Raw genomic sequence first — 144,179 nt, forward strand, 5'->3', positions numbered from 1 at the left:
AACAGTAGTTCAATGTCTTGTGTTGGGCATACTTTTATTTCTAGCACTAAACAGGGCAAAGTAAAAGCACATTATACTTTATTGGTAGGAGCACGATCAGGATCAGACCTCTGTAATAACAAACCCCTTCCCCCAGCTGCAGTCTGCACAGTGTGAGATAAGGAACAATTGATTACATAAAGCCTTCTCAGTGGATTGGTGTTTTGATTTGTGTAAGAAATAACACAGGACATATATTTCTTTTTACTTATTGTTGAAATTATGCTCCTCGCTTGTGTTGAAAAGGAGGTATAATACAGGTGTATGTTGTTTTTAGAAATCTGCATTACACTTTTTCTTATGTGGGCATTATAGAGTTTGTGTTGGTCTGGAGATTTTGTATTTGGGTATATAATGTGTACAGTTTCAGAAACCAGTTTTCAGCTATGAAACCATGTGAGCTGTTTGCTACTTTGGTAAATTTTAAGTACATTTTACTTCTAATGGCAGCGCCCACGAGATTACATTTTATTAGTTATAACTGTGAAATGCACAAATATATCTTTCTATAAAGCTAATAAAAAAGGTGAAAACATCAATTGTAATGCTTTCCAGTTGATAACTTTGCAGTTATACAGTTACTATATGCTAAACATCTTATATTACTTGAAATTAGAATGTGACAATAACCTTTGCACTTAACTTCCATAACAACCATCATTGTTTGTACAGTACTCAGATAGTCGAGATTTCCAGGACAACCAACTCATTTCTTCCTGCTTCTTTACAAACCCGTTTATAATGTTATTCCAAAACTAGTATTATGGGTTTATTTCAGGAAAGCAAATGAAATAAAGAAATAAAAACATTAGTCTTACATTAACTTAGCAGTCATGTTTTACAGTGCAAGCCGTACTGATTGGCTTGCTGCAAGGCGGGGCTGCAAGTAGCCATAGGTTGCTTCTCCTTGAATCTGTGTTTACTGAACTCAGTGGAATGAGTGTCTTAATAAACCAGGACTTTGCATGGTGTTGATCTACTACACAGCTGCTGAACAAAGGACAAGGTAACTCTAAACCTGGCTAAAAAATGCAGGATTTCTTTCTTCTTTTTTTGAATACAGAAATGTAAATGTCCTGGTATATTTGAACTTTTCATTTAATATAACATATTTGAGGTCTTTTTAATTAGTTTTTATTTTATTTAAATCAACACAATGCATTTTATGGCAGAAAAGAGTACTTGGTCTTGAAAACAGCTTTGAAACTATGCCATGATTGCTTTGTTTAGTTAGTTCTTTGATTTTAACAATTCTGCAGGAATTCACACTTTCTGTAAAGAAATATTTCCTCCTGTTGAAAATGCTTCTACACCGTCCACTATGTAACCACCAACATTATTAGTTTACTCACACCTGCAGTGGGGAGAATCAAGTAAAAAGCATTATATTTGCAACAATTGTTATAGAGAACTGTGAAGGGTGATTTGGGGTGTTATTTTGTGCATGACTGTATGGATTGCAGCAGGAAAACCTCAATATCAACCTGTGTGCCATTGCCCTCATATTGGAATATTCCTTATATTCTTTATTATTTAGACCATAAATATAATTAATAATAAAAGTGATTTATGTAAAATAATTAGTTGCCTTCTTCTAGATCAATGCAGCATGATGGAGAAGTCTAAGATATGACCTTTTTAAATGGCAGAATAACCTTTCTCTTTCTACAACTAAGAAAGTCTTTTTACACAGCCTAGAAAATGAAGTGCCCAAGACATATAGTTAGTGGGATAGTGGTCTGCCAGTTGATCTTCAGCTAGTGACCAGTGGATCACAGAGGCACACCATTGTCTTCCAACAGTTTTAATAGATCTACATCATGGGTACTTCCAATCACAGGTATGTGATCCGTTATGCGGTAATCCGTTATCCGGAAAACTCAGAATTATGGGAAGGTCGTCTCCCATAGACCCCATTATATCCATATAATCCAGAGTTTTAAAAATGATTTCCTTTTTTTCTGTAATAATAAAACAGTACCTTGTACTTGATCCAAACTAATATATAATTAATCCTTATTGGAAGCAAAACCAGATTATTGGGTTTATTTAATGTTTACATGCTTTTCTAGTAGACTTAAATCGATAACGACACGTTCCTATAAAATCATCAGAATGTGTCAGTATCAAGTAGTTGCTGCACTTGGAATAGTTCCCCTCAAAGCCCACCTCAAAGCCATGGAGCGATCCTTCCATAGGCTGAAGTCCTGTTTTCATTCGTAATTAGCCTATGGAAGGATCGTGCTGCCCCCAGCCCAGTGTCACTGAAATAACACAAAAGGTCTTTTAGCAGTGACAGAGGGTCGGGTCAACTCAGGTTCGCGGGGCTGGGGGGGGCTTTCAGGGAAAGATTCCGGGTGCAGCAACTACTTGATACAGACGTGTTGCTATGATTTTTATAGGAACGTGTCAGTATTGCTTTAAGGTATGAAAATACAAATTACTGAAAGATCCATTATCCAGAAAACCCCAGGTCCCAAACATTCTGAATAATAGGTCACATACCTGTAAATAAAATGAATGGGCAATAGTTATTATTCACTTGTTTGTTTTTATATATTTTTCAATGAAATGCAGTGCAGATATGTTTACTGTGAAAATGTAACACTTTAGCTGGTAGACATTAATGTGGAGTTTCATTTTATTGTCATTCACATTAGTAAAGTCTATGTATACATAGCCTAAGAATGTAATCAGTGTTACCAGTTTAGGGTCTGGCCACACGGGCAGATTCGGGAGATTAATCGCCAGGCGAAAAAATCTCTTCTTCACGGCGACTAATATCCCTGATCTGCCTTCCCCTGCCTTTCGCCAGCTAAAATGTAAATCGCCTGGGGGCAGGCACACGGAGCACTTTGTTTTCCGAAGCCGTATGTATTTGCCTCACAAGGAAACTTCGGGCGACTTCGGAAAACAAATCACTCTGTGTGCCTGCCCCAAGACGATTTTCATTTTAGCCGGCAGAAGGCAGGGGAAGGCAGATCAGGGAGATTAGTCGCCGCAAAGAAGAGGTGAATTGTCGTCTGGCAACTAATCTCCCTGAATCTGCCCATGTGGCCAGACCCTAATTCTCAGACAATTTTTACAGTATTTACCTTAGTGCCCTTTTACGTACAGGTCCTAAGCAGTTTCTGTGGGTGCACATTATTCAGGGAGAGTCCTACAGAGAGCACTAAGGTGAATACTCAAAAATTAACAATATTTACAAAGTTCCTTGTTTTACTGAGCTCTAGTTTGTTAAGACAATCATTTTATGTGATAGTTACTCTTTAACTAGGGTAACTTTAACTATTGTTTTCTCTTACATTATCTTGCTTACTTATCTTGCTGTCCAAACCATCTCCTATTTATCTTCCAGGCAGCTGTTCAAACAACTGTCTCTTGGATCTGTAACCAAAGCCTCCAGATGGCAGGAGCTGTTTATGATTTTAAATGCAGATGCAATTGTGCTGAAAATGTTCTAAGCGTCTTTGGTGTCACTTCCATCACCAACATACCATAGTAATTATAGATATTATAAAATGATAGATAATTTAAAAAAGATAAAGACAAGTTCCTGATTTTTACACAAACAGAATTATATCTGTATTCCTTTTATAAACCCTACTATAAACCAAACTAGCACTGATCTTACTTTTTTAACTAAGCCTTGCATTTCTTGATCCATCTGTTACTTACTTGCTTTGGGAATTGGCATGTCTTCTTTCCTAAAGCCGAATGTTAGACTTGTACATAAAATAACAAGGATGGGGGGGGGGGGGGGAAGGGGTAACAAGACAGTTCAAAAAGTCAAATCAGTGAGGGCAAAGCACTGTACAGCAAAACAATAAATTAGTGGTAACAAACAAGGGGTCACTCCAATAATAAGTATCAATAAATGCATTGTTAGAAATACAATTCACATAAATATAAAATATTTCCTTCTCCTTATTTTAATTTTTCTCTGTATTAACAAAATAGTACTTTATTAGTATTTTGATCCCAGTTGAGATATAATTAATCCTTATTGGAGCCAAAACTTTATTTTTTTCAAAGGAATTTTTTGTAGACATAAAGGGGTGGTTCACCTTTAGGTTAACTTTTAGTATGTTATAAAATGGCTGTCTAAGTAACTTTTCAATAGGACTTCATTTTTTCTTTATTGTTTTTGAATTATTTGCCTTCTTCTTCTTCTGTCTCTTTCCAGCCTTAAAATGGGGGTCACTGACCCCATTGAATAAACAAATGCTCTGTAAAATTAAAAATGTATTGTTATTGCTACTTTTTATTATTTCTCTTTCTATTCAGGCCTCTCCTATTCATATTCTAGTCTCTTATTCAAATCAATGCATCGCTGCTAGGGTAATTTGGACCCTAGCAACCAGAGTGCTGAAATTTCAAACTGGAAAGCTGCTGAATAAAAAGCTAAATAACTCAAAAACCACAAATAATAAAAAATTAAACCAATTGCAAATTGTCTCAGAATATCACTCTCTACATCATGATAAAAGTTCCTTTAAAGGTGAACAACCCATTTAAGGTATGGACATCCATATTATGGAAAGACCCTTATCTTCAAAAGCCCAGATTTCGAGCATTCAGGATAATAGGTCCCATCCCTGTATTATTACAGTTTAATAACTGTAATTATGTATCTGGTGTACTCATTGAAATTAATGTTTATTTTGTCTTTTCAGGTTTATTCATAACAGTTCTGTCATCAATAAACAATACCAATGGCCTTCCTGTACAAATAAAACATGCTAATAACAATCCGAAAAAGGAGAAATTAGCACAGAATCAACTTATTTCCCATGTTGTGGACTTAGTGCTGGCAGCTCTTCTTCTTAAAACCTCTCAAGTTTTACGTAATGGTTTTGGAGCGGGATGTTCGGTTCACTAGTTTGTGATGTCATCCTTGACCCAACCCTTCGGGGGCGACAACTCAACACCCAGGTTTTTTTTTGGTGCCCAAGATGATGAGACAGATTACCTGGAATCAAACATGAATCAAGAAGAAGTTGACTTCTATGAGGAAGAGGAAGATGAGGAGGCAACGGTGAGCCGTCTAATACTTACAAGTATTTCAATAGTATATCTATATATATTTATATATTATTTCAATATGTGGCATATTACCAGGTTAAAGCACCCTACCTCCCTGTACAGAGTTGGGAGTAAGGGGTCTGTTAGGGATCCAGCATCACATTTACTACATTCCTATTACATTGCCAACAGGGTTGGGAAGGGGGAACAAATGATGTTCCACTTTGGTCAGGCCAGCAGGCACCTTAGGCAACCCAGCTGGTCAAGGCGCTGGCCGAGTGCCAAATTTGCGCAAATTGGCGCTCACATGCACAAATTGGCGCTCACATGGGCAAACTGGCGCTCGCGCGCAAGCATAGAACTGAAAAAGACAAAGAGTCAGGGAGAGAGGGAACCGGACTGGGGGTAGGCAACAGAAAAACCCCCAGCTTCACACAGCTTCACTACCCCTAGTTCCGGCCCTGACTTTGGTTACTGCAACTCACACACTGGCTGGGGGTGAAATAAATACGGTTACCTTTAATCCTTTATTGAACAGAGCTGTAGGGAAACCTATTTTTTTCTATTGCATCCTAGTGTCTCTTGTTGCTTAAAACTTTGAGTTTTTTGGACTTTGTGGATTTGAGTCCCGTTTTAGTTAGTTTTAGTTATAGCAATTTTGAATATATGTGTAATATTATTGCAACAGTCAGGTTGAAGTTTCTAGTACATTTTGCAATTTTTTTATGTCCCATATTTAAGAAGCAATGCTTTAAACTGGTGGGTAGAAATTCATCTTTTTAATAGAGAACCAGCAGATAATTGACAATTTGTGCAAAATAATTCACCTCTGCTACATTGTTTCAAGAGTCATACCCAAAGAACAGAAAGAAATGAATAATTACTGCTTTCAATTGCAATTACAATTAAAATAACTTTAAAACCACTGATATTTTAATGAACGTATATTGGAATTTCGCTTAGAAGTACTTTTGCAATTTGCAACATTGTGCAAAATTGGTTGAAATCCCCTTTAACTTTGCTGCTCACTAACAAGAGCATGCTGTGGTTTATGTTTTTACAACACGTTCCTGGGAAACCAGCCTGGTTGCCTCCCATAAATTCTTTTTTAGCTCAAAAAAGGATTGCACACTCAGTCTTAAAGGTACAAAAATAATTTTATTAAACACTTACATAATATCAGGTCGACACTTACATAATATCAGGTCGCCTTCCTTATGTCTTTTAAACTTAACATTTATAGAATTTGCATTGAAAGAGAATGGTGAAATGGTGAAAAAAATATCAGCACTACCAAAAGTCCAGGAACAAAAATAAATAAAAATAATGAAATATTGAGTACTCACAGTTCACTCAAGTCTGTGGGTTCATGAATATGAAGCAAAAATAAAAGTTGTGAGATTCTCCAAAAAATCAACCGAAAATAATTAAAAATACAAAAACATTTATTGGGACATGACTGATGAAAAGTCTAACACATTTCGTGCCTGTTGGGGCACTTACAAAAACATTGTGAGTAAGTGCCCCAATAGGCATGAAAGGCTTTTCATCTGTCATGTCCCATTCCATGTTTTGGTATTTTTAACTATTTTCAGTAGATTTTTTTGAGAATCTCATAACTTTTTGCTAAATAGAATTTGCCTCATTCCTGCAAATCCAGTAAATAGTTCTCAGGGAGATAAAGCAGACGTTTATAAATATATGCTATGTGTGTTACAAATGAAAGCAGAAGTCCTTTGCTTATCAACCTTTTATTGGGGGGTAAAAAGATGGTGGTAGCCATATGGGGGATTGTCAAAGACAGCACTGCAAAGAGTACAGAGATTATAGAATAACGCTTTTTGGTTTTCCGTAAAATAAATAACACCCATGTAATGCAAATCATTTTATGGCTTTTACTAAGATTAAGATAAATGCATAACATAGTAGATTTTATGTTAACTGACACATGAAGATCCCATCCATGTCATCCTTAGGAACTGACTTATTATTGTTCAGAACAATGTATTTCTGGTGATTTTGCTGCCTGTATGTTTATCCCCTGCTAACTTAAATGGGAGCTAAAGCTTAAAGGAGAAGGAAAGGCTTTGTGCACTTGGGGGTGCCAAATGTTAGGCACCCCCAAGTGATTGTTTTAACTTACCTGAAACCCCGGGCCGGTGCTCCTATCAGCAGAAAACTGCACAGGCCTGGGGTTATTCCAGCGAGCACCACTGAGCGATTCTCTTCCCTCTTACTCCTTCCTCGCGCGGCTGCGCATGCGCATTAGAATGAAAAGCCGAACTTTAACTAAAAAAGTTGTCCATTTCGTTCAACTGCGCATGCGTCTGCCCCGGGAAATTTGAAGAAAGAATAAGCCGGAACAGGATTGCTCTGTGGTGCTCTCTGGAATAAATCCCGGCCGATACAGTTTTCTGCTTATAGGAGCACCAGCCCTGGGTTTCAGGTAAGTCAATACAATCAATTGTGGGTGCCTAACATTTGGCATTTTGGCTGCTGTGTAGCAATGGGGGCAGCCATTCAAAGGAGAAAAGGCTCAGGTTACACAGCAGATAGCAGATAAGCTCTGTAGAACATAATGCTATCTGTTATCCACTATTTAACCTGTGCCATATAGCCTTTTTTTCAATTTCAGCCATTGCTACACAGCAGCTTGTTTATATGAACTATAGTAGTGTAACAGTACATGATATTTTCATTACTTTAAAACACTTTCATTTTTTGGTGTTACTGTTCCTTTAACCAAAGAAGTAGGTCAGAAATGTTGTACATTATGTTTTGGGCCTCTATACAGCCCAAGCCCCTCACAGCCTTTTAGCAGTAAAGATCTGTGCCTCCAAAGATGCCCCAGTAGCTCCCCATCTTTTTTTCTGCTGATTCACTGCACATGCTCTGTGCTGCTGTCATTTACTGAGTTTAGGGACCCACTCACAATATACAGTACACATAGAATATTTATATTACAATGTAAGTCTGTGGCTGGTTATTAAATAATTATTGGTGCATGGCAGCTCAGAAACCATTAGCAACAGAATTTAATAATCAGCCCTGTAGCATCAGTTATATAGTTGCATGTACCATCCAAGGCAAGACTGCCTGCCAGTAAAGCTAGGTTAAAATGCATTTAAAATACGTTTTCTTTGCAGCTATTTTTCTCCAATACTTTTGAAAGGCAGTTGCATTTAAAATACAACTTGCAACATGTTTAGGCCTGGAACCTATAGAACAGGATGGTGTCAGAGCTAAATGACATATTGAAATGACACAGATGTCAAAACTGTTGAGCCAATGGGGCAATGAAGCTCTACCCCTGTTCTGATTTATACTGCCCGCAAGACCCAGGAAACATTTTCACTTACCCCCCCCCCCCCGGCCTTACCTGTCCTAAATACAATAAACTCCAGCCCTGTAATAATGTTGTGCAAGAAATCTGCATTTCTCAACTTTTCTGCAAATATAAATATACTGCTTCTAATTATTGCCAGTGGAAGGACTCGCTTATGGCTCATATGAGCAACTATCATAAGAGAAGTCAGATCAGACTTCCTTTGGAAAAACTGGACGACTGTTACAGTCTCGTGAGCACTGAGTCACTGAAAATTATAGTATTTAAATCTGGGATTTGAAGAAAACTCTCCAAATTTAACTTTTAACATTGATACAATCTTTCCACAGCAGCTTTGTTCCACCTAGATCTTGTTAGACTGCATCTCCCAAGTCAGGGCCCGTAGCTCAAATGATGCAAGAGGATTCTCTAATAAGAATCGTACCTGTTTATTTCCACTTGACTCCCTGTTCTTTCTGTGTTTGGTGCCGGAGGCATTATACATTCTGAACATCTACTATAATATCCGTCCTTCTGATGTTTGATTAAAGTGTAAAAACAGCAAATGGTAATTTCCCAGGAACTTCAGTATATTAAAGGAGAAACAAACCCCTTATTAAAAAAAAACCCTTCCCCCCGCCCCACATAGACCCCCCTCCCTTCTCCCCCCCAGCTTAGCTGCTCCTCCGGGCAAATGCCCCTAACTTTTTACTTACCCCTCGGTGCAGATTCAGGGATTGGAGTTCACGGCAGCCATCTTCCGGGGTCTAAGGTAATCTGAGAATGAGACTAGCAGAGAGGCGCATGCGCAGTTGGAGCAATTTCCCGGTTTGCGACAACTGCGCATGCGCCAAAATGGACGGAAATTGCTAAAGCACCGGTAGAAGACACGAAGACCCAGCTGCCATGAACTCCAATCCCTGAATCTCCACCGAGGAGCAAGTAAAAATTTAGGGGAATTTGCCAGAGCTAGTAGCTAGGCTGGGGGGGGAGGAGGGAGGGGGTCTAGGTGGGGTAGGGGGGTAGGATTTTAAATAAGGGGTTTGTTTCTCCTTTTAATAACAACCAGATAACTAGCGTAGTGCTGTTGCAGATCATTCTAAATGGAAAATCCTCTTGCATCTGTAGTTTATCTTTGGTGTGCTGATTCTTTAAATGAGCAGAATTTTTACTCCCACTATCTATTTAAAGTGGATGTAAACCAAAAAAAATCCAGAATAGACTGGTAAACAATTTGTAGTTGTTTTAAATTTATTTGTGAAAGTAATATATTTTGAAAGCAATATATTTTTGTATTTCCCCCTGGTGTTCTCGTTTTGAAACAGTGTAGCAGAAGCTGGAGGAAAGCTGACTTCTGCTGCATTGATTCCAGAGTAACAACCCGGAGCACGGAAAAGGATAGACAAATACTGATTTCAGTTGCAGTTACATTACAAATAACTTGAAAATTTAAAAAAATAAACTGCAATGGAAATTTGTTTAGAATTATGTTTTCTTTCATTAGGCAAAGTGTATTTTTGGGTTCACATCTCCCTTAATAAAAGTGTCCTTTCTGTATTCTTTTTTTCGCACTGGTATGCTCCTGATAATCCTAGTCGAATGGTGCCTCAGGCACTCCTTGGTAATATCATTAAAGGAGAAGGAATACCATTTTCTACTTGGGGTGCCAAAACGTAGGCACCCCCAAGAGAGTACTTTTACTTACCTGGCACCCCGGGCCGGTGCTTCTATCAGCAGAAAACTGCATCAGCCCAGGGTTCTTCAAGCGAGCATCACAGAGCCATCCTCTTACTGACTGCATGGCTGCACACCTGCGTGCATGGCTGCACATAATTCCGTTCAGTCTGCACCATGCATCTAAATTAATTGCTAATTAGCCATGCAGGCTGTGTTTTCCATATGTGTTTGGTTTTAAAGGGGTGATGTGGCAACCCTACAGCCTAAAGTAATGTAGGCATGGTTGGACTGAGATCCGGCCCAGATCCGCACCCTGCACTTATTCCTACCGCAATTGGCCGGATGCAGCAAAGACAGTGCCCGTGTATTTTTACATGCGAGGTGCGTCAGCAAAGGTGGCTGTGGGGGCCCCTGAGACAGCAGCTCTGGTGGGCCCTGGGCCCCCCAGTCCGACCCTGAGTGTAGGGGGCTCCAAACTGCAGTGTTGTGTATGTGGACATTTTACAGGTGTGAGAATCCCATTAAACACGTGGTGTAGTTGTTAAATTTCAAAATAGTTCAACTATGACATGATAAACTTTCTTGGTTAATGAATACTTTTCCTCCTGGGGTCCAGAACTTGTAAGAGCGCTATTTTGTTTTTGCTCCTAACGTGTTTCTTTTAAACTTTCTAGCCTCCTGAGCGACAGATCGTGGTTGGAATCTGTGCCATGAACAAAAAGTCCAAGTCTAAGCCCATGACTCAAATCTTAGAGAGACTGTGCAAATTTGAGTATATTACTGTAGTTATTATGTCTGAAGATGTAATCCTTAATGAGCCTGTGGAGAACTGGCCCATTTGTGACTGCCTGATTTCTTTCCACTCCAAAGGTAATTATTTCTATGGCCTCTTTTTATAGTCCCAATTGCTGACGGTTTGCATTGAGTTATTTAGAGCTGGCTCAAAGACAAAATCCCTTCTAAATAACTGAATGCTTCTTGTTTGCTGATCAGATAATTGCAATGACTGTAATCCTAATAAGGTATATTTGGTAGCAAGTTATTCTCTAGGAAAATTTTCTGTCTTTAACAGCTATCGATTTTTATCATACTGTGGGCCCACAGAGACCCGCAGAATAAGAACCATGAGGACCATACCTGTGAAGTACTCGCCCAATGGGATTTTCAAAACTGACCTATACTCTGATGGGATCTACCAGTAGACCTTTAGCTGGTGATCAGTAGATCTCAAGACATTGTCAACAAACAGCTTGTCTAAATCACCCTCCTATTTCATTCTTTTCATTCAGATATTTATTACGTTACCTAATAAATAGTTGTTTGGTAAATATAGCAATATACATTTTCTCATACATCTATATAATATTTAAGTAATATTTTCCATGGAACAGAATGCTAACAATGATTTTATGGATGTAGATCATAATCAGTCAACATTACTAAAAGTAAATCTCACATTAGTAAAGTATGGGCACTCCTGCTCTACATATATGGCTAATTTTTAGTCATAGGCAAACAAATGGATGGGTTTCAGTCAAAAAAATGCTGACTTGAGTGTTAGATTTTACTGAACTTTTATGTAAATAATAAAAAAAATAAAAATGACAGAAAACAATTAGGACAGGACACATTTTGTTTTTTATATAAGTTAAAATTAACATATTACAGTTAGATACTGTACAGGTATGGGATCCTTTATCTGGAAACCTGTTAACCCTAGACTTCATTTTATCCAAATTATCACATTTTTTCAAAATGATTTCCCTTTTCTCTGTAATAATAAAACAGTACCTTGTACTTGATACAATTTAAGATATAATTAATCCTTATTGGAAGCAAAACCAGCCTTTTGGATTTATTAATGTTTACATGATTTTCTAGTAGACTTAGGGGCACATTTACTAAGCTCGAGTGAAGGATTCGAATGAAAAAAACCTCGAATTTCGAAGTATTTTTTTGGGTACTCCGACCATCGAATAGGCTACTACGACCTTCGACTTCGATTCAAACGATTCAAACTAAAAATCGTTCGACTATTCGACCATTCGATAGTCGAAGTACTGTCTCTTTAAAAAAACTTTGATTACATACTTTGGCAGTTTAATCCTACCGATGTACAATGTTAGCCTATGGGGACCTTCCTCTGCACTTTTCTAACCTTTTTTTGATCTAAGAAAAATCCTTCGATCGATCGCTTAAAATCATTCGAATTGTTCGATTTGAACGATTTTTACTTCGATTGATCGAAGGATTTGCGCTAAATCCTTCAAATTTGAGGGTTTATTAACCCTCGATATATGCCCCCAAAAGTGATACTGACCAAAAAAAACAACTTTTTAAAATATGAATGTACATTTAAAGTTACCTATAGGTCATGCTGGGAGTCAGGTAATGTAAAAGCATTGGGCAAATACTTTATGGCAAATTATAAGTAGCATGCAAAGTCAATTCTATGGTATGTAAAAACTGGTTACATTTCTGGTGTCAGTATCTCTTTACGGTATGAAGATCCAAATTACGGAAAGATCCATTATCCAGAAAGCCCCAGGTTCCATGAATTCGGAATAACAGGTCCCATACCTGTACTTTTGCAAATATTCTTACTGTCAAAATGTTGTTTTACATCTTCAACAATCTAAAATAATGGCAATGTCAATTTATTGTGTTTTTTTAATTTAGGATTTCCCCTGGATAAAGCCGTTGCTTACTCCAAACTCCGGAATCCTTTTCTGATTAATGACTTGAACATGCAGTATTTCATACAGGATAGGTATATAGTTTAACTGTTTGTCCTTTTTTATCCTCCTGGCACACTCATTTATTTAGTTTTTTTATGCTAAGATAGTTTCAATATTTTCTTTCTTTCTGCCGTAGCCCTTTTATAGATTTATGTTCTCTGCTTTCTTCTGCTTGTCATTTGTGGAGGGTATTTTTTTTTTAAAGCAACAAGGTAAATGTCTATCAATATAAATCATTTTAAGTGATCAACCTCTTCCTTCTATAGATGAAAACGCACAGATCTACAGGTAGCAATTGGTCTCAGAAAAAAATTAATAAATAGTTTGTAAATTACATGGCATGCCAGTCACCTGACAGGCCTTCGTTTAAAGGTTCAGTGCTGAATCTCTCTCTCTACACTGCCTTTCACCCCGATACACACTTTTGCAAAAATTTTTTGGGGGTAGCTGCTTTAAATTATAAAGGAGACCATAGAAGTTTGGTTTGGATAGTGCAGGATAGGACATAAAAACATCAATAAACACTGCAGCCCCATGTAGTTCTTAAGGTGCATACTTATTATGCTGGTGTGTAAAACAAAACTTACCAAATAAACAGTATAAAAACCTGTGTAAAATAAATGGCGAGTTTATCAAGGGGTGTGTTATTTTTACACCATGCAAATGCTAGATTTAACACCATCATTTTACATTGCTTCTGGTGGAAGAAAAAACACATAAAAATGTTGCAACATTTTTTACGCTGCAGAGCCTGGCGATGTGTTGTGTATTATCCCATTGTTTTTTACACAGCATTATAAATATGCCCCATAATCTTTATAAAGCTTAAAATGATTCATAATCATATCTAATATACCCTCATCTTTAAAGGAGAACTAAAGCTTAACTAAAGAAGTTGTTGTACATTATGTTTTGGGCTTCTGTACCAGCCCAAGGCAACCACAGTCCTTTAGCAGTAAAGATCTGTGTCTCCAAAAATGCCCCAGTAGCTCCCCATCTTCTTTTCTGCTGATTCACTGCACATGCTCTGTGCTGCTGTCACTTACTGAGCTTAGGGACCCACTCACAATATACAGTACACATAGAATAGAAATGTCACAATATAAGGCTGATTAGTAATTAATACAGATAAGTACTACATGGCAGCACAGAAACCAGTGCAATTAGCATCAGAATTTAATAATCAGTCTTGTAGCATCAGCTTATATTACAGGCCAACCTAATTTTCTGCTTGATAATTTGCGGTGACCCCTAAGCTTAGCTTTTCAGAGCCCGCTGAACATGTGAGTGTCGCAAACATGTTCCAAGATGGTGATCCTGTGCGACAAGTGGATCATTGCTGTTATTAAGAAGCTGAAACTTTAGGCTGGTGCAATAAGTTCAATATATAAAATATGGCATTTTAAGCCATATTCTTATATTTTTATGATTCAATTCCCCTTTAAGCACAAGTCACCGTATTACTTAACTTTATTGTGTGTGCCAATGGATTCTGAAATATTTAGTTCCATTCTTTATTGCTCCAAATGTTATGACTTTCTCTTTCCTATTGTTAATTATTGTTATTGTTTCAGGAGAGAAGTTTATCGTATTCTGCAGCAGGAAGGTATTGATCTTCCCCGTTATGCTGTGCTAAATAGAGATCCTGTTCGGCCTGAAGGTGAGTTTTACTTCTGTAAAATAATGGTGCATTTTGCATTTGTCTTCTTGACCAAACACTCATTTGCAGTATTATTATTTATACAGCAATCTTTCCTCCTCCCTATATCCACCTTTGTACTATCCTCCTGAATCCCTCATCCATCTTTTTATAATTTTTTTTCTTCTATAAATATTTATCTTTGGAATCCAAATATGTTTTATCCACCCATAGAGTGTAACCTGGTAGAAGGAGAAGACCATGTTGAAGTGAACGGAGAAGTCTTTCCAAAGCCGTTTGTAGAAAAGCCAGTTAGTGCTGAAGACCACAATGTTTATATTTATTACCCAACATCTGCTGGGGGTGGTAGCCAGAGGCTGTTTCGAAAGGTAAAAAACAACCAGTCTTTAATTATACATTGTGGCAAATTTTTTGTGTATTGTGATATATGTTTTGTACATAATGTTAAAGGACAAGAAAGTTGTGAATGACTACTGCTTAAAACATGTAGACATTACACATATAGATAGCTCTCTACTATCTCCAGGTACAGTAATCCATTTATCTGTGGAAAACAGATTTGCAATTTTAAAAATTGTTTATTTAGGGACAGCCCACCAAAATTTGCACATGCTTACTTCATTGTAGAGTTTTTCTGTGCAAACAAAGGCATCCAGTTCATGTGGGTGAGGGTGGGAACTAAGGTAGCAATGTTTAAAGATGGCGGGCACTAACAAAATACATTATTGGTAACTTTGGGAGGCAACTAAGAGGAAAGAAACAAGCTTACAGGAAAAATTATGTGGCAGTTCAGGAGAGGTACCTTAGCCCTAATATTGAGCAATGTGTTTTGGAAATTATTTCCTTCTCTTTTAGTTTTAATGCTTGCCTGATATACCTAATAAAAGATAACCCATATTTTGCTATAATCTTATAATTGCTCCCATTTTTGTTACTGTACATCTTGGCCTAAATTTGCCTTCGTTCAGTGACATAATATACCATGAATCTCCCTCTTTTAATCTTCTGTTCTGATGTATTTTCTGTTTGTCAGATTGGGAGCCGTAGCAGTGTATACTCATCAGAGAGCAGTGTACGAAAGACTGGATCATATATTTATGAAGAATTCATGCCAACTGATGGCACTGACGTTAAGGTATATGTCCAGCATGCGCTGAGTCTGAAATAATATCCACATACCAAAAAATGATGATGAGTTGGGTAACATTTTCCTTAGGTGTACACTGTTGGTCCAGACTATGCACATGCAGAGGCCCGGAAATCACCTGCTTTAGATGGTAAGGTCGAACGTGACAGTGAGGGAAAAGAGATCCGATATCCTGTCATGCTGACTGCTATGGAGAAACTTGTTGCCCGTAAAGTCTGCTTGGCCTTTAAGGTAAAATGGTTGAGCACAAAAAAAACCTAAAAAAATGTATAATTGCATTTTGTAAAGCAGTTCATATATAGTAGATATAGCTAGACAGTTGACGAAATGTTTATCTAAAATTACAAAATATTTTAAACCACCTACTAAACTAAGAGGATTACATTATTTCCTTCAAGTAAAGAAAGACGTGAAAGTAGCAGATATAACATATATTTTCGAATGTAGCCTCATACACACTTTTTGTTTTCTTTATTTCAGCAAACTGTGTGTGGCTTTGATTTATTACGAGCCAATGGACACTCATTTGTCTGTGATGTTAATGGTTTCAGCTTTGTGAAAAATTCCATGAAATACTATGATGACTGTGCCAAAATATTGGGGTATGTTGCTAGACTAATGTAAAGCATGAATATAGACTTTTAAAACAAAGTAAATATTATAGTATCGATTTATGTAACATATATTATGTCTTATCGTTCTTATTGGTTTGCTTACCTCATTTAAACACCACCTGCTTATTCTACCTTGTTTTTTGTAACCAAAATCAGGTTATGGAATAATGGAAATTCTGTGTTAAGATAAATTTCTTTATTTTCTAGGAATATAATTATGAGGGAAATGGCACCACAGTTTCATATTCCTTGGTCTATTCCAACAGAAGCAGAAGATATTCCTATAGTGCCAACCACATCTGGAACAATGTTTGTAAATTTATAAGTTAATATGTATTATAATGCATGTAAAGGTGGCCATTAAGATTTGGCAGTTCTCTAACATTGTAAGCATACAAAAGAGAGGGGATTGATCAATTCCCTGGTCCTCTGTTTAATTAGTAATTTAGTATCTATGCAAGTGCATGCAACAGGGGTTTTTAGTTACAGAGTTATGACTGTAAATTAACAAGCCACCATGTCACGTCAAGGCAAACCCCATATGGTGGTCCTAACTATATACCACTGGTCATATTTTTCAAAGACTTGCACCTCCCAGGTCTCCTAACCTGGGGATCAGTCTCAGGCTTGATCCTCCTCCCCACTCCCCAATGAGCATAAGCCTTGGGGCTGCTTTCTCCATTTGCATATGACAGAATTTCTTTTCATTCACTATAAGATAGTACTTGCCGATTGTGCTGTGGAGTGGGCAGCCAGATGGTTTCCCAGCCTTATCATAATGTTCACACTGTGCTGCCTTTGTATATATATATACTGTATGTATATATATATATATATATAGAATTAGTTAATGCTTGTATTTCAAGGAGCAATTAGGTCCACTACAGCAAGCTTAAATTGTTCATGTTTAGTGCATATAATTTGCTTTTTAATACTGTATAATTTTTTTTCTTTTCTCAGGATGGAGCTGCGATGTGTTATAGCGGTAATTCGACATGGAGACCGCACACCAAAACAAAAGATGAAGATGGAAGTTTGGCATTCTAGGTTAGATTTTAATATGCATGAGTTTTGCTGCAGATAATTTGACCACTATCCAATACAGTGTGCAAACAGATGAGAACCTCGTTGCACTGGAACAGCAGTGATTACATTATGTGGTATAGTTAAAACAGTTTATATGTGCATATGGAATCAACCTGTACATAGCCTGTAATCTGACCATAATTCCTTAACACACCTTTTTTACTGTTGATCTTGTATACTATATATACTATACAATGTATAGCTTTAAGAGCATGGCAAGTTAAACGTATTAAGGTAAAAGACTGTGTATTTATTGACCATTTTATTTCTGTTCTCCATGCTTTTATATTTTTGTGCATGAGCAAGCTATGTATTCTAAACTTAGAGCTTCATGCACAACCCCCTCCTTGCTGAATTGTAATTAAACATTCTTACTTAGGATACAAATTGTAATTAAACATTCTTATTCTTAGGATACAAATTGGATAATGTTTAGGTATAGCAATGGCATCTTGAAGACATATTAAACTTATAAACTTATTTATGCATCCTCCTTTTTCATTTAATTTTTAAGTAATGCGAACAAAAGTTTTATCAATACTCTTCTGGTGCTTATATGTTATTAGTCACTCACATAGTCTGAATGGTTTTAACCTAATACTTCCTACAAGAAATTAACCATTCATAATGATAGTGGAGAAATTTGTCCATGGCTTCACCTTCCATGTCTAGTTCTAGTTAAGCAAAAAGAAAAAAAAAAAAAAAATATATATATATATATATATATATATAATATATATATATATATATATATATATATATATATATATATATATATATATATATATATATATATATATACATAGATAGATAGATAGATAGATAGATAGATAGATAGATAGATAGATAGATAGATATGCAAAAATAGTTAACTGAAACTTACCCTAATGGTAAAACAGTCATGGGAAAAGTATAAAACTTGGTTTTTACCCAGCATATACTTTAGAACTAAGCATCTTTCAGGCACTGTACGTCTCTTGTGATGCCTAAAATATTTTATTTTATCCAGTTGTTGCTTGATATATCTGGTTGAGGGAGCCCCTAAAATTGAATAGGATAAACTTTAATTCAACAATGGCCAACAATGGGAAATCTCAGTTTGCAAAAATCTTACAATGTATTTATACTTCATTATGAAATAAGGTATCATATTTGTATTCAGTTGTTGCTATTGAATGAAGACATCCACTTAAACATGCTTACTTTTCATCTACTTTCTATTACTTACTATTAAAAAAATGGTACAGAAATGGGACCTGTTATCCAGAATGCTTGGGACCTGGGGTTTTCCAGATTTGGATCTTTTATGCTATAAAATCATGTGAACATTAAATAACCCCAATAGGCGGTTTTGCTTCCAGTAAGCATTAATTATATCTTAGTTTGTTTCAAATAGAAGGTTATTTCACATTATTACAGAGAAAAAGGAAAACCACTTTTATAAAATCTGGATTATTTGGAAAAAATGGAGTCTATGGGAGTCTTTCTGTGAATTTGGAGCTTTCTGGATAACAAGTTTCTGAATAACAGATCCCATACCTGTACCACACTAGTTCCATGTATGGGTGTTATAATAACTGTAGAGAATGTTGTGTCTCTTTTTCCTTTCGATATTTAAGGGGGTCATGGTATAAACCTACCTTAACTCCATGGTGAAGTGGCACACATAATTAGAATCATTGTACATTAACTAATTTTAATTGTATTAAAACTGAATCTGGTTTGTAAATGTACACTGTCACAATTAAAATGGAATTATAAAAAAGGAAGACTGAAACTGAACAGATATTAAAGCTTGAATGTGTTTGTTTGTTTAAAAAGTTAGTGCACACATTCCTATGTACAGCATTTCATAAATCTTAGTATTTATTAATATCATCACCCAGTGTATTCTTGTTGTCTGTGTTTCATAAGCATCACAGTAATTTAAAAACAACATGTTTTTTATGCACATAGATTTTTTGAATTATTTGAACGTTATGATGGTTACAAGACAGGGAAACTGAAACTGAAGAAACCAGAACAGTTGCAGGTATGTTTCATGCTGCAATTAATAGTGCTGTATGTAATGGCCTATTAGATGCTGTGTAAGACAGATGTCTCTTGTTTCCTTTATTAAACAAGTGAAAAACATCAGAAAAAGAAGGCTTTTGATTGATACACTTTTCACAGTAGTTCTGTCAATGCTTTGCTGCTCATAATTGCTGAGGATGAGACACTGATATAATGACTGTAAGGGGCTGATTCACTAAGGGTCGAATATCGAGGGTTAATTAACCCTCGATATTCGACTAGGAATTAAAATCCTTCGACTTCGAATATCGAAGTCGAAGGATTTAGCGCAAATACTGCGATCGTACGATCGAAGGATTATTCCTTCGATCAAACGATAAAATCCTTCGAATCGTACGATTCGAAGGATTTTAATCCAACGATCAAGGAATATCCTTCGATCAAAAAAACTTAGGAAAGCCTATGGGGACCTTCCCCATAGGCTAACATTGACTTCGGTAGCTTTTAGCTGCCGAAGTAGGGGGTCGAAGTTTTTTTTAAAGAGACAGTACTTCGACTATCGAATGGTCGAATAGTCGAACGATTTTTAGTTTGAATCCTTCGATTCAAAGTCGTAGTTGATGGTCGAAGTAGCCCAAAAAATACTTCGAAATTCGAAGTTTTTTTACTTCGAATCCTTTAGTGAATTGGCCCCTAAGTGTACACGCAAGACAGACTTGAGGTTAGAGAGAGAGATAGAGAGTGCAAACTATGATTGAATGTGTTAGTAGCAAGTACTCTACTATATTACTGAACTGTTGTGGATCAGATAGTTAGGTTAATTTGCTACCACACATGCATGTTTCTAGAAATATATTTGTAGCCATGGTATCAGGAACAGTGCATTCCTCATTCAGACTCATTTCGAATGCTGGTATTGCTATTTTGTAACTTAAGGGCACATTTACCAAAATTTCCAGCAGTTGAAATTTTCCACAGTGACAAACCACTTGCCATGAAAGTTTTTTTTTTAAAGCACTGACACATTTATCACAGCATTATATTGATGATAGAAGGAACACATTGGGGGGAATTCACAAAAGCGGTGGTATTGAGACTAAATAAAAATGGAAATAAAAATGTCGGATTTCCCACCAAATTCACAAACCTCTATATCCACTTTTGTGAACAAACAGTTTTTTTTAGGTTGTGCCTTTCACACAACATTTTATCGACATTTTTCTTGAATTTGTCTTTAGCTCTTACTAAACCTTTCAGCCAGCCATCAAATTGGAATTATCTTAAGTCAAATGTCTATGTGCTGCTAAAACTAAAAAATTGCCTGGGAGGCTTTACATTTCCTTTAGATAATACATTCACTCCAGTGGCGGAACTACCGGGGGAGCAGGGGGTGCGAGCGGGCCAGGGCCCACCCCCCCCTCAGGGCCCCCTGGCAGCCCGTGCGCCACTGACAAATGCGGCCGTACGGAGGGGGCGGGGCCCGGCTGCGCGTCACGCACCATGGCCCGCCCCCCTCTAATGACACTACTGATTCACTCAAATTGCTAATATTGCCTCATTCATTAAGCTAAAACTAGTAAAACTACACAAGTTTTGTTAAAAACTTTTTACATATAAAATTTGTATAAAATATACTTTTTTTGTTTAATCGGTGTTTACTTTTTTGTTTTACACATATAGGGTTAGACAGAAACGTGTACCCTGACTATAACATGCTAATCCCTATTAATATGCTAATAACTCCTCAATGGGGCACCTACAAGAGGTGTGAAGATTGGCAGAACCAAAGCAGAGCATGTTATCTTAGAATTGATCTGACATATGGGCAAGAGTTACACTGAACTTTACTCCATTTTTAAAATGTCGGGAGAAAATAACGTTTAAAATATCGTTTTGGCGCCATTTTTATGTAGTTTAAAAGACAAATTCATAAAGTGTCTGTAAACTGTCTTTCTTTCACTATAAAATGAAAAGTGGGGTTTGAGTCAGAATGTTCTATGGATGTCTGTCGGTTCATTGATCCAGCATGTTTAGAAATCGTAGGATTTCATTGCTTAAAATCATATCCGCCCGTGTATAGTGCAATTGCAGATAAGCAAGCAAAAAGGAGACAAAGTTGAACCTAAAGCTGCCCATAGACACACAGATAAAGTCATATGAAACAAAGGTTTGTACTTTATTCAGACCATGTGTGGATCGTCTCGACATTTTTCATACCATGGCAATCAGATGTTTAGTTGATCGAACAGGTTAGAAAGTTTCTTTATGATAATGATAATATCTCTGCATGTATTGCAATATCAACGGGTGACTGTTACTGCTATTTGTTGGACATAACTTTCTCTCGATTGCTGTCTGTCAATTCATAGCCAGAACATTGTGTGATTTGTTCTTTTTACTACTTTATTTAATCTGAATGGCTAGTGGAAGGTCGGAAGATTACAATGGACGATCGTTTGTTTTATATAAGGATAAATCTGCACGTCTATGGCCAACATACAGTAGACATAGAATACATAAGATTTAAAAAGGGCACAGACTAGATAAAGAGAACAAAATACAGATCTCTGAATATCAATATTTACTTCATATTAAAAAGTAATTTAAAACATTTAATTCTCCTTTAATGTTGTTCACTTAAACAGGAGGTGCTGGACATTGCTCGATTGCTGCTAGCAGAGTTAGGAATGCACAATGACTGTGAAATAGAAGAACAAAAATCCAAACTTGAACAACTCAAAACTGTTCTGGAAATGTAAGTTGGAATTCAGTAAAAAAGTTCATGTAGTAACCAGCCTGGTGGACTCAAAGCCCCAAATAAACTGAGAGGTTTTTTTTTTAACTCAAAAGGTCAATAAATATTTACATTTATTTTCTACCCTGAAATCCATCCCAGGCTGATCTCATGCATGTAAGTGCATACACAACATGGGGAGGCTGGGAGTGCCAGCTTTTAAACTTTTAAAAGTGGTGATGGCCTTAGGGTCCCAGTCTACATTATGCGCCATATTTTTGTGTACCTTGCACGCTAATAGGTAAGACATGTTAACAAAAGTATTTATTTTATTTATCAGGTATGGACATTTCTCTGGCATTAACAGAAAGGTGCAATTGACATATCTGCCCCATGGGCAGCCAAAAACATCCAGTGAGGATGATGGTAAGGGTTAGAAAGCTTTTATATGTATTCCCCATGATATAAATGAAAAATGTACATTTCTGCTATAATGTTATAATGTTAATGATGTTTCCGAAAAGTCTTCTAGAGCCTGCAGTGTTTCTCTTAGCAACATAATAAATACGACCCTATGTTGGATGCATTACAAACTGAATAAAACGTAGCTTAATATTTGTAGCTCATAAATGTGCAGTTGGTCTTAAGTCATGTGCACCACAGTTCATTCAAATATTGCTATATTGGAGGGAAAGGAACAATTTGAATTAGCTGTTGCTTGCCTTTTAAACAGGGAGGGAAAATGTCTCCAGGCTGCCATATTTGTATGTTTATTGATGACACTGAAGTTGTTAATATAAGTTGTTAATATAAGTTTCCACCCCACAGGTGCTCGAAAGGATTCACCTTTGCTTTTATTAGTACTGAAATGGGGTGGTGAACTGACCCAAGCTGGAAGAGTACAGGCCGAAGAGCTTGGTCGAGCATTTCGTTGTATGTACCCTGGTGGACAAGGTTGGCAGCTTTTTAAAGTGTAACTTTTTAAACTTTGACTGATATTTATAGGGGCCGTTCACCTTAAAAATACCTTTTGGTATGATGTAGACAGCAGTATTCAATTTGAAATGAGTCTTCATTTTTAATTTTTTTTAAATTAATATTTCATTATTTAAGTTGTTTTTGTTCCACAGCTCTCTGACTTTGAATTTTAACTGCTGTTGAGTTGCAAGGGCTTATGCTTCCAACCAGGTAGCAGTTTGGCAGTCAGAATGAAAGATCAGTGAGATATGGGCAATAAAGAAATATAAGCAATTGCAGAAAACAGAAAAATGCTTAATGCTAACTTTTGTTTTGGGGTCAATGACCATGACAACCACATAGCACGTTAAGGTTCAGGCTGTTACCAAGTAGAATAGGAATGCTCATTGATCCAAACATAACAAATAAATTATGAAAACCAGCTGAAAAGCTGCTTAGAATAGGTCCATGTAAAACATACTAAAAGTTAATGTACTGTAAATGTGAGCATTCCCTTTAATATCATTTCATTTTTTTTTTCTTCAGGTATGGGATCTGTTATCCAGAAACCTGTTATCTAGAAAGCTCTGAATTACGTCCATCTCCCATAGATTCCATTTTAATGAACTATTTCTAATTTTTGTTATAATTAAACAGTACCTTGTACTTGATCCTTACTAAAATATAATAATCCTTTTTGGATGTAAAATAATCATATTGGGTTTATTTAACGTTTAAATGCTTTTTTTTTTAGTAGACTTAAAAGATGGTCATTCAAATTACAGAAAGACCCCTTGAAAACCTCAAGTTCCACTCATTCTGGATAACAGGTCCTATACCTGTATATGAATTGCAGCACACCGATGAATTTTTTACCTGTTTGTAACTGCTTTAGGCTTGTACAGTTTTTCTTTTTTTTTCAGCGAGCATGCTTGGATGAATTCATGCTTACATTTGTATTTGGCAACCATTACTCACTGTCAGATTTTCTTTTTAGGTCACCATTTTTCTCAGGGTATCTCTGAATGTGACACTTTTTTTTTGCTGAAACTAGTGATATCATCTGGCAATAAGCGTCAGAGGTTTCACTGATGTTTATAACTCATTAATAAGTATTCCTCTGTCCTTTCTCTGTTGTATCAACTATTTTAGTGGATGGTAACATCCCGGCTTTGGGCTGTAGCTCCCCTATAGACTGCGGTAAGAGCCAAGAATGCCAGTGTGATCTGCACAATCCCCATACATGCATCTGGGGAACTCTTTCCTATTATTGCACTAAACAACATTTCAGGAAACTAATGTCTTCTTGGATTGAAGTTTTTCTGTTCTTAACCTTCCTCTCTAACCCAGAGCTATCCAACACATGACTTGTGATATTTCAGGAACCCAGCACCTATTTGCACAAATAGGTTTTACATGCAGATGACTGAAAAAGTTGGATAGCACTGCTCTAACTGGTTATGGGGTAGATTCTATGTTAAATATATACCAACAGGTTAGACAAAGCATGTTCTCTGAAATGTAGGCTATTACTGGTGGAATTTACTGTGCGTATAGAAAATTAGCTCATTGTTTTAAAATGTATCCTTTCCTTATGAAGTCTGAAACTTAAAATCTATGAAATGATTTATTCATTCCTTATTTCATAGCCCATAATGCCCATCTTCCAATTAAATTTATTCAGGTATGGGATCAGTTATCCGGAAACCAGCTCTCCAGAAAGTTCCACATTATGGAAAGGCCTCTCCCATAGACTCCATTTTATTTAAAAAAAATCCACATTTTTAAAATGATTTCCATTTTCTCTGGATATGTATTTCCTTTTTCTCTCTAATAATTGGAGCATGATCCCAACTAAGATCTAATTGATCCTTATTGGAAGCAAAAACAGCCTATTCAGTTTATTAAATGTTTACATGATTTTCTAGCAGTCTTAATGTCTGAAGATGCAAATTACAGAAAGATCTATTATCCAGAAAATCGATGTCTCAGGCATTCTGGATTCCAGGTTCCATACCTGTAGTTGAATGATATTGCTTTTATATGTCATGCAAATGTTGCCTGTATGGATGTGTGGCACATTCCTTAGGTCACACTGCCTTTCACTCATCAAGAAATCTGATCAACCAAGGAACCACACAGTTTTTAAAAAGTGCTTCTAAAAAAATTTTTTGCCCACACAGTCAAGAAGAAATTTGAGGGAACATTGCTTGTAGGTGATGGTCTCTCAGCAGTTCACAGATCCAGTATTCCATATGGTTAGCCACCTCCCAAAGGGATTTGGTATTTTATAAGGTTTTGATGTAGTTGTATCCCTTAATGGTATTTTGAACATGTGCTCACTTTATTATTATCAAGTATTTAGAGATCGCCAACATATTGTGCAGCACTTTTATTTACAGTGTATCCAACCAATACCTTCTTGTAATCTTAACCAAACCGAGACACCTCAATCCTCAATTCGTACGATCAGATCTTTGCGTCTATGGCCAGTTTAAGAGACAGAGCTGTAAACCAGGAACTAGTGTTCTGTTATGTTAGACATCCAGTCACTCCAGCCTCTATAGATTACATTTTTGCCTAACTATTAGAAACATTTATTATTATAAATATTTATCCAGTTTTTATTTTTACACTGAACTGTTCCTTTAAGAATTGTCTTTCCCATGACAATGCCTGAACAAACCTTCTTTGTGTGGCACCAGGTGTCTCTACTATTATTAAATAGTGATATTACATTTCTGCCACTTCATGGAAACTCAAGATTGTTATTTTGTATCCAAAAACTGGTGTCCAGTGTTTTTTCTTTCTTTCTTTTTCCCTTCAAATGATATCTTTACATTCATTATTGTTTGGCTCTTATTAGTAAACCAGGTTGAATTCTTTGCTATGACAAAACTTATTTAATAAATAACTGGGCTTGTACTGTATCTAAAATTGGTCACTTAACTTGTACATTGTAGGAGATTACGCTGGGTTCCCTGGCTGTGGATTGCTTCGCTTGCATAGCACATATCGCCATGATCTGAAAATTTATGCATCCGACGAAGGACGAGTGCAAATGACAGCTGCAGCTTTTGCAAAGGTATTTCTTTTAAATTAAAAAATGTGTCCTTTCAGTATATCATTTTATATTTGTGTTATGAGTGTGTCTGTACCTCTCTCCAGGCCCGGATTTGTGGAGAGGCCACCAAGGCCCGGGCCTAGGGTGGCAGGATTTTAGGGGGGTGGCTTGCTGCCCAACCACACCCACATTGGTTCAGAAACACTAGGACATATGATCATTTTTTAAATTTCCTGTGTACCAATCCCCATTGCTCAAGTCCCGATGATGAAAATTTTAGCGAATAAAAGGGAGGGGACGGGGCGACAAACGACAGCGGGCCTAGGGGCACCTGCTATTTAAATCCGGCCCTGCCTCTCTCTCGTTAGACCCATGACTGCATGTTTTTTTCCCTAGGAATTCCATGTTTTCTCCACACTGCAAAAACATACAAGCTGGGTATCTTACTCCAGAGGACTGAGTTTCTAGTTTGTGATATGTGAATGTGATAGGAACCAGACGTGAATGAAGAACCATCACTGTAAAGATTACACTATTCAGTGCTCTTTCTAAGCATAAAGGATAATACATAAATATGTGCTGGTTAAGTGCCATCAATATTACACATATTTATAGGACAGTTGTACTTTTGAAGATTTATTTTATGTAAGCAGCAAAGAACAGTTTTTAACTGTAGCGGAAAGTGTCTAGTAATGTGAAGCTAGATGTCAAGATGTGCTTTAAATAGCATTGTCTATGCCTTCCTCAGATCTAGTTACTGATAGGGTGTATTAAAGCAAGGGCATCATCAAAATCTGGAAAAGACTTGAATTATAAATTAGTTTGCAATATCTTTTGCTCCATCTTTATATTGCTACACCACTGGGAGTTCATTTCAGGAAGTCCAGCACAACTGGAAATTTTGCAGACCTAAAAAAAATTTTTTTATTATCACATTAAGGTCTATTACATTAACAGCCAATTAACATGTCTAGGGGATTTTGGAATGCTGGAGGAAACCCACGCAGACATGGGGAGAGAAAAAAACCCCAAAAACCCCAAAAAACAGATTTCTTTCATATAGTGCCCTTATAGGACGTGTTTTGAATGTATTCTTCTACCTTTGCCAAAGTGTTCAAATATTTTTAAATATAGTGAGTAGCTCAAGAGAAGTAGCTTCAAATCTGAATATCTGAAAGATATGTCAAGAAAAGGAAAATCTTTTTACAGGAAAACACTTTCAAAGCTATATACTTTTCATGTACATATTATTTGTATAAATAAAACTGGAATTGTACTGGCAATGCCAATAATACTTTAATAACATATTTGTCTAAAAGCATACTTTAGCAATAGCAATACAGGTATGGGATCCATTATCCATAAACCCATTATCAAGAAAGCTCTGAATTACGGTCATCTCTCATAGACTCATCGTTATCATAATAATCATTATATTCAAATAATCCAAATGTTTAAAAATTATTATTTTTTCTCTGAAATAATAAAACAGTACCTTGTACTTGATCCAAACTAAGATATTAATCCTTACTGGACGCAAAACCAGCTTATTGGGTTTATTTAATGTTTACATGGTTTCTATTAGACTTAAGGTATGAAGATCCAAATTACAGAAAGACCCGTTATCCGGAAAGCCCCAGGTCCCAAGCATTCTGAATAACATTTAGCATTATCCAGCATTCTGGATAACAGGTCCCATACCTGTACCAGTCTGAGACTCTGGAAACCTTAAAGGAAAACTATACCCCCAAAATGAATACTAAAGCAACAGAGAGTTTATATCAAATTGAATGACATATTAAAGAATCTTACCAAACTGGAATATATATTTACATAAATATTGCCCTTTTACATCTCTTGCCTTGAACCACCATTTCGTGACTCTATCTGTGCTGCCTCAGAGATCACCTGACCAGAAATACTACAACACTAACTGTAACAGGAAGAAGTGAGGAAGTAAAAGGCAGAACTCTGTCTGTTAATTGGCTCATGTGACCTTACATGTGGTTTGTATGTGTGCACAGTGAATCTTATGATCTCAGGTGGCGGCCCTGATTTTTTAAAATGGCAATTTTCTATTTATGATTACCCAATGGCACATACTACTAAAAAAGTTTATTATTATGATAATGGTTCATTTACATGAAGCAGGGTTTTACACATGAGCTGTTTTACTCAGTATTTTTTAATGGAGACCTACATTGTTTGGGGGGTATAGTTTTCCTTTAACTAGACAATTTAAGGGGAATATTTTATTATTTACATAGTGCATGTTTGTTGATATATGAGCCCATGTTTTAGCTCCACTAGGATACCTCTGTTGTTATTGTGAAAAAATATATTCTGATATATATTATACTGCAGTGCCTCCTACATTTGTCAGCGGAATTAAATAATTGTAGCCAAAGAGAGTCTTTACCAGTAGCCAAGATAATCTATATTGCTAAATGCACGCTGTGGTATAGCTGATGCTTTACCTATAGGAGAAAAAACATAATAGTTAAGAGAAAGCAACTGAACAACTAATAAGGTTATTTAAAATAACATGCAGTTTGATGTGATTTGGTAGTCATATACAAATTCTAAATGCTGAAAAATAAAGTTTCAGTGGTTTCTCACATATCCAGGGACTTCTGGCGCTAGAAGGAGAGCTTACACCAATTCTCGTACAGATGGTTAAAAGTGCAAATATGAATGGACTCCTAGACAGTGATAGTGACTCCCTTAGCAGTTGTCAGCAAAAAGTAAAGGCCCGTTTGCATGAAATCATGCAGAAGGATAAGGAGTTATCTGAGGAAGACCAGGAAAAGGTAATTCTACTTTGAGTTTACACTCTAAAAATGTCTCATTGGTATTTGCTATAACACGTTTGAGGATAAAATAAAAAGCTGGTCAACCTTATTCCATGCCTTAGAGTTAGACCATGTAATTTCTGTACCCAAGTTGGTTTGTGGACTGGGTCCTGTTATGACACATTACTGAATTTGGCCTTTAGGCCTCAAGCTGAAAAGCCTTTTCTTGTCTTTAGAGTTAGTTTTTGAAGCACCAACTTTTACTTACTGAAATTATTCAGTATAAAAATAAAACTAGGTAATTAGATAGGCTGCGCAAAATAAAAACATTTTTCATTATAGTTAGTTAGCCAAAAATATAATGTATAAAGGCTGGAGTGACTGGATTATATCATATATTATATTTGACTAACTAACTATATTAATAGTTTTACACTGAACTGTTCCTTGAAGCTTAATGACCAATGGGTCGCTTTGTCGCCCTCAGGAAATGCAGAAGACGGCATTTTCCTCTGGTTACACCAGATGTAAAGTCATAGCCTATGAGACTATCTATTAGAACAATATGAAACACCTTAGGCTGCCACTATTTTTGGAACTACATAAATCTACATCCTCTGCCTGTGATGGGCTGTTCATTGAGTGCCTGCTCAAACACACACACATGTTTTATGTGGTTTTGCAAATTTTTCCTGTCCACATTTTGCATCAAGATCAGCTGCTTTATTTCAGCTTGTAAGGCGTCCTGGCCGTCCTCCGCGCGTCCAAGATGGCGGCGCTCAGAAGTGGCCATGCGGCCGTCAGACGCCAGTCTGACGCCGGCGTTTTCGCGCAGCTTAATTATGCTGGCGCATTAACGCTGGTGCAAAAACCCACCTATTTAAGGACGCCAGAAGGTTCTCTCAGCGCCTGAGTATAGATTCTTCTATCTAGAGTTCCTGGGTGTCTTCTAAATATTGATTCTTGATTCTCGACCTTGCCTGAAACCTCAACCTTGATTCTTCGCTGCCTGGACCGACCTTTGCCTGAAACCTCGACCATGATATCTTGCTGCCTGGACAACCTTTGCCTGAACTGACGATTCTTCTGCCTAATCCATTGTACCGCGAACTGTGTTTGCCTAATTGCTTCCTCCTTGGTCCGCACTCCAAATTGTGCCTACGGGCCCTGACACAGCTTGGGCTTCTGCTACACTCAATATTCTATAAAGAAATTTTATTATTTTGTCTTAAATAAGATGTAGAAATGCCAAAAGCAGCAAAGGAAGGATTTTCAAGAAAATGAGTTGTACCCTAAATTGTTTTTCTTTTGGGTAATCATTGGAAGAAAGGCCCATATTGGCCCTTAGGTGACATCAGGGTGCTTAATAAAAGTAAGCATATCCACCAGGCCCAGATTTGTGGCAAGGCCACAAAGGCCCGGGCCTAGGGAGGCAGAAATTCAGGGGTGGCTGGCCGCCTAGTTATCGTCACTGGACATGCGCGGGAGATTTGCAAGTCTTCCGCACACCAGTCTCCAGGACAGCATGAAGTAGAGGGAGACTGCGAAGGGGAGGGGGGTGGGACAGGAAGCGGAAGGAAGCAGACGAAACGGGGCGTGGTGACAAGCAAAGCCTGCCTAGGGGCGCCCAGTAAGTAAATCCGGGCTTGGTATCCGCTATCTTCATCTTTGTAGATTTAATGTTTATAAGATTACACCCATTAAGGTTTTTTATTTAGTATTAGCCAATTTGAAGACAGAAATTAGCAAAAAAAAAGTCATTCTTGGATAAAGTTATGATCACCTGCAACTATTTATAATAACTTTTCTACTTTCTTATTTTCAGCTGGCTCCTACAAACAGCACATCTATAGTAAACTCCATGGAGTGTATTAAAAATCCTGTAAAAACATGTGACAGCGTGTATTCCCTCATTGAAAATCTTACTTCTCAGATTCGGAAACGCCTGGAAGACCCCAAATCTGCTGGTGAATATTGATAAACCATTGCCCTTGTTTCTTTATTAGATGACGAGTAGGTATGCTATAAGGAAAACTTACATATTATTTCTTAATAGCACCACTAGTAATAATTAGATTACCAGAGCACAGATAATCTTATAATGCTTATCATTTGCTCTGTCCTATTTAAGTGACTGTCTAGGAGGTTTTACATAGATAATGTTGTCAAGAGAATTTCTCTCATGTTAGTAATGTCACTTTAAAATACAGGTAAGCATTACTTATACTGTCATTCCCCTTTTTTAGGAGATAACTAGGTCAATGCAGAAAAAAACACATGGTTTCTATTAACTTTTATATATTATTACTAATATTTTTCTAAAGTGAAATTAAAAAAGATGCATAAGCTTTGCTCATTTTATCTGGGTTTACAAGTGAAATCCTTGAAATTGTATTGTTGTTTTTTTTTAAAGATCTGCAACTGTACCACAGTGAGACCTTAGAAATGATGCTACAACGGTGGAGCAAGTTGGAGAGAGATTTTCGCATGAAGAATGGGCGTTATGATATCAGCAAAATCTCAGATATCTATGATTGTGTTAAATATGATGTTCAGCACAACAGCTCTCTGAAACTGGAAGGGACAGATGAACTTTTCAAGATTTCAAAATCACTTGCAGATATTATAATTCCACAGGTAGATTTGTATTGCTCAACTGAAAAATTTGCGAATATCCCACGAAATTCCTGAACCGGCGTCTATTTTTTTTGACGCCAGCTAATTTTAGCTGGCGAATTTTCACGGCAGAATTTATTTGTGAATCGCGGGAATTCACAGTGAATTCCCGCCTTGTGAATAAATTTGCCCATCACTAGTAGTCTTATAGTGCAAGGACAGATTCAATTTGCTGGGTGTTCTTTCCATACAGATAAGCTAGATATTTAGTGAATTTATCTCTACACTACCCTTTTTTCCATACATTAAGGGGAAATTAAAATGTTGTGGGTTTGATGCACTTTCATGACTTTTATGGGCACATTTACTTATCTCGATTAAAGGATTAGAAGGAAAAATACTTCGAATTTCGAAGTATTTTTTTGGCTACTTCGACCATCGAATTGGCTACTTCCACCCTCGACTTCTACTTCGAATCGAACATTTCAAACTAAAAATCGTTCGACTATTTGACCATTCGATAGTCGAAGTACTGTCTCTTTAAAAAAAAATTTGACCACCTACTTCGCCACCTAAAACCTACCGAGCACCAATGTTAGCCTATGGGGAAGGTCCCCATAGGCTTTCCTAGCAATTTGTGATTGAAGGAAAATCGTTCGATCGATGAATTAAAATCCTTTGATTCGATATTCGAAGTCGAAGGATTAAACTTCGATGGTCGAATATCGAGGGTTAATTAAGGGCTGGTTGTTGTGTACTGGAACAATTGAATTTACCTGCATTTGAGCCCTATTCAAACCAATTAACTATTTGCATTGTATAACTATTAGTAGACTGATCAAACTAATTGTTTATCATCTAAAAATTATGAAAATCTAGTTGACTTTTGTCCAAATTTGGCCTATGTAGCTGGTACTAGTGACACCCAACGTAGATTCTACGTTTTTGCAAGGAAAGACTATTTTGCTGCATGCATGCAACAAATTCCTGCTAGGCAAAAGGTTAAGCGGATATGTATTTGTTGTAGCGTTATTTTTTAACCCCTGCAACCTGTTTTTTCATTTGTGGTTTAGTCCTGATATTCTTGTGTCCTTTTTTTAAACACTGCAACCAGTTATTTTATTGATGTGTTGTCCTGACAGATATATTTATGGTTATAGGAATATGGGATAAATAAGGAGGAAAAACTGGAGATTGCCGTGGGATATTGTCTTCCTCTGATTGAGAAGATTCAACTGGACCTACAGAGAACACACGAGGATGAATCTGTTAACAAACTGCACCCCCTGTAAGATTCAACTAATTTTTTTGTTTAAATGATCACATAGTGATTCTGAATGTATCGTTATCTACACTAAAGTAATTCTTATACAGGTACATGTATATGAAAAAAGGAATGAACATTGTTGCACACAGTTTGTCTCAGCAATTTGCATGCACAGTAAAATGCAGTTGAAGCACAGAAAACCCTCTTTCTGACTCCATGCTACAGAACAATACATACCTCCCAACTATCCAGTTTTTCGCGGTACAGTCCTGATTTTGACAGCTTAACCCGCATTACTGAAATGTCCCGACTTTCTCTTTGATCTCCTGCACTTAACAGCCAGAAAATGATACAAAGTTTATAACTTAATTTGCATTAGACAGAGAGCCCAGAATAATTGGCAAATGCACTTGGATACTTTTGTAACAATTTAAGATAAGCAAATAAGCAATTGTAACAATTTAAGATAAACAGGTCCCTTGGGGAAACTGTGACTTGCAGCTTAAAGGGCAATTCACCTTCATTAGCAAAACTGTAATAACACAGAAAAACCACAGAAATGTGTTCAAACTTTCATAACCTGCCAAATTTTGTAAAATGAACATGATAATTAGGGGGTGTGGCTACAAAATGGGCATGGTCAGAAAATTGCTGCACGCGTCCCTCATTTTATTTAAAAAATGTTGGGAGGTATGCAACTAAGAGGGAGGTCATTAGGCATTTAGATCCATTATTGATAACTTTTTATGACTTTCTGGCAAAACCTGAAAGTATTACAGGTATAGCAAATCACTGTAGTAAATGCCATTTAGTCATTTGTTTTACATAGTAACATAGGTTGAAAAAAAGACACCTCCATCAAGTTCAATCTTTTGACTTTTTTTTTTAACCTGCCTAACTGCCAGTTTCATGTGTTATCTCCTTTGTGCTGTGTTTTCTTTTAATACAGAGACCAACAATTCTAATGAATATTATTTTTTCTTGCATTAGCTATTCTAGAGGGGTATTATCTCCTGGACGCCATGTGAGAACACGGTTATATTTTACCAGTGAAAGTCATGTACACTCTTTATTAAGTACATTTCGCTATGGAGGACTCTTGGATGTAAGTCATATTGTGTCATCTTTTTTTGCATGTCAACACAAGGGTAGTCAGTTTTTGTCTTATTTGCCTGCTTTTGTTGCTCAGAAACCTGTTGTATTGATAAATAATATATTTATTCACATTTATACACTGATTTTTAAATTAGAATAAAAACACAGCACCTGAAAAAAAAATTCCATCTTCAGTCAAGTACATTAAAGCAACATAACATTAAGGCTTCAGTTTCCATTTGGCCAGCATCTCTGTATTTGAATTCTGCAAAAAGTGCTGGGATTTTACAGAATCTTAAAACTAACCCTGGGTATGTACAGTACATGATGCTATTTAGCCATAGCAACTCTCTCTTATTGCATGCGAAGGCAAAGTGCTTCTGTCTTACAAGTGCCAGTGAAAGAGCAGCTAAGTACCTGTAGCATGGTTTCTATAACTACTTGTTGTAGATAAAGAACTGCTACTGGTCGTCTTTTTGGAGAGACTTTTTTTTCTGGTGCTCATTCTATGGTATTGTTTTATATTGATATTGATCTGTGCTGCTTTGTGTTGTCTGGCAAGACAATAATTCAGGAACATTTTTCAAGAAGAGCATGTCTGTAATATATTTTAGGAATCCAAGGATCAACAGTGGAATAGAGCAATGGATTACTTAAGTGCTGTTTCTGAACTGAACTATATGACTCAGATTGTGATTATGCTTTATGAGGACAATAACAAGGTAAGAGCCTACTGGAAGTATCTGGCTTTGTATAGTTTGTATCACCGCAGTTCATAATATAACCCAGATGTTTCCTTTTTTGTCTGATCGCTCAGATGTAAATGACTGGCCTTTTATATCTGTGTGTAAACACCAAGCAGTGGGTATGTGAGCTTTTAAGGTGAAAAAACAAGGAAGACAGACTAAGCTGCAGCTTTCTCAAGTTCATACATGTCTTCATGGCCTGGAAATGAATATCAGTTTATAGATTTCCTTCATGGTTATGTTTCAGGATGCATCCTCAGAAGAACGGTTTCATGTGGAGCTGCATTTCAGTCCTGGAGTTAAGGGCTGTGAGAAAGACCAAAATGCCCCCCTGGGGTTTGGATTTCGTCCTGCATCAGCAGAAGTAAGAGTGGAGCCTGTCTTCAAAATGAGCATGTTAGATTTACTGTGATATGTGTCAATAACATTTTGGCATGTTACTCAAAGTAATATTGATTGCTGCGTTGTTCCTACATAAACACATGTATATATAAAATAAATTTTAATAGATCTGCATGGTATTTATTTATGGAGTGTGTTCACAGCCTGCAGAGCCAATTGTTTCCTGATATTTTTTTCCTATTGTTTCTCTGAAACTCTTGCTGTACCTCCTGAGGCTCTGAATAGTGGCTTCTAGTACTACTGCGTTCCTTGTGGCATTTTATTGTATAGACATCGTACTTAAAGCAACAGTAACACCAAAAAATTTTGTTTTAAATTAATGAAAATATCATGTACTGTTGAAAACACTACTATAGTTTATAATAAGCTGCTGTGTAGCAATGGCGGAAGTTGAAAAAATGCTATCGGTTAAATAGTGGATAACAGATATCACCATTATGTTCTACAGAGCTTACCTACTTTCTGCTGTGTAACCTGAACCTTTTCTCCTTTGAATGGCTGCCCCCATTGCTACACAGCAGCTTATTTATATAAACAATATTAGTGTTTCTGACGCAAACACAGCAGTTTTATCAGTGCAGGGCAACACTGCATTATATTACTTTAAAACACTTTCATTTTTTGATTCTACTGCTGTTTAAGTTAATAGTACGTTAAGTTAATAGTACCATCAAGTAGCCACCAGAGGGGAATATGGTATATAAAGTATAAATATGATTTGTCTTTCTATAAACAGTAAACAATCTGCTTGAATGGTATTGAAATGGCAGAAAGACAAACAGGAGAAAAGAGCATGCACTTTAGGAAGGAGAAGAACATGCACTGTAGGAAAAAGGTTAATAAAGGAGAGAATGGAAAGGGAAATAAAATTAAGATGATGATAGGCAGAAGAGGGAAAAGAGAGAAGCAAAAGAAACATTGAAAATTAGGGAGGACTTGAGAAAAGGGTAAGGCTAAAAGGACAATGGGATGTCCAAAGAGAAAGGAGAGAAGGCAGAACAAATTTCAAGAGGAAGGGGCAAGAGAAAAAGAAAAAAGGAAAATGCAGACCATGAAAAGAGGAGAGAAATAGAGGGAAGGAAAGAGGAGAAAGACAAAGTACAGTGGAAAAAAAGTGTAAGAAGAGAATAAATAAATGGAAAAATTATGGCATGAAGAGTGAAGTTGAGTGCAGCCAAGATGCACCTTTTGTTTATCTCATTATTGAAAAGGGTGGGGAGAATATATAATTTGGGAAACCATAACAGATGATAAAAAAATAAGGATGACACGCATTCCAAATCCTTAGATTTGCATAAATATTTGTATTGGGGGGCTCAAGGCTGATTGACTTCATGACTATAAAATAATTGATGAGAAAAAGTTTACTACTGAATTATCACAGCAGAATATATGGAATCTACTCTGTTCCACTGCAGTTTACATAGCAGATAAATGTTCCTTATTCATGTTAGATGAGCATAAAGCATGGTGAGATGGCAATCATTGGAAGGGACACTTTGTGTATTATTATATTTTACACATCCCATGCACATCATCTATGAAAAATCACTTTCTTTTACTGATAGATGTTTACATTTGTATTTTTGTTTGAACTGTAGAATGAAGATAAGAAGACTGATCAGGGGAGTTTAGAAGACTTATCCAAAGTGAAAGGAAATGATGAAGTGGACAGATCTATTCTAATGTCCTCTTTAACACCAGAGCCGCTGCGCAAATCACCACTAACTCGATCCAAGAAAACTGGGTCAATGGAGGTAAACGCTGTATATTAACCTACAAAACATTATGTGATTACTGCTGCTTACCATTCTGCGGAAGTAATTATTGACCTAAAGAATAAATATGCTCTCATAATAAGACCATTGCCACTTATGTTTGTGGAGGTGTTAGTTCCATTGTTCCCATGGCATCTTGTGTCCTTTTCTTAATAAATGACATGCCAATACAGGTAGTGATTAGTGATGGGCGAATAAATTCGGCTGGCCCGAATTCACTGCGAATTTAGACGTTTTGGCGGCGGCGAATAGATTTACGAAACACGTGAAAATTAGCTGGCGATAATTTTTTTTTGAAAAGTCGTTTGTGTCAAAATCTCTGTGTGTCAACACTTTTCGGCCGCCAATTGACTTTAACGCCGGCATCAAAATTGATGCAATCCACTTTTCAGACGCGCGTCCAAAGATGTGAGTTACACAAGTTTTTTGAGAATTTTTCGTCGTTTTGTGGATTTTTCTGCAAATTCGCTAATTTTTCGGCGAAAGGGGACAAATTTGCCCATCACTAGTAGTGATGCTTGTTGCACCATTGTCCCAGAAGTGATGCCATTGGCACTTAGAAAACCTTAAAACCGCAAACTGTGTAAGGTATACCAATATGGACTCTAATTTATGCTGGCATTGGTAAATCACATGCAAGTTGCAGCACACTAGTTTCCTTGAGCCTACAGACTGGAATTCTGTCACACAGTGCTAGTGTGTGATTAAAAACATGCTGATTTGTGGTGACATTTAGGTTGTTCTGTAATAATTACCTTTGCCCAGGCTCAATAACCAATAGCAACCAATCAGAAGGTATGACTTACTGATCACCTGTGTAGGAGCAAACATCTTATTGGCTGATATGGGTTACTCCTACTTGGCAAACTTACTCCATTTTTCTACATATGGGGGGTTAGAACTTTGCAAATAGCACAAATATATTAAATACATTTTTGTAGGAAATACACTTCTGAATCTGTTGATATGCATAATTCTCCCAATGTACCTTTTGTGGTTGTGGCCAAATTAAAACGTTATATACTATATTTTTCCCTGAACTTTAGTTGATGGCTTTTGTAATGAGATTGTACAACTGTTTTCCTTCTAAGACGTCTCCCATGCTGATCTCTATTCTTTAATAAACTCTGCTGATGGCTTCATCAACAGCAGAACTTATGCAATTACATTTTAGTTCTCAGTAGCAGATTTTACATGCTTTTGGGGTGGCTTCATCAAAGACTTTTCTTTGTTATCCGGATAATGCCATTTTTTTCACCAAACAATTTTCTTGCTAGCAGCATTTTGAAGAGATTTGACTTTGACCCTCCCCTTGCTTTTTATGAGTAAACTATCTTGGCCCAATTTCAAATCACTGCTCAGTGGATAAGTACTTAGGCCATAAACTAATATGAATAACTGATTTCCTAGGTGACCCCACGTTAAACTTAATTCTGTTTGAATGTTTTACAAATATAAATAAATCCAATATTAAGAACATTCCATATTATCCAATTACTTTGAAACAGCTTGTGGGGTTTATAAAATCAGAACACATAAAAACACTTGTCTGTAATTGGTATCACTGCACCTGGTCTTACCATTGCCAGTCCATCATTTGGCTCACCAGGTGCAGCTGCAGTGTTTCACCTCTGATGCACTGCATTGCTTGCACAAATGCACTTGTTGGAGTACATTAGTAATGTGTGGACGAGGTAAAATATCCCATGAGCCCTTCATCAGATGTTTTACAGTGCTGATAAGTACATTAGCATGAACATAGCCTGAAACATATTATATTGAACCTAACAAGTAATTTTATCATATGATTTTTGACTTTGCAATTGAATAATAGAAACCTAAAGGTATGTCCAAGAATTGAGAATTTTAGTTAAAAGTATCCTTCAGCCTTGAATCCTTTTTGTACTAAAAGATCAGCACATAGACTCATTGCACTTTTTTGTCTTATGCCTCTAGTGTAAAACAATACAAATGATTATGCATATTACAGTTTACAACACAGAGTCTAGGCTAACACAAAAGGAATATTTTGGAATTTATTTGAAACACTGTAGGGGGTGTATTTATTATAACTTTTCTTATTTTTACTTAAAAAAAACATTTGACCAAACTCCCAACCACAAATGCCCTTAATTTACTAATAAATCCAAGCAAAAAAAGTATGTGTGGGAAAAGTTGCTACAAAACCGTGCGTCAATTAGAATAGTGTGACTTTTTGACGGTCCAAAACCACCCATTTCTTGGATTGTTGCAAAAAAACATCGGCAAAATGTCCAAAATCCTCGAAGATCATGATGGCAAGAAACATCTTCCTGTTGTAAAAAGGACATCTGCCATTGACTTGTCAAAGCTTTGTCACATAATAAATCCTAATCCTGATTTTTTTGCAACAAAAAGCCTGGCCAAAAAAATTTGACCTCTAATAAATGTGCCCCTAGACGTCTGAATTGCTTTTATGTTCTTTCTTTGAGAGCAGTCTCTTGATGTTCTGTTACAGCTTACCTTAACTCTACCAGCTACCAACTTACTGTCTTTCAGATCATCCGCTTTCCGTCTACATTTAGCTTATTTTTATTTTCTTCACAGCTTCCTTTCATAAGAGTTAGAATTGTCATGACTTAGCTTCTCGTGGCTTTGCGTTTTGTAGAGCATTCATTCAAGTGAAATGAGTGCATGAGATGCTTCTTCCTCAATGATAAATAGGCATACACAAAGCTCACCTCTACCATTGACTAAAATATAGTGTTTTTTTAATTACGTGCTGCACACTTGTTATAGCAGTGCTGCTTATCTATCTGCTTTTTTGTTTGTTTTTCCAATATCCTCATTGGTCATATTCCTAGAAGCGATCTGATTCTGCATATAATTCAGTAAACATAATTGTAAGAAGAGGTCAAATGCAGATTAATGCGGCAAAATTCTGGGTGCTTTTTATTAACACACTACATTTTTCGAGCAACGCTCTTTTTCACACATTATGCTTTTTGTGCCTCAGAGGATAGAACTGTAGGCTAATGTAAAAAAAAGTCATCAAAAGTTATTTCATCATGTAATTTTTAGATTATAAAAGAAATCTACGTAAAAAAGCAAGGTTTTGGGCAGGAAAATATTTAAATATATCAAAAAAACGTTTGCCTCCAAATTAGAGAATGAAGCAAAAAATCATATATAGACTCCTTCAAGTTATAGAGAGTTGGTCAGTTACAGTTATGGAGGGATGTCTGGGAATAAAACAATATGACTATTATCAGTAATAAAAATAGGTAGATTAGGATTAGCTGGAATAATAATGACACTGAATATCTAGGAAGAATTAAACCTGTCTGATAATTTTTGGAGAAACAAAAGTTAAATCCTGTGTTCCTTTGTTTTTGTTACCATTGTAACCAGACTTCTTCTGTTTCTCAATTAGTCTCTTTCTAAAACTCTGATCACCTGTCCATTCACATTAAATACATCTCATGAATGCCAGTGCCAAATGTTATGTTAAATCCGAACTTGAAGGGCAAAGTGATGTGTATGTCTAAGCAGAACAGTCAAGCACATACCACCAGATGCCACTGTAAAAGCAGAGTGTTTTAAGCTTATATATTACTATTACACAGTCGCTGTCCTTCTAAATGCCAGCATGTCTCATGATCTAGTGTCAACCAGTTTTATCACTTAAACACTGATGAAGCATCAGCTTTAATAGGTATGCTATTTTATCATCATTCATATTCCCCATCATCTTGTCTGTCGTCCATTTATATGAGAGAAATGTTCTTTCTCACCTATACTGGATAGATGGAAATGGAAATGCTCTGACGACAAAGAAAAGTAAGGTGACAGTTTATGATCAATTTATCTTATCCAAGGTTCTGTTCATGTACATTTTTAGCAAGTGTAAGGATTGCCTCTACTTCCATGGAATAGATCTGAGTTGCACTGCACCCTTTTCATTGTAAGTGTATGTTTTGGGTGATATTAGTATGAGGGTCCACCAGAGATGCAAACTTGCTAACTAGCTTTGAACGGACAACTATTACAGGAAAAGGTCATGCCCTTTTATCCTGAAGGTGCTAAAGATCATATTGAAATCACAGTGCACACATTACATGAAATATGGGGTGCTTTCTTGTAAAAATTAAAATAATCTAATTATACTTTAATCACACACACATATATATATATACTACTTGTTGGACCTGTCTGACAAAATCTCCATAGTGAGAGTGTTTACCATACTATATTGTGAGAGTTATACCATATTACATTTTCTGCTATACTTCTGCTATATACTGTGTTTAACAACCTAAACTGTTGCTATTGACTATGAAACTGCGATCAGCGTAGCTTAGCAAACAGAATAATGTAGCATCTTCACACCATCATATTCCTTTGAGAGTTCACATAGAAACTTTGGAATTACCAGCTTGTAGCACTTAAATCTATTATCCAGTAAGTGGTAAATATGACTTACTAACTGAAGCTAATACCATAAATAAGACCTCATCCATAGAGCTTGCAAATGGCCATACTTTTGCAACCCATCAGTTAACTAGGTGAGAGTTTTTTTTATCCATTATTTTTCAAGCCCCACATTTAAGTCATTTTCATTTATTCACATCAAACCCTGCCCCAGTGAACGCTACAAACATATTAAAAAATGTACCATGGTTCTGCCAGAAAATCTGTTCCTGCTTAATATGTCCTCCTGAGGACAGGGCCATTTGATATCACTATATTAATTTTCTTGCACTAGCAAGTTGTGTTATTTTTCAGAGTCAGCTGAATATCAACTACTGCTATAATGATTTGGAGTAAAACCTAGGAAATTCTGAAGCCAAATTTCTATTAGTGAAATCAAGCAAGTTGGATGAATCTGTAGTCTACGAGCATTGATCCTCATTTTTGCATTTGCTTCTTGAACATTTATATTAAATTTAAAGGTGACCTGTCACCCAGACATTAAAAAGTTGTATAATAAAAGTCCTCAGCAAATTGAAGACATGAAACCCAAACTCATTTGTTATTTAAACATACATACCTGTTATAATTTCATTTAAAAAGCTCAGCTGTCAGTCATTATTTTGCCTTCTCCAACTCTATGGCTCACACGCAGCAATTACTTTCACTTTTCATTTCTGCACTTCCTTGATGTCACTGGCCTCCTTACATTCTCACTGTCTATAATAGTGTAGCCTGGGCATAGGCATACATTCGATTTTGATATGATGTAAAGCTTGTTTTGGTAACAATTTTTACAAAATGGTGCCTCCCTAAACATTTATTTCTGGATTCAAAATGACTATAGGAAACAAGATTTAAATAATTTATATAGCGTAAGTAAAGTTTATTTTGCTTGTAATAAAACAGGATTTGGAATTATTTGTAAGGGTGACAGTCCGTGATGTAGGCAGTATATGCCTTTTTTGAGTAAATTTACTGCCTTCCTCGAATCATTCTCACCTTAGAGTTCTGCAGCTCATCCTCGTATATTTTATCATTGCATAATAACGTCTCTTAAAATAGGATGTGTTTAAATTAAAATAAAGCATTGCTGTTAGAAACTATGCTCTTCATACTGAATCTCACTGCATCTTAACAGTTCGAGATATAATTTTCTCTAAATGTACATGTAGAGAAGATGGTACCCCCATCTTCATTGCTTTTTGAGAAGATCATTACCTTCCCTATGTTTTATGAAATTTATATCAGAGAAGTGTCTAAGACACAATATTCTGACTCATGGAGGTTTGGATAATACCAATGTAAGTTCCTTATGTCTCTAGAAACAGAGATCTCACGATGATGAGATGATGTACCAAATCAATTAAAATGTTGTTACCTTCACTTTTTACCTTGCAAAAATAATTGAATATGATATTGTTATGGACGTTTATTTCGGAATTAATAGAAAAGAGATAGTTTGATGTACTGAAGACAATTGGTTTTAGCAAGCTTTAGTGATATTTCCATAATAAAAACAGATTCATAAAATTGTTTGCTCAATCAGGTGTAAGTGGACTGAAATCTTCCTGTCCATGGATTTGATTGCAGGTCATGAATGCCAAAAGCACAGGCAATAGAGGGCGCCGGAGAAGAAGATCGGGAGAGCCCATTCACTCCCCATGTGCCATCACTCTGCAGTCCAAGGCCATGTCCACCACTAACCTGGCATCCTGGCAACAGGTGTCTCCTTTTTTATATTTAGTTTCCCATTAGCCATCCTTCTTCTTCTCACATCTTCTCATATATCTTTCTTCTTTAACTGAAAATTTACAGCCATGTACATTGTACAATTGATTGAATGTAGTCGGGCTGTTAAATTGTCTGGTTTTGTAGAAGAGACTGCAGTCAGCTTCCTTGTTGCCCTGTGTCCTTCAAACATTCATCATAGGACTTGAAACTGGTTTAAACCTTTACATTCAATGTTAATTCAATCATTGCAACATAAAAACATCACCATAGGTACAAACTAAATGAAGCCAGGGCAGACTGAATGCACAATTTTAGTATTTTTGTCTATTTTAGGCAAAATGTATATATAAAAGCCACTCCTGGCCACACACCCTCACCTGATTCATGCTTGCGAAGCTACGTGTGCGCATCAAGTTGAAGGTGAGCTATCGCGAAAATGAAACTTTTATATAAACTTCATCATACTGAAATAAGAAACTTACTAAATACAATCAAGTAAATATTATGCATGGTTTCTGAAATAATCAAGTTTATCTTCACTATCCCACATCTGTTTCTCTTCATTCTGTCTTCATGCAGCAGTTGGGTGTCAGATATTCATTCGCAGTTAGATCCAATATATCTGATAGGGGGGTTTCCTTTCCGAACAGATGTATTAGAGCTCATTCAAATGACTGATTCCAGTACAAACAAAATCTAACAAAATAACTGCTTTTCGCACAAATCCTGCATATAGTGAGACAGGATTTCTGGTGATTTTAATAGAGTGAGCTCTAATACATCATCTAGGCAAAAGGAGCCCCCCTATAAGATATATAAGATCTAAATGTCTATTTGACACCAAACTCTTGCATAAAGACAGAATGAAGAGAAACAGATGCTAAGAGAGGAATAGTGAAGAAAAACTTGGTTATTTCAGAAACGGTACAGAATTTTTAATTGATTGTATTTAGAAAGCTTCTTACTTCAGTATGCTGTAACGTATATTAAATATTCATTTTCTTGATAGTTCCCCTTTAAAGGAAAGGAGTAGCAGGGAAGGGGGTATTTTAATACTATAGAGGAAGCATACCCCTGCGATCTGGCCCCCCCCTGCGACCATGGATTCTGCTTCCTCTATATGCTTCCTTGATAAGAAAATTCACCTAGTTGGGCAGTAATGATTGTATTCAAAGTAAAAGCACAGTATACCACTACAACATTAGTTATATTAGGAAAAGCTATGGTTTTTGTAATTTCTTGTACTAAAGGGATACTGTCATGGGAAAAAACATTTTTTCAAAATGAATCAGTTAATAGTGCTGCTCCAGCAGAATTCTGCACTGAAATCCATTTCTCAAAAGAGCAAACAGATTTTTTTATATTCAATTTTGAAATTTGACATGGGGCTAGACATATTGTCAATTTCCCAGCTGCCCCAAGTCATGTGACTTGTGCTCTGATAAACTTCAATCACTCGTTACTGCTGTACTGCAAGTGATATCACCCCCTCCCTTTGCCCCCCAGCAGCCAAACAAAAGAACAATGGGAAGGTAACCAGATAACAGCTCCCTAACACAGGATAACAGCTGCCTGGTAGATCTAAGAACAGCACTTAATAGTAAAAACCCATGTCCCACTGAGACACATTCAGTTAAATTAAGAAGGAAAAACAGCAGCCTGCCAGAAAGCATTTCTCTCCTAAAGTGCAGACACAAGTCACATGACATGGGGCAGCTGGGAAATTGACAAAATGTCTAGCCCCATGTCACATTTCAAAATTGAATATAAAAAAATCTGTTTGCTCTTTTGAGAAATGGATTTCAGTGCAGCGTTCTGCTGGAGCAGCACTAATTACTGATTCATTTTGAAAAAAAAATGTTTTCCCATGACATCCCTTAAGTAGGACAGAACCTAAAATTGTCACACATAGTCAAAACATATCAAAAGTCTCCTGATAAGTGAGACTCCTTATAGTGAGCTGCTTTGTCTACAAAAGCTTCAATCAAGAAGATTATATATACTATACTTTGTCCCATTATTTCATTTTTTACATTTCTCTTTAAAAGCCATTGTAAGTCTTTTCTTTGATTAGACTTTCAATTTGCTATTCAGGGAGTGGTTTCAGTCAGTCGAATGCAAAATTTTGGCATCCCTTGACAAGTAAATGAAAAAGCAGTGTACAACTACTATAGTAATCGGTGTGGTAAAAATAAACAACATATTTGCAAATGCACAGTTACATTGTATTTTACAAGCTTTAATTCATGGGAAGAAAGAAATTATGAGCAAAAGTTTGAACACCCTTCCACTCAACTGAACGGGGATCTAAAAATGAAGCTAACTGATGCCTAACAAGCAGGGGGAGGCTGATAATGTTTGAGGAACTTTGAACAACTGGTTGTCAGGATGATAAAGTAGTTGTTGGCCTATTGAATTTGCTGCCTGTATCCCTTAAACAGAGGAATTCAAGATACCCGTACTAGTAATAATAGACTGTCCTTCATTCATTTCCTTATGTATTGGAATGTAGAAGTTTCTATTTTGCGTACTGTCTGGGAATAATTATTTTAGGTATGGATTTTTAAAGATTTTTTTCAATGTAATTGCAACGTTTTGTTTGGTATTGTAGAATCACCTAACTTGAGCAATGATTTTAGAGATGTTAAGGTGACGATACAAGGGCCAAGCATGCACGGTATCTGAACAATTGGCCCCCCAAATTTAGCAAATTAATACCATACAAGGGGCTATTCATGTTTATAGACACCTTTAGTATTCTTCCATTTGTGTGCGGTCTAACCAAACAGAAGATGGCAGACACTCACAGATCCCACAGACACTCTTGTAAGAGAACAGAGAACTTTATTTCAGGCCAAAAGTAGATAATACATAGCCTTACACGTTTTGTTCATTTGTGCACTTAATCATATGCTGTCTAGGCAGTCTAACTACCCAAGCAGTTGGAAAAGTTGGAAGTGAAGAGGAGCTGCAGAATTGCTCCTCTTCACTTCCTTTTGCTTCACCAATGGATATTTTCCATTAGGAACAATAATCCTTAAATCCAATGGGGTCACAGTTTTCCTGGTTTGAACAAACCCCTGACCAGACATACAAATAAAGTATTTGTACTGTGTAAGGAATAAGGTAAAATAGTTTTTTACATAAAAAAACAAGTTACAGCTTGGTTGAAAAGTAATATACCATAGCAAGTGTTTAAGCTTGTTTAAATGTTTAATTGGATTTAAATTTAATAATTGTGCTCAAGTACATTAAGGGCTATCAGTATTGCTGCTAATTGTAGCTGTGAATACTACTCTTCTCTCCACTGCAGCCACATGAATGAAACCTGGTGCATGTTTTTGGACGATGTCACCTGCTGCATGTTCAATTCCTGTTAAAGCAGCAGGTATCCAGTTGAACCTTGTGGCACTAGCTCTGGTACTGGTAGCTGATGGGCGGTGAGCTTGAGTATTTGCCAGTTATTTAAAGTGTTAACAGGTGGAATTTGGGGCCAGGGGACACTAGATGAATGGGTGGAAATCAAAAGAAATGTTGCCCAGGGAGTCATAGCAATTGTCTTTGGTTCTGAGTATCATTAAGCTGCTGCTAACCAGATATCACAAAACTATCCTAGTCTCTTGATTTTTCATTCTGTTTCACATGGTATCAACTACCATTAATTTATTTTTTCTTGAGTATTACTGTACTATTGCAACAACTGAATTCTGGCATTAAACAGTATTGTTGTTCTTCCCATTTTATCTGTTTCCTTTTAGCTTTTTCTGTTGTTGACAAGTTTTTATTCGGTTACAGAATACATTTTTATGGATTATTTTTATTTCATAGACAAAAAATAACTCCAACCTTGGGGTAGATAGACTTAGGAGCACGTTTACTTAGCTCGAGTGAAGGATTCGAATAAAAAATACTTCGTGTATTTTTTTGGCTACTTCGACCATCGAATTGGCTACTTCGACCTTTGACTACGACATCCACTAAAAATCGTTCGACTATTCGACCATTTGATAGTCGAAGTACTGTCTCTTTAAAAAAACCTTTGACCACCTACTTCACCATCTAAAACCTACCCAGCACCAATGTTAGCTTTCCTAGCTTTTTTTGATTGAAGGAAAATCGTTCGATTGATGGATTAAGATCCTTCGAATCGTTTGATTCGAAGGATTTAATTGTTCGATTGAACGATTTTTCGTTCAATTGAAGGAAATGCGGTAAATCCTTCGACTTCGAAGTCGAAGGATTTTACTTCGACGGTCGAATATCGAGGGTTAATCAACCCTCGATATTCGACCAATAGTAAATATGCCCCTAAATGTTCAGTCTATATCACATATACTCAAAACTGAAATGTGATGTCCTGTTCCCTAGTTTTACTCGACGAGGATTGTCCTTCTGGCCTTTCTTCTTAGTATGAAAGATCTTCAGAATTCCACTTTTTCTGCTGCTACATATCTTAAGAAATAGGAAGTTTCACCACATCCTTCCTTCTGATATTACCCTCCATCATGTTATCAGTAGCCCCTTAGCTGCTTAACAAATTGTATTGCAAAAATGTTTTTTCTTCCATACATGTTTTTGTGTTGGATGTTTTTTCCTTTCATTGGTTGTTTTTTGGGTCCAAATATTCCTATGGGCCAGCAAACAGAAATGTGTTTGATTTCGATGTGCATTGATCTAAGCACATAAAGATTGTATTATTCTCACTTTATATATTACACAACCCTCAGTTCTTCCCAGGTAAATTCTCTTGACAAATGTGAATTAGTTCAGTTGAGTGTTGCATTGCACTCAGCCAGTGAGTCCAAAAACCTGACTACTGTCTAAGTCAGATAAGAAGGACTTTATACAGAAGATTCTGGGCAAAAGTTCAGAAAGAAAAATACACACCACATTCATTACATACCCGAAGTATATGGCGCATCCTCTAGCAATCTTTATATTTCTTTCCCTTTCTCAATGCAGCATGTGAATTCTCTCATTGTTTTGTTATTCATCTTCTTTTAAGCTGTTGTGTTTGCAAATCCCGAAGAAAGAAAACACTTGGGATGAGCTGCTGATGTGTGTTTCTTGTTTATTTTGCTGAATAAAATCATTATGTCCTTTCAGGTCCTTTCTGAGACATCCTCTAAAGCTGGCGGCTACCGTCTCTTCACTTCTTTTGCCAGACATTCCTCAGACATGAAGCAAAGCGGTTTAGGTATGTTGAATGGTCCCACATGTATGTATTTCTGTTTTTAAATGTAGGTTTAAAAGCTTGCTTAAGTATTGCTGTGAAACAACCCACCATCTTAGATTTAACACTGACTCCCAGATTATGTAATCTGTAACACCTAAGGCCAATTAAAGATGCTGACAGACCAAATCGTCAACGTATCGGGCTTTTCCGATCGATATCTGGCTGAAAGTCGGGCCAGTGTAAAAAATTGTGGCCGCATCTTTCCGTTGATGTGACCGCCCATTTGGCCTCCATCAATGGAAGCCAAACTTCAATGTGGGCAGATCGGGGAGAGATCCGCTTGTTTGGCAACATTGCCAAATGAGTGGATCTCCCTGTGTATGGACCACCTTTATATTTATATGTAAAGTAAAAGCCTTCTACTGATGGAAAGTGAACTGTCAAGGACAAAAAAAATCCTATAAAGAATTCAGAGCATTAATCCAAAATGTATCTTTATGATCTTATATACCAATAACAATTTTAAATACAATTACTACCAATTTGAGAAGAGCTTGTTAATACACTTTTGTTTGTCTTTTCAGTTGCATCATTTTTCAATTTAGTTTTGATTTTACATTTGTGAAAAAAAGAAATCTATTTCTTTTTAGCATGTCTTTGTTGCTTATACATATATGTTCATAATTTTTCCTCTATGTATGAGTAGGGTATGCCTTCCATTTATTTCTTTCCTTAACTAGTGAGTCTTAAGGGTATATCTATCATCTTATTTCCATTTTCAATAGGGATGCACCAAATCCAGAATTCAGCCTTTTCCAGCAGGATTCGATTTGGCCGAACCAAATCCGAATCCTAATTTGCAAATGCAAATTAGGGACAGGGAGGGAAATTGCGTTGTCAAGTAAAAAATGTTTTCCCCTTCCCACCCCTATTTTGCATATGCAAATTAGGATTTGGTTCGGTCGAATCTTTTGCGAAGGATTCAGGGGTTTGGCAGAATCCAAAATAGTGGATTTGGTGCATCCCTGCTTTTTAACAGAGGAGCTGTTGTATTGCTTACTTCTGTGTAAATACCAAAGATTCAAATATCTAGAAGTTTCTGGGCCAGCCTCAGGCTTTTGATTTTCAAAGTTGAATTGAAATTTTATTTTTAGACATTTTGGGTTCAGTCTCCCATTCGTTGTCAAATTAGCTCTTAACATATGGTATTAACAACGACTTTCTTATATAAATTTATAAGACAGTGTTTAAGTATGTCCCTCAAATTTTGTCCCAATTACCCTTTTAGACTGGGGCACTCTTTCACTGGTTTGGGCTACAATCAGGGGCGTAACTATAGAGGAAGCAGACCCTGCGGCTGCAGGGGGGCCCAGGAGGTATAGGGGCCCCATGAGGCCCTAATTCATATACAATTTCAATAAATATTGGAGAAACAAGTCAACCTCTAAACATTTTGGGGGCCTGAAAAATAATTTGCTTTGGGGCCCAGTAATATCTAGTTACGCCACTGGCTACAATGTTTGGGAACCACTACGTATTTCATTGGCTCCCAAACTAACAATGAGTTTGATGCATATATAGACCTCGGTACCGACAGAAAAGTGTATAAAAGTGGTCATAAGTGTATAGTGCATTTATCTAAGGGAAGATGTATAACAGCTTAAATTTATAGGCATAAATCCATAAAATACCTGCCCTTCTCCCAATGTCCGCTTTCCAGCCTGTTACAGCTTGAGACTTTCTGTTTATAAGATCTGAGTTAATGTGCTTTAAAGAACATGATCATCAGAATTGATTGGGATTTACATAATATGGGTAGTATCCCTTTAAGCTGCCCATGGGTACACTGTAAATGTTAGGCTAGATCAAGTGCCATTAATACTGCCATGATTGCTTACAGGGAGATTTTGTAGTTTAGTCAGTTTATCATTGTACCAAAGTGCTCTTAATAGGTTTTTTTATATTAAATATCATATTATGCTCCTCTGCATAAAATATAAATTTTTAATTTCTACTGATGGTGAAACTGTTATCTTCCATTGAAATGAATGTCAACTGCCCGCCGCTCTATTTATAGACTTATCCCTTTGTTTTTTCACTATTATCTATTATGCGTGTATATTGTTTTACTACTTATAGCATATATTTTACCTCATTTTTTCCTTTAAATCGCATTTCACCGCCTTTCTTATGTCCATGTGTTTGGAAATCTACTGTTCGTCTTTATTTTTTGTCCATTATTTTAGTGTGACTGCTGCTCTGTTTATAGCTGTAGCTTATACATTAATAGAACAGGTGGGGTCAGTCCAATAATAGAATATAAGTAAATCTAATTACATTCTAGAGTTAAGTTTTAAGTGACAAGTGAAAAGGAAATACTTGCTCCATAGTGGGGAAAGATGAGTATCTTGCAGGCACAGCTTTACAGTGACATGCCTCATACGTAACAAGCAGTTCAGGTGTTATTCAATTGACCCAAGAGGTTGTCTTTGATTTTAGTTATGAAGAGATTAAAGGAAGATTCTTTACTGAGGGTATAGGTATAGCATTCCAGGGGTAAGCATCAGAAAGAGAAAGGAGTTATAATGGTTTAGAGCAGAGAAAGAACTTGGTGTAACCCAGCAGTGGGTGTCAGAGGAACCGGAAGAGTCAACAAGGAATGGTTGAATACACAATGAAGAAATGAAGAAATATAGTTAGGTGAGCTTGTAAGTTAATATATGCTTAATGGAAACCATGATAAATATTTCAACATCAGGGTCTCTTTGAGGTGAGAGGATGAGTATACCAACAGGAAAGTTGAAGGAAGACTGTAGGAGTAGAGGTTGAAGTGGCAACTAAGTAGCAAGTTGCCTTAGACCAGACAGGCTAGGATATGGGCTTGGATGCTTAGTTGTTGCTTCTGATACAAAATGACTAATGTTGGCAATATATTGTAGGAAAAAGTGAAATGTGGTTTTAATTATGGTGTTAGCATGGAAAGTGTGAAGCCTTTCCCTTAGATAACATGCCTTGTTAACACAAGTACATGCAGTCTGTGGAAATAGTAATGGGAAGTAAGGTTCAGGTAGAAAAATTCTCGGTTTGATTTTTGTTAGGTTCATTTTGAGATGGCAAGACACAGGTAGAGAACGTAGGGCACCTGCACATTAAAGGGAACTAGTGTCAAGGATTTATTAGCATAATAGAAACTTATTTGTCAGATGTTTAAGAAGAGTACAGTTTAATTGTTGCTACCAAGGGAATGAAGATCAGTCAGCAGTATCAAATTCAGATGACAGATATTGGAGGTGTAAAATATAGATAGAGGTATTAAGATGAGACCACCCAAACTATTGCCAATGTGCTAAAAGCACATATACATATAGCAATTCGTTTTGATCCGTCAAATACTATGTAGTACTGAAAGTACTGAAGTGTAAATCTTGGTTTATATGAGTATGCTTCAATTTTGAAACTGTGTTAGGAACATATCTTGTTTATTAATAACCTAGAAAACTTACACTGTGTGAGAGAGTGCAGCATCTTGTTGTATATAATCTGTGTTTATGATTCATTGAGTCCCTGACCTGTAATTCTCAGGCTGCTGTTACAACTACATGAAAAAAAACCTTACTTGATTTTCTTCTTGCTTTGTCCAGAAATTAGTTGCACCAAACCTACATCTTGTCCCAAGACTTATAGGGGAAAAAAATACTTTAAAGGCAAAGAACTCCACAATTAACTGTGGTGATGTGTCTTTAATGGCATGTACTAGACCTGTGTGTTTACTAATCCCACATCACCCACCTTTCCAGGATCACAGTGCACTGGGCTGTTCAGCACCACAGTGCTGGGAGGCTCCTCCAGTGCTCCAAACCTGCAGGACTACGCACGCAGCCACCGCAAAAAAATCAGCTCTGCTGCCAGCCTGACTTACAAAGACGGTACGTGTATTTAGAACCACTGAGCTCTATCTCCCGGCCCAGTGACATAGTTTAACTGCACAGTCTTTGGAAAGGAGGGGAGTTCTTGCATGAATAAACACAAGGTTACCGAGTTTTAGCAGCTCTAAAATAACAGACTTCTAAAATGTTCTCTGTACTTAGTTTGGAAGAGGAATAATGATGATAAAAAGGAAACGTCGACTGCTGTCCTTCGTATGGATGGAAGATGGTTTCCTTTTGTTACTAAACATTAATCAATGTTACAGACAAATACATTTTTGTCATTGCACCTCATAGGCTTGTCGAAAATGTTCATTCAGAGTTTTATTTACTACTAATGGAAACTAACCACTGAATTACATAAATGAATGTATAAATGGATCACTGTCAGAAAAATGACCAGCAGGTGACACCGTTGGTACTAAATTATTTATATTAGCAGTACATTTGTTTGCTAATATCCTGGAAATTCCAAAAAAAATTCAAAAGGGCTTAGAAGTATTCTTTTAGGGAATTTGACTTTGATTTAAGAGTTTACATTTTCATTAATACGTCCCTTACAGCTTCTGTGGGGGTCATAAACTAACCCCAGGGGTTAACTTGTGAACCATAAAACCAAATAGCTATAGCAAGCAGTAGTGATGTGCTGGTTGTTAGTTGTTAACCCTAACCCCTGCCCAACCCAACCCTGTAGACCCGCACTCTCCCCATCTCTGATGTCAAGAAGGGGTCAGGGCAGAGAAAGTGGCACCTATAAATATATATATATATAGGTTGCAGATGCAAATCATGCATGGATGACAGCCGGAACCTGGTTAACCTGAGGGTTTTGGGCTGACCCTCACATCACTAGCACACTGGGCAATTTATCCACCACCATTCCCTTAAACGAATTCTCGCTTTCCATAGACTTTAATAGGAACAAGCTACTATTTCTAGCACAGTTAATTTTATATGTTTGTGTGTGTGTATTTATTAGTAAAGATATGCAGAGAAAGATACCCACAGTATCTGAAATGAATTGTAAGCTTTTAGTCCTCTGTTCTATTTAGAATACTACTCATTAAAGCATTTTGTTGTGAATAAGGCACTGCCTTGATTAGTAGTAAAGCTCTGATTCATAATCATCTGAAACCAACAAAATGGAGATTTGATACTTCAAGGACTTACAGCATTTTTATTGGCTGTGTGGGTCATTATAATCAGTGTATGTTTGCCGAATAGGTCTACTCTTCAACCTTTTTGGTTATATAGTGAGGTTATGCCTCCATCTTTCATTTTGCCATAGAAGCCACTTTTGTAGACAATCTGCAAGTAAATTGATTATTGTATCAGTCATCTGTGTTTGTCGAGTTATTTCATTACATTAATCTGTAACTCAGCTGACTGTTCTATTTGTCCCCGTGGATCCATTCAGCACATAGCTGTCTATCGAATGCGTCATCACTGTATCAAGCATAAATATTTATGTCAAGCTGGCTGGTTGTGTTACCATATAGTCCATGTGTCTTGTTCAGAGTTGTTCATATTGCTATTTTCAAATACCATAAAATACTGTACTATATGTTTTTATATTTTATTGTTTTAATAGGTTTACCCCAGTAGTTCTGGCCACAACTGGCACTAGTTGTTAGGCAATGTGTTTTTCCCATAGGCTACAATGGAACACAGAAACAGAAGCTATGGCTCAATGGTGGTCAAGTCCTTGACAGCCAACGCCATAGATTCTTCATTCTGTGGCAATGAAATGTTCTGGTTCTCTCTTGAGAAACAAAAACACAATTTTATACCTTTACTTTATTGACTCTTCTGAGTTTAAATGTGTCAATTTCTTGCAAACATCTGTCATTTGACACCACGGAGAATAATAGTGTTTAAGTTAGGGTTGCTACCTTTGTGCGGCTCATGATTAGGTAGGGGACGGGGCCATGATATCACAGGTGCAGACCAGGCTGCCCTTCTCAAAACCAGGCTGTCCGGGTAAAATCCGGACCGGTGGCAACCCTAGGTTTAATAAAGTTGTTGTTTACCTTTAAATTAACTTTTAATATGATGTAGACATTAATATGCTAAGATAATTTTCAATTAGTCTTAGTTTTTTCTTTTTTAGGGATTTTTAGTTATTTAGCTTTTTTTGTTCATCAGCTCTCCAGTTTGTATTTCAACCGATATGTGGCAGTAGGGTCTTAATTAGCCTAGCAACCAGGCAGTGGTTAGACAAGAGACAGGAATATGAATAGGGGATAGGTAACAATAGAAATAAAACTGTAACCTCACGGAACAATAGTTTTTGGCTGCTGGGGTCAGTGACTACCATTTGAAAGCTTGAAAGAGTCAGAAAATGAAGAAAAATAATTCAAAAACTATAAAAAATAAATAGTGAAAACCAATTGCAAAGTTGCTAGGAATATCCCATTTGTAACATACTAAAATGTAACCACCCCTTTAACATTATTGTGGGTTGCATGGGGCACCAAGACCCTAAGGCTACTGCCACACAGCAGTTTTATGCAGGCAGAGAAGCTGCCGCTCCTATTCACTTTACAATGTGTCTGTACCCAGAGTCATTCAGTCAGCCTGGGTGCAGACACACAGCGGAATTTTGAGGAAATGCTATAGTCCACTCCATTGGGCAAATTCACTAAGCCGCGAAGCGCCGAACGCTAGCGTTAATTCGCTAGCGTTTGGCATTTTCGCTACTGCGCAAATTCACTAACGAACGCTGGCGTAGTTTCGCTAGTGTTACTTCGCAACTTTACGCCAGGCGAATTTTCGCTAGCAACGAAACTACGCAAATTCACTAACTTGCGCAGTGTACTGAACGCTACCTTTTACGCTAGACTTCCTTCGCCACCTCAGACCTGGCGAAGCGCAATAGAGTAGATAGGGATTGTTTAAAAAAAAGTAAATTTTTTTTCTAAGTCTCAAAAAAACGCTGGCGTGTTTTCTACATGATGGCTGATAGGCTGAAAAAGATCGAAAATTTTTTGGGGCTCCCCTTCCTCCCCCCTACATTTCCTGACTCATGGCAACTTACCTAGACAGTGGGCACATGTGTAGGGCAAAATAAAAATTTTATTTGCTGATTTGAAGGTTCTCTAGGCATTTGTAGTGCAGATACGTGTTCCTCCATTGAAATTTTGAATTTCGCGCCGTATGCAAATTAGCCTTCGCTAGCGTAACTTTATATAGCGAATCAACGCTAGCGCAACTTCGCAACCTTACGCTACCCCTGTGCGCAACATACGATTTTAGTAAATTTGCGGAGCCCTGGCGAAACTACGCCTGGCGAAGTGCGGCGAATTGCGGCAAAGTTGCGCCTGGCGCAACTTCGCATCTTAGTGAATTTGCCCCCATGTGTCTTTACCCAGGCCAACACAGTGACTCTGGGTGTAGATACAACCAAAAGAAAGTGGATTGGAGCTTATGCACAGGCCAAGAAACAGCTACTTGTAGCAGTAGTTTAAGGTATACGTTCTGAAATTTGGCCAATCAGACCAACTGTTTAAAATGGCAAAGAGTGAAATAAGCCATATAGCTTGTGATACGTAAAAAGAACTCTGTGAAAACCATAGCAACAAGCACAAGATCTTCAAAAATGTGTTAATTGAAAGTCTGAAAAGAGGAGAGTCTCTCTGCTGCTTCTCAACTTTTCATGCCATTGTAAATTTCCTTGCCATACAAATAAAATTGTTAGTGAGCTGGTGACTCTGGCAGTAAAACTGGTAAAAATTGGAATAATACATTTTCAATGCAACCTTTTGGTAAGTAACATAACTGTAAGCTACTGTAAGCCCTAACCCCCTCCCGAGACAATTGTTTTGTGCGCACATCAAACAATGGGCTCAGAGGGGGTGCGGGCCCTGGTGCAGTCGCACCCTCCCAGTAGTTCTGCCACTGCTTTTGGTTTAGGACTGAAATAACTGTTTTTTATGTTAACAAATTACGTATTGTAATATTAATGTTTGTGTGAAGTACTTAATTTGTTATTGGATGTATAATTTGGACATACCTTTGTTGTTGAACATATATAATTATCAGGTGTGGGAGTTCACTCAAATGTTAGCTTTTGCAATCCATTTTCAAAATAGAAAGACAGCAACATCAAGGGCAATCCTGCTGTTGCCCCTCCCTCTCCTCCTCCTCCGTGCTTAAAATCAGTCAAAGTGGGAGAAGCATCTCTAGAGCAAAGAAAGCAATAGCGCTCTCTGCACTAGCGGAGCCAAATTTTTTGATTAAAACCTGGAAATTCGGCTCTTAAAATTTATAAAAGGCTATTTTTTGCTGCCCCTTGTAACTGGCCGCTCGTTGCCACCTGGCAGAAGCAGCCCTGAGCAACATCCAGGTAATGAGACAGAAATTCATTAAACAGAAATTCATTAGCCCCACTTCGTTAGTCCATATCTCTGTTTACAACAGAGACTCCTACTCTCTGCTTCCCTTGGGCAGAGATTTCACCTTCCCCGGTGGGGACAGCCTCTGTTATTCTCCTAAAATACTGGGTCTCATAGAGCATTCTGGGAGATATGTACCCTCCCTTAGAGTTGCACAAGGGAGCAAGGTGTTACTGGGAAATTATTTGTATTGTTCCATGTCAAATTTAGATAATTAACCAGATGCATACTCTGAAGGGACTGTGTCTCTTTATGGTATTCATAAGGACAAGTCCTTGGGGTTCCAATTTCGGAATTCATTTCAGTTTCTATGCTCTGTGTAGAAGAATATCGATTCAAAATACATTCAATATTTTCGAAATATGGGATTTTATAATGAGTTTATTTGAACTCCTAGGAACGGTGAAAGAGTTGCTAACAATACTTCCAAAAGGCAAAGTTAAAGGAAAAATAGCTATGCAACCTAAATGAACAGGATTTCTATAGATATAGGATCTATTGTGCAGAATGCTTGGTACCTGGGGTTTTCTAAATAAGGGATCTTTCTGTAATTTGGATCATCACCAAAACCTTAAATCGCTTGAAAATCATTAAAACATTAAATTAACCTAATAGGATTGTTTTGACACCAACAAGGTTTCATACAGCCTAGTTAATATCAAGTACAAGGTACTGTTTTATTATTACAGAGAAAGGAAATAATTTTTAAAAAATTCTAATTATTTGCTTGTAATGGACTCTGTGGAAAACGGACTTCCTGTAATTCTGATCATGCTGGATAGCAGGTTTCCAGATAAAGGATGCCATACTGAGATTATTTATTTTGACTACATCTGTGTACTGTTTTCATTTAAAACATATATTCCTTTGTTCAGACTTTGGCCAATAAACTATGTTGAGTAATTAATTACATGTGAGACTTAATGCATCAAAATGATACATTTCGTACCAACTGGCTTGAAGTACAGGCACTTTCTCAGGAAGTAATGAGCTTTGAGTGAATGGAACAAGCAGATGTGGATTGTGCTTTGGCTGGAATTTGTTCTGTAACTTTGGCTGTGCTTGAGCTTTGTCTCTGCACCCTGTTGGTGTGTATATGTGCCTGTCTGAGTTCCAAAAGCAGGATGTTAATGCCAATGCTTGTTTTTTATTTCCTCAGAACTGTTGTCTATGCCAGCTGTAAAACGATTTTCTGTGTCGTTTGCAAAGCATCCGACTAATGGTACGTTCACTTCCTTGATTTAAAGTGCTACCTCACACTATTAACCCATTTTTTCCATTTATTCACCTCTTTCTCCATTGTTTTCCTCCAAAATCCATTTTTTCTTCCTTCTTGATGTTGTTTTGTGGTTTTTGCCCTATTACCCAGCCAGCCATCTAGAAATGGTCACAACCCTTACAAGAGCAATAAGGTATTGTTGCTCTCATACTATTCAAGCATAATAAAGCATAATAAATAGAATGCTCAGCTAACACAACAATATTTTAGACCTTATACCATATATCAAAGCCATAAGAGCGAACAGTTCCAAGATTTTGCCTTTCACTATCGCTACCGTGTTAGTGATCAGACATATTTTAAGACTAACAACACAAATTCTAGATTGTATAGTATATTTGTTTTTCACTTTAAATTCATAATTATCAGGTTCCAGTCCCATTTAGCCATCCATATACCCTTATGGAATTGTATGTAGTGCAAGTTAAATTCATTCCTGTGCTCATTGGAATTAAAGTGCTGGATTAAATGGGAAAAACACCTCCACCAAACTAAGCCATTACATAACTACCTGACAACTGCACAATTATTATTTTTTTGTTAAAGCATATTCTCCCTGTGTTCGCCCGGGGCAGGCACATGAGGTGGATTTCGGCGTGAGAATGCAAACTCACGCATTTCGGTGCTGAAATGTGCCTGCTCTCTGATCGAGGCAATATATCTGGGTTCCGGCAGTACTGGAGGCTAATGCTAGCGTTTGGACTGATTCTTGGCGTGTGTATTTCTGCAGGCCAATTTCAGTCCCATGTTGCATTAGTGCCATGGCACACAGGATTTTTTAGTAAGTACTGTCCTCTCAGGGAAAGAACTGGGCCATTCAGGAGCTCTTCCCAGGAAACCTTCTTCCATAGATATACGTATTCTGCATCTTAAGGGCATTTCCTCTTCCTCTTTTCATCGCTTAGAAAATTGGCATCCCCAAGCAGTACCTGCCTGCCAACAAGGACACCTGGAATGCCTTAGACAGTTTGTTTTCTTTTTAGGGAAATTAAAATGAGCTGTTCATGGAGAAAGGGTGTTTTGATCACACCTGTCTCCCTGAGAGACTGTTGCCACCAACCTACCCATTGTCCTAATAAGCTCTCTCCCTCACAAAACTGTTTTTTTCTGTCCTTAGTTGCCTTTTTCACTTCCCCAATTTTATTCTATTGCATTTCCCTATTTTTGACTAGATATTCCTATTTTAATGGGATCATCTTACACATATTTTTCTCTTGTGTGACAGCGTTTGTATATATTGTATATGTTTGTATCTGTCCAGTGCATGTGCTTCTTCAGCCATTTAGTTGTGTTCTAATTTATAAGGTCACTAATATTGGTTAGTCTTGTGACCTGTTAACACTAATAAATTGTTTTGCTGACTGAGAGCCTACTAAAGCAATTGTTCATTAGTTCCTTCACAGTGAATGAATATGGATTAATTTGCATAGGAACTAATGCTGGGCAAATGTTAATGCTATTGGTAAAAAAAAATCTACATCAGACATGAACGTACAACTGCAAAGGAGAGAATAAACCTCAATCAGGGAATCTAAGCTATATGGTATCTGAACATAGCCAAATGCTCTGGAATCCAAAAGTCAGGATATTATTTTAAGCTGAGCTGTGATTGATTGAGATACTGTGCAACTATGACCAAGGTGTAATCCCCATAGTGGAAAAAGGAAACTCATAATACATTTATTTTAGAAGAATATTTAAACCACTTTTAGAAATGCTGGCATATGTTTTATGGAGTTGCTTTGTTCAAAGGTGATGTTTTGAAAAATCACTATGCGTTGACTATGCCAAGTGAAAATATTCTTAAAAAGCCACAGTACATTACTACTTATTACTACTTATTGTATTATTACTACTGTTGATATAATTTGCATAGTACGGGGAAGTGTCAAATTTTTCATGCATTGAGTTAAGTTTCCGCTATACAACAAGTTTGGAGGCCAAAAAAAAATGATCTCAAACAAATAGTACTTAGCACTTGGGGAGGGTTATAAGAGGACCAGCTTCAAAAAGTTATTGTGCCATTCAGTGGTGTGTTGTTTTACAGGTGATAAATTAATTCATGGGACTGTTATTAGTAATCCTGTGCCCATGGGAAACAAATAGCAATTGATTTTGGCAGGTTATATACCCAGTGATAGTAGACAATGGTAGGTGACTTCTCTTGCTGACAGATGGAGGGGGCCGATAGCTTTTAAGTAATGGATGGTTAAACAGATCAGAAACTGCACACGGCATCATAAGCCACAAATAAAACCTGAAAAACAAATATTGCTAGAATTGCTGTTTTTTATATACTGAGCTTATTGCATTAGCCTAAAGTTATCACATGAGCTCACCGTTTTGAATTTTATTAGGAGTCAGTGACACACACATGCTCAGTGGCTTTGAGAAGCTAAACTTAGGGGTCATCGCAAATCATCAAGCAGAAAATGAAGCTTACATGTTATAGAAGCTACAGGGCTGAGTATTCTGATTGCACTGGGTTTTATTTACTGCCATGTAATGAGAATCTGAATTTATCACTAATAAGCCTTGTATTGTGACTTTTATTTTATATATAGTATTTTGTGATTGGGTCTTAAGCTCAGGTAACAGACAACAGAGCATGTGCAGTTAATCAGTAGAAAAGAAGATGGGGAGCTACGGTTGTGGCTGTGGTTGCCTTGGGCTGGTACAGAAGCCAGAAGCACTTTCTACACTACTACTACTTTGTTAAGCTTTAGTGCAAAAAAAAACCCATTACCGTTTCACGTTTTAATGATTCTGTATACTTACAATTTGGTAGATAACTACTAATAGTCAATAAAAAATGACCCTTTTATCACCTTTTAGCAATAGATTTCAATGTTTTTACACTTAATATAATGACTTATTTAATGATAATGCTTTCTAAGTTGCTCAGTTGTCCTTCTCTTATTCACATTATATACTTACAGCTTGGTTAATAGTAGTCATTTTCTCCAACAGAGCAAAGAAACCATAAATCGCTACGAGCACTCAAAATTCTTTAGTCGTGAATCCTACAACTCATATTGAGATACAAGAATATTGCTGATAAAGTGCACTACCCATAATAACCAGTTAGCTTTGATCAGTCTACCAAAAGTCTGAAATCAAAGGTCCAATTGGTTGTTGCACTTGTACAATTTAGTACCTATGTTTGTAAACTCCTCAAACGTGTCATTTAGATGATTGATTCGGACAAAAAAATCTGCTGTACTGACAGTTGCGATTCATCTTAATGACTATTGACACCAGTGTTTTTGGGGGGTTTTTTTTTACCACCAGTGGAAAAATGTCCAGCAGAGAAAACCCCATATTTAACTGCCTAATATTTGTAAATATATGTGCCTGAAATAAAATGTATTTTGAATACTGGGGTGACATATAGAATATATTTTATGTCTGAGTGGACAATTCTTGAGGGTTATTTTTGGAGATTCTTGAGAGAAAAATGCCATTATAAATATTCATAAAACCTTACCATTCCTGAATTAGATGTTTTACTTGCAATCTTAAGCCTCCATATGAATATAGGTTTATCAAACAATTTGGGTAATAATTTAGTATTGTAACTCAGAGATTTGACTTTTGGTTGACTTTTTTTTTTTTTTATTGATGCCTCGCAGATATTGTTTTCTGACATGTAGTAATGGCAACATAAAGAAATGTGCATTGTCATCTGTCAGTGACAATACAAAATGCAATAGCAATTGATTGCCAGAGGAATCCAGGGTCATTTATATATTGCCTAGTAGGCAAAACATAACCCTCAAAACAAAAGCTAATGTGATGGCTCAGAACTAGGCATATTGTGACAGTATGAATACCAAGCAGCACCAATTGCCCTTAATGTTTCCAATTGAAACATTTGTGTAGCTTAAAAAACATATGCAATAAAACAATGAGCGTAAGTATTCTTATAGAGGAGATCCTTTGTACAGGTTTCTTTGTATATCATAAAATAAATATTCCTTCCGCTGATCTGGGATGTCGAGCAGGCCAATAATGATCCCGCATTAATAAATGCACTATAAATTCTTCAGTTTGTGTAAATTGGGATTTACCAGAATATATTACACAGAGCATTATGGTTTTACTCCTAAAGCATAGTTTTTCGGTAAGCTATAAGGAATGTTATCTACTGTGATAAAAAAAAAAGAAGTACCTAAAAGCCTGGCGTGTTTCCAAACTGTAAAAGTCAATTGAGATTTTGGAATTGTTAGGACATTTACTGGCAATTTTTCAGTATAATGTGGAAGTAAAAGACCATGCGGTTTAAAGCATTTCCTGACTCTTCATCACATGCTTCCCTTTCCTTTCTCTCCATTTTACCACCCTCATGCATCTTTCTTTCCTTGTTGCTTGTTATGGGCCATTTTCCTCCAGAATGCCTGGAAGACCACGAGGTCACCCAGCTGCTTCGCTGCTTTTCCTGCGACTGCTCACAGTCTCGGAACATCTGTCTGGATCAGGCTATGGCCCACCACCTACACCAGTGCTACTACCACCTGCGTCTCTTCAAGAACTGGCTGATCTCGGGCCAGGAGGATTTGGAGTGCCTCTACGGTACAACACGCTTGTAGCTGTGCCTTCTGGTGTGGTGGCCGAGACAGTTGCACTGTCTGCTTTATGGAATGCAAAGTGCAAAGAAAAATAATTCAATTGACCCCTATTCTTCTGCTCCCCCAGAAAGATGCAAAATGAGCGCTTAAATGTCTCCTTGACCAATGATTTCCTCATATATTTTCCCAGTATCCCTTACCAGTGGTTTGTTGAGCTTCTGTACGTTGTGGTGTTGCAGTGTATCATGTGCGGCTTTTTCAAGGCTAATTTTGTACCTGAGCGCTTTGCCTGGTTGCTGTTTTTGTAATGAAAAATTAACAAATAGGGTAGTCAGCCCTTTCCGTCTTGTCTTTTTTAGTTATTATCTGTATTTAATGGCATCATCTGCTGACATCAGTTATTTTTATTATTAACGTATTTTTAGAGCGCCAACATATTGCACAGCGCTGGTTAAGCAAGTATGTGGATATTTTGAAACAACCTCCAAAGTTGAACATTGAAATGTAAAGGCTACAGTTACTTAAAGGGATACTGTTATAGGAAAGCATGTTTTTTTTTTTTACAAAATGCATCAGTTAATAGTGCTACTCCAGCAGACTTATGCACTGAAATCCATTTTTCAAAGAGCAAACTGATTTTTTAATATTTAATTTTAAAATCTGACATGGGGCTAGATATAAAATACACTTGTTGGGTTAGGAATGAAACTTTACATGGTAGAGTGAATTATTTGCAGTGTTAGTGTAATTTAGAAATAAAATTTACACTATGAAAATCATGACGGAATCCCTTTAAATGTTCCTTTATACAGTAAACCATATACTTACTTTTGCAACACCAAAAAAAAGCATATTTCGCTTTTCAACCTAGGGATATAGCTGTGCATCAGTTTGAGCAAAAATATTTAAATGCATAGAATTTTTTTTATTCCTCACCAAGCTAAATGCATGCATTCTGATCATATTTTTATAAACAGTACCACTACACACAGCTAGTAAAACTCATAATGAGATTTTTGGATTCAACAATTTTCCATGGAAAATAATTGTCCAAAACGTTCATCCCACATGGGTGCTAATATTCCATAGTAAGTTAGTGTGTTTAACTGCTTGTATTGGGTAACATGAAAGTTTTGACAAATGCTTATGGATTGATCTTTTGTGTTATGTATTACCATAGTCTTTCTTTTACGAGCAATTTTTACTGTAGCGTTAGTACTCTTGGACAATGTGCTCTAGTAGAGTTGAACAATATATCTGCTTAGTTGTGTTTTTGTACAGATGAGCGCATATGCTAGACATACAGTGGGTTAAGCCCACCATACTTAGCAAGATCTCACACTGTGGTTTATTGGGGTAGCCCTGGTTCATTCAGCACAACACTCCCCAGGAATCCCTATCTGCCTTGGCCACAATCGTCAAAAAACGTATAGCATTAATGAAGAAAAGCACTTATAGTAGATTAAAAAAGCCTTTTTTTATTATTTTATGGCTTAGACCAAGAAAATGCTGCAACTTTTTAAGCCGTTCCCCGGATCTTTTTTCAGCTAATTCTGGCGACTGAGTCAGTTAGCTTGAAAAAGAGTCGGGAAACGGTTTGAAACATTGCTGCATTTTCTGGTCTAAGCTGTGAAATAATAAAGGATTTTTAACCTACTACAAGGTACTGTTCTTCACTAAAGCCATTTGGTCACTGGGCCAACAACTGGATCAAACTAGATGCCTGTAGAAATTCACCAGGAGAGGACCTCATTAATAGGCCAAAGCATTCAACACCCGACTGAAGTTTTGATCCTGTCTTCTGATAGCTGGCCAGTTCATAGACAGACATTAATTGGGCAGGCTAATTGCTCCTATACATACACTGTTGTAAGTAGCATTTTGAGAAATATAACAGTTTATGTAAAGAGTTAAAACAACATAAACATGTATATTGCCAAAAAGGGCAATGACTGCTTTCACTTCTCTATAAAAGAACATACTGTATAGTCATATTTTGTTCAACAATATTTTGTACAATGGTATTATTTCCAAAGTATGCTAAGATGTGACGGATTATAATAGCTTCAGGAAACAGTAAATCCTTTTGTTTTTAAAACTCAAGAAACTGTCCTTGGGGGTACCTTTGGGAAATAGGTGTATGGACATCTGTGTGCAGTAGTTAATGTCAAATTGCTGTTTGGAATTGACAGAATACTCACCTGATAAGTGTTTTCCTTAAGTAAAACATATTTGTATAAAAAGGCGAGCTTCTTAGCCCAGGTAAATTGACAAAACAAGTTTATTTGTATTACGTTGCAAATATATGTACACAATTATACAGTTAGTTCGATAAATCTTTGGACAGAGACAACTTTTTTTTCTAATGTTGGTTCTGTACATTACCACAATGAATTTTAAAGGAAACAACTCAGATGCAGTTGAACTGCAGATTTTCAGCTTTAATTCAGTGGGTTGAACAAAATGATTGCACAAAAATGTGGGGAGCTAAAGACTTTTTTTTAACACAATCACTTGAGGGGCTCAAAATGAATTGGACAAATTAAAAAACTGAAAATAAAATGTTCATTTCTAATGCTTGGTTGAAAACCCTTTGCTGACAATGACAGCCTGAAGTCTTGACCTCATGGACATCACCAGATTCTGCCCCCCCCCCTTTTTTTACATTTAAAATGTTTTAAATGTATGTTTGTTTTTGATTAGTGAACCTGAAAATAGGCTTTTATTTGTTTGCCAAATGTCCCCTTTAAAAACATTACTTAAAGCCTACCCACTACAGAATTAAACAACGTTAGAATATGATGCACAACAACTCTAGAATGTAAAATGTGCATGTATTAATAAGAAAAAAAACCCTTTGCAGTGCATATCCCTACTGCCCACTTGCTCTCATTGCTGTGCTCACAGATCCCCAGATGTACTACTTGGGAATGATCAGTGGTGCTCCAAGTTCTAAAAGAAGTGTGTGGGGTTGTTTCTTATTTAATGCCACAAACACACAAAACACATCCTCATGCTGTTTTCCTGCAGTCCAGAACTCAGAGCACCACTGACTATTTGCAAGTAGCAGACCTGGCAACGGCCTGAAGACGGTATCAATTTTTTTATAACAATCATATTGATATGTTAGATTTTGAGTGTGGAACCTGAAAATGGGAACAGAATTTCATTTGATAAGTAGAACTGGTTAAGATAAAATAAAGAAGTACAAAAGAACTTTTAGATCCTCTTAAAATATACCATATTTATATAAATATGTATATATGTATGTATAAAGAGCTGGAGAAACCTATATGGAAACATTAAATGTTCCTTTTTTTAAAAATATTTTCCAGGTTTTGAGGGTTGTTCTATGGTACCAACTATCTACCCTCTGGAGACACTTCACAATTCATTGTCCCTCAGGCAGGTTAATGGCTTCTTGACAACAGTTTGTAATCAATTTGCAGATACCCATAGAAGAAGATCTTCAGGTAAAATGAATACTAACAATGTTCCCTCTACTTCCCTTCCGGCTATGTGCTCAAAGAATTTACTTTTCAGAATTGATCCAAAATGTTGTGTTTTCACACAAGATTCTTTGTGTGCACACCTTAGAGTGAACATTGAATACTAATTACCTTAGTCTCGCCTACAATTGATGTTTGAGCAGGGAAACAAGCATTTGTGTTTGGATTTTCCCTCCCTTGTCTTGCATGTACACAGTAAAGGCAATATCAAGTTAGTAACATTAAAGCATTTTGTTCCTTTTAAATGTAATTTGGTAATTCAACGATCAACGAGACAACCGATATCCCAGGCTTTTTACCGATATCGGTTGCCTTGGCTCCCACCACACACACAGATTATCCTATGAAAGATCTTTAGTAGGGAATGATCATTTCCAACAAATACTGTCTTGAAATCAAAATCTAATCAGTATTTATGATAATTATATAAGTAAGCTATTGTGATGGAAAACACTTAACAGTGTTGTGAACCAATCTAGCAACCAATCAGCATGTGTTTGTTATAACAGCTGGATGTGACTCCATGATGTCAAGCCATACATCTGGTGATGGTTACTTGCCACATCGAATCCTCTCTTCTTCTTCACTTCATTATCATCACCTCGAAGAGAGGCCTCCCTGGTGTAAGTCCATTTTTGATATAGTATTGTTTGTTAATTTGATAATTCTGTGGTTCCTTCATCGTTTGTTCATTTAACATGTGTTATAAACTCCATTAATGTTCCAAGGGATAGTTTGCAATGCTGTACTAAGTTCAGCAAATCCCTTTTTGCATTAATGTTGGTTATTTGAATATCATTTGTTGTTTCATCAAGCATATATACAGTTGAATGCAAAAGTTTGATTAAAGTTTTGATTAACTTTGTAAATGAAAGGTAGTAACCAACTACTACAGGAAACTGAAGGGAAAAATAACATTTACAAGTGCACACTTTAATTTTATTTTACCAAATTTAATCCAAGGAAAATAGTAATTGTTGCATGTATCAAATGTTGGACACCCTTCTACTTGTCCCTGACCTTAATTACCTCATTAGACCTTAATAGCCATTAAGAGTTGTTACCTGTTGAAAATCGCAGAGCTCAATAAAATCTCACACCATGCTTGGGATATCACTTAACAACCATGGACTTTTCTAAGCAACTGAGTGAGGATCTGAACATGAAACTAATTGATACCTACAAGGCAGGGGAAGGCTATAAGAAGATTGAAAATAGCTTCCAGCTCACAATTTTCTCTATGTAATTTCATCAAGAAATGCCAATTAAGGGGGCGTGGCCAAGCTGACTTCCTGAATGGCAGCGTGATCCGCGAGCTCCGTGCACCCGCTTCATTAGCACCCAGCAAATAAGCATCTTATTCGGGTTTGCAGCTCCGATACCGAGCAGATCCAGATTGATATCCACCAGATGGCTCCCAAACCGAGAGCCACCCACAAACCTGGTGAAGTGGCCGAGTTCTTCAAGCGCAAAGATCCGGCCTCATGCGGCCAAGATGGCGACGAGTCGACTGCATCAGAGCCCCCGTCAGATGCGACCGACCAAGTAAGCAAACAGGATCTGAAGGCCCTATATGAGGACTTGGCTAAACTTATAACTACCTCGCAACAAAGAACGGTGAAAGAGATCACTGCAGAGGTGACGGCCCTCGGGGAACGAGTGTCCGAAAATGAAGACGCCATTGAAGGCCTTCGTGCTTACTGCGCTCAAACTGAGGCAGACATCTCTGATATGAAACGACACCTGTTTGCCTTGCAAGACCAGCAGGAAGACCTCGAGAATCGCTCGAGGCGCAACAATTTACGCATTAAAAATGTGCCTGAAAGTTACACAGACCTGGAACCGACTGTTCTGAAACTCTTTCAAGCTATTTTGCCGGACATTGAGCCTGCCAAGCTCGAAATTGACCGGATCCACCGCACTCTGCGAGGCAAACCCAGGGAAGGTGACCCACCCAGGGATGTCGTGCTGAGGATGCATTTTTTTAGAACCAAGGAAATGCTCCTCCGCGGCACGTATAACAAAGAGACTAAGCTTGAAGACGACACGGTCGTCCACCTATATGCCGACATCTCTCCAATTACGCTCAAACGACGGCGAGAGCTAAAACCCTTAACGGAACTTTTGACTCAACACCAGGTGAAGTACCGCTGGGGCTTCCCGTTTAAACTGTTGGTGAACCACAACGGACGGACCACCGCAATCTCTGATCTGAGCGACCAGAACCGGCTGCTGACGGCCCTAGGGCTCCCTCCGACAGCTGATACTGCCCCACCCAGCTCTAAGCGGATACCCCCGCCGACTTCGAAGTGGTCCTCACCCAAGCCACAACGCACCTTGGAACCTTCAGTGGCACAGCCATCCTCAGCCGCACAATGAAGATGAAGCCTCTCTCTCTGTCCATTATTGGCCGCCTGCATACCCGCGACTGATCCTACAGCGGGTGCCCGGGCGTGAGTACATGCTCCCTCATGATTGCTACCTGCTTGGAGGGTAGCAGTGGGAAAGTGCCCGCTCCGTCTAGGGAACCCAGTGTGGCTCCCTTTCTTGTTTCTCTGTTTGGCTTGTGGGCATTGCCATTCACAGGCACATATTTTGTTTGTTTATGTTTTTGTTTCTGTTTAATGCATTACGTAGTTATCATGTTGTCACCGTGTCACGATTTGTTTGAAGCGCTCCCTGGGTCCCACCCATCACTACTTATCCATATTAAGGGTCTCCATGGATTTGAAATTAATATCCATAATGTCAAGGGCCTTAATAACCCCCGTAAAAGGCGACTAGCAGCGGAATACTACAAAAAACTTGGTGGGATGTGATATATATGCAGGAGACCCATCTTATTAAAGGCAAGGAACCCAAATACTGGGCAGGAGGTTATACAACAAGCTACTATGCTTCTGACCAAGTCAAAAAGAGGGGAGTAGCGATCCTCATCAAAAAGAATACCCCCTTTGTTGAGAAGAAAGTGCTCAGGGACCCCAGGGGGCCTTCTTGATTATTGAATGTGTATTGAATAATAGAGACACCACCTTGGTTTCGGTCTATGCTCCTAGTGATAGGCAAAAACTGTTCTATACTGATCTGGAACTGAGATTAGCTACACTTCAGTCAGGCTATGTCCTAGTGGGGGGTGACTTTAATATCACACCGCAGGCTAGTCTAGATAGGTCAGGCAATCCCACCCCTCCCAAGTGCCCTCGCCCACTAAAATACTTACCACCTTTATGACTAATCTGTCACTGTGGGATGTGTGGCGTATTCAGCATCCTGCTGACAGGTCTTACACCTTCTACTCCAACGCCCATAAACCTACTCTCGCATAGATCTTTGGCTCACAAACCCTATAACTTTACCCTTTATAAAATCCACAGATATCACCGAAATCTCTTGGTCTGATCACGCGGCGATTCTTCATACATTAACAGATTGGGGGACCTCTCGCACGGGCAAAAGATGGAGGCTTAACGAATCACTATTAGCTGCGGAGAGCATTACCCAGGAATTAGCGGATGAGACCAAGCATTACTTTACACAGAACACTTCTGCAGACGTTAGTGTAGCAACCATCTGGTGGCTTACAAAGCCGTAATTCGCGGCCACCTTATCAAGCTGGCGTCCCAAAAGAAGAGGTCTAGACAACAGAAAATATTGCAGCTTACGTCTAAAATTAGGCTCCTTGAGAAAGAACACAGCCAGGGGGGTGACGAGGCTATAGAACGGGCTCTTATACAATGTAGAGGCGAACTCAATGTGGTTCTGTATGAACAGGCGGATCAGGCCATGAGATACACTAGTAATAAATTTTATGACAAGGCTAATAAAGCTGATACGCTCTTAGCACGTAAACTCAACCCCAGAGCTCATGCCCAATCCCTTCACCCGCTTAAAGACCGCAATGGGTCACTGACGTACGATTCGCAGCATATAGTGCATTTGTTCCAGAATTACTACTCAGACTTATACTCTGGGAGAACAACTGACCAAGCCACTAATACCCCTATTCAAATTGCTTCCTTCCTTGATAAATTAGACATTCCTCACCTCCATTCTAATGAAAAAGATGCGTTAAACGGTTCGATCACTGCTGAGGAGACTGAGGAGGCTATAAAATCCCTACACGCAGGTAAAGCCCCGGGCCTGATGGCTTCTCTGCACAATTTTATAAAAAATTAGCTATCAATATTTCCCCACACTCTCACTCGCTTTTACAATGCGGTTCTAGACGGTAAGCCTCGTTTCCTCTGAAATGCTTCAAGCTACTATAGTTGTGATTCCTAAGCCAGACAGAGATCTAACCAATGTTAGCAATTATAGGCCAATTTCGTTGATAAACACGGATGTTAAATTGCTGGCCAAAATCCTGGCTAACAGATTGAATACAGTGATAGGCAGATTGGTCCACCCGGATCAAACCGGTTTCGTTCCGGGCAGGCAATCCACTGATAATGTCAGGAGGGTGCTAGATATCATGGCTTATACTAAGGCGAAGAAGGTGCCGTCGGTCACTCTGTCACTGGACGCTGAAAAAGCTTTTGATAGAGTTGACTGGCGGTACCTTCGATGTGTCCTCGTGAAATTCGGCCTTCCCCCAAGTTTCTTAATGCGGTCATGAACCTGTACTCCAGCCCTTCTGCCAGAATATGCAACTTAGGCATATCCTCAAATGACTTCCCTATACTTAACGGCACCCGCCAAGGATGCCCGCTTTCGCCACTACTGTTTGACCTCTGCATAGAACCCCTAGCAATACTAGTCAGGTCTGACCCCTCCATACAGGGGATAGATATAGGTCAGGGAACTTACAAGGTCGCTTTGTTTGCTGACGATACGGTTTTCACCCTCTCACGTCCCCTCACGTCGCTCCCAAACCTATTTCGCTGCATTGCATCCTTTTGCGCAGTTTCTGGCTTTCGTATTAATGACTCCAAAACGGTGGCCACCCCACATAACCTCACAGCCGCCTCTTTGAAGCTGCTTAAATTAAACTTTAACTTCAGGTGGATAGGCAATGGTATGAAGTATTTGGGGGTTAAATTGGCTGACAATCCCACCACGCTTCACCTTCTCAATTTCGCACCAATGTATATCCACTTGAAAAATCTTATGTGTAAATGGATGTCTTACCCGATATCCCTCCTGGTAGAGTCAATGCGGTAAAAATGATAATCCTTCCGAAACTCCTGTACTTATTTAGGGCCTTGCCCATCATACTACCTAGTAAAGAATTAAAGACCTTCCAATCCCACATAACCTCTTTTATATGGCAAAACAAGAGGGCTAGAATCTCCACGGCTATGTTAGCTAGGTCGAAAGGCAGAGGTGGGTGGGGATTGCCGGACATTAAAAGCTACTATTTGGCTGCAAGGATGGCACAGCTAGTCCAATGGAATTCTATTATAGGGTCCCATAGATGGGTCGACATTGAGCACTCCCTCACATCTCCTGTTGGGGTCCAAGGGCTTCCCTGGCTCGCAAAAAGACACAGACCAGCATTGTCAGATTGCCCATCTCCCTATATACATCACACGCTATCAGTTTGGGATTCCTGTCGCATGAGATATAATCTACAAGGTTCGCCAGGCCTGGTCGTCCCAATACATAACAACCCGGATTATGCCCCGGGCCTGGTGACCCTTGGCTACAAGCGCTGGGCAGCTAAGGGACTGTGGTCTCTGCACCAATTCATCCAATGGGACAAAGTCCTTACATGGGATGCTTTCAAAGATAAATTTGCCATGGCAGACCAAGATCAGTTCCAATTTCTACAATTGTCCCATTACATTTCTACTAGATTTCCTACAGGGCCCATAGCTAAGCCTACTAGATTTGAATGGTTATACTGCAACTTGTCTTTTCGTAAAGCCTTGATTTCTTGAACTCTATAGGCTGATATGGCATGATAGGCCGCCGTCAAAAACTAAACACCAAATACGGTGGGAGACCCACATAGGCGAAAGTTTATCGGATGAGCAATGGACTGATATTTTTCTCACCATGGCAAAGATATCAATGAATGTCCTTATAAAAGAGAAGCCATACAAAATTCTGTATGATTGGTATGTGTCCCCCACTCTGCTTCACAAATGGGACCCCACTAAACCCAAAACGTGCTTCCGTGGCTGTGGCCAGGACGCTGATAATTGGCACAATTGGTGGACTTGCCCAATCGTCCAACGAGTATGGACTGACACGTTTGCTTTGATTTCTTCAATCCTTCAGACGCATGTAAATCCGGATCCATGGGCGGCGTTGTTTGGCAGGCGCCTCAAACTCTCCAGCCATCACAACAAGTTGGCCACACAAATCTGTTCTGCTACGAGATGTGTGTTAGCCTCAATGTGGAAGGGCCCTGGCCCTCATCGGTCTGAGCTGGAGCGGAAAATTTGGTGGATTGCTGCTAACGAAAAAATTACTTACCTGATGAAAGATAAACTGGACACTTATGACCTCATATGGTCTCCCTGGACTGCCACAGCTGGCCCTACCTAATTTGCTCATTTGCTCCTGCATCCACTATCTCCCTGTTTTTTGCCTATACGGTTACTATGACTCGGTGACACGGTGACACTAGACATTGTATGCAACATGTACTTTTATTTTTTTTATTTTATTTTCTTCTGTTTGTTTTCCTTTTTCTTTGTTTATGTCTATGTGTTATAACACAGGTTTGCAAATCACAGCTATCTTTTGACATTCTGTATCTGATGATGCACCTGAATAAACACAAAGTTGAAAAAAAAAAAAAAGAAATGCCAATTAAGGGGAACTGTGAAAGGCAAGGATATGAAAAAACAAATAAATTCCAGAGAGAACTGTTCGTATGCTGGACAGAAAGGCAAATAATCCTCATATGACTACAATGGATCTTCAGGAAGGTTTGGATAAAAGAAACATGATTTGCAGTGAAGAGTCATCAAAGGGAAACCTTACCTGCAACCTCATCACAATCATCAATGTCTGAATTATGCAAAACAGCATCTAGACAAGCCAGAGGCCTTTTAGAAACAAGTGCTGTGGGACTGATGCAGTAAAAATGTATTTCTTTGGCCACAGTCACCAAAGGTTGGTTTGGAGAAAAAAATGGAGCAAAGTTTGAATAAAACTTTGCCAACTGTTAACATGGGAATAGAGCTATAATGCTTTGGAGCTATGTGGTTGCCATTGGCAAAAGAAGAGGAAAGAATGGATTCCACTAAATATCAGCAAATTCATAAATGTGAAACAATTAGCCAAGAAGCTGAAAAGGGGATCCAGCTACTACAACAAAACTACAACAAAACAATGATACTAAACTTACCTCAAAAGCGACCATGAGCTAGTTGAAGAAAGGAAGCTGAAGGTTTTGGAATGACTCTCCCTGGACTTAAACATCATTGAAAAGCTGTGGGTAGGTCTCAAACATGCAAAACGGCCCAAGAAGATCATGGAATTAGAAGTGATCTGCAAGGAAGTGCGGGCAAAAATCCCTACAACAAGAAACAAAAGACTCTAGGGTGTCCAAAGTTTTGAACATGCCACAAGTACTATATCTTTGTGCCTATGTTTTACTCCATAAAATAAAATGTAAACTGCGCATTCACATTGGCAATATATTGTTGACACTGAAAGATTTTTCAACAAGCAGACTACATTGTAAACATAAACTGATGTATAGATGAAGGTAATTCAGCTTAACATCAAATAAATTATACAATTTCAAAAAGTGCCAAATTAAATGAACTGCTGAAGGTTACTGAATGATATCTAACAAATACACCACAGTGTGGGTTTATATATTTAACAGTCATTTTTAATTAACATTTGTACAAAATGAAGGCGATGCACCTTTCTCTAAGAGTAGAAAACAAAACCAGAAGTGCAATGTTCAAATATACATACATATGAAACAAAAAAAAAATTATATTTAGCTCAACAATCATAAAAATAACGATACATGGCCAACAGGTCAGGCCAAGAGAGTCAGAACTATAAGAAAACATGGATGGATGTCAGAGCTCCATTTATGACATCTGTTAAGTTTTTATATGAATATGTTTTTGAAAACAGCTCAGAAGTCAACAGCTGAAACAGATAACCTTCTTATGCTATCCAGAGGACCAGACGGGATCATGGTAGTTCAGCCCTTACTTCACATTTCTTATTTAGGACTATAGAACATATATAGAACAAGTTTATCTAAGAATGATAGTACTGGAAAGAGGCATTAGAGGTACCTGCAACGTGCACAGTCAAATTAATAATTACAATTTTCATTTTGCAGACTGCAGTGGTCCATCTAGCACAGTGTCCAGTGCAGGCCCATCATCCCCAACTGCTTTAGATCTTTCAGCTCGTTTTAACTTTAGTGATAAAACTTCCTTCACTGAAGAGCAAAGAAAAAAACTAAACCTTGAAGAGAATCCGTTTCAGAAGTCAACTGGTGAGGGACAATCCAACAGCCAGGAAATTCATCAGTTCCAGGAACCGCTTCCTAGTGATTGCACTTGTTTGCCACCAGAGCATTCCAGTGATGTGGCCGCACCCTTGCAGCAGTGTGTAGAGCATGAGCTTCTCATTGGCCTAGAGTCACTTGGAGAAGCATCAGTTCCTGGTGAAGCAATATCAGATCTTTCAGCACAGAGCATGAAAACACATAATCAAATGTTTCCCCTAAACCAGTCTGCTGTAGACGAGCAGATGTTAACAGAATTAGCCCTTCAAGGTAGGGAGACATCTCTTTGATAAGACTCAAACAAAAAATGTAAGATGACCTGGAGAAGGTTTCTGTTTATGAGCTTGGACTATAACACGGACTATTATCTCTGGAGTTGCCACTATATTGTTGCGTCCTAAGCACTGAATGACATGATGCTGCAGTAAGTGTATTCCAAATTGATGACAAACATACAGTAAACATTCACAGACTCAAGCAGAGAATCCTGTTCATTTGAGCGGACATTCTGGACAACCATTTCAAAGGAAACGGTGCATAGTGCACAAAACAGCCATATAAAAACGATCCAGTATTACATGTAACTTCTGTTACATCTGTTGTCATTGAAAACTTCTCTTCACCAGCTAATGGGTAGCATGGAAGGAAGTGTTTGTAGGTTTTATAAAGGTTTTGCAGCTTTCTTTAAGGCATAAACCATTAAAATAAGAAGCTAAACCTTTCTGGACGTGACCATTACGCAGAATGGAAAGTAGTTTCTAACCAGCTGAAATTACACTTTTCCCCTTCAAATTTTAATTATAATCTTTAGATTGCATTTGGTTGCTGTGACATTATTATACATTTTATTCACATTTTTGTTTCCTTTTTTCCAGAGAATTTACTGTGAATGCAGGAACTTCAGGTGTTTGTTCATAGGCAGATCTTAATGTGTACAATCAACCAAGGAGATTAGTAGCTACGGTAATGGCACATGGACCACTTTGAGCACATTTTTTTAGGCAGCCAAAAGCTGGTGCTCTAAGAGTCCCTAGAACTGGGCACTTTGCCATTACCTAAAAGTAAGTTTCTCACTTCTAAACATATCTTGCTTAAAGCAAACATGGCACAAATTGTACCTCTAAACTAATGAAAGTTTTTTTTTAGGTCTGACCTGTATCAATGCTTATGGCATGTGGTTCAGCTAAAGATTAATCTGTGTCATATCCATTGCACTACGACATACATGATAGTTATTGCTTATTAAAGAGCCAGTTTTTCAACTGCACTCTGGACTGTGGTGCCATAACAAGGGCAAATGAAGCCCTTAATTATACTGATATCGGATGATTATTACTAATCATTTATGTGATGTCAATGAAAGGGAAGCTCTAATGTAAACATGATAACATGTTGCTGTTGCTAGATTTGGAGTGTATTATATACACTATTTGCAGACATCCATTTTTATTCATGGAAGGCAATTAGTTCAGTTGTTGTACAGTCAGATTCATATGGATGCCTTATAGATTTTACTTGGGCATAGACTTCTTTTATTCTGCATACAAGTGCTGCCTATTAGGGGACACCCAAGTATTGGGACTACCAATGTAGAGGCAGACATTGCTTTCTCTAATCATTATTTGGAACAGAATAGATTTATATATCATTATCATATCATATTATAACAGCCTGTCTCATGGATACATTAATATGCCAAACAAGCATTGTCATAGTTTTTTAATCAATGTAGTACATCAGAAACATACTTTTTTCGTTGAAACCAATAGCCAGTTACTAATGGCAGCTGTTGGATTAGATGTATTATTTTTCACATTGAATGAGCTATTACGATTGAAAAGAGATGAATCTACATTATATAAAATAATCTATATTGTTAAATGTTTAATTTATATATTCAATCCAGATATTTGGAGCTGGTACCACTGTGCGGAATACAGTAGGCTTGCTGCAGTTTGACATCATTATGTGGCTGGTAGATGTATAGTGCGGGTAACCGTTGCCTCTAATTTATCTGATGCAGCTCTAGATTTGTGAATGGTTGTATATTTTGTGCAGTAGTGCCGTGTCATTTGTCTATTTATGTTATGAGATTGTGATCATATTCCTGAGATTTTTAAAACTGTGTAGTGATTAACGTGTTTATCTACTGTTTAACGTGTGTATCTTCATAAACAAGTTAAACAGTAGATAACGTGTTTATCTTCATAAAACTAGATTCTGTTATTCAGAATGAAGAAGGGGAAATGATTCTGAATATCCATATGTCCAATAAACCTGACTGAGTGACTTCAGTTTATGGGTTATATCAAGGTGCTGCCTGTGTCACTGCCATTGGTGTGGGTTGGATATTCCACTAGAATCTGCCTGATTTAAAGGCAGTGTCGGACTGGAATGCCAGGGGCCCACCAGAAAACTTTAGATGGTGGGCCCATCGGTAAACCATGACCATGGGTCCACTTTCCAAACTATTATTCCTCCTCTCTGAAGTCAACCTCTTTATTCTCCTAGTCTTTTATATTTACTTTTATTACTATACTATACTTCCATTATTAAGCCTCTTTTTTACCATAAAGGAATGGGGAATGACCATGAAAAAGGCCAAATGGTTAGAAGCAAGAGGGCCACTGACACCTGGGCCCACCGGGAGTTTTCCTGGTATCCCGGTGGGCCAGTCCGACACTGTCCGTCATCTATTATTACAATATCATGTCTTACAGTATATTGTATGTGATATATACTGTAGAATTAAACAAGACAAGCAAATCTGGTGGCAAATCTGGAGTGATTGCTCCATTTGTAGTAGGTACAGTATTCCGTTTCCAATGAAATCACTGGGTTGCTTCATGTTCTCAAATTTAACAAGAATTTGCACCAGATCGATTTTGCTTTGCATAATTTGTAAGATTTTTCATTTTATAAATTATCTATTATATTTTTTGATTTTTCAATTGACCAAAACCAAGATCCAAAGTAGTAAAGGCAACTGGATTAATTCTGGGATATTACTATTGAATTTAGTGCTAAAAAATATTGAATATTTCTGCTCTACTTTTTATCATAATTCTGTTCTTAGCATTCTTATCCTGTTTTTTCTTTTTTCCTTTAACTTTTTTTTGTACCATTAAACCAAAACACTGTCAAGCCCTCTACATTACATACATTAACAAGAAGAGTTAGTAAAACATATATCCAATGATGGTCTTAGGTTGAGACATCTGATTTGCTTGTCTTTTTGCTAGACAGTCTTACATTTTCCAAGCCGTGAAAGTTATTTTATGGTTGCGCTGTTTGAAAAGAAACACTCCTGTCTAAAAGCAATAAAGTTGTTTTTGGAAAAGTTACTTTTCAAGTTTTTAAGTTAAGTTTTTCCCTACTAGTGATGTGCAGGTCGACCCCATCCAGCTGCGCACCCGACCGTGACCAGGCACGCTGCACTCTTTATATGCCCACACACACCCTGCCCCGCTGTGAAATCACGAAAGGGGTGGGGCCGGTGTGAGTATATAAAAAGGCACACGCAGAGACGGAAGTGGGGCAGAAGAAGGCTGTGGGCAGGGAGAATGAAGGCTAAAGTTCAGCCACAACCTGCCTGTGACCGAGGACATACTGTGGATGTTGGCCTGGTCCCATGAGGCTTCGGGCCGGCTCCAACATCACAATTTCCTAATGCTAATAATATTTCACATACAGAGTCATATTTGTATCAGGGCATTTCTGTACAGCTCCAATGCTAGGAACATAGCGCAGCTTATAAATACTGAATATACAACCTATATCCAAGTGAATAAGATGAGTAGAGTATAATAACACACCAGGGTAAAGAAGGCAGCACATCTGGGATAAAAAAAAAATGCATAATGCTTTGTGTTATTCTTGTTGCCTTATCACCAGCACTAACAACACTCAGACCTGAAGCAAATTCCTTACTGCCATCGAGCTCTGCCTTTGGTTTACTTCGGAACCCCAATCACATAAGAAAGCCTGGTAAATTTGATGCTGGAGGTCACTTTACCAAGGTCATTTTGTGCTAAGCAATGGTATAGTTAGTAGTGCAAATCCTCTGATCAAGTTTCCAACAGTTGTCCCATTAATCCCACTTTTTTCAATTTGCGTTTTTATAGTTAGAAATTCACACTCCAAGACTTTTACCTACAGAATTTAAAAGGGGAAACTCAATATTTGTTTACTCGCTGTGGTTTTATAAAACATTTAAAAAATTGTTTCCATTAGATTTTTGCATTCATAAATATGAAAAAAATGATCAGCAAACTCCGGCACCATTGGACAACCAAGTTATCTTTATCTATTCTTTATAGTCTACACGTTTAAAGGAAGATATGCCCTTTTTTATGTATGTTCTGTAAATGTTATCCTTCATCCAACAAAACCAAAAAGTTTATAAATTAAAAAACTCTTATTCTGATTAAAAAGATGTATTTTTATAACGTCATAATGTTTATTGTTCTACATGGAACAATATTTTCTTTGAGTCCTGTTTTACTGATTTTTTTATAGGACTGAGCAACATCACCTGTGTGAATTTGTACTGATCAATGCAAATTGGGTTTGGACAACAATTTTCCACAGTGGAACAAATTGTTACTGCACAGAAAATAAATAGTTAAAGGAATTGTTCACCTTGAAATAAACTTTTAGTATGATGTAGAGAGTTATTTTCTGAGACAATTTGCATTTTGTTTTCATTTTTTATTATTTGTGGTTTTTGAATTATTTATGTTTTTGGTCAGCAGTTCGCCAGTTTGGCAATCTGGTTGCTAGGGTCTGAGTATTTCCTAGCAACCATGCATTGATTTGAATAAGAGACTGGAATATTAATAGGAGAGGCCTGAATAGAAAGAGGAGTAATAAAAAGTAAAATAAATTAAATAAAAACTAGCAATAACAATACATTTGTAGTCGTAGAGAACATTTATTTTTTAGATGGGTCAATGACCCCCATTTGGAAGCTGGAAACAGTCAGAAAAAGAAGGCAAGTAATTTAAAAACTATAAAAAAGAAAATAATTTCAAATCAAAACATGAAGAAACATTTATCAAATTAGTGTTATTCCTTTATAGAAAGTGAAGAAAAGTGAATATTAGGCTGTTCCAAAAAATAGCAGGGTCTGCATTCTTCTTTACAAACACAAACATTCACTGTATAAACTGAAAAGTTTCAAGACTTTGCTTTAATTTGAATGACTGAACTAATATTTAGTTGTATAATCAGTGTTTCGGAGAACTGCTGCACATCTGTGTTACATGGAGTCCACCAACTTCTGGCACCTGTTACATTCCACAATTCCTCTGCATTTCTTGGTTTTGCCTCAGAAACAGCATTTTTGATGTTACCCTACAAGTTTTCAAATGGATTAACGTCCGGGGATTGGGCGGGTCACTCCATAATGTCAATCTTGTTGGTCTGGAACCAAGACGTTGCTCATTTACTGGTGTGTTTGGGGTCGTTGTCTTATTGAAACCCCCATTTCAAGGTCATTTCCTTTTTGCATAAGACAACATCACCTCTTCAAGTATTTTGATGTATTGAAACTGCTCCATGATCCCTGGTATGTGATAAATAGAGCCAACACCATAGTATGAGAAACATCCCCATATCATAATGCTTGTGCCACCATGTTTCACTGTCTTCACACTGTACTGTGACTTGAATTAAGTTCCAAAAACAGGTTAGTGATGTTGGACTGCTATTATTCGCAAAATAACTTCTTTTTTTTTCTGGGTGCTTCATTTTTTTGGAACAAACTGCACCTGCCTGGAGAAAAAGCAAAGCAGCACCACACAACTATCTCACCTTATTCCATGTTGTCCAAGGTTTAGGCTTCAGCTTGCACATGTGCAGTATTTCACTCTGATCTAATTCTACTTTAACTTAACTCTGACACTGCATTTGTTTATCCCTAGGCTAGAGATTTGTATCTCCCTGAAAACAGCACTGACCCGGGGGAGTCCCTAACATTTTGCAACCCCTTCCCTCAGTGAATCCACCACAAGCCTCTTCTGCTTGGCTATAGTATCACCACTGCCATCAGATCTTCTATGGAGAAAATAAACATGGCATAATGTGTTCTTTATGCTTCATATGATAAACAAGTCAGCGTGCAGGTTACTCCCTGACTAATAAATATGCTGGTGGAAGTGCAGATCAGACTAAGGACAATTTGTAGCACAGACATTGCTGAAAATGTTGACCCCCTGCCCTGTGAGCGAGTCAGACACCTTATTTATTTAAGTTTTTTTTTATTATGGGCTTGAGATAATCCATCCCTTTTCTGTTTGTCTAAAACTTCAATTCTGCTGAGATGTTCTTGGTCTGGTTGCCAAGACACAGGTTACCATGGAAATGACAGCAGTGTATAGATGCAAAGGCAAACTCATCTCCTGCTGCTGCCTTCCTTGTTATTTCTTTCTGTTCTGCACAGGCAGGTTGTTAGCGGCCCCACAGGGGATTCTAAATTACAGATGAATAGGCAGCTGGTGTTGGGGCGAAAACTGCAGCCGCCACTCTCATCACTAGAGGGAGACATGGTTGAACATTTCTTCTGCACCATGTGGCCCGTTTTTACATAAAGAAGAGCAACGGCTCATATGAACTTTGTGTTACTCATCAGCAACAGGGACACAGGCATGTGTGTTTGGTCACACACCTACTTATTACTGTTATTTTTCATTTGCAAAGCATTGCCCTGTAAATTTTTGATTGACCAACCCAGTCCCACACTTGTTCTAAACAACAGGCTTCTGTGGCTGCACAAAGTTCTTAGTAACTAAGAGACTTCTAAAGATGCAGTGAATTGTATTGTGTGTCAGTACCTCTCCTGTTGTTGTCTCTAAGGGTAATGTCACATGGGCAATTTTGTCTATCCCTGCCACCCAACCAAAAATAGTGGTGGACAATTACCCCTGTCGGTTTTTCACCATTGCTAATGTTAACAGGCAGGGGGTGGCCCAACTCTTACTGTGCTATAGAATTACCTATTCCTAGCAAACTTGCAATTGGTTTTTATCGTTTTCTAATTATTTGCCTTCCTCTTACATCTTTCCAGCTTTTAAATGGAGCAGGGTCACTGACCCCAGCAGCTAAAAAACAATTGCTCTGTGAGCTTACAATTTTGTTATGTTTGTAAATTTGTATTCCTTATCTTTCTATTCAGGCCCTCTTCTTTTTATATTCCAGTCTCTTTTGTAAACCACTGCCTGGTTGCTAAGGTAAACAAGAGGTTTCTGACCCTATCAGCCAGAAAGGTAAATAACTCAAAAACCACAAATAAGATAAAATGAAAGCCAACTGCAAATTATCTCATTTTATCTTATTTGTGGTTTTTGAGTTATTTAACCACAAATAAGATAAAATAAAAGCCAACTGCAAATTGCCTCAGAGTATTAGGGTAAGGGCACACCTGGCGATTAGGAGAGATTTAGTAGCCTGGCAACTAATCGCCTCTTCTTTGGGGTGACTAAACTCCCCGAATGCCTTCCCCCTGTCCCACCTTCTATGATGAAAAGTCGGCAGCGGCATGGCACGCGCAGTGCTTCATATTCCGGAGGTCGCCCTTGCCAGGCGACTAAATCTCTCGAATCGGCAGGTGTGCCCTTACCCTTAGTGTCTAAATCATACTTAAAGTTAATTTAAAGGTGAATAACATTAGGAGCCGTGACAGACAAACAGAGGCATTTTGACAAAAGCAGCTAAACATCTCATGTGACTAGGGTTGCCACCTTTTCTGGAAAAAAAATACCGGCCTTCCTATATATTTATCTTTTTACCCTATTAATAACATTGGGATCAACCATAATTTTTACCGGCCAGGCCGGTAAAATACTGGCCAGGTGGCAACCCTACATGTGTCATTGGCCTAACACCTATCAGCAAAGACTTGTTGGACATATAGTTTATTAAAGGGTCCTGAACACCATTACCCTTACTTTTTACACCCATACTGTAGTTCTAGATGTTTTGTATGTTCAGACTTTCCTCTACTGTCCTTCCTGCAGGTCCAATGTCTGTTTGCCTGCAGGTTGTCTCCGATTGCAGCAGAATGAAGTGGGTCTGGGGAACAAGCTGGAAACTAAAATGTGGAAGTGCTGCTTTATTATAGATAATAATGACAAAGAAGGCCTAGACTGAGACCAGAATTTTGAGCATGGGATTTCTTTCCATGTAAGCAGGGATGGCCCTTTAAGTTGGTTTCCCAGGAATGTAGGTGTGTTTAATATTAGCACTGCTGAAGATTAGAGTGCTTTGTATTCCTCCAGTGCTCTCCTTGCACCTCCCCCACCTCATTTAATTTCCTATCACATATCACACTTCTGTTCAAGCAAAAAATGTGAAAGCAGCAGAGGGAGGACTGACTGCAAATACCAATAGGAAGGGGGTAGTAATAGGCAAGGGCACAGCGTGACGCCAATTGACCAACTAAATTTCCTTGAAAGTAGCCAGATCCGGCTGAACAGTAACAGCCTGAAAAAAGCAATTGGTTTTAGTTTCTCTTAAAAAAATTATTCCAAATCCTATTTTATCATGTTAGTCAAACAAATTGAACTTTACTTACTTAAGCTGTATGAATTATTTGAATCTCGTTTCCTTCAGTCTGGGAATTCATTATTATAGCAAGCAGGCAGGAGCCATTTAGTGGACACTGTTATTAAGACAAGCCTTGTATCATCTCAGAATCTTGTTTGTGCATCAGAATGGGGGCCCGATGTCCATCCCCATGCACTGGTTACACAATTAAATGTTGAACAGAACTGGGGGAATGTGAGGAGAGCCGTGACATCTAGGAAGTCCTGAATGGAAAGTGAAAGTAATTGCTTGCTCCGCCTCTATGCTTAAGGCATAGAGGAGAGGGGCAGGCAATATTTGATTGACAGCTGAGATTTTTAAACACGTTTATAACAGCTATGAAAGCTTTAATAAAAAAAAAATTTGGATTTCATGTTTAATTTGAAAAGGACTTTTATTATCCAGCTTTTTATGTCTGGGTGACAGGTCCACTTTAAATAATCAACCTGCCTCTCCACAAAATGCAAATGTACCTACTGCATAACTCAAAACACCACTCGTTAGTCTTGACGGCTTTGTGTTAGTACAGAATCCATTTTCATGGCATACATCATGCAGTGGGTGTTGAGAAATGTTCTTCTTCTTATACTTCTTATACAATCACTGCTGCACTGCAGTTCGGTATGTGGATTAAAGCTCCATTCACTGTGACTTTGCTGTTTCGCTGCTTCAAATAAGATGAATACAGGCTCTGCTGTATTAAAGGGCAACTATGTATGGAACAGTGATTAGGCATATTGCTTCTGTGCCACTTCCCATGATCTGTATCTGCAAGGAACAGTCCCCTCAAAATATACCTGCTTAAATGGGGATCGTTGGAGGTATTCCCCAATTCTAACATATCATACTTTTCCAGTGCCAATGACGGAGCATAGGATATATTGGGAAGAATTGAACCTGTACCTGTTCAGAGAAAATAAATTGTAAATGGAGCCCTTCAAATCCAGTATTTTGGCACTTTCAACCCTCACCAGATTCACAAGCTTCTGTTAGACTCATGAGAAACACTGTTCTGTTTCATGCATTGTACTATAATTGGTTCATGATCATCTGATCTGACATATTAAACATCACAAATGGCTCAAGTGTGATCCCAAGACCTACGTTGCATCCCTGCTATTTATCCTTGTCATAGATCTTCCTCATAATCATACCTTGGGAAATGAGCAGGTTATTGTGATCTGGGCATATGTACAGTAGTACAGAATAATAGTTGTCCAACATGACTAACCTGATCAATCACTGTTTTAAATTATATTTCTACATGGCAAATTATTCATTAAATTAATGGCAAACTAGTTGGTGTAGTGGAGTAATAGAAAACCAACAGACCCAATAGTCATGGCATGCATGCTGCTGATTCTATGTAATTGAAAAATTAATTGAGGCTTGTTCCAAATGATAGCAGTGTGGAGTCCAATCAGTGAGATCATTCATTCTGTAAAAAAAACAGGTGTCAATTACAGCCCTTATTTAAGGAAGGAAGGCAGCAAATGTTGTGCATGCAGGTTATAGTGCATTTCACTCTGAATGTCTGAGTAAAATTGTTTGTTCAAGAAATTGTTGCATAATTTGATTAAGATTTGATTGGAGAGGGGGAGAATATAAAGAAGTGCAGAAAATGATAGACTGAAAGAAGTGGTAGAAAACTGAAAACTACAATTCAAATGGATAAAAGAATAGCCAATAGACTCAGCCATTGATCATCTCCAGGAAGATCAAAGAAGGTGTAAAGTCACCTGTGATACTGTTACAATTAGAAGACATCTATGTGAAGCCAAGTTATCAGCAAGAAGCCCCTGCAAAGTCCCATTGTTGGGGGAAAAAAAAGATGTGCTGAAGAGCTTACAACTTGCGAAAGAACACATTGACTGGCTTAAAGAGAAAAGTTACAACATTTTGTGGCCTGATGAAAGCAAGATTATTTTATTTTGGGTCTAGGGGCTGCAGATAGTTTGTCAGAGGACTCCCAAACACTGAATTCAAGCCACAGTACACTTTGAAGACAGTGAAACATGGTGGCACAAGCATTATGATATGGGGATGTTTCTCATACTATGGTGTTGGGTCTATTTATCAAAATACTTGAAGAGGTTGTATTGCCTTATGCCGAAGAGAAAATGCCCTTGAAATGGGTGTTTCAACAAGACAACGACCCCAAACCCACCAGTAAATTAGCAACATCTTGGTTCCAATATTTATGTTATGGAGTGGCCAGCTGTCACGATCGCCGCCCGGAGCAGGTCCTGGAGCTCCGGGAGGCGCGTCCTCCCCTGCCAGCGTCGCTCCCAAAATGGCGGCGCCCATGGCCGCCACGTGGGTAGCGGCGCCGGCGCGATGATGTCAGCGCGCCGACGTCGGCGCAAGGACGCCAATGACGTCACTATGGCGCCAAATTTGAAAATAAAAACGCTACCTAGACGCCAGAATGGCGCCCAAGTATAGGAATCATTTCCTGTGTGTATCCTGGGTTCCCTGAGAGCTTCTATAGCTAAATCTTGTTCCTGATTGTTATTCTGACCCTTTGCCTGGACTTTGGACTTTGTTGTTATCTGCCTGCCCGTGAACTCTTGCCTGGATCCTGACTACCCCTTTGATTAACCCTTTGGACACCGCGACCTTGCACCCTCAAGAGGGCTTCCTCCTCGATCCTGACTACCTCCCTGGAGGGAGCTCCCGGCTCCCTGACACCAGCCCAATCCCCTGACCTTAATCCAATAGAAAATTTGTGGGGCGACATCAAAAATGCTCTTTCTCATGCAAAACCAAGAAATGCAGAAGAATTGTGGAATGTAACAGGTGCCAGAAGTTGGTGGACTCCATGTAACACAGATGTGCAGCAGTTCTCTGAAATATTAGTTCAGTCATTCAAAGAAAAGCAAAATCTTGAAACATATTTCAGTTAATACAGTGAATAATGTGTTACATTATTCTTCACGTTTTGATTTGGAATAAAATGTGTAGTGTTCCCAATGCATTTGCGTGTATGGAAATAAAAGCTATTATAAGGATTCTGTCATGATTTTTATGGTGTAGTTTCTATTTCTAAATTGCACTGCAAATAATCCATGCTACCATGTAAAATTTCATTCCTAACCCAACAAGTGTATTTTTGTAATATAGGAGTGTAGGCAGCCATCTCATGTCATTTTACCTGGTCATGTGCTTTCAGAAAGAGCCAGCTTTCAGGCAGGCTGTTGTTTCTCCTACTCAATGTAACCAAAGGAGTCACAGTGGGACATGAATTATTACTATTTAGTGCTGTACTTATATCTACCAGGGAGCTGTTATTTAGTTACCTTCCCATTGTTCTGCTGATAGGCTGCTGGGGGGGGGAGGGGATGATATCACTCCAACTTGCAGTACAGCAGTAACGAGTGACTGAAGTTTTTCAGACAAGTCACCTAACTGGGGGCACCCGGGAAACTGACAAAATGTCTAGCCCCATGTCAAATTTCAAAATTAAATATTAAAAAATCCATTTGCTTTTTTGAAAAACGGATATCAGTGCTGAAGTCTGCTGGAGCAGCACTATTAACTGATGCATTTTGGAGAAAAAAACACGTTTTCTCATGACAGTATCCCTTTAAACACAATGCTATTATTCTGAACACAACTGTAGCTGAGTACGTTGTTAATAAAGCAATGACTTTGTGTCTGCTGGTGTCAGACTTTTTCCCATTTTTCAATATAAGGTACAAGTCACTGCTGCCCACCCTGTTGGCCTATTCATTCATATAAACTGCATTATTAATCCAGCAACCGTGATTGTAGGTAAGACTGGTGCTCTAGTTGGTTGAACTTATGCACTTTTATTTCGAGAGTTATTGCAAGCACATATCGAAATTTTATATTTTTAAGCAAAAGGTCTCTGGCCAATGTTATTTGTTTGCTGCATATCTCCACCCCCTCCCCAACACATACACACCACTCTTTCTTTCTCTCTCGCCCCCCTCAAATAAAGTGTGTGTAGAGGTTAGGTATGACACACCGAATGACGTCAGTTTAGTATCCAAGACAACCATGCACAGTTTTGTAACTGTAATTGCTTTAAAGTGTTTTCCAAGGGTATGCTTGTGTATGTTTATAAAATTCCACATAAGGGAAGAGGAATTGTGCAGCTGGGCTAGTGCACCATAACATAAAGATCTTACTGCAGTCTAATTATCAGATGATGTCGCTTTAAGATAATAAGCGCTGTAGGAGGTCCCTCTGTTACAAGGAAAACAGGCTAATGCTAACATTAAAGGACCAGTAACATCAAAAAAAAATTGTTACTATACAACGAAAAAAAACGACCAAGACAAATGAAACTTTAAAATAGCAAAGCCTTTTTTAAGAAATAACTTAAAAAAAACTCCACTTCCTGTCCTCTTCAGAAAAGGCACTTCAATTGGAGTAGACTCTCGCACACCCGTTATGTAGATGTATAGATTTGCTCTGTGCACAGTGAATGGAGGATACGGTGACCTCCCAATAACTGGAACAAAAAACACACCAGCACACGAGACTTGTATCTGCAGGGCAAGCCCTTGCAAAAGTTTTTACTGCGGTGGTACAATGTTTCGGGGCTTGACAAAGGGGCAGAGCCACGAAACGTTGCACCACCGCAGTAAAAACTTTTGCAAGGGCTTGCCCTGCAGATACAAGTCTCGTGTGCTGGTGTGTTTTTTGTTCTCTTCAGAAAAGGCGACAGGGCGACCATCCATACTGCGGCGTTCAATTTCTCCTCCCTCGCTTCCCTCTTCCTCGCTTTAAATAAAAGGGGTAAACTCCCCACCTGCAACATACATGGTGTTGTGCTATTCTCTTAAATCTTCTACATTGGAGTTAAAACATAGCCATACAGTAGTATGGGTGGAAATATTTGATAGCTATGGAAAATGCTGCATTAACAGATTAACACCAACTACTGAATGAATGGTTCACATTTTCTTTTGTACAATCAGATTATAAAAATATTATGTTTGCTACAGTAAATATTTAGATTATAGTTCTATAGATTATGCTACAACACTTTTCAGGTTTTCTGGATTAGAACCAGTTGTAAAAGAAGAGGGAAGCTGACAAAGCAATACTGGTTACAAGACTTTTTACAATAAATAACTATAACATTTACAAAAATACATATGTTTACTATTCTGTAACAATGAAATGATCCTGCAGTTGTTACAGTATATGGCAGGTCTGCTGAGAGTCAGCTAAATATCTAAAGGAGGAAAAATAAAATCAGCTTGAGACATATAAAGCATTAGGGTACCGGTACAGATAATAAGCTGTAAGTATATTGAATGGTAATGAGCACTGTGGCTCAGTTGTGTGGGGGCCGCTCTGTATACTGGATGTGGGGATATAAATAATAGAACATGTTGCCAGTGCATCTCTTTCCAAATGACTCTTATCTGTAGCTGCCACTATCTCCCAGTATTATCCTTTACAAGCTTTAATACCGCCAGTGGCAAGGACATCACTAGTATGTGCCTTTAACAAAGGCAGCTTATTTCACGTAACAACTGGTATAGCCACAGTCTAATCCTTAGAAAATGGTGTCAAAAGAAACTGTAGCACTGACTGTAATGATAATAGAGGATATTGCAGATTAGTTAGCTCTATGCCTGATTCCTTTTGGCTGCAGCCCAATAACAGGCCCAACCGGCTGCATCACCCTTGGGAGCCCCCAGCACACTCACACATTCATTAACATGCAAATACCCTGTGTAATAACCAACTGCAACAGAACATCATTCACAGGGCCTGGGAACAGAATAGCTAGAAGCGAGTCTCCTAGTGCTTTGATTTATTGTTTACTGTGCCTGAGAGCTGCGATTGCAGCTTCTATGTTTATCTGTTATACAGCAAATGGCCAAGCTTCACCGGCTCTTACAAAGGGAATGTACGTGCATAAACCTCATGATTTTGTCTTGCCTCAAAATCTGACACCCAGTAAAAGCCAATGAGCGATGTCTTTGCGGCAGGCTGCAAGCGTGCACGGCGGTTAGCATGATCTAGCAACTAATCAGCACTCCCACCCCAATTCCTACTTATCTCAGCTTCAATTATAGAGGGAAAAAAGGAAATGTCATCTTCTGCCAAAGGAGAGGGTGGGCTCATTAGAATTTTGGTCATGGCGCTGGCTCTGAACAGCCCTTGTTTGTTAAGGTGTTGATTTGTTTTGAGGAGTGGGTGCCATACCACACAGTCAGCTGTTTGTGTAACAGAGTCCAAGCTCAGAGCCAGGGAAAACAGACCCATCTTTCAACAGAGGCTTTATTTTGAGTAAAACAAGAGGCCGGAGGGGGGAGAATCAAAACAAAGATTTTACCATGGAATTAATCTCCCTCTGAAAAACTTTGTGCTATTAGAAAAGACCTGACATGTGACTTGAGCAGGGGCGATCCAAGGGCTGCTGCTCCCGACCCTCTCCCACTCCACAATTAAAACTTTAGCTTTGGAGCGCGTCAAAGGGGCGCTGCATCACTTGTATAGAGCTCTCTGCTCTAACGGAACTGAATTATCAGTTACAAACAGGAAATTGATCTCTTAAAGATATGGTAGGCGGCTTTTTGCTGGCCCTTGTAACTGGCCTCTCACTGCTGCCTGAGGCAAGGTTCTGTCCTTGGAACTGAGTGGCCATCAAGGCCTGAAGTTGTACCATGTGCTGGGCCCACAGTGTTATAAAAGTCTACAGCAAAGAGAAGTTGTGTGCATCCAGCCTACAGGTAGCCCTGTGTGATTCTCATGCTTCTGCAAAGTAACAGAGAGCTGTCATATCCAATGGATATTAGACCTCAGCAAACTGCTTCCTTACCAATGTGACACAGAGCAATGTCCTCTTGCATCACTGAGGGTTGGGTTCATTTCTAACCAGGGTAATAACTGCTGTTAGTATGTTCTCCCATTGTTGGTGCTTAACTTAACATCAAGTGTTGCCAGTATCATATTTGGTTCCCACTTAATTTCTTGCAAAATTTGAATCACTTGAGTTGGAACTTTTAAGTAAGTGGGGAGAGATACTACATATTTTTGTAGCATCCTATCAATATATTGTGGGTGAACCTATCCTTGATATGATAGGTCTGCCTGGGGGATCTATTTTACTTTTGTGAATTTTTGGGAGACAATATAAAACTGGCACGACCAGGTGCTGTATCCTTAAATAGTTCCATTCAGTGTTATTTAGAATCCCATTGTCTTTGGCTTCATTCAAAAGCCTAAACAACTTTATATTAAACGTTTCTGTAGGGTTAGATTCTAGAATTTTATATGTATTTCGGATAAAACCCAAAGAGTGAAGGAGAAGGAGCACTTTCCCTATAGAGTGTGTGACGACCCAAAGGTGCACAGTTAAAGGTCAAATATTACTACACTATATTAGTCAATCTGTCCTTTTTTTTTGTCCTAAAGCTGTTTCTGAGCACTGGTCCACTTATTTAACATTGTCTGTTGGTTGCAGCCGAGGGAACGCAGATATTGGGCACTGGCAGAGGAAGTGGACTACAAAATCCTAGATCTTTTTCTTTTCTATTTTCGATATGTTACCGTATATACTCGAGTATAAGCCGAGTTTTTCAGCCCCCAAAATATGCTGAAAAACTCTACCTCGGCTTTTACTCGGGTCAATCGCAAAAACGGTCGCCGGCATCTAAGAATAGTCGCCGGCGCCCAAGAATAGTCGCCGGCGTCCAAGAAAAGTCGCCGGCGCCCAAGAATAGTCGCCGGCGTCCAAGTATAGTCTCCAAGAATATTCACCGGCGTCCAAAAACGAGACGCCGGCACCTCCAATGGGAGCAGAAACCCTCAATTTTTTGATTGAAACTTACCAGAAGCTGCTGCATTTCTCACCCTAGGCTTATACTCGAGTCAATAAACGTTCCCAGTTTTTGGAGGTAAAATTAGGTATCTCGGCTTATACTGGGGACGGCTTATACTCGAGTATATACGGTATTTGCTTTAACACACATACTGGGGCTAATTTACTAGTCTGGGCAGATTCACAATATGGTATATCCATGGTCAATAGGACAAACGTTCTCACACTGAACAATACTGTTATCAGTTCTGATGTAAATATTGCCAGCGAATCTGATCATAGCCCAGCTGCATGGTATTAAAGCTCTAAAATTAATAGTTATTTTTTAGGTAGAACTCACTGGATCTGCCTAGCCAAAACTGCATGGGTCTTTAGTATGCATGAAGCATTAACCATCTTTACACAGTTGCAGCTCACAACCTTACAATAGGATAGAATGTGTGACAGTTAGCACTGCTGCCTGGCAGCTCTGTGTCCTGAGTTTGATTCTAATCAAGACACCATCCTCAAGAGTTTGTATGCACAATCCATGTCCTTGTGGGTTTCCTCCCATGTTCCTTAACATACAGGCAGTTTAACTGCTGCTGAAACTGAACCTATTCTGTGAATGTGACTGGGTCTATAGAAAATAGGCTAGACAAAGTCAAGGATAGGTATCACTGCTTAATAATGACTACAAAGCATTGCGACTACATGTGTTGGAGATACATAATAATACAAGTCAGTGCAAAGCAGCCATTGAGACAGTGCTTTATGTCTTGAAAAATTTACAAAATGCAATTGTAAGTTCTATTGTGTTGCTGGAGAACAAGTTGCTCACAAGATTCATTTAATCCCATGACTCCCAATATACTATTCTATTATAATGAATTGCTATCCCATGGCCTAGAATTTTAGACTAGCCTTTTCTAGTACTAGAAATCACCATGCACGGTTAGAAGAAATGAGCGGTAGGGCTGTACTAGACCTTTAAACTGAATCTGCCACATACAGTATGGAAAGGAAGCTTCACAGGCTAATCTTTTATTGTTCACCTAGAAAAAAAACCTCAAGCTAAGTTTCTCCTATTCCTTCTTCTCTCCTGCCTTCTGGAGGCCTGTAATGATGACTTATTTTGACTTACTCCCACTCTCAAGCGAACATTTAGAGAATCTAATAATGCCGAGCTGTGTGACAAAAGGAGGCAGACTGGAATGTGCACACTGTGCAGGTCATGCCCAAAGCTTTTACAGGGGCTGGAAACATCTTGAAGAATGGGGCAGCTATTGTTATCATTACACATTACAGCAATTCACAAGCTTTAAAACAAGCCAGTGCGAAGCTTCTCATTCCATACTCTCGCTGTCACAAAACAGTTTATATTCGGATACAGGGAATGTCCATTTGTGACTATTTTGTAAGTTTGCATGCTGCCTTCTGCTAAATAGCTGGATAGAGAAACTGAGCGTTTCCAATGATTGACTTAAAGGAACACTTCAGTGGAAAAATAAAAATTAGGTAAATAGATAGGCTGTGCAAAATAAAAAAATGTTTCTAATATAGTTAGTTAGCCAAAAATGTCATGTATAGAGGCTGGAGTGACTAGAAGTCTAACATAATAGCCTGAACACTACTTCCTGCTTTTCAGCTCTATAACTCTTGGTTAGTCAGCGACTTTAAGGGGGGCCACATGGGACATAACTGTTCAGTGAGTTTGCAATTGATCCTCAGCATTCAGCTCAGATTCAAAAGCAACAGTTATGACCCATATGCCCCCCCTCAAGTCACTGATTGGTTACTGGCTGGTAACCAATCAGTGGAAACCGAGAGAGCTGTGAAGCAGGAAGTAGTGTTCTGGCTATTATGTTAGACGTCCACTCACTCCAGCCTTTATACATTACATTTTGGATAACTAACTATATTAGAAAATATTATTTTGCACAGCCTATCTATTTACCCAGTTTTTATTTTTATACTGAACTGTTCCTGTAAGAGCAGAAACAATTGACTTATACAGTAACTGCTGTCATAGATTCTCCCTGACGACAGACTTACCCCTAACTCAATTAACATAAGACCATGTATATCCTACTAATCAAAGCAGGAACCTAGGAACGATGCATTTTTAAAAATCATGAATGGAGAAGGATTAGTGCAGAGATGTTGCACTAAGGAATAGGGGCTTACTTATTTTTAATACTTCAAGTAAATCACCAAGCGCTGCAACTTAAGAGTTTTTAATTTTACTTAGAATGTTATTGTCCTGCAAAATGGATCAAACAGGAGGAACAACTGCCTGCTCTTTTCCATAATACTCATTTTGCTCCGCTAGTGAGTAAGCCACCGCAGCCATTACAAGTACAATATGATAGGCTGCACCACAAACTTCCATCCCTCAATTTCAAATCTATTTTTATACATTAGCATTGATAGTTTTATACATTGTATTGATAGTTTTGTAGGGGGAAAACAATGATTCCCTTGAACGCAATACTTCTTGCTCTGTATTCAACACTGTATAAATCCCAGTAAAGGTTTGGGACCTGTTATGCAGAATGCTTGGGACCTGGGTTTTTCCCGATAAAAGATCTTTCCATAATTTGGATCTTCATGCCTTATGTATACTAGAAAATAATGAAAACTAGGGATGCACTGAATCCACTATTTTGGATTCGGCCGAACCCCCAAATCCATCGTGAAAGATTCAGCCGAATGCCGAAATGAATCCGAATCCTAATATGCAAATTAGTAGTGGGAAGGGGAAAACATTTTTTACTTCTTTGTTTTGTGACAAAAAGTCACGCGATCTCCCTCCCTGCCCCTAATTTGCATATGCAAATTAGAATTCGGATTCGGTTCGGCCGGGCAGAAGGATTGGGCTGAATCCAAATCCTGCTGAAAAAGGCTGAATCCCAAACCGAATCATGGATTGGTGCATCCCTAATGAAAACATGAAATAATTCCAATAGGCTGGTTTTGCTTCCAATAAGGATGAATTATATCTTGGTTTGGATGAAGTACAAGCTACTGTTTTATTATTATAGAGAAAAAGGAAATAATTTAAAAAAAATTGGATTATTTGGATGAAATGTCTATGGGAGATGGCCTTTCCATAATTTGGAGCTTTCTGGATAATGGGTTTCTGGATAATGGATCCTATACCTGTAGGATATTACTCTATGAGAGTGTCTTGTTCTTTATGGGAAACACCAGTTTTACCACTCACCCATTGAAAACATTGAATTCTTATTATAAGAACTTATTTAAGCTAAAGGAAGAAATACTGATTTAATATGTATGCCCGAGAGTGCAATTAACTCAAATTTCAATGAATTCAGATAAAACGTATACAAGTTTTCCTGCTTTTCAAAAATAATTCACTGTGATTTTCTTAAGAGAAACAAAACCCCGTTGATCAATTTGGTCTATTAATGTCATTTTATTGTAAGTGTTTCAGGCGGATTCCATTTACAGTAATTCAGAAGTACAGAATATTGCACACAAAGAAAGGGGGTCGTTTAAAGTAACAGAAAACAGAAAGGAACAGACGACAGAGGTTGTTCTAAAAGCTGCAGAACAGAATAAGAAAAAGCAAGGGTGCCCAACCCGCTGAACTACAAATTCCAACATGCCCCTGGGAGACGTAGTGGGACTGGGTTGTTCATCTGAAGGACAGAATGAGAAAAACAAGGCTTTTGTTTATACAACATCCAGTATAGAAAGAAGCCAGCAGGAGTACAGTTTGCAAATTTTCAATACAATTAAGACATTTTCACTTTCTTATTTTTTTTTCGTAAAATAAGTATTTTTTGTTAGTTTCTCCTAAGTATTACATACATGAGTATAACTCATTTTAGTCCACATGCAGAAACAAGCAACAGCTGTTTTTTTTTTTTTAAACGTTTGCTATAGTTCTCTATCACCTAAATGCTATGCTCTATGGTAGCCATGGGTGTACCGATAATCTGTGTTGTGTTTTGTGATATGCCCGGGAGTGGGTCAAGCCTGGCAGGAATTGTAGGCTTAAAAAATGACAAATGACAAAGATCACATTATCGTTCTGCAAATTCTACAGTGTCTGTATTCTCCCGGGTACTGCAAGGCAGAGGCAAGGAGTACCAGCCCAACAGAGCGTCCATTTAGCTCTACAAAAGGTCTAGAACAAAGCAGAAGGCAGCAATCAGAAACTATTTGGTCGATTCTTATACGTTTTGCATTATTTTGTTTCAATCTGCAAAGATTTTGCTAGGACGGGAACTGAGATAAGACGGTAATGCACAGACTTAATACAGAGAGTGTCAGTGTAAGTGGGTATACATTCCTCTGCAGAACTTCGTCGCCATACTTCTTATGTCCATTCAGCTGTGTCATGTTCAAGTCAAGGTTATTGGTCAGAGCGACCGTGGTCATAGAGTTTTTATGTTGTTGTTGCCTTCGTTTCACCATTCAAGTTTAAAAAGTAATAAAAACATTCATAGCTGATTTTAGTGCATTAGCTATTCCTGTACCTAGCCATTCTTTATGGCCGTGAGCACGGGACATGGATGTGCACTGGCAGGCTCCAGCTGGGCCCCTATCTTTAGGGTGCACTTATTATGCAGGCACAAATATATATATATATTTATATATATATATAGAGAGAGAGAGAGAAAGATATAACTGGCTTTGGGCCACAAGCATTGCAGCAACTATTCGGGGCCTGAAAATCAAACATGGAGGAAAACCACGCAATTCAATAGAACATTACTGACATGGACGGGTCACTCGTGCATCATTGCCTTCAAGTTACAGTAGCTGCATCAACATAAATTCAAACATAGAATTCCAGTACATTAACACACACGGCAGTCCTCGTATGATGTGCAGTATCACTTGACATTTGGGAGGCTTTGGGGGAAGATAAAAGTAAGCGTGCAACACAGAGACATTCACTTGTTAATTCAAAACCACATTGTACATCTTGAAGCAATCATCTACAAACACTCAACGGCCATATACTGAATTATAGCAGTTTTAACGTCATTTTTCAATTGACCTCATATAACACCCCTTTGCATTTGGTATTGTAGAAAAAGGGACACTTAGTATTGTTAATTTGTGCAGGGGCACCCAATAAAAACACATTCTAGGCACTTCTTGTTGAGTATTTAGGCTTGGGCAGCGCCTAAGCAAAGGTTATTTTGATGCCGATACTTTCCTATTTGTTCTGTTGGCTAAATATCAACACAAGATATCTTTCGCTTGTAACACTTGGGGCTGACTTATTATTCAAGGGTCGGCATTGGGTAAAATGAGGTTTAAAAGAATTGCTTGTTTGAAGACATAAAGGGCTTTGAAGCAGGAACTGAAGCATTATTTTTTTTTTCTGTGTGCAAAATTGCAAGGGTCTTCCAAAAATTTTCAGAGACCCTAGTGCTCAACCCCAACTTATTTCCTTGAAGGTAGATCTGCGCTCTGAAAACCTTCTACAGATTCCGATCCATCACATACAATATGCTGGGGCCACTAAATGCCATTATTTTCCTCTTTCTGCTGTTTTGTCAGGTGGGGTACGGGCTCTAAACACAATGTAGAAAATTAATTGTCTACCAGACCAACAGAAATTGGAATAGGGAAACTGTCTGTGCTGCATTTCAGCATCCGGTATTCTAAGTGGTACCTTAAATAAAACCGGCTTATTTTTAGGATTAGTATAGCGATGGTTCATTAATTTGTTAACTCTATAACACACATTATGATAAAAACGAACTACAATATATATAACACTGCTTATTGTAAGGCCTCTGAAAGTACTGTAGCTAAGCCTCTCAACAATAAATAAATATATAAATTAGATAGCAAAATACACAACTGATATATAAACATCTTCTTAACAATCTTTATTGTGCAAGGATGTTCCTTACAGCATTAAAGAATAACTATGTTAAAAAAACAAAACAAGATTGGTTACGTTTGTGTGTAGCAGCTTTGTCAGGTAAACAATCACATCTCTGGCGTAACTGGTACTGCAGTAGCCTACATTAGTCTACGTGAGGCCTGTCAAGTCTTGGCCCAACCTCTAGTGAGACTGGGAAAACAAAAGCTGGAGGGTGCAGGTTGGACATCCCTGGCTTACAGTAACATACACAATAACATGCACTGTACTCTGGTTTTTCATATTGTTGCAGCCTTTGTTATAATAAAGGGATGCCCATGAGTCATTACTATGGTCCATTTGTTGACCAGGGTTTCAACACAAATTAAGCCAATAATAACAGAGGTGAAGATGGAGTATAAGAAGCTTCAGGGCAAGAGAAGTTTTATTATTACTGGTGTTGCCTTACTCCATGGGAACACAGTACAGTGCTAGGAACTTCTGCTTCATATAAATGCTGGACAGACTTTCTATGGATCTGTTAGTTGATGGAGCTAAATAAACTGCTATCGACCTTCCCTGTTAGAACCATGCAAGGTCTTTGACGTGCACTATTGTGTGTTATATTTCCCTTAGATGGTTTACCATGGGATGTACACATGGATGTGATATTTAGTTAAACAGTACACATTGTTGCCCAGTTAACTTCCCAATTGTGAATGGGTTTTACAATTCAATTCCTGATATCAGATATAAGTGTATTTGGAATCTGGAGTCGAGGAAGGAAAGGAGTTCTTTGTGCATACCAAGGTGTATTTTGCTAAAGACATCAATTGGCCTTTATTGAATGTTCATTGGGTATGGTTGTCCATATGTTCTCATTTCATAGGTTCCACCCAATGTATTTAACCAATGTATTTGTATGTGTGTCATCATATCACCAAAGGCAAAACACGCCTATGGGTTAATGATACTTAGGGGCACATTTACTAAGCTCGAGTGAAGGATTCAAAGTAAAAAAACTTTGAATTTCAAAATATTTTTTGGGTACTTCGACCATCGAATAGGCTACTACGACCTTCGATTCGAACTAAAAATCGTTAGACTAATCGACCATTCGCTAGTCGAAGTACTGTATCTTTAAAAAAAATTTGACTACCTACTTCGGTAGTTTAAACCTACCGAGGTACAATGTTAGCCTATGGGGACCTTCCCCATTACCTTTCTAAGGTTTTTTTGCTCGAAGGAAAGTCTTTCGATCAATGGACTAAAATCCTTCGAATCGTTCGATTCTAAGGATTTCATCATTTCAAGTTTTCCTTCGATCGTTCGATCGTTGGATTTGCGGTAAATCCTCTGAATTCGATATTTGAATTCGTAGGATTTTACTTCGAGGGTCGAATTCAAGGGTTTATTAACCCTCGATATAAGACCCTTAGTAAATGTGCCCCCACAAGTAAATAATGCTATGCTTGGGTTGCTTGGTCCCAAAACATAGCCATGCTCTTTTCCAAGCTGCCTGCACCCTCCTTAAGAATAAATGTGTCTGTGTTTCTGACTGGACACCTAATGCACGACAGACACACAGACGTGTGGGGCATAGGGAAAGCTGCAAGCAGTTTCACACATGGTACATTCTTGTCAAAACCCCTACAACAGAAATCTATAAATAAAGCTCCACAAAAAAAGTTTCTCTCCTAAGCAGACATGTCCTTCTGTTTCACCATTTGGTTTGTTTGCAGAAAAAAGAAGGTTCCATTTTTGAATCTTTTGTAATCTCACCTGTATTGGTATTTTGCTATCACGCTACAGACATTCAGTGTGTTTTAAGCTTTTATCGGCGGTCTGTGATCTACAAGTTCAAGTTTACATTAGCAGGTTAAAAATGTAAGCTATATATTTACAGCACCAGTAAGCTACCTGGTGATCTATATCAAAGCACACTAACCATGAGAGAAAACATGGTACCCATATTCCTGTCTAAGTATTGTGTCTGGCTGGGAGGAGACCCAGCTATATGCAGCCTACTATTTTGCAGTTGATCAACAATACACAAATATTTTACATTTAACCTATGCCACAGTAAAGTGTTATTTTCCTGCTGAATAGCGCAGGGCATAAGACACTGAAACGTAGATGTGCTGCCTTTAAATATCAACCGTTACACAAAAAATACCCTTAGAAACAATGCAAAATGAATTGTGTAAATTTAACATAATTCAGATGCTCTGAAATTCCAGCATAAGCACATGTAAAGTAAGACTGCCTGTCTTCTCCAAACTGCCAACATGGATGTGAGTGTCAAAGGAACGATGCAGAGAGAAAGCAGGCCGTATGCTTACTACAGTCCAGTTCTAGCGGGGGGCTGAGCGGCCCATGTACACAAACCTAGACGTGATGGACATTGAGATACATGATTGGCAGTTATCAAGCTCAGAATTCAATCTTGCATGCTGGGAAAGATTCATCTTGCATCACTACAGTGCTACTGCTTGCCAGGACCATAATATTAAGCTCTTGCTGTTTCTCGTGAGTTTGTTGGTACCATTCCCTGGTCGCCTCTGTATCATGCGTTGGTATTAGAGTCACCTGAATAAGAAATACAGAGTGTTGCAGTAAGACGTGTAGAATAGTGCAATTCAACCGCTGTTATTTGTTGCATTCCTGCTGCTAACATGAGTACAGATATTTTGTAATTCTTTTTTTGAGGGGCATTTGCCTTTAGTGTTTTTGCCCTGACAAAATTGTTGTGCCAAAGTCTAACCCTAATGCATTACACTGCTGGCAATGGAAATTCACATTGAAACGTCAAAACGATCTACTTCAGCAGCATTGTCTCCTGAAAATACACTGGTGCATTTTGTAGCTGAGAGTAGCTGAAATTATCTCCCATGCAATATAGTAGTGGGGGGAGGGATAGTGCAAGAATGTTGTTAAAGGGATACTGTCATGGGAAAAAAATTTTTTTTTCAAAATGAATCAGTTAATAGTGCTGCTCCAGCAGAATTCTGCACTGAAATCCATTTCTCAAATGAGCAAACAGATTTTTTTATATTCAATTTTGAAATCTGACATGGGGCTAGACATATTGTCAATTTCCCAGCTGCCCAAAGTCATGTGACTTGTGCTCTGATAAACTTCAATCACTCTTTACTGCTGTACTGCAAGTTGGAGTGATATCACCCCCTCCCTTTTCCCCCCCAGCAGCCAAACAAAAGAACAATGGGAAGGTAACCAGATAGCAGCTCCCTAACACAAGATAACAGCTGCCTGGTAGATCTAAGAACAACACTCAATAGTAAAAACCCATGTCCCACTGAGACACATTCAGTTACATTGAGAAGGAAAAACAGCAGCCTGCCAGAAAGCATTTCTCTCCTAAAGTGCAGGCACAAGTCACATGACATGGGGAAGCTGGGAAATTGACAAAATGTCTAGCCCTGTGTCAGATTTCAAAATTGAATATAAAAAAATCTGTTTGCTCTTTTGAGAAATGGATTTCAGTGCAGAATTCTGCTGGAGCAGCACTATTAACTGATGCTTTTTGAAAAAAACATCTTTTCTGATGACAGGATCCCTTTAAAATAACCTGTGCTAGATGTGATTCCTATTGCCAGCGATGAGAGGAGGCCATTTTTATTCATGTGAATATTATTAATAGAAAAAAAAACAAATTGGAAAAACACCAGAACACTCCAGGTATTAGAAAACGATATCTCCCAGCATCCCCCTACCTGCCCCATGTGACTCACTTGCCGTAAACATTCCCACACTGTAAATGCATGCAGAACATACTGTACAGAAAATGCAAGACTAACCTGAAGATTCTCTCCCCACTGTGATTTTCCTTCCAGGAGTGCATCCAACACAGCTCGATTGGGCTCTCCGTTACCTGGATCATTACCACTTACAACGTAATACGCAGAGCGAACTCTCTTAAAGAACTCTAAATCTGTGTTCTTCTCGCTGCAGTGGTAAGGAATATACGCCAAGTCAACGTAGACTGGTGGCCCAGGTGGAACTGTGGAACTTGCCTTGGAGCCGCTTAGACCTGAAAAGTTTACAGTCAGACGATTACTGGACATGGCAAGAAGCATGGAAAGTATATTCTTAGCTGCCAATAAGCAGTTTGCTAATTATTTACTTATTACAGTGTTTTTGCCATTCTCCTAATATGTTTAACAGGGTGTTGTTGTGGTCGAGATCTTGCATCAATGTATTGTTATTACTATATTCCTCATTTTAGATAAGATTTACATGTGTACCATGCGTCAGTAACCATCTAGTCCAGGGGTGTCCAAACTGCGGCCCAGGATGGATATGAATGCGGCCCAGCTTCAAACGATCAGTTCCCAAGGAAACGTCATGTCGCAAAGGATATGCCCCCCCCGGACCCAGGGCAGCCATCAGGGAGGAGAGTTGTAGGGGGCCCTGAGGGTAAGGGGGGCCCAGCCACACTTTCATGATTAGCCAGGCCCCTCTGCTTTCTGAGAGCTGCTGACTTCAGGAAGGCAGGGCAGAAGCACAAGGGGAGGTATCTTCTGTCCATTACTTCCCCTTATTGGTCACTGAGTTTAAGTCCCAGTTGAGCTGCTCAGGGATTGGATAGCTGAGGTTTGACCTTCTCCTCCAGCTCATCCAATCACCATGCAGCTTTACCAGGACTCGACCAATAAGGGAAGAAAATGCTGTCACTGGAAGAAGATGCAGCCACCTGTGCTCCCCTCCTCCCTTTTGTAGTTGGCAGCTCACTGACAGCAGGTGGGCCACACTAATCAAGTAAGTGTAACATGGCAGGGCCCCCCTAAAGGTAACCCTTTGTGGTCCCTGTTGTGTGGTGGGGCCCTGGGCACCAATTTTTTTTTAAACTTCTGGGGGGGCAAGTTTTTTACATGGACGTTTAAGGGGGGCCCTGGCCACCAATTTTCTTATAACATGGGGGGGGCCTGGCCACCATTTTTTCCCCATGTGGGGTCCTAGCCACCAATATTTTTTTATTAACATGTGGGTTTTTTTTAGTGTGTGGTGGGGGGTGGACCTGTGGGGTAGGGAGGGCGGACCTGTAGATGGGGCTTGTGGTGGGCGTAGCCCAGGGGGCCCAGGAATTTGTTTTGTATGGGGCCCTGCGATTTCTGATGGCGGGGCTGCCCGGACCTAATGGGCCCACCCGCTGTCACTACTTGGTACCTTACATTGGCAATTCAGTTTGATGTTCATGTTGTGCTCTGGTAGTGTGCATGTCTGACTTGCGCTCTTCACTTTCCTTTTTTATGCATTGCAAAAACATAAATTACATATATTTGCTTCACATAATATGTAGAAGGAGAGACAAAAGGAAGGGAAGGGGGAAAACAGAAAGAAATTAAGAAATAAAGGTATGGAAATAGGAGAAAACAAGAGAGTGAAATAACACTTTGTGCTCTCTAAGTCCAGACACATTAACCACCTCAGTCTGTCGTCTTGTTAGGAACAGGCTTACTATGCCAGGTTGTAACAATGTGGTGACCTATGGAGTAGGGAGACTCTGCCCATTGTCCAGTTAGTAATAATAATAATAATATAATAAGTCTGTTTAATATCCAGGTGTCCCATATTCCAGTGTATAGCTCCATCTGTTTTTCCAACTGCTATTGTATTTCTTTTCTGTGTATTTTCTTTACTTTTACAAATCAAAAGTGTTTTTGTATTTCATGTGTGGCCCCAGACAATTTTTCTTTTTCCAATGTGGCCCAGGGAATCCAAAAGTTTGGACACCCCTGATCTAGTCGAATTGACTTTCATATTGCTGGTCCATTCTGATGTATTTACATTCATCCATACCCACAAACACCTTGGATTTAGGACAAACCAGTAGGGCATTTGCCATGGATTCCTGCCTCATGGAGCCCTAAGTGAAGAATATTTTTATGTTCTTCCTGTTAACTGTAAATTGTGACTCTTGTCAATTCATAGAAGGATTTTTTTTAGTATTTAATCTAACATTACACACATTTACTAGTGTTATTCTCATCTGTCATATAACCTGCCTTCCTATGTTTCCTTTAACACCCTGACCCTGGGGAAAAGACAGTGTGGAATTATCACCCCCATTCATGATATTAAACATTAGGGGATTATTTATTAAGCCTAAAATTTTTCTGGTCGAGTTTTTAAGGGGAAAAATCCAAATTTTTAGATGGGAAAATTTTTTTCCAAGATTTATTATGCTCTAAGGCTGCTAAAAATCCAAATACAAAAATACTCGAAAAAAAAAAAACAACCTGTCGAAGTCATGTAAAAGTCAATGGCAGATGTCCCTTTTACAATTGGAAGATGTTTTTTTACCTTCACGAGTTTCGAGGGTTTTGTGACGGTTTTCATTTGAAAACTAGAAAAATTTGAGGTTTTTGGGTGACAATTCAAAAAAGTTGCACAATTCGAATTGTTGCATGATTTTGTTGCTACTTTTCCTGCACGTACAATTTGTTTTAGTAAATTAAACCAAATCGTGGTTGGGAGTTCGGTCACATTTGTTATTTTTAAAATATTGAGAAAAATTTTACGTTAGGGTCAGATTTGACTAGTTTTTTCTTGATAACTTTCTGTCAAATATAAGATGAATTTTACTGTGGGGAGTAGATTTCTTTGTTGGACTGGTAGAAGACATATACTTCAATACAGATGTCCCAATGCAGATCCTTAAAGGAGAACTAAACCCTAAAAATTAATGTGGCTAAAAATCTCATATTTTATATAATGAACTAATTGCACCAGCCTGAAGTTTTAGCTTCTCAATAGCAGAAATGATCCAGGACTTCAAACTTGTCACAGAGGGTCACCATCTTGGAAAGTGTCTGCGACACTCACATGCTCAGCTCATGCTATATTTGCCATATAGTAATTCTCTGTATTAATTATTATCCAGCCTTATATTGTAATATTTCAATTCTATGTGTACTGTATAGTGTGAGTTGGTCCCTAAGCTCAATAAGTGACAGCAGCACAGAGCATGTGCAGTGAATCAGTAGACAAGAAGATGGGGAGCTACTGGGGCATCTTTGGAGAAACAGATCTTTACTGCTAAAGGGCTGTGGTTGCCTTGGACTGGTACAGAAGCCCAAAACATAATGTACAACATTTCTAGCTACTTCTTTAGTTAAGCTTTAGTTCTCCGTCAAATGTATTGACGTTTGCTGACTTTCTGCAATATGTGTGTGTGTGCTTTTGGGTGTTTATATATACATACATTTATATATCTATGCATTTATTTATATATGTATACCACAGGCTATCTACATATGGTTGTTGCAATAAAACACTTGCTGAAAATATGCAACAGAGACTGATTCTGCTCATGGCCTGTGAAAGCTGTATTTTTTGCTGTACACACAAATAGGGGCAGATTTATTAAGGGTCAAATTTGATTTTATGAGTTTTTTTTGCTGTACACACACATAGGGGCAGATTTATTAAGGGTCAAATTTCGATTTTATGAGAGTTTCTAAAAACTCCCACAAACTTGAAATTCTGAAAAAAACAAACAACCAATCGAAATTTATTTAAAAAATTCAAAAAATTCAGAAATTCAAAAAATTTAAAATTCAGGTGAATAGGATCGGACTGCAAACTCGAATCAAAAACAACTTTTTTTTTTTAAAAGTCCACCAAACAACTCAAACAACTCCAAATTGATTGTAGGAGGTTCCCCATAGGCTAAAACATAATTTTGGAAGGTTTTAGATGGTGAATAGTCAACTTCAAATTCTAAAAGGGACAGTACATGATAAATTTTGAATTTCAATTTTTTTTAAACTCAAATCGAATTTGGGCTATTGCCTAGTCGAATTACACTAAAATAAAGGAGTCTCCACCCATGATGCCTTATGGGAGTATCAAAACTCTAATTTTTGGTATCTAGGCAGTGCTGTGTGTATGGTATGAGACAAGTAAATACCTTCTGATTTCAGAATGCTTCACTTTGCACTAAAATAATCTCAGAATTCGAAAAATTAAAATTTTCAATTAGATCCTTGATAAATCGGCCCCATACAGTATACAAAGGGGCAGATTTATCAAGGGTCAAATTCAGAATTGAAAAAAATTCGAAATTTGAATTCAAAAAGACCAACCAAAATTAAGTCAAAGTTTTTTTTGGTCGAATAGGTCCGTATTCGGTCAAAATCGTATCGTACAAATCGAAGGAATAGCACATTCGATCGAATTTGATTTTTCAAAGTCCACCAATTGACTCCAAATAGGTTCTAGGAGGTCCACCATAGGCTAAAACAGCAATGCGGCAGGTTTTAGATACCGAATGGTCGAAGCTGAATTTTACATAATAAATTTCGATATTCGTGTTTTCGAATTTTTTGCAAATTCAAATTGAATTTGGACTATTCCAAGTACACAAAAAATAGCTAGAAATTCGAATTTTTTTCATTCAAAAATGTACCTCGACCTTTGATAAATCTGTCCCAAAATGTCTCTTCAGACTGGGAAGCTTATATACCAAGTTTCACATATTTGAATTTTAGAGTTTATTTAAAAAATGTGAATAAACTCAAACATACCAAAATCAAAACCCCAATTTGTATCCAGCTTATCATTTTCAATGGGTCTACTAAGGGGCACATTCACTAAGCTCGACTGAAGGATTTGAATATAAAAAACTTCGAATTTCGAAGGTTTTTTTGGGTACTTCGACCATCGAATAGGCTACTTTGACCTTCGACTACGACTTTGATTCAAACGATTCAAACTAAAAATCGTTTAACTATTCGACCATTCGATAGTCGAAGTACTGTATCTTTAAAAAAAACTTAGACTACAAACTTCGCCACTTTAAACCTACCGAGCTACAATGTTAGCCTATTGGGACCTCCCCCCTCGAAGAAAAATCGTTTGATCAATCAATTAAAATTTTATAGTTATTATTAAAATTTAATAGTTCGATCGAACGATTTTTACTTCGATAATCGAAGTCGGAGGATTATACTTCGAGGGTCGAATATCGAGGGTTAATTAATAATTTTTTTTAAACGACTTAAATGTTGCCAAGAACAACTTCCATTGATTTCTACATGAATTAGTCAGCTTTTAGATGGTGCATTTTTACATTGAAGTTTTTCAATACTCCCAGCAGTTCTCTCTTCCTTTGCATTTATGACACTTTTTCTTACTCATCAGCAAAATGTTAACTTAACAAACTTACACATTTATCACAGCAGACAAATGTTTAAATTCTTCTAAATGTGTTCATCTGATAAGTGCAGTCAAACACAAACAGTTTCAATGGAGTGTTAGAGTGCAACTCACCTCAGCAGCAGCACTGAGCATGAACGCCCATTTGAAAAATTGCACATTAAAATTAAAAAATTCCACATTGCATTTATTCTGTGTCAAAAATAGATGGGCTAAATTTTTGCGCACTTCACAATTGCATGTGTGTCATAAATTGCACTTATACAGCAGAAGTAGAGTATGGACTTACCTGTACCTGACTTGATGCCATTAAACATCTTGTTAGTATTACTGCCTTTAGAGACCTCTTCTTTTTCTTCCCCTCTAGAAAAATGTGTCTGCAATGGACTTCTTGGTTTCTGCAATTTCTCAGTAGTATCCTTGTCTTTCCTTATAGTTGTAGTTTTTTTAGATTTATCAGTTGGGTCCCTGGATGTTTGTTTAGAGAGTGTTGAGGGATGTTTATAGTCTGCTTTCCTAGCAGGAGAAGTAGATTTGACTTTTGTTAATGGTTTTCTGACCCCTTTGTTTTTCTCTTTGAGATCTTTTTTGAGCACCTTTTCACCTTTGCTGAGGTTTAATTCATTAACTAACACTTCTGGGTCTACCATGCAAACATCCGGATGAGGAGGGTGAGGATGAGGATCCATCATTGGAGCAGGATGAGGATCATGACTTTGCCTTGTATTGCTGTGGTGTGAATTCCCCATTGCTTTATCCACTGGAAGAAAATCTGCATCTTCATCCGAATCCATTGCGGCATCAGCAGTTATGGAGGGACACTCTTCAGTTTCTGGTGGAACATCAGAATCGGACTGAGAGGTTCCTGAGTCAGATGTAGGTGGTGTTTCATCAGCTGTTGTGCCTTGAATATGGCATACATTTGCATTTGCATGATGTGTCCTACCTTTAACTGAAGGATGGCCTTCATCTTGTGAGAGATCACTGTCATCTGAAAAGTCAAGAGGACTTGGGTTGATGAAAGAAGGAGAAAGTTCTCCTTTCTTGTGTAAATATTCAGATGATGACAACATGTGCTCATATTCACTTGATGATCCTAACCGGGGCTCAAACTCATAAGAGGCATCACCATGATCTTCTGTTCTCTCAGACTTTTGTGAGTCTGGATAGTAAGACACAAATGTATGTTCTGGGGACATAAGAGAAGATGGTCGGTTTGGTTTCTCTGTATCTTCCTCAGAGCAAGGGGATGAATCTCTGTCAGAATCTGGTGAGGTTTTTTCTTCTTTTATTACTCCTGCTGAAACACTCTCACCTACTTTATATTGGATGTTTTGAAAAAACTCTGGGCTGGTGTTAACTTCTGTGGGACCATTTGCTGTGGACATCTCTTCTTGTTGACAGGGTGGCACAAGACTAGAGTATGTTGGCATTGTCACTGAATTTGTTTCATCACTGCTTATTTCATTACTCATACTAGACTTCATCATGCAAGCTGGTTTCTTACATTCTATTCTGCATGGCAATGTATTATCATCCTTATCATATGAACAAGCAGAATTGTGATCTCCTGCGGAATCTTTTTCTTCTGCCAAACAGGGTTTGGGGGAATCAGCAGGAACAAGGGGAGATACATCCCACAGACTTCTGACAGTTGCTTCTGTGTCTGTTGTGTAAGAACTAACCATATGTGAATACAAACCTTCAGCAATATCCTTTTGAATAGGTGTGCTAGCCTCAGAAGATGATGCCGAAATACTCAGAGATTCCTCTTTTTGAGCATCTAGATCAGAATATTGTTCATAAGGAATTTTAGGTAATGAAAGTTTCTCATCAATCAGACTTAGTGGTGAGTGATCAGATGAACTCAAGGGTTTGTCCTGAGAGGAGTCCAGTTCACAAGCCCTTTCAGAAACTTGTAGGTATTCATCATGTTGCCCTGTTTCTAAATCTGATGTAGTCATACAATCTGTGCCTAATTTGTTGATACCAGTGAAGGGCAATGATTCAAAGCAATGCTCCACTAAAGCAGAAGATGCTAAATTGTCGGTTTCCTTTTCGGAAAATGCTGCCTCAGATAAATATTCCCATTTTGGTGCTGGAAGCTCAGTTTCTAATTCATTTGATCCCTTGTCACTTTGACCAGGAATGCAGCTTTCTAAAAATGTATCTTCTGTATGTGAAAAGCTTTGTGATTCCTGGTGATCTGTATGCAAGTGATGTTCATCTGTATCATCTGGAGAATCCATGTGTGCACTAAATGGGCAATATGTATAGTCCATATCGCCAACTATTTTATTTTGTTCATTTTCATGGATATTATACTCTGTATTGTCAAAAGTGGAATACCCTACAGATACTTCACCGCTAATTTGTGAAGTGCTGCTTTGGTCATGAACGTTTGAATTAAAACCGGGATAATCTTGCTGTGAATGTAATATGCAATCGGATACTTTGGAATTCTCTTTTTCTATAATATTAGCATGTATTTCTTTCTCATCAAATGTCTTCATATCAGTAGATATTTCCTTCTCCGATTTTTCCTTTGCACCTTTTTCTAATTCGGAGTCACTTGCACTTTCTTCCTCTATCTCAGTTTTCTCATAATAGGTATCTTTAGTAAAACGTTTCCCTTCTTTCATGTCACTGTCTAGATTGGCTGAACTGATGTTATCATCTTGATGTGATGCATGAAGGTAGGACGTTGATGGCTCATGGAAATCATGCTCCACTGGAGATTTTGATGTTGGATCTGGACTGTGGTATGATGATGCCACACACTGGCTTTCTTCTTCAGTTTCATGGGTTTGGGAAATAATTCCACTCTGTGTACTTTGAATTTCTTGCAAATCGAAAATATTTGTTTTATCGGTAGCCTTTTCTTTATCTACAGAAATAGTTTTCTCCATTTCTGTGTATTCAAATGTGGTGATGCTACCCATATCTTTTGGAGATACAGGCGAAGAGAGTTCCTTTTCCTTTGAGAACTTCAGCTGTGATTCTTCTTCTTTTGAATACATTTGATGATGTAGTCCTTTATTAGTAGCCTGAACTTCCTGTGTATCTAAAGCTGATATAGCTCTGTTTTCCTTTTCTAGGTAGCCAGCACTAAATGGTTCTACCTCTTCTATAATGTTCTCAGTATGGCTAACTCCAGAAACAATTTTTTCATAAATATCAGCATATTGAAATGTTTTGTCACCTGGGTAAGGAGTTGGCTCTCTTTCTTCTGCTGCACTCTTTTTTGAAGACCCATAAAAGTCCTTTTCTTGAGGGTATAGCTGACAAGGGCTGTGTGATTCTTTGCCACTAGTCTCTTCAGGGTAGCTTAATGAAGTTGGAGAGGATTTTTTGTCTTGTTTTGGACAAATGATTTCTGTTACATCATCCAGATGAGTGGCAGCGTTGAAGCCAGATAAGGAACTACTTTCTGTATAGGAAGTTTCAACATATTCTCGTTCTGTTTCCTTTGTAGATGATTTATAGAGCTCATGTTTAATTTCTTTATCAATAGTAAAAACAACTTCAGTCTGTTCATGTGAGGAAGAGGTGCAAGTTTCTTCCTTTGTCAAAATATGTACACCTGCTTCTAAAGAATCATTATATTTATGCAAAAATGTCACTGTTTGCATTCCTGTCTGCATGTCAGCATTTTTATCACTGGTACTAATTTCCCTAGTGAGATCTGTTATATCATGCATAGGTTTGTCATAAGAGTATACATGTTCATCTGCTAAATTTTGTGTTTCTTCAGTGATTGATTTTTTAATTTCCTCTTCTTCAAATGATGCTTTTGAAAGTGAGCTCTCTAGACAGAAGCCTTCATTAAATACAGAAACACTGCCTGTCGGTAGCTTGCCAGAAGAAATTTCAGGGGGTGACGATGTGTCAACATAGGATTTCTTTTCTGTTTCTTCTGAACCATAAACTATATCTGTGGGTAAAACTATGTCTTGACATAATGTTTTGGGTTTTTCACTAAGAATGTCAGCAGATATGTCCATTGATTCTTTTGAATATTCAGTGTCTTTGTGGAAATGTATGTATTCTGTTACTTGAATATTTGTATCTTCTGTTTCAGGAGTTGACTGATCTGAGAAATCAGATCTCAAGGTTGATTCTCTATTCCAGTCATGTGCCTCATCAAGAAAAGTACACTCTCCATGTTCTGTATAATGTAGCATACTTTCTTTCCTTCCTCTGTCAATGTCTTCATTCTTCTCTGTAAACCAAACTCTTTTTTCAGGTGACATCTGCTTCATATAAACATTTTCTACGTCAGTTGACTGTTCTTCGATTCCTGAAGGTGTTAATGAATGACTATTATCTCCAATCCCTGGTGGAGATTTCTGGTCAGCTAAAGAAAGAGATTCTGAATCATCTGGGCTAGAAGAGGACAGGGCCAAAAACTTGTCTTCCTTTTGGTGGATTTGTTCTTTTAAATCAGAATCCATAGTATCTGTTGGATATACTGCCGGAATGGGTTCTGGTGATATATCTTTCTGAATACCAGATTCTGTAGAAAACAAAGTCTGAGCATGATCCAGAGACTGTGTTTCACCCAGAGACTGCTTTTCATAGTTTTCTAAATGTTTTTTATCTTGAGTCAGGCCTTCGTCTACAGACTGTAAAGGATCCACATATCCTGGCGACAGATCATCAAATGAGCATTTGTAATCTTTTGTTTGCTTTATTAAGTCCAGTGATTTTTCATTTTCCAAAAATTCATCTTTTGCTGGCATTATTGAACATGTTTCGTTTATGATGGGACTTTGTTCAATCAGAGACATTTGTAGAGATGTATCGTCCTCTTTTCCTTGTTCTGTGAAAGACAACGATTTGGTGTCTCCCAGTAAAATATCTGGGCTGGGGCTGTCTGTTGTGGTTTCATATTTTATAGGACTCTGCTCCAAATAAGAAGACAATTTAGCATCTTCACAAGGCAATTCTTTGGTAAACACTGACTGAAATAGATCCATCTCTGTTTTTTTCTGTATCTTAATGGGTTCTGAGGGAAAACTGTCAGTAAGGCCTTCTGGTGATTGTTCAAACTGTATATATGTTCCAACAGAGTAGGTTGTATCTTCTGACTTACCAAATGTTGCATTCTCAGAAAAAGGGTCATTTGTTTGCTGCAGTATATCAGCTTCTTCAGAAATAGCAATATCTTTGGTCATGACTGAGTCCTTTTCCAAATAATCTTCCTTTATATTGCCCATTAATAATGGGGTTTTTGCTTGAAGGATAACTCCTGCCTCAGAAATGTCATTTATTGACTCAGCTGGATCTCCTTTTTGGATTATTTCACTAGAGTGGTGGTCTGCATTTTCTGGAGATTTGTCATAATCAGATTTAGAGACAATATTTACTTCTGTTTCATGTGATAGAATGTCAGCAGCTTTAAATAACTCTGCTTGGGTTGATTCATACCTGTCCTCCACAGGAGACTGGTGAAAAGGAGTATGACCTGTGCTAGTAGGACCTGACTGAGTAGGTGATGCCATCTTCACAGTACTGTCATCAGGGCTTAAACATCTCTCTTCACCATCAACAAAGCTGGAATCTACCTGTATAAAGTGTTTTGATTCATCAGAAATTAGTGTTGGAGTTTTGTTTATGTCTGTGCTAAATGTGTATGAAATCTCACTGTCTTTCTCTTCACATAATAGTGAACTGTAATGCTGTGTTTCAGTTGTCATCTCAAAATGATGAGTTTCTTCTACTTCCTCTGCAGAGTATTGATCGCGGATTTGGTATTTTTCTGCAGGTAACAGTGACTGAAAATCTTCTGAAGGTGGTGATTTGAAGCATTTATCCTCTTCTAAAGAAGATGTTGGAGAAATAGTGCCTGCAGATGGCAGGTACTCTATACCTTGAGTTGCTTCAGTATGAGAAGAGGGAATGGCGTTGCCAGTGTCTAATAATAAAGAGCTTTTTCCGGTTTCTTCTGTTTTTAGAGCTGTGATAGATGCAACAGACTGGTCTTCTGCAACAGAAGTAGCAAAAGAGGAAAGTTTATCACATTCTGTTATCGATGTGGCTGAGGATATATGCTCCTCTTCTGCAAGAGGAGCTGCAACAATATTTGTAGGATAAACCACAATTTCAGGTTCTTGCAGTTCATACCCCTTTGCTGTTATTTCACAGGATGAAATCGCTTTAATGCCATGTACAGCTTCAAAGGATCCAGGATGATCAGGGACTGAAATATCATAACTACCCACATCATATTGCAGGTGAGGTATCCTTTCTTCCTGTTCATCATGTATTTCTTCATCAGAAATAGTCTGCTCTGTCTCAGAATACCCAGGCATTGTTTCATCCTGTATGTAGGAAATGTGATCTGCTGTAGTACCTGATGTTACAGCACCAGACAAGCATGGAGTGTCCTTTGAAATTATATTTCCATAGTTCTTTGAAACCAAGTCCGTCTCTTGATTAATTATATGAATGTTAGAATTAGGTGAAATGTTTTCTTCCTGTTCATTTAAGCATTCCACTTCCCCATCATCTTTAGATTTCAGTTCCTCCCCAATTTCTTCAACATATTCTTCCATATCTTCCACTTCTGCTTTTTCTACTACCTCAAGACATTTTTCTCCTTCTTTTTCTTCTTCTGCCACTGTGCTACCAAAATATTCATCACGTGGTTCTGTTATCTCCTCTTTCTGTTTTCTATCTAAGATTCCTTTCTCGTCCACCTCATTCTCTTTATCTTCCAGATCTTGAATGTCCAATGTTGGCATTGACTCTAATCTGTTTCTATCCAATGCAGGCTTTTCAATAGCTGGGATAGTTTCAGACACTTTTTCTGGTATGCCCTCTTCCTCATATTCATTAATGTCTGTGGGTTCCTCCATTGCTGCACCTTCATCAACCATTTCCATTGTCTCATCTGCTTGATATACCATTTTTTCTTCATGAGGTGACTCTCCTTCCATATCTGTTGTGGTTATACCCTCATCAGGGGACTCAAGTGGAGTCTTCTTATCTGATGTTGTTTCATTCAATGATATGTCTTCTTTAAACTGACTTTGTACCACCAGTACATCCAAATGTCTTTGTTCAGCAATCTCAATTTCTGAAATATTTTTATCTTCATCTCCATATTGTATTTGATCTAGTTTGTCCTCATACTTAAGTTCCTCAAAATCTTTGGTTAGATCTTCAGGAGATGACATAGCTGACCTTTGTTCTGCCATAGGAGTCAACTGTTGTTGTTTCTGTATTAGTTGCAGCTGTTTTGATTTTTGTTCTGATGTCATTGTTTCTTTCTCTGGTTTGCTCTTTATTTTCTCTGTTCTGATTTTGCTTGGTAGTTTTGCTTTGTGTAGTGTCTTTCTCACTTCTGGAGTAAATGGTCTTAAATCAGGTTTCAGCATCTTTTTAACATCTGGCTTAAGTTCTTTCTTCTTCTCCTCTTTTTTTGTATCCTTTTTGTCCTCTTTTTTTAAGATATCTTTCTTTGCATCTGTTTTCTCCTTCTTAATTTCCTTTTTCTCTTTATCCTTTTTTTCCTCCAGTTTTGAAAATTTGTCCTTTGAGTATTTTTTCCCAGTTTTCTCTTTTAAAAGCTTTCTCTTTTCTGCCTTTACAGATTCACTTGTCTCTGTTTTTACTTTTTCAAACTTTAAAACTTTTTCCGTAGGCTTATCTGTATACTCTTTTGATGTTTTTTTCTCGAGCTTTGTCTCCTTGGCTGGTATAGTTTTAATTTCCTTTGCAAGCTCTTCTGATATATCCTCCTTTTTGTTAAGTTTTCCTGTGCTTGGTCGTGGGGTGGATTTAAGGCTTTCCTTGCTATCTACCCTTTGTTTGATTTTAGTGTGCTTAGCAGTTGTTGGAATACCAGCAGTAATATCTTTTTGGGTTGCTACTGGGTATCTCAAGAAATCTAGATGCTTCACCTTTTCTAGACCTTCTAAAATTTTATTTTGTGGAGCATTTCCTGGAAATAGAACACGGACAATTTTTTCAGTGGGACTTGCTGGTAACCAAACTACAAGGGCTGTAATGGATGTCAAATATGGAACCGAGATTTCACCTTCTTTTCCATTTGCCAATATAATACCAGTCTTTGCTTTGCTATTACCAGCCCATTTTTGCATTAAAAACTGCATCTCCTTACTATCTTTTACAGGGTTTAGAATGTACATATCTAATCTGCCAACTCCCATTTTATGGAACAATGTTATAGGCTCAATAGTGTTGCTCACTATCCTGTACAAAGGTTCTGGTTTCATACCAAGCTTATTTAGGTACTGCATTGTCAAACAAGCCTCTTCAATACTTCTTTTAACCTTCGTGCTAGATTCAGGCATTTTCAGTTTGTCAGGAACATTAAAAAATACAACTCCAAGTTCTGGAGAAATTTGATTCTTCATCCAGTCACTATACGTAGTAGAACCCTGAGACTGCTCTTCATCTTGTTCTGCAATCTTTCTCTGAAGAAGTCCATTTATTCCAGGCAAATTATCTGCTCCAATGTGTGTTAGTAATATAGAGTCTATGCGATCCAAGTGTCTCACAAGTTTCCAAAAGCAAGATTTTCTTTCAGAACCTCCATCCACTAAGATGTTAAATCCGTTAACGGCAAAAAGTGCAGAGTCTCCTCTTCCACCAGGAAATATATAACAACATGGCTTGGACAACTTCAAGAAGCCACCAGAGTTTGGTGGTTCCAAAAGATCAAAAGGAGAAGGAACATCCACTGTCTCTGAAACATAGTCTGCAAACTCTGAAATACCATCCATCTCTGGCAAGGCAAGATCAGGGTTGAGCTTTATATGAATGATATCTTGAAAACCTGAACTTCCAATATTGCACCAGTCTCCTTCTCCCAAGCACGACACTGTTAGAGAAGCCTTGATTTCAGGATCGGTGTTACTCAGTTGTTGGCAAACCTAGAGAAGAAGAGGTACAAGAACACCCTTGAGTTCTCTTAATATAGATTACGATTTAGAGGTCCAATAAAACAAATGTAACTTATAGAAAGTACACACACTATTCTATTAAGGTATTGTACTTTTTTTTATAGGCAACTAGCTGTTGTACTTAGGGCCGCTCCATGCCGCCTGAGGCAAAGTTTTCACCTTGCCTCAGGCGGCATGGAGCGGCCAGTTACCAGGGGTGGCAAAAAGCTGCCTCTGGCAACTTTAAGAGCTGAATTTCCGACGCTAAAAGTTGAAAGCGTGGAGCGGGAGTGGTATCAGTGCTGCTGCCTCAGACAGCAGCAGCCCCTAAAACGCTGCTGGTTGTACTTTATCTGGAGTTGTGCTTATTGCTGTAATGTTACAGCCGCTGGAGTGGCAAAGGCTGGAATATATATAAGTATAAAGTGAATGGCGTATAACTAACCTCTGGATCACTGAACACCTCTTCAAATCTCTGATATGTAAAAGTCCCAGTCTGTAGGATCAAATCGCTTTCCTGCTCAGAGCTCTGGCCACTCAGAATAAAAAGTTTGTGTGCAGAAGAGCCTGTTATCAAGGAGCGTACCTATGAGTACAGGGAACAAGACTATTAGCAGCACAATGCACAAACTATTAAAACAACTGTACTATAATAGTTAATTATATGCAATTAATTATTTCAGTCCTTCCTCACCAAAAATGTCCTAAGATAACTTAAAACCATGGTATAGATATTGTCTTGATATTGTATTGTAAAGAATACACTAATTAAAGTAAAAGAGCAGCAACATGTTTTGGATGAAAAATGGCAGAGACTTTGTAAACAGCTTAATTACAAGCAAGCAAAATGTAATTTTTTAAACAGAAAATGGAGTCTCCTTATTTTAAAGCTTTCTTGATAATTGATTTCCAGATAATAGATCCCATACATATTTATTAACACTGCATACAAGCACTAAACCAAAATCAATCGGTTTAGAGATTGAACTCGACTTTAGTCTTTTTTTTTCCTGCTGTGATTTTTACAAAAGATATGCACCGGCCTGAGCCTGAGCCACATGGTTAGTGATTTGACTTAAGCTGGCCATAGACGCAAAGATCTCATCGTACAAATCGAACTGTGTGTGGAGAGTCCCGACATTTTTCGTCCGGCGTAGATCGGTCGTTTGGTCGATCAGACAGGTTAGAAAATTTCTGTCGGCTGCCGATAATATCTCTGCATGTATTGCCGATCATACGATTTTCAGTGGAAGACTGTCACTAGCTTTGGTTGGACATAGATATCGCACGATTGCTGTCAGGGGCAGAACATCGCTGATCTGTTCTTTTACTAATCTGACTGGTAAGACTTAAAATGTTAAAATGCAAAAAAATAAATGTAACCTATATGTAAAGGAGGAGTTATTTCCTGTTTTGGTTAGATTAATGTATCTCAGGGTTTGAGATCTATGAATTCAGCCCTTAGTGCTGGGATTTCTTTGGCAGGACATAGATGTCTATAGAATAAAATTACCTCGTGCACAATGCTGTCTGCATTGGGGTTCACCAGTACTACTGTCTCAAGGACATTGCTGCGGTGCTGAAGAGTCCTTTGTCCTGGGGAGGCAAGAAAACAGAGTCAGGCAAACACCAGGAGAAGCAGTTGAATATCCAGATTGCTGCAAATGAACCACCATAAGTGATATAATTATTTCCATCAGGTACGTGAATTTATTTATATTGTATCCATACAGAATGTTCATTAAGAATACGGGTATTTTGTGTTGTTGTCAGCATCAAATTGAGCCCAGTTCAACTATTACTGTAATTCAAGTGGTAATTCACATAGTTCTTCCAGCCAGTGATACATAACAGCAGTTGCGTGAATAACAATAAAGCCCACTATTCATGAACCATACATATTATTTCACTACCATATTTTCCCTTATGACTTGCCAGATCTCAGCAAAAATAATTGGTTCCATCTTAATGGAAAGTGTGCTTTAATAGATCGTATCAGTGTCGGATTGGCCAACCAGGATACCAAGAAAACTCCCGGTGGGCCCCAAGTGTCAGTGGGCCCTCCTGCTTCTTAACATTTGGCCTATTTCATGGTTATGTATTTCTATGAGAACAAAGAAGCTAAATGGATGGATTAATAGATTATAATATGTAAAGTAAAGAGACTAGGAGAATAGAGGTTGATTAAGGAGAGTTAGAATAATAGCACTGAGAGTGGGCCCCTGGTCTATATATATATATAGCTAATCTGCCACGTCCACATTATTATTATAATTTTATTCTTTTGTAATGTTAACATTTCAATGCCGCACAATAAACTGGTAACTTCAGACCTCTGAATCTTTTTCTAACAAATTTTATAATTTAAGAGAAAGAATTCCTAGAAAGTGCATCGTCCAAGGCCCCAAGTAGATGCTACAGGGCTTGTCGCCAATTTACTTGTTCTGGGAAACCCTTAAAGAAACGGCAATAAGTTAAAGAATAGCAAAAGGCATATTCACTTAAAGGGATACTGTCATGGGAGTAGGTGAGAATAGCTGAAATTATCTCCCATGCAATATAGTAGTGGGGGGGGGGGGATAGTGCAAGAATGTTGTTAAAGGGATACTGTCATGGGAAAAAAAAATTTTTCTCAAAGTGAATCAGTTAATAGTGCTGCTCCAGCAGAATTCTGCACTGAAATCCATTTCTCAAAAGAGCAAACAGATTTTTTTATATTCAATTTTGAAATCTGACATGGGGCTAGACATTTTGTCAATTTCCCAGCTGCCCCAAGTCATATGACTTGTGCTCTGATAAACTTCAATCACTCTTTACTGCTGTACTGCAAGTTGGAGTGATATCACCCCCTCCCTTTTTCCCCCCAGCAGCCAAACAAAAGAACAATGGGAAGGTAACCAGATAGCAGCTCCCTAACACAAGATAACAGCTGCCCGGTAGATCTAAGAACAACACTCAATGGTAAATACCCATGTCCCACTAAGACACATTCAGTAACATTGAGAAGGAAAAACAGCAGCCTGCCAAAAAGCATTTCTCTCCTAAAGTACAGGCACAAGTCACATGACATGGGGGAGCTGGGAAATTGACAAAATGTCTAGCCCCATGTCAGATTTTTTTCAATTTTTGTCAATTTCCCAGCTGCCCCATGTCCTTCGAATTGAACAATTCGAAGGATTTTAATCCATCGATCGAACGATTTTCCTTCGATCAGAAATTGCTTAGAAAGCTTATGGGGAAGATCCCCATAGGCTAACATTGGTGCTCAGTAGGTTTTAAGTGGCGAAGTAGGTAGTCAAAGTTTTTTTAAAGAGACAGTACTTCGACTATCGAATGGTCGAATAGTCAAACGATTTTTAGTTCGAATCGTTCCATTCGAAGGTCGAAGTAGCCTATTCTATGGTCGAAGTACCCCCAAAAAAACTTCAAAATTCTAAGTTTTTTAACTTCGAATCCTTCGCTCGAGCTTAGTAAATTTGCCCCCAAATATTAAACCTTTTTTTTACAACTATCATAATATTGTCTTCGCGTGCTTTCTATAATTTTGCCATAAACGTATTTACAGATGCTATTACATTACCCATCTGATTCCCCATGTTCCTGTATGGGGAGGCTGCCATATTTGTGCAGCAGGAGTCCATTAGCATTAGAAACTCTAACTGACAGTCAGGTTGACAAAAGTCTAGTTTAGGAACTTCAAGTAACAATTACTTACAATAGCAGCCCTATGAGTGAAAAACGATCAACATGACCTATAGGTAACTTTTCATGTACATTAATATTTTGAATAATATTTTTTTAGTGTCGGTATCACTTTGAACTGGAAATATTTTTCAATAGTCTAACTTGGCTGGGGGTTAAATGAAATGTTCTCCACAGTTTAGTCTCATTTAGGATTGAAAATAAAATTGATTGGGAAGGTTTTTAACAAAATTATGAAAGTTGCTAAATGTGTCCATTCATTTGCTATTGAATAGTATTGCTCAACTGGAGCTGTAACATCTCTTCATGATGGGGTAAGTACCATACAGCGGGGAGGTCACAAGGGGTCTTGAGGAAGAGGGGACCAGACGCCTATAAGTGTAGCATCTCAAGTTTTGTTGGAGATTTTGCTGTGGGGCTAAGGTTTCCACCTGACTATTGGTGTAGTGTAAAAGTGCTCACTCCTCGTCTGCTGCTAGTTTGCAATGGGTGGCAAAATTTAAAATGTAGTAAAGGCTGTGCAAGGGGACTATATTAGTTATATTAGGACTATATTGCAGCTGATGCCAAAATCAAACCCCCCCCCCCCCCCGTCTGCTGAGTGTTAATTAAGCCCCTGCACCTGGCCAGTAAAAATGATGCTTAATGCCAATGTAACTAATAGGGAAACACATACAAAGCATTACTGCAAGCAGGTAGCAAACCCAGTAAGATAAAAATGATTTTTACATTTAGAATTACATTTTCTTTGGAAAAAAAGTTTACAATCAGATGTGATTTTATATTCAAACTTTTAATATAAATGTTTCTGAAATGAATCATCACCTGCCTAATCCTAATAATGTACCCCCTACCACAAATGATATAGCTATAATTCCCACTGTAAAATATGTTACACTTTAGCAAGGAGTTCAGTGATCATATATACAAGCCCAGTTATAAAACATGCATAAAATCAGTTGGTAGGTTTTGACCAATTCAAATCCTAGATATGACTCTGGAGAACCAATTGCTTGGTCAGTGATTCATTTATTTAGAATTGCACGACATGTTTCGGGCCGAGTGACCCTTCCTCAGGTGCTTGGACACTCGGCCCGAAACATGTGCAATTCTGAATAAATGAATCACTGAACAAGCAATTGGTTCTCCAGAGTCATATCTAGGATTTGTGAAAGGTCTGGCGGTGCCTTACTCTGAAGGTGAACCACATACCACTAAATAACGAAAAGGATCACATCATCCATAAGAATATATCTTTGACCAATTCAACCCAACATGAATTCAGAATAGGTGTATGTTATCTAACCAGCTGACCTCAGGCCTCCTGCTTTCATACAGGCCACAGAATTCTAGCAAGTTTCCTCTTATAAGTGATGTATGGTGTAAAGCCAGATGTTAACAACCCACCAACCACTATAAAACCACATATCAGATCCAACCAGATGACAACCAATCAGATGTTTGCTTTAATAGTTCTACCTTTAGCTAGCTGAAATAAGCTGATCATTGAAGGGTTGCAATGGTTTTCTGTACTTGTGTACATGTCCCAGGGTTAAAATAGTTAATCTCAGTTATGTACAATCAATGGTGTACAATCAATAGACTGGGCCCTCTACAAAAAAATTCTCAGTGGGGGCCAACACTTGATCCATTGACCTCCCTGCTCACTTATTCGCTGGTGATGACGTTTAAAGCAACCAGCGGGGGAGGGGAACTACCATACAGTAAAACCAGCAATCTGGGCCTTCTTGTACCCCACCCTCCCAGGGACCACAGGGTCTGCTCTATGGTAGTTACGCCACTGACTAAATATCACATTGGCACACACCATTATATGGTACAGTAAATAATAGCATTAAATGGCACAGTGGCCTATATTGTAACATTTTACAGTTACTCCGACCTTCGAATGGTACAGTTGCACCCAGCATTTAATAAAACTATTACAGCCAGTAAATGGCACACAGAATCACATGGCACTGACCCATCAACAAGAAATGGCACAGTGACTCTCAGCATTAAAGGGCACAGTGATGTGCATCTAATAGAACAATGGAACATCGCAGACAGACCCATAGTGTTAAAGGTCACAGTGACCCAGAGCATTGAATGGTTTAGTAACACTTCAACACAGGGCCGGAACTAGGGGTAGGTAGAAGAGGCAGCTGCCTAGGACGCAATGATAGGGGGCGCTGGTCAACTACCTCTAAAATTATCTTCTGCCTACCCCTAGTCCCTGTTCACACCCCAGTCTTACTCCCCTTTCTTCCCTCTATCACCCACCCCTCTCTCCTGTCGCCCTCCCCTCCATCGATCACCCCTCCCTTCCATCTCTTTCCCCTCTGTCTATCTTCCCTCCCTCCTGTCACCCTCCCCTTCATCACTCACCCCTCCCCTCTCTTTCGTCCCTCTCCTCCCTCCATCACTCTCCCCTTCCTTCTGTCACCCACCCCTCCATCGCTCACCCCCTCTCCCCTCTGTCGCTCTTCCCGCCCTCCTCTTCGTTGCGGTTGGGCGCACAGGGGGGTGGGGTGGCCGGCTGGGTTGCCTAGGGAGCCCGGTCAGCCTGGCCCCAGCTTCAATGGATCCCTGTTACCAATGCAGCTACAACTGCCACTCAAGATCTTCAGAAATCAGATGAGTCAGTTTCTTCAAGAACCTCTTTTGTGCACCCCCACCACAGAAGAGTGTCACAAGTGCACAGAATGTATAGTAAGTAATGCCAAGGTGAATGTATGACCTTTATTTCATATAGAGCTGCAGTGCAATTCCACACACACAGGAAAGTCTAACCTTTAAGAAAATGAAACAAAAAAAAGACTGGTCCAAACATACAGTTTATTTTTAACTCTCTCTGCCCCTGGAAATATTGATTTTCCATTCTCCTTTAATGTAACCAACTGCTTACACTATAACCAGTAAGAACATGAATCAAGGCTTTTAATAATTTTCATAATTTGTCTTGCTTAATAATTTATAGTATAGTATGGTATATAGGATTGCATTTGAGTACCTAACAAATAATCAAAGCTAATTTAGAGCTAGTATGGGTCAGTGAGTATATGTGCGGTCATTTTGGTATAGTAAAATCACAACAAATTTTTTATTTTTTTTGTAAAAAGAGGAAAAAATTCAGCCATTTCCTTATACATTCTAGACTAGAGTCTTCTTCAGTACAGCATTTAAAAAGTTAAAGGTAACGCACCATAATATACTCACCATGTTGCCATAAAACCTACTGAGGTAGCTGTGAATTTATCTGAATGATATGCCTGGAAATGCATTGTATGTGGCCAACAGGTAGTGTCACCTTCCACCTTCCCCTTTAAGAATGTTTTTTTTTCCAGATGAACTCTATCATGCCTGTTTCAAGTTGTATTCTTGTCCAACACGTGTACACTTGCTGTCATCAATTTAGTGTCCCTTGTCCTTTAGGCATAAATCTACTACTGAGTCATGACTTGCAGATTTAGTCCTCCTAGGCAGTTGTGGTTGTGTAGTTTTTGGCAAGTCCCCGTCTATGAAGGCACAGATTTTTAAAGCTCCATTAAAGGAGAACTAGACTCTAAAAAGTAGATATGCATATTTTATATACTAAGCTTATGGAACCAGTCTGAAGGTTTGGCATCTCTATAGTAATGATGATTAAAACCTTCAAATTTGGGAGGAGTTTCTCATCTTGGATTTAGTGTCTGTGACACGCACATGCTCAGTGAGCTCTGAGCTGTTGAGAAGTTAAGCTTAGGGGTCCTCGTTAATCATCAAGAAGAAAATAAAGAAAATAAAGTTTGCCTGTCCTATAAGCTGATGCTACAGGGCTGATAATTAAAATATGATGCCAATTGTGCTGGTATAAAACAAATGTCTGAAAAGCACCAGATGTGACATTAGACTTAGGATTGCCACCTTTCCTAGCTGGGTGATAATGTCAGGGGGTTTGGGCAGTGGCTCAAAGTAGACAGCAGGTTCTTGGCTGATATATCAGGTTAGGCAGAGCTGTTGTGTATTGTGGCACACTGGAAGCTTGCATTGGGACAGAATTAGGACAGAGCCAGACCCGGATTTGAGGAGAGGCCACTAAGGCCCGGCCATTGGGCGGCAGCATTTTAGGGGGCGGTATGCTGCCCAACCACACCCACATTGGGTCAGAAACACTGGTAATGAGCAGGAGATATGATATGATTTTTAATTTCCCATGTGCCAATCCCCATTGCTCTGGTCCCGATGAGGAAAATTTAAACAAATAAAAGGGAGAGGGTGGGGCAGCGAACAACAGCGGGCCTAGAGGCACCTGCTATGTAAATCCAGCCCTGGGCAGAGCAGAGGCAAAATTAGGTGTGGAACTATGGGGGTATAACAAGTTTAATGGCAAGTACAGTGCTGGAAAATATGTAACCCTAGCCTTTTTTTGGATTTTTTACTGGCGATGTAAGATTACTTTCCAGGAGTCTGCTCTCTTAAAGGGAGCTTCAACCCAAAATATATTTTTGTTCTCTGATAAAAGAGAACCTCATTCTAAGCAACTTTGCAATATACATTCATTACACATAAGTTATTTGTACTGTGAAACCTCGATTTTAAGTCCCCCTAAATTTTAACGCATTTTACTTTTTTTTATTTGTGGTCCTACTAATTTATAATGCATTTCAATGGGTGCATTTCCCTGATTTTAAGTAATGTTTTTCTGGATTTTACATCAACATTTTGTCCTGCTTTTTTTCCGTCTATGAATGTTATTATTTGTGAAATAAAGAGGTTTAAAATGCTAACCAGATATATATTTTGCCATGGCCCTGCCTGTAAATGGTCAATTCCAATTATACAGTCCTGCACCAATCACTTATTGCTTTAGGTTGTGTATGTGACTGACAGAGAGTCTTGCACATGCCCCCCCATAGTGTAACATTAACACTGCAATGTTTAACCCTTGTTAATAACACAGTAAATATTGTATATCAAAGTAAAAAGGACTCCTGTGCTTATATCCTTTCAGTATTTGAAGAAAAGGTTACTTTAACACATTTCTGTGATTTTACAGTTTCCTGGATTTTACATAATTTTCTCCTGGTCCCCTGAAAACCGTAAAATGGGGGTTCTACTGTATATTTATTTCTATTGAAAGCAGTGTTTGTCTGTCCCTTTCTATTCTCTGCCCTGATTGCTCAGACTGTTGAGACAATGTAAGACAAGGAAGCTGATTAACCAACCTGTCTTTGCTGGGAAACTAAGACTTTTGCAACACTGTTTAAAAAGTAACAACCAGGAGTTAAAGGGTACCTGTTGGCTAAATATATTATCCCTAACCAAAGGTGTGGGCTAATAGAGCCCGCACTCCAGTTGGGGGTAACAGTAGTTTGTTTTTTAAATTGCCCACCGATAGTGCTAGGACACTTGCATCGGGAGGGAGCTCCTGGTGAGAGCGGCCACATCAGTCCGAGCGCATGCGTATAATGAGCGAGTTGCAATATTCACTCACAATGTGTATGTGTGTGCCCCAACATGGCTGCTCAAACCAGGAGCTCTTTCCCAGTGCGTGTGGCCTAGCGATGACGGGGGGGCATTTAAAAAAAACAAAAAACACTGTTACCCCCTCAACTGGTTCTCTTAGCACCTTTACCCCCAGATGAACTAAAGAAGCTGCTGGGATGAGTGGTAAAACCTTTTCAATATTACTCAACAAGGCCAATTACTTAAAGGGGTGGTTCACCTTTAAAGTAACCTTTATTATGTTATAGAACAGCCAATTCTACGCAACTTTTCAATTGGCTTTCATTATTTATTTTTCATAGATTTATAGCTATTTGCCTTTTTACTCTGACTCTTTTCAGCTTTCAAATGGGTGTCGCTGACTCCCTTGTAAAAAACAAATGCTCTCTTACACACGGCCGTTCCGACCTGCGCTCCCCTGCGTTCCGTTTTTTGGCGTTCAGCCGCAGGGGAGCGCAGGAATAGACGCAAGTCATTATTTGAAATGGGGCTGTACTCACTAAGGCGCGTGTAGGCGCCGAACGCAGGAAAAATGCAGCATGTTGCGTCTGAACCTGCGTTCGGCGCCTACACGCGCCTGAGTGAGTACAGCCCCATTTCAAATAATGACTTGCGTCTATTCCTGCGCTCCCCTGCGGCTGAACGCCAAAAAACGGAACGCAGGGGAGCGCAGGTCGGAACGGCCGTGTGTAAGAGCCCTAAGGCTACAAATGTATTGTTACTTTTTATTACTCCTCTTTCTATTTAGGCCTCTCCTATTCATATTCCAGTCTCTTATTCAAATCAATGCATGCTTGCTAGGGTAATTTGAACCCTGGTTACTAGATTGATTAATATGCAAATTGAAGAGCTGCTGAATAAAAAGCTAAATAATTTAAAAACCACAAATAATAAAAAATGAAAACCAATTGCAATTTGTCTCTGAATATCCCTCTCTACGTCATACTAAAAGTTATCTCAAAGGTGAACAACCCCTTTAACACTTATCACATTATAACCTTGATGAATGAAAATCATCGACCTTTCTTTTTAAAGTATGTTTATATTATGCCATGTAGGATCATTAAAACTTTAACTTTTGAATTTCATTTTAATATTATATACTTGTTATCCATTTCAGAGCTGGAGAAATCAGTTATACTGGATCCATTTTTATTATATCAGCAATACTTGCCTTACATAACTAAGAAGTCCTTTGTATATGGATATCAGTAAATATGACACTGATATTAAAATGAATGTTTTTGATTCTCTACATGTAAGCATAAGAATAATTTCTCTCCAAAAATGTAGAAATGTGATGAATCATAATTTAACTATAAACTGAAGAGGCTTTTGTGCATACTGAAGGGAGGAGAGATCTTTTGGGCGTGGTCTAATTTGCCAAAAAGATTATCCGCAGGGACATCGCGATTTACTAAAAGATGTAAAGGACAAATTATCAGCGAAAGAGCTCAGCGCTTACAAAGTTTCTTGCCCTTTCACCAGGTGAATTTTCGCTCAGGCAAAAGATTGTAACTCCGCAAATTCATCACAGTTACAGTATTTTGCTTCCTTGGACCTTTTTAATAATAAGTGGCCACTTCAAGCAATTTCAACAACATCACTAATAAAGAAATATATATATATATGACTTATATATATATATATATATATATATATATATATATATATATATATATATATATATATATATATATATATATATATGTGACTTATATGTACCCGCCCTATTCAAATTGACCTAAGTGTGTTAAAAAAAGTTTCGCTAGGAAGAAAGTAACGCTAATGAAAGTTTACTTTCAAATGTTGAAATGCTATATTGTGCTTATTTTGTCAATGAGCAAATACTTCATCCCCTACAGATGGGAAGAAACAATGTGCACAAAACCCAGAAAAGTATCACTTATGACCATAAAGGGAAAGTGTATTCTGATAAAATCAAGGCATATGCAATAATGTCCAGCAATACTTCTCTGTACAAAGGAAAGTGTATAAGGAAAGCACCATTCCTGAATCTCACTGGTGAAGCTGGGACACACTGCATTAATAGAGCTAATTGTCTAAGGGGGCTGATGTCATGCATAATGTTCCCACTAAACCTAATTCATTTGGAAATAAGCTCTGCCTCATGAAAGCATAGACATGCAAATACAATTGGGGACTAAATCCCTTTCAGCCTTCCTCGACATAACCCCTTCTGTGCCTGATGGATGCAGTGCAGAGTGGTTAATACATGAAACTAAATACAGTCTACATATTTTACCCAAATATATATGTTAACAGTTTCAATTTATAACATTTAGGGGGTTATTTATCAAAATTCTGATTTTTTTAAATAAAAAAAAAGTATGACCAAACTAAAATCCAAGATTTACTCTTATTTATCAATAAAAAACCCTGATCTACAAAAAACGCTGCTTTCTCTGATTGTCGCATTAAAAACTGAATTTTTTGGATTTGACACCAGAAAAGTCAGTTTTTTTGTGAAATTGGCAGAAAAGCCCAAAATGTTCGGATTATCGTACAAGAACCGGCGCAGACAATAATATCTTCAAATTGCAAATAGGACCTCTGCCATTGACTTCTACAGGACCTGGACAGTTGAAGATGGAGTATTTTCGGATTCTGACTTTTTGCAGCCTCTGGGTATAATAAATCTCGTTTTTTTGTTCCACTAAAAATTTGGATTTTATAGTACAAAAAACTTTTGGACTTTAATAAATAACCCTCTAAGAATTCTGAATACTGAAAATGAGCAGCTCTATTCATTTTCATAATACGTGGGCATAATTATGAAGTGAAGATGCATTCCATAACACAATTGCATTGGACTGGTTTCTATGGTACAGGAATAGCTCAGTTAATTAACCTACTGACTGACATTGCGTTGGATGCAGGGTAAACTGATTTAAAAAAAGATGATAAAGCTTAAAACCACATTGCTTCTTAAAAAAGGAAAAGCAAAGCTCAATAAACACAGATAGAAAGATAAATGCTTCTACAGGTTGATTACATTCAAGTGGGAAGAAGAATTACCCCATAATCTGTAAAAGATCGATGATAATGTCAATTTGCTGCTAAGTACTACAGGCACAGAAAGGATCCCTTTTGGCCCTTTCAGCAGATTTGACTACATTTTACTTGTCCCTTGTGTCCGTTTAAGAAATGCAATGTTTATACTGTTTTCAGATGTTGAATACTTTTGTATGATTTGTACAACAGAGGACATGAATATTAGATTATATGCTTGTTACTACTAAAGCTAAGGCTCGATACCAGCAGTTGTCTCCTCTGTACTAAAGGCTTGTCATGCATATGCTGCAGAGTTTAAAGTTATACTGTCACATTTGACTCCCTTGCCTTCTGTAGGGTTCCTAGTGTTTCCTAGGGTTCTATGTCTCTTGGTGCTATAATTCTAATACAGCTGTTGAGTTCCATTTCTGGTCGGCAGATTAGTTGTCTGGAGGGTTCCCTGGGGCAAGGTATATTTCCATAAAGAGAGTTTTGATTACTGAAAGCTAGAGCACAGGAGATCAGCATCTCTGCAGTCAGGGAAATCTCTACTCTACATCTACCTGCTGATAAATACCACATACCATTCACTGCTGTGCATCTACAGTTCTAAATGTCTTTTCCTAGGCATTATCCTAGAAGTCCTCCCTAATCATGTATTTCGAGTGTACCTAAGTCATTTATTTGGCAGTAACAGGAGCAACTGACCAGGGTATAAAAACAATTTACCCAGGCCTTAAATGTTTTATTACAGTCATCAAAGGTCTCACCTTGTTGAAACATCATTACAAAAAAAGTAACAAACACCACTGTTATTATTATATATCCAGGTGACAGTATCTCAGAAGGTTTGTAATGCAATGTTTTACATTTTAAATACAAGAGGAAGTCTTTTTTTAAGTACAAGCAAAGCAATATAAGTACAAGAACTAATGATTGGGAGCATGGATGTATTTATGGTTGATCCAAGACAAGCGACTCTGATATCACCATGTGCATGCCAGGCTTTGGTCGGAATGGTGTAAAGGTCCCCACTAGTTGAAAAGAAGTGGACAAACATTGTTTGGAGGGATTTCACCTGGCAGTCTGACAGAGAAGCCTGCATTTGGTGGATGCCACTACCTACCAGAATGCGTAATGCCAATGTTTGGTGGATGAAGAGTAATGGTCAGGGACTATTTTCCACTGTTTGGGTTACGGCTTCTGGCTTCTGTGAAAGCAAACTTTGAGGTTACACCACGGGTCGCCACATTCAAATGTAAAATGAGTTGGGGAGCAACACAAGCATGAAAGTTCCTGGGAATGCCAAATAAGGGTTGCGATAGGCTATTTGTTAGCCCCTACGTGGACCCTACAGAAGGCTCTTATTGCCAGTACACCTGGTTTTTATACAACCAAAACTTCCCTCCAAACCAGAAATTCAAAAATAAGCACCTGCTTTGAGGCCACTGACAGCAATATCCAAGGGGTTGGCAACATTTTGCTTACAAGCCACTAGTTGGGGATCACTAGGTTACACAATTACATTCTTGGCAATTCCATACTTCCTTATTTGTGGCAACAGTTTGTGAACCAGATAGTAGTGGAAGAACCTGACTGGCCTACACAAGGCCCTGACCTCAACTCTACTGTCAGATGATTTGGAACTCCGTCTGAGCAAGACCTGTTCCCAGACATAATTCCCCATAAATGCTCTTGTGACTGAAATGGAAGCAAATCCCACCAACAATGTTCCAAAATCATGTGGAAAGCCTTCCCAGAAGATAAAAGGCGGTTAGAGCAACAACGGGAGCACCACCTTCAGATTAATAATGGTGGTTTGGAGTGAGCTGTTGGTATCTGGATACTTTGTATAGGCATATGTATTATTTCATTGCAGTAGGGTGATCGGCACTTTAGAATAATTTAAAGCCTTACCAATATTGCAAGAAAAGATGATAGATAGACCGATAGATAGATGATAAATAGATGATAAACAGATCAATAGATAAATGCTAACCAGATATATGTATATGTATAGGCATTATTTTATTGCAGTAGGGTGATCGGCACTTTAGAATACGTTAAAGCCTTACAAATATAGCAAGAAAAGATGATAGATAGATGATAAATAGTTCAATAGATAGATGATAAATAGATGATAAATGGATCAATAGATGGATGATAGATAATAGATGATAGATAGATAGATGATAAATAGATGATAAACAGATCAGTAGATATATGATAAATAGATGATAAATAGATAGATGATATTTAAACTAAGCTAAGAAAACCCATTCTTCATGTCAATGACAGGGGCATAATAAAAGTTATAGATTATCAAAATGTGGAGGACTTGAAGAATTTCAGGCTCCATATTTCAGTTACATATTCATCTGATCTTAGACAAAACCAATGCCTAATGCCTTAAACCAATGCCTAATAATGTGCAGTGGCCCATACAGGGTGCGTTTGCGTTTTGTAACAAAGTGATTCTGGGAATCATAAGTCAGTTCTCTAATGCTGTTAATACATTATGGTAATAACGTTCAGGGTATAATATGTTTGGAATTTGGTTATTTTCATCACTACTGTAAATTTAATGGGATAGAAAGGGCTCTGTTCCAATATTGGGGATGGGTGGGTCTTCCTTATAGTTTCTCCAGCCAATGACAGTGAAAACATCAACAGTGCCGAGCACTTTATCATTGTCATTGCCAACAGCTGCCATAGGCACAAATGTTGATGTATATTGAGAGTACTTATTATCTAGACACATATGTATTAATCTGCCAACAGGCTGATGGGGGTGCACATTACAGACAGGCTGCAAGAACACTTGGAAGGGAACGTTGGAGCTTAATCTATTGTTACAATTACAGATAACAATGCATTTAACAAGCTGAGATGAGATGATTTTTAAAACAACAGGATTTGCCTTTTATTACAGAGACGATGGTTTACTCTGCAGCTCCTGGTTCCCTCCGCAGCCTTTGCCGCAGTGTGTGAGTGTGTGTGTGTCAGGACCAGCCCCTCCCAAGCCCACTGTGTCGTATAGTGATGAATGGTTATCTTTAAGCCATCCAATGTCCATTGCTCGCTGCTCATTTCACTACAATTACTGACACAGTCTCTGTTACCCTCCCCCATCACTTCATTAAAAGGACTTTTGTTGGAGTATCCTATACCATTCCCATTCCCACAACCATGGCTGTCATTCAGAAGGAATAATGAAATAGACAACTTCCAATAGTGTTTGACTGTAGGTCTGCTTGATTCTGATCAACTACAACTCCCTACACCCCCACATGGAGGAGGGGATTTCGAGGTGATATCTCTTGCAAATGATGTCGGCCTGTTCTAAAAGTGATTGGAAAGTCCCTTATTTTACATTACCAGACAGTTTGTACAACCATGGAAGGAAATTCTTGTGGAACCACATTTGGGGGGGCATTAAAATTCTCATTTACAACCATTTTATATTTATGTCTCCATCATACAATTACCACAAGTCTATTACAAGGATTATCTTGCAGGTTGAATTGGATAAAGTACAGTACAGATATTTAATAAAGGAGTATGGGCATGTTTCATAAACAAATGCATAAATTAAATAAGACCAATTCCAGACGTTAAACAGATCCTGTGATTAGCAATAAAAAGCTGAGAACTTTTTAGATTTTAACCAAAGAAGCAGAGAATTTGTCAGCATAAAAGAGCAACTGGTACTTCCAGTCTACCCTTCTCTGACTGAGGGTGGATTCTGCCTTAAAGACAGGCTTATATGTTCATGGTTACTGCCAGCCTCAGAGATTGTCTAGATATCAGTTTGCTAGCTAGATACATGCAGACTGCTGCAGCTGCCACACTATACACAAACACACATGTGCTTCAGGCCTTACTGTATAAAGCCTCAAACATCTGCCAGAGGGCTATTCTAATTAGTTATCCCCTTCATATAAGCCAGTGCTTTCTTTCATTACTTCTCACCACCATCACAATGTAGCCATTCTCTTCTGATAAATCTTGTTCCTTGTTCAATTAATTCCCTATATTCTATAATTTCTCTAGCCTGTACTTTCCTTTCTTATAAAAAACACAGGTTCTGTTCTTGAAATCTTTCCCAGTGTGTTATTTAATTTTTAATTGTAAATGAATATTGCAGGAAATCATATACCTGTACAGGTTTTTTTTATTATCAGAATCTTTCTTTCTTTATTTTGTAACAAAAGGTGTTTGATGGTGCACTCCCATAAAGCATCAGTATTTGGTGAGGTACCCATTGCTGGGGTAACCTGTAATATCATAAAATATTTTAAATAAGACCTTAAAATGATATTCAGACAATCATACGATATTGGACTAACAGAGACTAAAATAATGATGCCTCCAGGAACTGTATGAAAAAAGATGGACCTCTGTAATGATGGCAAATCTCCACTCACTTGCAACCATTTATCCCTTGCCATTTTTATTAGCAAAGTGATATAAACTTGCATTCATGTGAGCAAAACTAAAAATTGTGCATGTGCAATCACAGCCAAACCGGGATTAAAAATAAGTAAATGTCATAAAAAGAATAGCAACAGCTTGCTGGCCCTATATAAATACATAAAATAAATAAATGAGGATGATGAGGATGAAGACGAAGAATCTTGGCCCTCCAGCTGCACTGATCAGTTGCTAGAATCCCCAGCCTGATGATGCTATCCAGCAACCTATTGCCCTCTGTGTTCTTGAGCATTGATATCTCAAATACTAAAAATGACCTCAACATTTTGGCAACATCAAAAATCATAGATAAGAGCTTTAAAATAAATGTTTAATGTATTTCTGGCATTTCAAGTACACAGAGGCCCAAATAGCCCCCATAGGCCCAATAAATAGTGATTGCCCACAGCATTGTACAGCAGCCCCATATTGTAGTGACAGATTGATGGCCTGTCCATAGGGGATCATATATATATATATATATATATACTTGTCTGCAGGCAGCCGCACTCGGATCCGGATTTGGTGATTGTGGGTGCTGGTTCAAATATTATGTACAAAGTTTCACATAGAGCCGCACACCAATTTCTTCATCATAAATCAAGTGATATTTATTTGCATAGATTCGTTTTCCAACGTTTCGGCCCTCTTCAGGGCCTTTATCAAGGCCCTAAAGAGGGCCGAAACGTTGGAAAACGAATCTATGCAAATAAATATCACTTGATTTATGATGAAGAAATTGGTGTGCGGCTCTATGTGAAACTTTATATATATATATATATATATATATATATATATAGAACAACGCTTGCACTCAGATCCAGTCTTGAAGATACTGTGGGTGCTCGGTCAAAGCTTCAGCATACAATCATTGGATAAGGACCCGCACTCCAAAATTTCGTGAAAAAAGATTTTTTTATTTTAACTTGTGCATCCAACGTTTCGGCCCATGTCTGGGCCTTGATAAAATTTTGGAGTGCGGGTCCTTATCCAATGATTATATATATATATATATATATATATATATATATATAGGTGGGCAAAAAATAAATCACCTACTGAATTATACATTTTTCTGTAAAATTCTTTGAAATGCTGTATTTAATCGTCACATATTTTTAGGTGCAACCAACTGAGTCAATTCTCATGACACTGTACAGAAATAGACTGAATATAAGTAGCTTTAGAGCAGGGCTGTCCAAATATATGGGCTTCCAGATGAGACTAAGGCTGATGGGAGTTGATGGGGAAAAGCAACAAAAGTATTGGGCTGAGGTTCAATCTAATCAATCAATTAAGCAATGTCAAAGGTTTTGTTGAATTCCCAGAGGACAGAATTCACTCCTGGAAAAAGCGTCAAACATACTGTATAATTATAGAGATTTTTAAATAGATTTTAGTTTGAAGATTTAGTTGCAATAATATTGAGGCCTGGCTCTAATGCAAATTAACCTGTTCAGGGAGCAGGCTTGAAACATTGCCTTGGCAACAGAGACAACAGTGAGAAGGTTAATGCTATGAATATCAACCGTCACTGAAAAGGCTTCGGGTACCTAGAGGAAACAGTCGCCATGGAGATAAAACCTTCCAGTGAAGGTTTCAGTTCTTTGCTGTAAGCTTAGGGGAGGCGAGGCACAGGCCTAGCTCGCAAATCAAGGCACAGAACTTTCTAGAGCAGGTATGTCACACTGCTGGCACTCTAAACATCTGTCCTATAAAACACCTTTCCCATATACAAGAAGGAGATATAACGGGAGACCTTGACAGCCTTTTCACCTTGGTCCATTTGGGGAAAAATGAAAAAGGAGGAGCAACAGCACTAATGAAATAAGCGTCGCTCATGTTCCTGTCAACTCTGTGCCCTTCTCTCACAAGTGTCCTCTACATCCACATTGCTATCTGCACAAAGAGTCATAAGGAAAAAAGCAAAGCAGGCGAGCCACTAGCACCCTGGTGTTAGGAAATTCATAAATGTACATATTTCTGCCATCTAAGGCTGCCTTCTACAGAATTTCCATCTCAGATTCCAGCTGGATGGAAACACCCAGACATAACATTCGCATGAGCAAGGGAGAGAGCTCAACTTAATCTGTTTTTAGCGTAAGGCTTCTTAAATGCAGACGGCAGCTAATCGCAGCTTTACAGAACACTCTTATTCACAATATTCAAGCCTCAGTGCTTTCTGACATTTGCATTTCCCAATGTTCCCCAATACTCAACACCGCCCCCTTCAAAACAGAAATCTGAAAACCACAGCATGCTCGGAAATATTAGAATTAATCGTCTATAACCTACCATACTATCCGTTGTGTCCAAAGAAGGGCCAAGCGCAGCTACAGGTGCTGGGAAATCAGGAGATTGTAGAGAGAGGCTGGAGATTTCAATAGAGAGTAAAAAGGAAAATAAAGGAGACAGAGATGCAGCGATACAAGGGGAGAGCAGAAAGCAGCTGCTGTGTAAAAGGGAATCAGGGAGGAGCAGCTCTGCCTCCCTCTGACACCCACTCCACAATACATCAGGCACAGACTTAACTCTCGCTCTGCCTCACCGCCGGACCCCTACTCGGAATATCATTAGATCTGGCTCTCAGATTTTTAGCCAACAAACGTGGGCTGAATAAATCAACACCCTGGAAGAATAATATTCACCTGAAGTGTTTCTTTTTTGTCTGTTATACCAAGACTTACATTTTTACTAAACAAACAAATTACCTACAAATTTACTAAAATTCTTTTTTTTTTTTTTTATTTACAAATCGCATTTTTGTAATTTCTCTAAAACTCTAAAAATGTAAGATTTATTAAGCATATAACCATGAAAAGCTCTGATACAAAACTGCGCCAAGTAAAAGCTGGAGATGTACCATAGAAGTCAATGGGAGCGGTGGCTGATCCTGTTGGCACACTTTCATTTTTTTCATCAATTTTGACTTTCAGAGGTTCTCTTTTTTTTCGATAGTAATTATCCAAAAAATTTGAATTTTTAGAGAGTTCCACATTTTTAGAGCATAATTCAGCATCTTTTTCCATTCCTACTTTTTATATTCATATATTTCATTATATTCCATGGCATTCTTCAGCTCAGAGGAATAGAGTTCAACCTTAGTTTCAAAAACCTTTAACACCAATAAATTGGACTTCTAATAAATTGTTATGTATGGTATCCCAAACTCAGAACAGACCCCAAGGTCCAGACTCACCTCACGCTTCCGCCTATAACAGCCGCCATTCGCTTTTGGAGGTCTTAAAGTGAGAGGACCAGGGAGAGAGTTCTGGGCAGGCAAGGGAACCAAATGTTTACAAAAAGAACAAGGAGAGTGGTCAAGGGACAGGCTGAGTCTATACCAATCAGACAGCGAAGTACTTTCTGACATTTCTGACAAATTCAGGAGACGAGAGTGTAGTTGAGGTCACATGCTGGGTCAATAATACCAATATCGCAGTACAGAAACAGGATCAGAGAGAGTAGTCAATAAACAGGCATAGATCAGGAGAGGCAGCAAACTAAACAAGGTCAGGGACAGGAAAGGTCAAGAACAGGATAACACACTAAGAATCGCACCCAGGAACTATGAAAATAGACCTACCGGGCAATGAGTGGTAGGTCAAGTCCCCTTTAAATATTTGAATTACCATGCAAGATGTTTAGATGCGCGTGTAGGTTTAGATGCGCACGGATTGAAGGAGCCGGTGGCTGCTGCGAGTGTCCCTGCAGGGAGCACAGCACTATTCATGCCTATATTTCTCTCCTTTTATTTTGTCACGTAATTCCTTTTTTAATTCATACACAATTTAGTCCAAAATGTAAAAACATTCAATTGTGTGCATTAGGGATGGAGAATATGCATACTTTGATGAAAAGATGAAAATGGTGCCCCATGTGAAATGTTACACTGGCCATGTTTAACCAAAACCAACAATAATATCCAGCATACTATATGTGTTGCTTAAAGGGGAACTCTGGGTTCCAAACCAAAATTTGATAAAGAGGCCCACATAACACAGAAACCCCTAATATACCCATCACAGTTACCTGTTTCTTCAAAAAAGTATGAATAAATGCCATTTTCTATGCTGCAATCCAGTTGGTTTACAGTTCTTCTCTTTCTGCATCATTTGAAATCCTGTCAGGGAAGGAGGGACTAAAACACTAATGTTATAAATTGTAACAACTTCTCCACAGCTTACAGACAGCATGCAGGAACTACATAACACACAATGCATTGCACTATGATGTTCCGTCCCTTATTGAAATCACATGTGCAGTGAATTGTGGGATTTGGAGGATGCAGTCTATGGACAGCTGGCTGTTACAAAGTAACAGTAGTCAGCCAGCTCAGCAAAGTAGTCAGAAAGATCAGTAGGAGAGCAGGGGGCTAGGCTTAGGGAACTGTCAGAAACCATTTAAAATCATGAAAAGTCTGCATATTTTTTAATTTATGTATATAGCAAAATTGCTTGAAATTATGTTTACTTTTCAAAAAGCTTAAGTTATGTTTTTGTGGCGTTCCCCTTTAACATTAGCTGCTTTAAAGAAGCAAGATTGTCATTCCAGCCTCCAATCCATATATCAGCCTTTGCTGATATTTATAAAACACCAGTATATTTCATGGCTCTGTACAAAGACATACACATTTACATATAAAAAAACAACTGATAAAGATATAAGATGGTCCTGCCCAAAAGAGCTTACAATCCAATTATAATTAACCAGAAAACGGAATGCTTGGTGGCTCCAACTGTATCAGACCTGTCCAACAGGGTATTAATATGAAGATGGTCCTTCTTTTGCTGCTATAAAAGACTCTACTCCTCTGGGAAGGCTTTACACTAAATGTTGGAACATTGTTGGTGGCATTCCATTCAGCCACAAGATCATGAGGTTGGGCACTGATATTGGGCAATTAGCATTCCAATTCATCTCACTGTTATTCACTTCTATTGAGTTTAGGGCTCTGTTAACCCAGTATATTCTTTTAATCCCATTGTAGCAAGACAGTTTTGAGTACTAGGGTCTTGCCACACGATTATGTAGGGCCTTTACTTAGTGCACAGGGAAGTAATCATGCCCAAAACGGTGGCAACATATAGGAAGTAAAACTATTAAAGATTGCATTGTACACCTTACAGACCAGATTTGCTTTCACTGGAACTAGAGACCATGAAAAAACAGCCCCAGATCATTATTTCTCATTCTGCCTATGATTAAGTGCCCCCAGAATGGCACAAAATGTGTAAAGCTTTTTGGCAGATGTAATATTTGTGTAATAAATATTTTTAAAGCGGCAGCTTTCTGACTGAGAACTGTTTTCGTGCCAGCTCGGTTTGTCTTTATGGTGGAACATTATTCCTCCTTCATCAAACTTTATAGCGAGTATTGCACATTTAGGCAGACCGCAGTCTCTTGGTATCCACCAAAGCCATACTTGCCTGTCAGAGTTCCAGATAGTGAGGCATTCCCACTCATTCCCACTAGTCAATAGTCTAATGAAAGTGACCTTGACACCACTACAGTTGATTTCTGGTACTGTGCATGATGATTTAGGCTTCTGTGCAGTTTTTTGCCCAATCTTGTTAGTCTCATGAAGAGTTCTTCTTCAGATGTTCAGGTCCCCAAGTCAGTTTGAAACTTGGCATTGAGTGAAGTATTATGCAAGTTGCAGGTACCGTAAGTGGGTATGGGTGAGTCACAATAAAAGATTCTTTCACATCTTTACTCAAGAAATACGGTTGTCCTCCCAATGATATTCATGACCTCCCTAGTACTTTGTGTATGCCATCACCAGTGGAAGGCCTATGGCTCATGAGAATGGAAGATTACTAAGCTACAACATAAAAACTCTTGGACAGTGCACTCCTAGGAGTATTTTAGGAGATGCTTTTATTTTTTATTTATGGGGCCTGAAAATACATTTTGGGTATGATATTCCTGATGAAGGGGGCTATAAAATGGACGATTCAAGTAGTTTTTATTTTGTAAAACCTTTGGGGTTAGCAATGCCCTAATTACAACACACGGTGCTCATTTTACTTATCAGAAAATGCAGTATGTTACATTGAATTTATCTTTTTTCTACATTTTAAACCATACAGAAAAATTCCTGACCAGTAGGTGTATTTTCTATTCGCTCTGATATCCTTTATGCATTATTCCCCAAACAAAAACTACTGTATTGTACCTGATGAAGAAGGTCTATTTACTAACTTTAATAAATGTATGGGGAGGTCTCAGCCTATGCAGTTACAGAGTGTGGCCTCCTTGGCATTGTGTATCTGCTCTGTCAGAGACATATCACTCATATAACAGCACAGAATGTTCCATTAGATTGAAGAAAAGCAATATAAATGTGTATTCATCCTACAAACAGTAGCCAGGTACACTGGACAATAATCACAGATGCAAAGTGTCCGCAAACATTTCGGGCCATGAAATTTGCAATTACCTGGGAACTGGTATAGATGGGAGACTGTCACTAAGACAAGATTCAGTACATACTCATATAAAGAGAACATTTTGCAAGGTTTATGCACCACAATGCTGCTTTTATAGGAAATTATCTCTCCCCTGATCATTAACACCAGTGATTACAATGAGTTTTCATTAGAAATAAATGTAAGGCACTCATAGCAAATCCTGGGCATTTTTATGACCATGATTTTTGAAGAGCAAACTGTGCCCACCAAAACAACCAATGTGCCACTGCCCCTTTCACCAAACAGAGACACAATACTGGTTCTGTGCTGAAGGGTCACATTACATCAATTACTGACAATGCAGATTGATAGCCTGATCAGTAAAAAAAAAGGCATCAGCCAAAATCATTGGCCATCGACTGGCTTGGTCAAAATCCTTTCTGAATCAAGTGGAGCAGTAAATTATTCCAGATTAGTAAATCTAAATGGTTTGGCTTCATTCAGAGAAATTTTTGATTTCACAGAAAGAAAATCCTCTCACCACACATTGGGGCAGAATTACTAGAGAGTGAATTATGGCTTTTTGGCGAAGATTTGCCAAAATGACAATTCACAGTGCCATCACCAATTTACCAAAGGCAACTAAGACACTTCACTAGTGAGAAACCTCAGCTCCAGAGAACATTCATGCCATTTCACAGGCGAAATTTGGTCATAAATCCGCTAATTTAACAAACATTTATATCTGTTACCCATTTCCCCAAAGTCTATTTTTCCAGGTTCAGCCTGGCGAACTTCCATTATAAAGATAGAGCAGCGACTTTTAAATCGCAATCAACATCGCCCTTTCCGTGCTAATTTTCTCTAAAGAATTTTCCCTACTACTATTGTACAGGGAAATATACTGGCAAATTTTGCAGAGAATTTATGCCAAGAGAAAATTCACCATATTTCTCGTGAAAAAGTAAACTTACGATATTTAATAAATATGGAAATGTTTTGTGAAAATACAAATGGCGTAGTGAGGCAAACTTTGGTGAAGTTAGAGGAAGAGAAAATTCATACTTTATTAATTGTGCCCCTTTGATTCCTGAAAAATCATGTGACTGTTAGTGTCCATAATACATTTGGCAACTTGGATTGGGCATTTTTATGGCACATTTTTCTATTATTATTTCTGCCACAGTAAATGACATGCCTCATATAATCCCTTGTTCTTTCATTGCAATTGAACAATGTAAAGGGATACTGTACAGCATCTAGCGTATAAGTATAATGTACAAACAAGAAAATGAAAGACTGAGAAGAGAACCGTCCTGCCATAACCACTGCCATAAAGCCTTCAGGTATACATGATTTTGTCAGTGTTTTTTTTCGGAACAGCTGCTAGTCACACGACTAGGATTGGCTAGGATCTCATTACATGGGGCACACTGCGTCCCTTCTCAGTAATTACACCCCGGGGCAAAGGGCAAACAGTAGCTACTGGCATGGAAGGAGAGTTGTATACTATGCTTTCTTATAACTAGAGGTGTAAAGCAAAATCATAGTTTATTTTGTGTTTCAGCAAAAGCATACCAAGCCTGATTTCCTGGTTAACATGTAGATTAACATAAATATATATCTATGTATTTCTTCCTGATTACAGTGAAACTTTGGGTCTACAAAATTGTCAAGCCTAGTTCAGATCAGCTTCAAATGTCCAGTGAGAAGAAGAAGTAGATACCTGCCAACCAGGTTGGTGGAATTGTTTGCATACTGGGAATATAATATTATTAAGGACCATACATGGTGTAGGTTTCATCTGTTTGCACTTCCGGGTTAGGGGCTAGGTGACGCTGGCGTTTGACGCCGAGCGTCTTGACGTCACCAGGGAGCTCCGGATTTGAATTCTTGGCGCCAAACCTTCCTTAAAAGGCCAGTCCACCATTTTGAGAATGCCCAAGCTAGGCTTCAGTTTACTGTTCCTGCTCAAGTGTATTTTGTTATTGATAACCTGTTTTTTTGACTCCTGACCCTTGACTACGATTCCTGCCACCAGCCTTGAACCCTTTGCCTGAAACTTTGACCTCGTCTTTTCTAAATCCTTGCCAATACCTTGTTTACGGACTTGTTGTTTATTCGCACTTCCTCCTTGTTGTCTTTCGCAGCAAAAAAGCCCAGGGCCCCAAAAGGGCGTCGATGAACACCGGAACCCACAGGGTCCACCTGTGCGGTACTATCACTGAACAAGGTTCCTGATAACGAGATCGTTACAGACTGCATACATGCACAGTAGCAGAGGGGAGGGTGATGAAGAGGAGGGCGGGGAGAGTGAAGGAGGGGAGGGTGTGAAGGAGAGGGGAGAAGGGAGAGCTAAAGAGGGCAGCAAACACGGACTAGGAGTAGGCAGAAGATGCTTAAAGGAACAGTAATACCAAAAAATGAAAGTGTTTTAAAGTAATGAAAATATAAGGTACTATTGCTCTGCACTGGTAAAACTGGTGTGTTTGCTTCAGAAATACTATTATAGATTATTATAGATTATATAAACAAGATGCTGGGTAGCCATGGGGGCAGCCATTCAAAGTTGGAAAAGGAGAAAAGGCACAAGATACACAGCAGATAAGAGATAAGCTCTGTATCATACTACACATGATTCTTCAGAGCTTATTTGCTATCTACTGTGCTTGAATGACTGCCCCCATGGCTACACAGCAACTTGTTCATATGAACTATAATAGAGTTTTGAAGCAAACACACCAGTTTTACCAGTGCAGGGCAACACTACATTATATTTTTTGGTGCTACTGTTCCTTTAAGTACTTGTCAAGCACCCCCTTATTGTTGCGCCCTAGGCAGGTGCCTCTTCTGCCTACCCCTAGACTGCCCTGCTCAGGGCAGAACTGGAATATTTATTATACATTGCAAATAAATATTCATCCACAAATTAGGTCTAGGGGCTTAACACGTTAACTTTTTTCTTGCTTACATATGTAAACCATGGTTACTGAGATTAATTTCAGCTTTTTTAACTGGTAGTTCACCATCAACTTTTAGTATGATATAGACAATGTCATTCTTCTAGACTAGGACAATCTGTAATTGATCTTCTTCTTGTAGCTGTGCAGGGAGGACACTTTTTGTAGCACTTTCAGGCAGGTATTTTATATAGCAAGTTTGAAAGAATCAGAAGGCAAATAATTTAAAAGCCATAGAAAATAAAATATGAAAATCAACTGAACGGTAGCTAAGATTTGACCAGTCTATAACATTTAACTAAAAGTTATTATGAGTGTTGACAAATTTCTGTAGGAACACTCTAGCAATTCATGGGGATGGCATTAAGTGAGGGGGGGCAGCCTTGTAGATAGATAGTACTCAACCTATTGCTTTACACTTCTAGTTATTTTGGATCTGTATTACCCACAGCCAAATAATTCACTCTAACTGCCCATATATTATTGAACCAGAGCCAGGCCAAAAAAATCTTTGGCACTCAAGGCAAAGGTGGCAAAATGGTACCCCAAGGGCAAGTGTTTAATCCATGTAAACCATGTGGGGCACCATAGGAATGTTGTTTTAAAGTCATAGTCATCACTGCAGCATCAGATTTTTTTTTATCAAGGTGTACGGCACCAAAGTAACGTGATAGTTGACACTTGAGTTATAAAACGTGATACACATTTTCTGGAATGGTGCACTCTTTTTCTGAAGATGTTTGTACCAGGCCGGTGTGGCGGCAGCCTTCCCCTAGTTCTAGCCTTGTGTTTACCTTTTTTTTATTTTATTTTAAAAATAACTCTTTTAATTTGCTTCCCAGACTTTTTCATGGGACACAATGATTCAATATATAACTAGCATCCCTAGAATATCCTAGAGTTTCCCTATGCTGTCAGTTTCAGGATCTTGTATTTGACTTCTGGGAGGTAAGCAATTGGGAACAGAAAGAACAATCAGGACTCAAATCAATAACTGCCATGAATAAGTCATTCTTGTGAATTATTGATCAAAACACAAGTCATGGCTTTCAACCATCCAAACTTCAAATAAATCTGCCCAAAACAAATCGAAATGGTAAGCGCTGCCAATACATAGCTGTGGGAAGCTTAAACCCAAGCTTAACAAAAAACAATGTATCTAAAATCATGAAGAAAATGAAGAATGAGATGAGGGCTATGCCTAGCTGCATTGTAAAAAAACAAGAAAGCCCAGGCCAACTCTTGCATAACGACGGCATGAGCACTGGTGACGGAACACCAAGAATCTGGAAAGAATCTGTAACAGTTGACACTTTCATTCTTTTTCCTCACGTGTTTGCCAAGTTTAGCAAATAACAAAAGGATGATGACTGCGCGGAACATCCCAATGATCACTAGTTACAGCTCAACAGTCTTTATCTGATCTGTCACTTATAGACTTTCCAAAATTAATACCTATGTAAAACTGAAATTGGTCTTATTCAATTGATAAAAAAAATAATAGTTGTCCCAGGTTCACAATGTTTTATAAAATAACTGTACTGAAACACCAATGTGCATTTCTTTTACAGAAAACAAAGGCTTTAGTATTGGCGACAATCTAGAAAAAGCTTTAGCAACATATGTTTCCTCTAGGGGTGGGTGAATTATGGATGATGGTTTTAGGCCTTTAATGGCATATTACATCAATTAATCTAGTACCAGAATGTGATTATTCAATTGTCCCTGCTTTCTCTTGCATTATCTCTGGGGAGGTCTCATGTCTAACCTGAACGTGCAAACAGATGTGAGATTCCACATTGCTCAGCTTTGATCCAACCTGTCCAGTTTGTTACTAAACTTCATAGTGCTGAAAGGGTTTCCTCCTAAATCTCATCTCAAGAAAATCTCAGCTATTATTAAAGTTCATGGACAACTCTGTAAGCATACCTTATAACAGCCGTATCATTTCTTATATTTGGTGAATTCTTTACACTAGAGAAGCAACACTGCAGTTGCCATATATAAAGGTATGGGATCTGTTTTTCCCCCGGAAAGCTCCAAATTATGGAAAGGAAAGGCCATAAAATCTCCATTATAATCAAATAACTAAAATTTTTAAAAATGATTTCCCTTTTCTCTGTAATAAAGACAATATATGAATTCTTGATTTTATCTCTTGTTAAAGGCAATGAAGAAACATAGTAAATGGCTGCATTATTAGCTATCTGAGAAACATATGTGGCCATGCATAATGCTCAAACCTTTTATGCAATACCCTCTCCTTGTAGCTGAAATTATGCTGAAACTGTAGGGACAAAATGATGCAATCTGGGTATAAAAATGTCATACTGTGCATATTGCACTTGCATTCGTAAATGATGCCTTATATGCACCTTCCTGCAATAGAAAGAAATTCTTCCGTTAACCCGGAATAATTTTTTATATTGCAGGAAGGTACATATAATGAGTGCCTCATTTTAGGAAACGTTGCTGTAACTAAACCAGACACTTCATATTGCATCTTCAATCAACCATACTAGCAGCAGTCATTAATGTTACCAATGCCTTTGCCTATAACCTCTGCATATTTACTAGACCAATAAAATCTGTCCAATATAACTGCTTGCGAGTACTAAAGAAAAAGAAACAACCAAATTTAATATCGTCAACAAAATACCCAAGAAGTATACAGTACATTAGAAAAGCTATGAAAGCTCAGCGAGATTTGATTGCTGCCACTTCCGAAGGTTAGAGAACAAATAGTGGAAAAATGATACTTTTATGCATCCTCTCTCTCTTTCACAGAATACATTAGCAGAGCTAGTTTATGCTGATCTATTCTTTTGTACAGATGGCAGGGATTTGTTTTACAGGCCAGGAGCCTTTGCAAAGGATTTATCTCATTAACTACTGTTGTACAGGTATGGGACCTATTATCCAGAATGCTTGGGAGCTGGGGTTTTCTGGATAAAGGATCTTTCTGGAATTTGGATCTTCATACCTTAAGTCTACTAGAAGATCATGTAAACATTAATAAACGCAATAGGCTTGTTTTGCTTACAATAAGGATGAACTTTATCAAATACAATGTACTGTTTTATTATTACAAAGAAAAAGGAAATTGTTTTTTTTAAAAAATTGAATTATTTGGATGAAATGGAGTGTATGGGAGACAGCCTTTCTGTAATTCTGAGCTTTCTGGATAAAGGGTTTCCGGATAACGGATCCCATACCTGTATTTGCCTTGTTATCTCAGTAAAGCATTATCTGTAGCACACTGCATTTTGCATTATATCTAAATATTAGTCTGCATTATGTATAAGCAAAATAAGGATTCTGCAATCAAACGCCAAGAATGATGCCAGCCGTTATTGTAGCTGAAGGCACATATGCTCATCAGTCTTAACCTGCCTAGGAATCTAAACCATTTATCTTCATCATCTTTTTTCAGCAAGGTCTCAAAGGTACGAACAACATATTACTTCTATTTCTTTTACTTGGAGCTGTAAGGAAAGCTCTTCTTGCAGCAGGTCAACCAACCTGCTATTTCTTTATTCATATTTACAGCAAAATACACTAAACACC

At 38.2% G+C, this 144,179-nt stretch overlaps 2 protein-coding genes across 9 annotated transcripts in view; one reads left to right on the forward strand and one right to left on the reverse strand.

Annotated features, from left to right (window-relative positions):
* The first annotated feature begins 963 nt into the window (after positions 1-963).
* On the forward strand, positions 964-78,497 carry ppip5k1.S (diphosphoinositol pentakisphosphate kinase 1 S homeolog). Of its 8 annotated transcripts, XM_018255357.2 has the most exons (32): positions 964-1,045; positions 4,716-5,077; positions 10,741-10,936; positions 12,746-12,836; positions 14,379-14,464; positions 14,678-14,832; positions 15,498-15,599; positions 15,681-15,842; positions 16,092-16,213; positions 16,433-16,534; positions 17,186-17,272; positions 19,268-19,343; positions 21,970-22,079; positions 22,399-22,484; positions 22,887-23,012; positions 25,979-26,100; positions 28,707-28,889; positions 30,697-30,838; positions 31,285-31,508; positions 32,648-32,775; positions 33,745-33,859; positions 34,464-34,571; positions 34,843-34,959; positions 36,599-36,754; positions 42,818-42,949; positions 48,065-48,155; positions 51,932-52,060; positions 57,614-57,676; positions 62,126-62,305; positions 65,637-65,774; positions 66,320-66,433; positions 74,074-78,497. In XM_018255357.2, the coding sequence occupies exons 2-32, from the start codon at positions 4,928-4,930 to the stop codon at positions 74,532-74,534; spliced, it is 4,254 nt and encodes a 1,417-aa protein (XP_018110846.1). In that variant the 5' UTR covers positions 964-1,045; positions 4,716-4,927; the 3' UTR covers positions 74,535-78,497. The 8 variants fall into 8 exon arrangements, with proteins under 8 accessions (XP_018110846.1, XP_041444200.1, XP_018110848.1 ...); XM_041588266.1 differs by lacking the exon at positions 62,126-62,305 and having other exon boundaries at positions 22,399-22,490; XM_018255359.2 differs by lacking the exon at positions 62,126-62,305.
* A 19,810-nt stretch (positions 78,498-98,307) lies between these two features.
* The window catches only part of map1a.S (microtubule associated protein 1A S homeolog), an 83,583-nt gene continuing 37,711 nt past the window's right edge, over positions 98,308-144,179 (reverse strand). The window contains exons 3-7 of the mRNA XM_018255367.2: positions 116,076-116,158; positions 115,008-115,148; positions 105,940-114,553; positions 100,289-100,521; positions 98,308-99,059 (exon numbers count right to left, since the gene is read on the reverse strand). Coding sequence (XP_018110856.1) covers positions 98,904-99,059; positions 100,289-100,521; positions 105,940-114,553; positions 115,008-115,148; positions 116,076-116,158 — 9,227 coding nt within the window. The 3' untranslated portion in view covers positions 98,308-98,903. The remainder of the gene's footprint in view (positions 99,060-100,288; positions 100,522-105,939; positions 114,554-115,007; positions 115,149-116,075; positions 116,159-144,179) is intronic.

Source organism: Xenopus laevis, chromosome 3S, assembly GCF_017654675.1.
Source record: "Xenopus laevis strain J_2021 chromosome 3S, Xenopus_laevis_v10.1, whole genome shotgun sequence".
NCBI classification, from domain to species: Eukaryota; Metazoa; Chordata; class Amphibia; order Anura; family Pipidae; genus Xenopus; species Xenopus laevis.

Bases quoted from the DNA above. Each gene is read 5' to 3' on its own strand.
- ppip5k1.S (XM_018255357.2), top strand. From the start codon at position 4,928: ATGTCATCCTTGACCCAACCCTTCGGGGGCGACAACTCAACACCCAGG. The intron at 15,843-16,091 runs GTAAAATGGTTG...TCTTTATTTCAG, and splicing joins AAGTCTGCTTGGCCTTTAAG to CAAACTGTGTGTGGCTTTGA. The intron at 30,839-31,284 runs GTGAATATTGAT...TTTTTTTTAAAG, and splicing joins GGAAGACCCCAAATCTGCTG to ATCTGCAACTGTACCACAGT.